We start from the raw sequence: 112,040 nt of genomic DNA, 5'->3' as shown, positions 1-112,040 counted from the left end.
GATGATATATTCTGATTGACTGAGACTGGATTATTATTTACCCGACATGGCATATTAGTTTCCTATGGCTGCTGTAACAAATTGCCACAAGCATGGTTGCTTAAAAATCTCACGCTTTTTCTCTTACAGTTCTAGGAGCTACAGATCTAAAATCAATTTTATTGGGGTAAAATCAAGGTGTAGATGAGTCTGGTTCCTCATGAAGGCTCTAGAAGAGAATTTGTTTCCTTGTCTTTTGCAGTTAATGATCTATATTCTTTGAATTTCTTATCTAATAGCCTGTTCCTCCATCTTCAAAATCAGTAACATAGCAGCTTTAAGTCTCTCTTTTTCACATTGTTGTCACATGGCCTGTTCTGTGTTCTATAATTTAATCTTTCTTTGCCTCCCTCTTGTAAGGAAACTTGTAGTTACATTTAGGGCCCACCCAAATAATACAGGATGATTTTCTTATCTCAAGATCCTTAACTTAATCACACCTACAAAGTCCTTTTAGATGTGGAAGTTAACATTAATAGGTTCCAGGGATTAGAACAAGGACATATTTGGGGGTCAATATTCAGCCTACCAAAGATGGGATCCAGTCCCACAAAACCATTGGCTAAAGAAAAATTATTAGAGAACATATCAGGTGTCTTGTGCATTTCCTCAAAAGAAAGGATTCTTGGTACATAACCAAAGAGCATACCAACCAACCAACCAACCACCAAGCAACCAACAAAACCAATGTATGCTTTGTGGAACACTGCTAGTTGTTATTAAAAATACATCTTTCCCTTCTTCCTTAATAACAGTGTTTTATTAGCACATGACCAACCAGAATAAAAACTAAATTTAACCTCTGAAGTTAGATGTGCCCATGTGGCTAAGTTTTTGCCAATACAGTGTGAATGGAAATGGTATGTCCAGTTTCTGCATCACATGCTTAAAAGAAATTGTTTGCCCTCTTTTCTCCCTTCCCATAGACTATAACTCAGTTTGGTCAGTAACTCAGCTCCAACCAGTGGGTGAGGATGGTACACTAAGGGATGTTGGAACTGTAAGAGAGAAGGAACCTGGATCCCTGAATGTCCTTATGGAATAGAGCTGTCTCACCAATCTAGATTAGCTTCACTATAACTTATTTATGTCACTATACATTTTAATTAAAATTTTCTTAAGAGAATTATATTTACATGTAACATTTTGCAAAACTATAGTATAATATCACAATCAAGATATTGACAGTATAGAATCCACAAATCATATTCAGATTTCCTCAATTTTACATGTACTCATTTGTGTTTATGTGTGTGTTTTGTGTATTTAGTTCTTTACAATTTTATCATGTGTAAGTTTACGTATCAAGCCACTATGATTTGAGGGTTTGCTTTTTTTTCCCAGCAGCTTAGCCTTTATACTAATACAAGACAGTTGAAAAACATTTGCCAAGAAAGAGTGATGTATTCAAAGGCAGGGGACACTGAAATGTATCTAAAATAGATTTCACTGGGCGAAAGTCAAGGGGTTGGCCGGACTGTTATCTTTGAGATTCTAGAGGATAATTTGTTTTCTTGTCTTGTGCATATCCGCATATTCTGTTGATTGAGCCATATTCTTTGCATTCCTTATCTGGTCTGCAAATAATATCTTATTAAGCAATAGTCAGCATGTATTAGGCACTGGCTGTGTACCAAGCATCATGTCAAGTTTGGGGCAATGCAATGTGAGGTAAGACAGTCCCAGGAATGACAGCCCTGGTGGGTATGTTTATCATGCAACAGGAGTTTGTTCTATTGCCTGCTCCCTATTGCTGTGCAGCAACCTGGATATAAAAGACACTCATCTCCACAATGACTGGATCCTCCAGCAGACATCTGCTCCAGAGCTGCTTCTTTTGAACCCCCTTCAGAAAATGAAGAGCAAACCCCATGAACTTCCTCTTTGTGTGGGGCCTCCTCTTAAGTGAGAATAGGCTTTGCAAGTAATTCTGTTGATTGAATTGTAAGAGAAAACCACTACATTCTATTTTTAGTTTCCTCAGAAGTAGACCTTGAGGCAAGGAGTCAAGTGGAAATAGTTTATTTGGGAAGTGACCTCAGGAAATACCAGTAGGGGAGTGAGGGTGTGAGGCAGGGAAGGAAAAGGAATCCAGCTCTTACTAGGATAACTGGTACTCCTTCTGGGAAAACTCTGAAACCCAGTGTAAACAACTTTCTCAGAGTCATCTCATTTGGGATGGGAAGTGGGGGAGGGGGCAAGGCAGCTCACTATTTACTCACTAACACCCTTCGATTATTTGTTGAGGATATGTTGTGGGACGGGTATGTGGGTGTATTTATTCCCTATCACTTCCAGTCTTCCCATAACAGACAATGCAAAAACAATACAGATGCTGGCATTTGGAAGCTGGGCAGGCAGGCACCAATGTGGTAGGAGGAAGGGGATGGCAGTGAGGCACCAGTAGCATCTGATACATACAAAGTCCTATAAAGCTTTGCCTTTTAAGGATCCATCATATTGAGGTTACTATCCAGTGTCTCTCTTATCCCAGTCATTTCCTTGGGCACAACTCCTGAAATTTCTATTGAGGAAGTGTCTTGGGCTTGTGGCATGAGTCCTATGGAATGCATAGAAGTTTTCCAGAGAGAAGAGAAGAAACAGACCTTTTGATGGAAGAAATCATGGGCAAAAGCATAGAGTCAGAATTGAGTGCCATGTGTCTGAGGAGTGAAGAGGGGCTGGCTATATCTCTGCTGGAAGAAAAAAGGAGATATCATTCTGTGTACCGCTCAGATTCATTAACTGCAGGAGAAGACCTTGTCTATGAGTTGGGACTGTGCAATACACTGCAGCAAGATGGATGAAGTGTACAGGAAGGAGAAGGCATGATCTGGATGGATCCCCATTTTCCCACCCTTTTCCTGACATACCCTTTTTCTCAGAATAACTCACTTGACAGCTTCTGGAAACTTCTTTTTTTTTAAAAAAAAATATATTTTATTGATTTTTTACAGAGAGGAAGGGAGAGAGATAGAGAGTTAGAAACATCGATGAGAGAGAAACATCGATCAGCTGCCTCGTGCACATCTCCTACTGGGTACATGCCCTTGACCGGAATCGAACCCGGGACCTTTCAGTCCGCAGGCCGACGCTCTATCCACTTAGCCAAACCGGTTTCGGCTGGAAACTTCTTTAGAGCTCTGCTGTGGTAATGGGGAACTGCAGCATCTGAAGGTACTGTTCTCATACACTTTGAGGAGCTTCCTTCTGCCCCTGAAGATAATTTCTCCAGGAAGCCACACTTTTAGGGGTGGTGATTTTAAAATAGGATGTGTTATGATTAGCTAGGAGGTATCTTAATTATGTCTTACCTATGGTATAGTAATTAACTTGAACTAATGAATGGCTTACCTTTCTAATCTTTAAACTTAGAGGAAGAATGGCAAGGAGACTAGAAGCATGGATTTTGGAGTAAGAGCAATAAAGATTTGAACCCTGGTTCTGCACAAAAGATTTCTAAAATGATGAAATAAGATGATGCCTTTGTCCCTCACAGACACTCCCTGGGCAGTGTTAGCTGCATCTGTTAGAGATCAAGATTAAGATTCCATGTGCACACCTGCCGGTGTGGCTCAGGGGCTGAGTGTTGACCTATGAACCAGGAGGTCATGATCTGATTCCAGGTTGGAAGGCACATGCCCAAGGTTGCGAGCTTGATGTCCAGTGAGGGGTGTGCAGGAGGCAACTTATTGATGTTTCTATCTCTCTATTCTTCTCCCTTCCTTTCTGAAATCAATAAAAGAAATATTTTTTAAAAGATTACATATGCAAAACTTGTACAGGAATGTTCACAGCAGCATTATTCATAATAGCTCTAAAGAAGAAACCCAAATGTCCATCAATGAATGAATGGATAAATAAAATGTGATATATCCATACAAGTTGGTATTAATCAGCCATAACAATCAATGAGGTACTAATACATGTAACAACAATGGATGGGCCTGGAAAACAATAAGCTCATATTTTTATCAGGCAGTTTCACAAGCCAGTTACTGGAAGCAACATATTACATGATTTCATTTCTATAAAATGTCCTGAATTGGCAAATCCATAGACATGGAAAGCAGATTGGTGGTTGCCAGTGGCCTGGAGATTTGAGGTGAAATGGGGTGACAGCTAATGGGTTGATGAAATGTAGTGATGATTGCACAACTCTGTGAATACTAAAGACTATTGATTTGTATAGTTTAAATGGGTAAATTGATATGTTAATTATATCTCAATAAAATTGTTATTAAAAATGTCATTTTGCCCTGGCTGGTGTGCTCAGTGGTTAGAGTGGTGGCCTACACATCCAAGGATCATGGGTTTGATTCCCAGTTAAGGGCATGTACTTGGGTTACAGGTTCTATCCCTGGCCCTGATCAGGGCACATGCAGAGGCAACCAATCGATGTGTCACTCTCAAATCGATCTCTCTCTCTCTCTCTCTCTCTCTCTCTCTCTCTCTCTCTTGCTCCATTATCCCCCTTTCCCTCCATCCTTTCCACTCTCTCTCAAAATAGAAAAAAAAAGAAAAAGAAAAATATATTCTCAGGTGAGGGTTAACAAGAACAACATGTCATTGTAATTTCAATGTATTTTGAGTGGGAAGGGGATAGGATGGCCTAAGGAAGTGTGTCATAGTTGGTAAAATCAATATGGGTAAAAGTTTAGGAGTCACTATCTTAAAAAAATAAGCATAATTCTCTTGCTCCACCATCTCAATCTTACAGCTTTGCCCCTGGGACTCTCCTTCCTCTTTCTCAGGGAAAGAAGAAAAGGGTACAAACCGGGAGAGAAAGCGAGCTTTGAATAATAAATGGTTTTCAATTCGCTGCATTGAAAATTGAGAGTCGACTTGTATTTATTTTGTTTCTCCTCTAACTGCAAGGGTAATTTTATGCCGGGATTATTCTAGTCATTCTAATTATGCATGCATCAATATTTATTGGTGTTTACCTAACCCACAGCGCACCCAAATGCTTCCCCCCCTCAGAGACTATTGGCAGTGCAGTATAAAATGAATAGGTGGCGCACCGTACAGAGATGAAGCTGCTTTAATTTCTCCATCTTTATTTGTAAGGAATATTCAGGTGGTGTTTCTTGAAAAGCAACACGTATGCCATTCAGATGCATCCAAGAAACCAAAGGTAGTGCTGTGAATGCTATGAGTTCATGATATGTATTGAATGCAATTCCTGCACAGATGTTTCATTAGGGATTCAGTTATGTAAGACAAATTAAAACGTAGCATTTGTTTAGATTTTCCTTTTTGCAAAGAACCTCTTCTCTTTAGCTGTGTGTTTGAATTTCTCTGTCACTGACAGGACCCTGTAGAATCCCTTCTCTTTTACCGAGCACTTACCTCTTCTCTACCGTCTCCCCCTCTTCCTCTTTTCCCTTTTACTTCATCCCTCCTCTCCATTTCCTTTCTTTGCCTCCCCTTTTCCCCGCTTCCTTTTTAATTTTCTTCCCAGCTCCTAATTGGGCAAAACCCAAAATTCCACCTTCAGCCTTCTTTCCTTCCACTATCTACATCCTTCATCTAAAAGAACTCTTCAGTTCTCTTGGTGTCAACTCTGAACCCTGAGTTGATGATTCCCAAATATATATGAATCCGCCACTGGGATTTATTTATGGGGATGGTCCATTTATCGTAACCTCATGCGCAGAAGTGGATTCCTTATCTCCAGGAATACCTGGCTTTGGCCTCCCTTCTTTTCCTTTATTCTCATATTAGTTTAATTTTGCCTGGCAAAGCCCCTTGGACTCATTCACTCTTTTTCTATTCCTTGGCTTTCACTCTGTTTTCCTGATAGCCTTCTAACTAGAGTAACACCCCAGAGGGTCAGCAAGTTAATCTTGGCATTCTGTAAGGTTTGATCATCTCTTAGACAATCCAATCTGAGACCACTTCTTTATTCAACTCTCCAGGCTCCAAAAAAGCTTCATCCCTGCACCACTCCCTTAAGTCCTGTGGAATGAGATGAAGCTGAGAGAGAGCCTTAGGTAAGAGGACATGAACTGGGGCGATGCAGGGGAGGGTGTGGGGGTCCAAACACACAATGTGGGCCACAGAGCCTTGGGAATGTGAAAGAAGAGAGAGAGGAAATACCAGCAGGAAGATTTCCTTTCTATCAGGGGGGTGGCCCTGTGGAATGGCTGTTATTCTTTCACTTAGAGGCATCTTGCTTAACTACATGTACTTAGAGTTTAGTCACTCAAATTGTTAATTTCAATACAAATACAGTATTGTGAATGTAGTATTTTTTGCTAAGATTCTTTAATATTCTCATGTATCTTGAAAAAAAAAATCCTCACCTAAAGATATTATTTCCCCTTAATTTTTAGAGAGAGTAGAAGGGAGGAGGGTGAGAGAGAGAGAAACATTGACATGAGTAAGACACATAGATTGGTTGCCTCCCACACGCGCCCTGACTGGGGCCAGGGATAGAATCCGCAACTGAGGTATTTCCCTTGACTAGGAATCGAACCTGAGACCCTTTAGTGCACAGGCCGACACTCTAATCACTGAGCCAAACCGGCGGGGCTATCATGCATCTTAAATATATTTTCAAACAACTTCATAACTAAAGGTTTACTTCATGCAACTTATGGAAGATATTTATCATATACCTGACCAAGCTAATCCACATTGTCAAATAAATCAGCCAGATCAAAGGATTTGAATTTTCTTTTTTAGTTCTATGCTTCAAATTGTATTTAATGATTAGCTGTTAGAAAAAAATATGACTTCACATTTCAGTTCACATAAATATAATAGCACCTATATGACAACTAGTTCATTTTTGGTAGGTAGATTGATTGATTGTGGAATTTCTTGTTGTTGCCTTGAGTTTTTTTACTTAGATTGTTTTTATTGGAAAATTTAGAGCATGTTAAAGGGGAAGGAAAGGGGGTGGGGTGCATTGAGCAGAAGACATTTGAGTAGGGAATTAAAGGAGGCCAGGGAATTGGTCAAGTAGACAAGAGGATTCCAGGCAGAGGGAAAAGCTAGAGCAGGTGTGTGCCCCATGTGTTTGAAGAGCAGGTAGAAGTGAATGAGGTGATAGAAGTCTGAGACGTGGTCTAAGAGCTACAGGGGCCAGATCATCTAGACTTGGAGCCATTTAAAGATTTTTGGCTTTTATTCTAGGCGAAATGAGGAGCCTTTGCCAGGCTATGCCAAATGTCCATCAATGAATGAATGGATAAATAAAATGTGATATATCCATACAAGTTGGATTTCCAGTGTAAACAACTTTCTCAGAGTCATCTGAGACCCTCAGGTCTCCTTGGGTTACAAATCATAGATTTCTCTGGTGCTAGGTTGAGAATGGACAGTAGGGAGACAAGGATGAAATCAGAAGGACCTATTAGGGGACTTTTACTGCCATCTAGTAGGAGGTGATGGTAGCTTGGACCAGGTTAGTAGCAGTGGGGTAGTCAAGTAGTGAATATATTCTGAATGTAGAGCCCGCAAGATTTCTTGATGGACTGGATGTGGATTGAGTCAAATAGCAGAGACAAGGGGAGTTCAGTGCCTGTAGGCTGTGCTCTCAGAAGGATGAAGTTGCCCTCGCTGAGATGGGGAAAGCTGTGGGTAAAGTAAGTTAGGAACATGTAAGTTGGGGAATAGGAGTGGAGTGAGCTGTGAGCTGTGAGCTCTGCAGGATAGGTGGAAGAAAAGTTACAGCTCATGGGACAATAGGAAGAAGAGGAGCGGTGTGAGAGGGAGTGAGAGCCCTGGTCAGTTGCTGGGAGCATCGTCTCATGCACTGAAGGGTCACAGGTGTGATTCCTGGTCAGGGCACATGCCCAAGTTGCAGGTCCCTAGTCAGGGTATGTGTGGGAAGCAACAAATCAATGTTTCTCTCAGGCATCAATGTTTCTCTCCCCCTCTCTCTCTTTCTCCTTTCCCTTCCTTTCTCTCTAAAGCAGTGGTTCTCAACCTTGGCTGCACATTAGAATCACCTGGGAATCTTTTTAAAATCCGGATTTCTGGGCCTCATCCTCCGGAAATTGTTTCTTTGTTACTGATGTTGTGGCTCCACCCCATAACAACGAAACAGAATTTCTGGAGGATGAGGCCCAGAAATCAGGATTTTAAAAAGATTCCCAGGTGATTCTAATGTGCAGCCAAGGTTGTGAACCACTGCTCTAAAGTCAATAAAAGCATATCCTCAGGTGAGGATTAAAAAAAAAAAAAAGCTCAAAGAAGCATCAGTAAGGTTGACAAACTCCACAGTGGCAGCAGTGGGAGGAAATAAAGGGCCCTGTTAGTAAGTCAAGGTGTTTGTTTGTTTGTTTACTGTTATATGCACTTCGTTGATTGCGTTAGTTTCCTGGAGCTGCCATAACAAAATTACCACAAACTTGGTTGTGTAAACAACAGAGATTTATTTTCTCACAGTTGTGGAGGCCAGAAGTCTGACGTTAGGGTGTGTCAAGGCCATGTTCCTTCTGAAGTTTCTAGGAGAGGACTTTTGCTTGCCTCTTCCAGCTTCTGGTAGCTCCAGGTGTTCATCATCGGTTGTGTCATCATAACTCCAATTTCTGCTTCCATTTTCACATGACCTTTCCCTTATGCTTCCCTCTATCTTCTTTCTTCTCTCTTATAAGGATACCTATCCTTGGATTTAGGGTCTATGCTAATCCAGGATGACCTCATTTAGAGATTCTTAACTTAATTACATCTGCAAAGACTCCCTTTTATTCCCCCAAAATGTCACCTTTATAGGTTCATGGAGTCAGGACATAGACATATCTTTTGGAGGTCACTATTTACCTTACTATGCTTCTTCCATTCCTCCATCTCTTTACCCCTGCCCCAAACCATGAAAGGTAGGAGGAACTTTGATAAAGTTGATTTTGATGCTATTAAGTTTGCTTTGCAAACGGAAAAGAGAGGTTGAGTTTCACACTGAGTTCAAAATGGGAGACAGAAGTGGTGACTGACAAGAGGCAGAAGAAACTGTGTCCCGAGGATCTTGAAGAAATCTTTGCAAAGCTTTGATGTCCTCAGGCCATGGGGTTGGAAATTTGAGTTAATCTTATCTGAATCCCAAAGTTTTAGAAAGTTCCAGCTGATATCTGAGTTATAATGACATAAAATATGATCATACTACAAAATCTATTTTTCAACCTGCTCTCCTTGCTTAGAAAATATTGCAAACACGTTTTCAAGTCATTAAATATTCTTCAACAACATGATTTTTAATGTTCATATGGCAGTCCATCAAATGAAAGTACTGTAATTTATATAACAAATCCTTTATGCTAAGCCATTTGGAATGTTTCTGTGTTTTACATATGATAAATAACACTGAAATGAACAACTTTCTCTATAAATCACTGTGCACATCTTTGATTATTTTCAAATGGGCTCATTTTAAATAATGATGAACAATTTTGTGACAGCAATTTCTGCTCATTGTTGTCTTTATGAACTAGAATTTTCCTTCAGGAAAAAAAAAATAGAAAGGAAGTTCCTGGAACATCTGGCTTATAGTGCAGTTTACTTTTGGTATTCAGCTGTGCACCCAAATTTTGAAATGTCTTCTTTCTAATAGACTAACCCTAGATTTAATCTCCCTTCTAGAAATACAGATGCAAGTGTGTCTCCTTCTGTGAACCTTCGGCCTGGGAGTGATGGCTATCAGAGAGAAGCCATGTCGAATCGTGCATGGGTTGCCTTCAGTTCCTACTTCTCAATTTGTAGTCCCCAGAAGAAGGGATAGAAGCTGAAAGAATTACATTGCAGGATTTTTCATTGAGACCAAAATAATTCTTGTGATAATGACTGTCATTGAAAACTCCGATATGCCACCATTTAAATAGGTTATCTTTATAATCAATACAAGGTATCCATTATTACCCCACTATTGGTGAGAATGTCACTGGCAAGAGACTGGACCTGAAGTAGGTCTGCCTCAGGCCATCTGGCAGTGTGTGCGTGTTACTGATTTTGTGCAAGAAATATTTCACGACACAGGTCCAGGTGATTGAGAGTATGTTTGTTAAAGTTGGGGATAGTAAAGGATAGGTTTGTTAAAGGAAGGGCCTCAGATAGAAGCAGCAACGGGAGCGAGCTAGGCTGTGCTCTGCTTTGGCTCTCTGGAAATGTTATAGGAAAGAAGTGAGCCAGGGTGGGGCTGGCTCACCAAACAGTCAGAAAAAAGGAGCCGTGGAGACAGGTGCAAGGGATTAGCCTGATGACCTGCCACTGTCCATTGCTCCCCTGGTTGCAAGTCTCTTAGGGACCCTTAGGCTTTAGGAGAGAAAAGTAGAGATGCAAGCCTAAGAGGGAAGAAAGGCCTGGGTGCTCCAGAGAGAGCCTGTGCTGGGTCTTTGCCTGGAGGGTTGTCTGTTTCCTAAAGGCAGGAATTTTAAGGGAGGACTTAGGGGAGGGTCTCAATAGAATTTCAGCAGCTTTATGCTGATGCACCAAGATGAGATTTATTCCGCTGACTTAATAGTCCTTGGGAGTGGTTGGCACAAATGGCACTAGTGGGATTTTTGTGATTTATCTCCCTGAGTAGTGATTGAAGCTATTTATCCCCTGGTAAAGGAGGGGGGATAAGTGTAAATCGCTTATTTTTAAGTATCCTTGGTTAGGGAAGATGGTTCTCAACCTTCCTAATGCAGTTCCTCATGTTGTGGTGACCCCCAATTTCATTGTTACAAATTGAACATAATTAAAGCATAGTGATTAATCACAAAAACAATATGTAATTATATATGTGTTTTCTGATGGTTTTAGGCAACCCCTGTGAAAGGGTCGATCGACCCCCAAAGGGGTTGCGACCCACAGGTTGAGAACTGCTGTACTAAAGGGTTGTAAACTGTTTTGCCATTGTTTTGTTACAGAAAACCAGAGAAGAACCAAGCAACACTTAGAGAGATGGAGTTACATTTATTATTATTATTATTATTATTATTATTATTATTATTACTCGTGGGCCCAGAGGAAAATGTCTCTCAATTTCTGGGCTCCGTCACATAGGAAGTTTCCTGTATTTATACCTTTTTACCCTCTTTGTCTCCCAAATATGGGGTTTTCTGGTTCCCTTTGCAAGTTCTTAAAGGGCCCTATGTGCTGGGGCTTTGAGACCTCAACCAAAGGCTTGGCCTGACGCCAGCACTGATAACTTCTGTCTGGAGAAGGTTTAATGGCCTCTCTGAAATGGGAGTAGTCTTATTTTTCTTATTATTTAAGCCAGCAAGCATTTACAGAAGCCAAAATGCAGGTTTAAAATTTCAAACAGCAGTTTTTATATAAGATGGATGCTTCAGTCTCCAATTCTCACAGGAACACAAGGATTGGACAGTCGAGCATTAGAAAAAACTCATGTGGTCCGATGAATCACATTACCAGTTGCATCATGCAGATGGCAGAGTGAGAATTTGGCAGAAACAGCATGAAAGCATGCACCCCACATGCATGAGTACAACCCTTCAAGCTGGTGGGGGCAATGTTATGGTTTGGGGCATGTTTTCCTGGCATGATTTGGGCCCTTTAATTCATGTGGAACAACGTCTGAATAGCACAACATTCCTAAGTATCATTGCTGATCAACTTCATCCTATCATGTTGATGGCGTATCCCAATGGAGATGGCTTCTTCCAACAAGACAATGCGCCATGCCACGATGCTCGTATTGTGCAGGAGTGGTTTCAAGAACATGAGGGAGACTTTACCTTGCTTAGGTGGCCCCCACAATCACCAGACCTCAATCCAATTGAGCATTTGTGGGACAAAGTTAAAAGAGCCATTAGGCAGCTGGTTCCACCACCATCAAATCTCACAGAACTGGACAGTGCTATTCATCAGGTACAGTGTCAGATTCCTCGCATCACCTTTCAACATCTCGTGGAGTCAATGCTAAGAAGAATCGCCGCAGTATTGAAGACAAAACAAAAGGTGGCCCAATGAAGTACTAATGGGGTGGTCATAATAATCTGGCCACTCAGTGCAAATATATATATATGTATCCCACATTCAAAGTCTGTTAAATTATGTTGTTTACCCATATCTTCAGAAAAAAATCACTTCTACTATCGTGGTAAACAACCTGCTTCCCTATTTATAATGGTCTGGCCCTCAAGCAACTTCAGTATGAAATTATAGCTAATTTGCCTACAAACGTCAGGTGTTCATAATAATTTGGCCACTCAGTGTATAAGAAAGGTTAAAACAGAATCATTTGGGTGTCTGGAATGAATTAATTCAATTTAAATTATTTCTAATGGGATAAAATGACTCAGTTTTTGAACAAATCACTTCTCAAACAGCCTTCCAGAGAATTAAGTTTGAGAATTGAGGTTCCACTGTAGTACCATTTGTGCCAACCACACCCAAGGACTATGAGGTCAGGGGAATAAAGCTCATTTTGATGCATCAGCATAAAGCTGATGAATATGCTATTGAGATCCACCCCTAAGCCCTTGCCTAAACTCTAGCCATTAAAAGCCTCAAGACAAGGATCCAGTGCTCACTCTCCCTTCCAGGAGCACATCCACACCTTTTCCTCCTTCTTCTTCTGCCCCCATAAGCAAGCATCTCCTAAACTCTAAGGGACCTCACAAGACTTGCAACCAAGGGAGCAATGGGCAACAGCAGCTCGTCCCAGGCTAACCCCCTGAACCTGTCTCTAAGGCACCCTTTTCTCTGACTCTCCAGTGAGCTGACAGCAGCCCCACCTTGGCTCACTTCTTTCCTATAATGTTTCTGGAGAGCCAAAGCAGTACCCCCTAACACCATCTCTCTCTCTCTCTTGTTGCTTCTTCTGTCCTAAGCCCTTCCTTGTCTCACTGTTTCCAACTTTAATAAACATACTCTCACAATCACCTGGACTTGTGTTGTGAAATCTTTCCTGCACCAAGTCAAGCACCCACTCTCTACTGGCTGGCCCTAGGCAGACCTGTACCTGGCTGGGTCCCCTCTCTGGTAACATTATGAGAGAGAAGAAAAGCCCCAGAAAACCAAAGACTTGTGCGTATTCAGGTCATTTATTTATGTCTACATAAAGCCATCAGGGTTGTAGATGAACATTTAAATGTTTTTTACAAATATATTTTTATTCATTTCAGAGAGAGGTAGGGAGAGGGAGAGAGAGTTAGAAACATCTCTGATGAGAGAGAATCATTGGTTGGCTGCCTCCTGCATGCCCCCTGTTGGGGATCTAGCCTGCAACCCAGGCAAGTGCCCTTGACTGGAGTCGAACCTGGGACCCTTCAGTCCACAGGCCAGTCCACTGAGCCAAACCAGCTAGAGCAATATTTAAATTTTTTTTATTGAGATTATAAACCTCCTTAGAGAATTACCTTATATCTGGATTTAAACATACTTATTGAATTTAAAGAAAGGTGTGTGTGTGGATTTAACCTTTTCATTCTTGTTGTGGTTATTGTCCCTTGCTGTGGTCAGTGCTGAGAAGAGAAAGGGATAGAAACAAATATATAATACTGGAGACCCAGTGCACGAAATTCACCCAGAGGGGGTGGGGGTCCCTCAGCCTGGCCTGTACCCTTTCACAGTCCGGGAGCCCTTGGGGGATGTCTGACTGATGACTTAGGCCACCACCGCTCTGCTTGCCAGCCATGAGCCCAGTTTCTGACTGAGCGTCGCTCCCACAGCACTAACCAACAGGGGGCAGCTCCCGCATGGAGCGTCTGCCCCCTGGTGGTCAGTGCGCATCATAGTGACCAGTCATTCCACCATTGGGCTGAAACCAGCTTTCCAACATCCCCCGATGGGTCCCAGATTGCGAGAGGGTGCAGGCCAGGCCAAGGAACCCCACCAGTACATGATTGGGGCCGGGAAGGGATATGGGAGGTTGGCCAGGCAGGGAGGGATCACGGGAGGGCTCCAGGGCTTGTCCAGCCCGTCTCGCTCAGTCCCGATCGGCTGGACCCCAGGAGCAAGCTAACCTACCAGTGGACATCATACCAAGCAGTTGAGCAGCCTTAGCATATCATTAGCATATTATGCTTTGATTGAATGGCCAACTGGACGACTGGACACTTAGCATATTAGGCTTTTATTATCCTATCTAATAAAAGACAAAAGGGTAATTGACTGTACCTTCGCTACTCTTCCCATTGGCTAATCACGGTGATATGCAAATTAACTGCCAAGAAAGATGGCAGTTAATTTGCATATGTAGGCACAGGAGCAGTGAGCGAAGGCCGGCATGGTGAGCTAAGAGCAAAGAGGGAAGCCTGCTGCCGGCCTCCGCCACGCCCCCGGGGCCCGCGGAGAGGACCTGGCTCCCAAGCGGAGAGTCTCCGTGGTCAGACGGCTTGGTGTCGGGACCGGAATAAAGACGGAAGCAACTCAGATGCCCGGCAGTGGTGTTAGACCAGCGAGCAGAGCCTTTCAGCCGGGACTCGGGGTCGGGTGGGCGAGGGAGGCGAGCCGGAAATAGAGAACTACAACTCCCAGGAGGCTTAGTGGCCAGGGCCCAGGTGCCTGGCTGTGGAATCAGATGGGGCGTGTCGTTTTGCAAGCCACTTTAACCTAGAGGTTTGCAAGGTTGGAAGTTCTGCACCGGAGCCGGGGAGAAATGGAGCTGGAGCAGAGAGAGGGGACCATGGCAGCCGTGGGCTTTGAGGAGTTCTCAGCACCTCCCGGCTCAGAGCTGGTGCTGCCTCCGCTGTTTGGTGGTCACATCCTGAAAAACGAGCTTGAGACCGAAGTGGAGTTCATGTCTGGGGTTCTGGGCAGCTCCAGCTTCCGGGAGCAAGACGAAGAGGAGGAGGCAGCCCGAGGCCAGCAGTGGCGCCAACGGGAACTCAATCGCAGGAAGTACCAGGCGCTGGGTTGGCGATGCAGGGAGATTGAGCAGGTGAACGAGCAGGTCCTGAACAGGCTCCATCAGGTACAGAGGATAACACGGAGACTCCAGCAGGAGTGGAGGTTCCTCATGAGGGTGCTGGACTCCTATGGCGACGACTACCAGGCCAGCCAGTTCACCATCTTACTGGAGGACGAAGGCAGCCAGGGCACAGACAGCCCCACCCCAGGCAATGCTGAGAACAAGCCACCGAAGAAAGAGGGGCTGTCCCCGCCCAGGAGGACGCCAGCGCCCGCAGAAGCCAGCAGCCCGTCCCCTGGCAAGGGGCCCAGTGGGCAGAAGAGGCTGCGAGCACCATGGGAAGGGCGCCGGGTGGGAGTCCCACTGACTCCGGAGCTGGCCCCCGTGCAGATAAAGGTGGAGGAAGACTTTGGCTTTGAAGCAGACGAAGCCCTGGACTCAAGTTAGGTTTCTCGGGGGCCAGACAAGCTGCTGCCCTACCCCACCCTAGCCAGCCCATCCTTTGACTGAGCCCCCAATAAACGGACCCCATGCTCTCCTCGGAAAAAAAAATAAAAATAAAAAGCTAAGCCCCTTGCCCGCCACGCCGGCTCCTCCCGGCGAAGAGCGAAGACCTGGGTTCCGGGCGCCGGAGGAAAACTGGTGCCAGCAGCCAGACTGCGAGAGGGCACAGGCCGGGCTGAGGGACCCACCTGAGTGCACAAATTTTTGTGCACCGGGCCTCTAGTATAGGATAATATTGTACTGAAAATACCATGCTCCCTCTGGACCCTACCTCTCTAGGGGAGATATAAGTAATTGGATCTCATTTTAAGAAGGCCAGGCTGCTGTGATGTAAAAATGTCCAAATCTGTAGAGAATTTTTTTGAGTTTATTTGAGCCCAAACTGATGGCAGTTGCTGTTAAGCAAGATCTCAAATGCTCTCAAGAATAAGTTTGCAGTTTCTTTTATCCATTTGGAAACAAGGAGGGAACGTAAGAAAGATTACATGAAGTTGGAAGACAGTGAGGTGGAGATTGGGTTACAGGATAGTTAACAAGATTATGTGCCTTCTTAGTTCAAAGGTGTGTTAATCTAGATGCACAAAAATCAATGGACAGGGCTCCTTTCTCCAAAACAGTATATGCCTCAGGAGAGACTATCCACCAAGACCTGCCCAGTTAGGGATCTGTGATCACATCACTCTGTGAGGTTACCTTATATAGAACCTCTTTTTCAGCCACATGAAGGATTTTTTAAACGCTTTGTGCAATAAATGAGATCTGATCTATTTGGAATCTGACTCCACCTGATAATGATGGAGTTTAGACATATTTTCCTTCCAACACTTCAATGACAGTAAAACAACTTGATCCAACCCTAACTTCTGGTTATTTTCTCCTGGTTCCCTCCCTGCCAAACCCCCTTCTATGAAATAGAGAATGACATATGTCATATTTACTCAATTACGATTTAACATTTAAAATATTAGTTATCACCTCAAATCTTGAAAAACATAATAAAACTTGTGTTACCAGAAAGACCACCCTGATATCCCTGAGATTATCTGTTATGACCTGTACTGCCCTGTTCGTATCTTAAAGTTTAGGTCACCGTGACATCAACACATGGTCATTCTCTACTTGGTGGATTATGCCATCACCATGCTACACTCATCATAACAACATATTCTTTAGTTACTGCAACAACATGATTTTTAAAATGTTTGAACTCTTAAAAATGTGACTGTTTCAGACACTTGGCACCAGAGGGACCACGTTTTACTGTACATATGGGGCAACTCAGAGAGTCTAGGACAGCCGTGGGCAAACTACGGCCCACGGGCCGGATCCGGCCCGTTTGAAATGAATAAAACTAAAAAAAAAAGACCGTACCCTTTTACGTAATGATGTTTACTTTGAATTTATATTTGTTCACACAAACACTCCATCCATGCTTTTGTTCCGGCCCTTGTGGCCCTTGAGTCAAAAAGTTTGCCCACCCCTGGTCTAGGACCATTAGTCTGCAGAAGGTAAAACATAACAATAATCTTTAGATATCTGAAAGAAATAAGGACTAGATATGGTCTGAGTGACTCCAAACGGGACGGGAAGAACAAATGCCACAAGCAAGCTTTTTCTAGAGCAGAGCTTTCTAGTTTGCCAAGCTATCATGACCTGGAAAATCATATGAACTGGCAGTAGACAAGATGACCACTTGGTGGGGATGTTACAGAGAGAAACTCCACTTCAGATAGGAAGTTACTTCTTCAAATTCCCTTCCACCAGCCACTGATTCTAAGAAAAATCTACATTCTAGGAATCTCAGCATTTATTTTTTTATTTTTGCCCAGGTTGGGAAATTCTCTCTTTTGGGTAAAATACCTTGTCTTCAGAAGTTGCCTTCAAAAAGGAAGGAAGCCTCACATTGGCATCATGAGCAAGAATGAGTTTATCGCCCTAGCCTGATTGGCTCAGTGGATAGAGCATTAGCCTGTGGACTGAAGAGTCCCGGGTTTGATTCTGGTCAAGGACACTTGCCTCAGTTGCAGGCTCCTCCTCAGCCTGGGCTCTGGTCGGGAGCACATGCAGGAGGCAACCAATTGATGTGTTTCTCTCAAATCGATATTTCCCTGTCTTTCCCTCTCTCTTCCACTTTCCAATTGGCTCCTCCTTGGAAAGCTAAGAAAAGGCTTGCCAGAAATGGGACACTGGCCAGCAAAGATGACTTCAAGGATAGCTCTAGGACAGGGGTGGGCAACCCCTGGCATGCGTGCCAAAAATGGCACGCCAGTAACTTTTGCTGGCACGCGAAACTCTCTCTTATAATCTTCCATTTACAATTTTTTTCTTAATATCAACTTTTTTATTTTTCAGATAAATTCAGTGTAGGTGCATCTTAGATAAAGAAATAATTTTACATAACAAGTTATCTTAAAGACCATAGACATGGTTGACTTTGAAATGCAGTTGATTGAATTTCAGAGTAGCTCAATTTGGAAGCAGAAATTTATTGACCTTAGAGTTGACTTGGAAAACATTGAAAAAAAAACAATTAGAGACAGGAGTACCAGAGAGAAGTGTCGAAAACGAACTATTGAGGACTTGGAATGCCATTCCAGAAAAGTTTTTCTGTTTAAAAAACTTTGCAACAGCATTACTCTCCATGTTTTCATCCACATACGCTTGTGAATCTTTGTTCTCAGTGATGAATTTTGTTAATCTCGTAATAGGAGTAGCCTGACGGATGAAAGTAGTAGCTCGTGCATATCTCTGAAGGTCACGAAATATAAACCTGATGTAAAATCTCTGTCATCAGTGATGCAGCAGCAAAAGTCCCACTGATAATATCAAACGGAGTCATAAAGTTTTCTGTTGGACCATCAGTGTACATGTATACATTAAAAAATAAATGTATTTTTCATTATCATATACTGTGTTTTTGTTGCTCAAATGAATTTTATTATTTCCTCAAGGTTCTTCACATACGTACACCTTAAGAGATATCAAGTAGGCGTAATATGTTCTCAAAAAATTAGGGTTGGCACGCAGAATAATTTTGAGTCAGAGATTTTGCTGGTTTTGGCACGCACTCACAAAAAGGTTGCCCATCCCTGCTCTAGGACAAAATGATGGGGACAAAGAAGAGACACAACTCAGCTCAGTCATGTGGAGGAAGTCTTCATTCAGAGGCAGAGCAGCTCTTAAGTGGACTAGGGCCCTGAAATCCTCTATCAAAGGAATACAGAGATATGCGGCTCAGAAGGGGCTAATTCTTACCTTGAAATTCTGCAACTCCATTTGTGTTCTCAATTGGTAAAAAGCCTTTCTTTCTACCACCATCCACTCCCACTAGTCACTGCTCCGGAGGAAGCCCCTCCTTCAGCTCCCCAAGGTCAGGAACTGGATATTCACTCAACAAATATTATGTCCATGCAATGTGCCAGGCACTAAGCTAGCCATTTTGTGCAGATTGAATAAACAACAACAAAACAGATATAGTTCTTGCCCAAGTCATTTGTGGTCTAGTAGTGGAGATAAAAAAAAAAAAGTCCTAAAAATGAACAAAGTACAGAATTACAAATTGAGCTAAGTGCAGTGAAGGGAATGAATAAGTAGGGTTTGGTGACAGAAGATATTCAGGTAGGGTGGTGAGTAGGTGACATTTAAGTAGATATCTGAAGGATGACAGGGGGGAGAAGTGTGTGATGAATTGAATGAAGAAATCAATGAATGAGGAGGAAGCTGGCAAGAACCCTCCATCTGCCCAGGAGCCCTCCTAAAGCAGTGAGTGCTCCTAAAGTAGTAAGCAAAGTGGCCATCATCCCGTCATTGCCAGGAACCACGCAAGAATTATGTTGTTCACTTTTAAAAACAACACTAGGGAGCTGGGCTTCCTTTATGAAGAGAAAGAAACTGAGTCCCAGGAAAGGCAGGTAACTTGCCCAGTGCTTCACAGCTAGTAATTGGCAGGGCCAGGATTCAAATTCAGTTCTGTGAGGTTTTAAAGCCCATATTAATAATACTGTGCATCTCCTTCCCCATCAGAGGGCCAGGATCATCCTTACCTGGACTTCCCTGTCACAGTAGTGCTTGCCCTCTCCTTGGGAGTCCCAGAACTGAGCAGCTGGGAAGCCACGTGGGCTGCCACCAGGAGACGATTCACTTCATCTCCAGTGGCGTGCACCCATTAGGGAACCCACCTGGGCATTTGGCCCAGATCTAGGGTTGGAGCCACTGACAAAGTGCTGAGTCTCGCCCCCGCCTCCCGCCCCCTCCACCCCCACCCCCATAAGGAACAGGAACTATCCTATATCTTCCCCTGGAAAACCATCTGACTGGAGAGCTAGCTTGTCTGAATCCTCCTGGCTGGTGGGGCCAAGAAGCCTGAGAGAGGGTGTGCCCTGGACTCACAGGAGTAAACAGGGTGTGTGGAGGTGGGGGGGGCGGGCAATATGAGGGTTACCCAAAGGGAATTCCAGATCCTTTCCCCTAAGCTTCCTGACCTGGAACTGGCAACGTCTCCCCACCTCAGGCATCCAAGTGGCGGGGCGGACAAACAAGAGGTGTCATGGCCCACATGAGACCCCCAAATTGACTTTGTCAGCATACCTTGCAGTCCCAGTATATAGTATGGGTCACACCCGGTCTCCCTCAGGTCTTGGGATAGCTCTGAGCCCAGGTGGGCTCCCTTTACAGCTGAGCTGGCCAAGGACAGTGACACACCAAAGGCTCATCTGAGACCAGAGCCAGCTTCCCCAACTCCCTGTCCAAAGCCCTCCCTACCCTCTCACATCATAGGCAGCTGGGTACCTTTTCTCTATAGCCCTGCTTTTTGGGACATTGATTCTTTGAAGCTTGTAATTCTCAAGAAACAGAAGACTCCCTGACCACCCTGACTACCTAAAAGAATTTAGAAGACCTACTCCAAGAAGGGAGCTATTATCACAGATAACAATAGTTTAATGTGAACTAGAAATGGGAGGACCTATTTAGCCTATTTGATCAAAGTCCTCTCTGTGTCCCATTCTTAAAGATGGTCCATTAAACATTTATTTCCCAAACATTTGCTTTTCCATCTCCATGTGAATTGCCTTTTTCCCCTTTGAAGTCCCAAACCAATTACCCGCCCCGCCACACACACACAGAGCTTTCCTTAGCTAAGATGGCATATAAACCTCAACTGCCTGATTTGTCCTGGGGTCTCATATTCTTAAAGAACCCCAAGGTGTATATATGTAATACATTTGGTTATTTTCTTCTGTTAATCTGTCTCATGTTAATTTGGTTAATAGTCCAGCCAGAAGAACTTAGAAAGGTGGGAGCAAATTTCATTTTTCCTCCCCTACACTGTCCTGTTTAAAAAACACAAATTATCAGCATTTATGAAAGTCCTTCTGGTGTTCCAGGCAGGCTATGCTAAGTGCTTTATCTTGATATTTTTATTACTTTACATCTGAGGGGCAGGGGTATAAGGAGATGATGTTACCCACCCAAAATGACCTAGAAAGTAAGTGGCAGTGATGCAGGTGTCCTGGGGGTCCAGGCATCTGAGTGTCCGTGACCCACTGTGGGTTCTTGGCTTCGCATTGGAAATAATTCAAATTTGAGCCAACATAGAGGTTAAAGTGAAAGTGAGCTTATTAGTGAAACAGTGAGACAGAGAATGGGCTACTCCACAGACCCCCTTTAGTGGAATTTGCTTCCTTTTTGAGGTTCATTTAATGGGGGGGATTCAATGGGGGGAGGAATATTTAGGGTCTTCCAGGGAAAGGAGATTTCTCCTCTGAGAAATCTCAGAGGAGTTTCATCGACCAATTAAAAAAAATTTTAAATTGATTTTTAGAGAGAGAGGAAGGGAGAGGGAGAAAGAAAAACATCTGACAATCGATTGGTTGCCTCCTGCATGCCCCCAACTGGGGATTGAGCTCACAACCCGGGCATGTGCCCTGACCCAGAATCAAACCAGCAACTTTTTCGTGCACAGGAGGACGCCCAGCCAACTTAGCCACACGCTCAAGGGTCATTTTGTGCTCTCCTATGGGCTTTCCGTTTCTGATCATGGCAGCTCCGGGTGAGTTGTTTAGCATGCTAATGTATTATAATAAGCACACAATAAGGCTAGGGGTTACCATTAGGTGAAATTAGTGGCCATATTGAATTGAGCTGGTCTCTGCAAGGTTTTAAGCCATAAATTCAGAGTGTGTATGTGTGTGTGTGTGTGTAGGGGGTGGGTTGGGCATGTGTCTTACTATCTTCTTGACAGCTCCTGTGGCTTTTTATTGATTGCAGCTATTCTGCCACATACACTATTTCAGCAGAGCTAAAATTGGATTTGAATACATGTAATCTGACCTCAGAGTGAGAATTTTTCTTGTCTTTCCAGATATATCAATGCCTGGAACACACAAGGCACGCCATAAGCTCAGGTGTTCAGCGCCCTCTTGGGGCAGTCAGCACTGTTGCTGGTGGTGAGTAAGGTGTCCCAGCTGCTAGTGCTGGCTTTCCACCCAGTAAGTCATGAGCCCAGATCCACTATTTATCCTCTCCCAGCCATGGTTTCCTCTTTGTAAAATGGGGGTAATAATATCCGCCTGGAAGTGTTTCCTATGGTTCGAATGAGGCTAAGGTAAGGAAGCACTACTACATTACAGACTGACTGTCTTTTATTTTTTACCTAAGACGGCAGTACAGGAGAGCAGGGAAGAGCACACACTTCTGAAACGAGGCTGCTGGACTCCAATGTTGTGTGATCTTGGGCAAGTCTCTTAACCTCTCTGTGCCTCGGTGTTCTCACCTGTAAAGTCACTACAATAATAGAACCTACCATCATGAGGATATTACATTGAAAGACACTGAGCATATTGACTGAGTGCCAATGCCTGAAACAGAGTATTGCAGAGAATAGGGTCTCAACAGAATGAATGGATAAGCCATAGCCAGTTTGGCTCAGTAGATAGAGCATCAGCCTGTGGACTGAAGGGTCCCAGGTTCAATTCCTGTCAAGGGCACATGCCCGGGTTGCAGGCTCAATCCCCAGTAGGAGGAATGCAGGAGGCAGCTGATCAATGATTCTGTCTCATCATTCATGTTTCTATCTCTCTCTCCCTCTCTCTTCCTCCCTGAAATCAATAAAAAAATATTTTTTAAAAAAAAGAATGAATGGATAAGTAGCTAAATATGACCCCTGGCATAAATACGTACTGATAGCTATGTATGGGCCATTATCAGTTGTGTTATCATTGTTATTATCTCGCCCAGGCATATCTCCCCGCTGGCATGACCAAAGCATCTTCTTCTGCCATGAATCTCTTCTAGTTTTTATTCCCTCTCCGTCCACCCTTCAGCCTGACTCAGGTGGGAGATGGCAGGGACATGGACAAAATCAGTGATACCTTTCCCTTCCAGGGTCCATTTTCCAAACTTCACTGGTTGTCTGGATTTATTCTCTCTCTCTCTCTCTCTCTCTCTCTCTCTCTCTCTCTCTCTCTCTCTCTCTCTCACACACACACACACACACACACACACACACACACACGAGTCAGGAAAAGAGCTGGACAAACAGACACATCGCAGGCTCCTAAAGAAGCATATTTTTCTAGGAGCTAGAGGTTTTGTAATTCACCATTCAGACTGAATTTTGTCAATAATTATCCAACTAGCTCTCTCTCCAGAGATCATTAAAAAAACGAATGCGTGTTTGTTGTGGGTGTGAACGTGTAGATGTCATACACGCAGTGGGTGTAGGGGGAGCAATCAAATAGCTAGTGCTCTGGCATTTTTATCCAACTGTATGCTGGTTTAAATTACCCACAAGGAAATATGTGTCTGTATGAGTATGATTAATCCAGGCTCATTCAAAATGTGTCAGGGCTTTCCCTCCCCCCCTCCCTTCTTGGCTCTCCGTTCATATAACCCAGGCTGCCTCCAGCCAGCCTTTCTCCACTTGTCCTGAGCGCAAAAAGGTGCAGCAGAGTCTCTAAGAATGAGCACTTTCTCCTCTGAGACCGTGTGGCTCTGCCTGGCTGTCACGGCAGCCCTGGGGGGACTAGTTCTTTGCAAACTCAAGAGTCCAGGACAGGTGGGGGGAAAGGGGGTCTGCCTGGCGGGCCTCTGGGGAGGGGCTTGCCTGTTAAGCCTGTCCCTCTTCTGGAGTTTGATCCTGTTCTCCCTGTCATGCTTCCTCCTGTATATTCATTTCTCTGGCCAAGAATTGTTACCTGTGGACCAAAAGGCTGTGCTAATCACAGGTAAGTGGGTGACACTGCAATTCTCACTCAGGGCAGAATCTGGTACTTGCTTTGCCTTAGAGAGACATTTTCAGATTCGGTTTAAAGATAAAATGCTTGGTGTGGAGTAAATAAAATACATCTCCAAGTGGTTTTTGCTACACTGTTTTTGGTTTGCTTTCTTCAGGAGTTATACTTCATAGAGGGTCGGGGAAGGTGAAGTGCATCTAAGCCATGATTTTGTTAATTTCCCAGGATAAATATTAATCAGCAAACCTATGGTATTTCATGTTTCATTGTATCCAGGAAAGTCCCCTAGGTTTCTTTAGGCTTAAACAGAATTTTGCTCTGAGATTAATGTTTGGCTGTGCTCTAGACTTTGGCTTTTATTCCTTAGCTTTGCTGTGTCGTTTTGTTCTTTGTTTATTTTCTTTTGAATACAGGGGTGGGCAAAAGTAAGTTTCCAGTTGCATTCTGTGACATTCCTTTGAGTTAATAATGATATTGTAATAATCATAATCTGCCTGTTTTTTTTCCATACAAACAACGGTAAACCTACTTTTGCCCACCCCTGTATAGAATGGACTTACCAAGGCTTGCAACTTTGCAGTTAGATGGGCTGCTGTCAAGAACCTTGTCTCATCTAAGCGTTTGTCTTCATACTTGTCATTAGACTGCTAACGTTTCTCAATTGGATTAAGCTGGCAGTGTGTCCAGAAGGCAGTTGCTTGTTAGCTGGGCTGCCAGCTTTTTTCTTCTTTTGTCTTTTCTTTTGCGGCTGCAAGTGTGAGTCCGAATTAAATCCCTGTAGTTTGTAAAACTGGTTTGTTTGGTTGTGAAGTTTGAGTTTGGATAGGGCTTTAAGTGGGATTACCCAGCATTATCCTAACCCAGAAAAAACCCTGCCAAGAATGAACATTAGCTACAGAATCATTTGCTGGGATGTCATCGCCCCACACCCTGCGGCTACACCAGCCGGGGGTGAAGGCAAACACGGGGTGTGGATGGAAGCAAACAGAGGAGCGGATCTCAATCTGTGGGTCGCGACCCCTTTGGCGGTCGAACGACCCTTTCACAGGGGTCGCCTAAGACCATCCTGCATATCAGATATTTACATTACGATTCATAACAGTAGCAACATTACAATTATGAAGTAGCAACGAAAATAATTTTATGGTTGGGTCACAACATGAGGAACTGTATTTAAAGGGCCAGAAGGTTGAGAACCACTGAAATAGAGGTTTTTCCCAATTCACAGAGAAATAGACTCTAAAGTGGCTTGTCCATATTGTCTTTTACTTTAATCCAATGAGGAAATTCTCCCTTAACATGAAACGCAAGTTGGCACTTGTTGGTGTTTTGAAGTGTGGCAGAAAACAAGTTTCTTCAAAAACAAAACAAAACAAAAACCCCAGACGATTCAAAGGTAGAAAACTCAGTGGATCAACGGGATGTTTACCTACACAAATGTCCGGTATCACTTGGAATCATGCATCTAGAAGGCTGGCTGCGTTTTCTACATTTTCACTAGCAATCCCTGGATGAGCTGTCCTTCCATTCTGTGCGCAGTAGCAAGTACCCAGGGTCTTCAGAATAATTCCAGGTCGAATTTGTTTGTTGTACTTTTCCACCTGTGTGAACGAAGACAGCAATTAAGCATGTTAAAAAAGTAATAGCAATGCTGTGGCTGACACTAATGGGATATGACCTCCTGGAGGTCCAGATATTCTGGGGAGGCCAGTTTCAGGGAACAGCACTTCCTAGGCGAATAAATAAGAACTCTAAACCTTAGGATACCCTCAGGCAAACTTCAAGGTAACAGAGAAAACAGGAATTCTCTCTGCTTCATTATCTTGTCAGTGTTCTTTACCCTCTACTTTTGCAGATGTAGGCAAGCACAAATGCTCACAAAATGCACAATGAAATGTCCTGACTTGTGTTTAGTGGTTTGGAAAATGACTGATTCAATTAGGCAGCTCAAGCCCAATGACTAATCCCTCAATGAAATGCTTAACAATTAGAAAATGGAGAATTAATAAAGTACATACATTTTAGGGCAGGGGTGGGGAACATTTTTTCTGCCAAGGGCCGTTTGGATATTTATAACATCATTTGTGGGCCATACAAAATTCTCAACTTAAAAATCAGCCGGCTGTATTTCATCAAACATTTAATTAATCATCTCTAATGCCTTGGCAGGGCCAGACCAAATGATTTCTTGGGCTTTATACTGCCCGTGAGCCACCACATTCCCCACCCCTGTTTTAGGGGGATTGAAACGTCCCTTTGAAGTGTTTTTGTCATGAGGAGTACCATAGGTTTAATATAATTCTCAAAGTTTCAAGATCTTTATACTAAATGGAGAAATTTAAAATGAATTCGTTTAGCTAGCTCCGAACTTATTAAAAAATAAGCCATCATAACTTGGAGTACACTTTATTTCAGGATGGCTTACAAATTGGTAAACATTTTAGTGACTGGGAGAAATGTGTCAATGCACATAAATATTGTTTCTTTATTTGATAATTTAAGATTTGGAAATTTCTTTTACAGGGATAATCTGAAATACATAAAAAGGGTAAATGCCAAACTGTCAGATTCACAAAGTTGTCCAGCACAGTCTTATTTGCAACAGAGAAATAGCAAAAGCAATACAAATGGTGACAAATTATAGTATATCCTCTAGATAGAAAAATGGATACTATTTAAAAATGACAACCACAGGACTGTTTTATACCATGGAAAACTGGGCAAAAGAAAAACATGCAGGAGATCCGGGTGTTTGAGCAAGATTGCAACCATGTCATATGAATTAAAACACACACACACAACAACCAAACACTGGAAGGAAATAATTTGTAATGGTTGGATTAAGGTACCTGGATGCTTTTTCCCCTAGATATTTTCCCTAAAATTTCTCTAATGTAATTTAGTACTTAAATAATAATATATATTTTTTTCTTTTAAACAATTTTATTGAATGTATTGGGGTGACATTGGTTAATAAAATTATATAGGTTTCAGGTGTACAATTCTCTAATGCACCACTGTATATTATTTGGTGTTTTCATCACCCCAAGTCAAGAATTCTTCCTCACCATTTATCCCCCCCTTTACTTCTTCTACCTTCCCCCCACCTCCCTTTCCCTCTGGTAATCACCATACTATTGTTTGAGTCTATAAGGCAGCGGTTCTCAACCTGTGGGTCGCGACCCCTTTGAGGGTCGAATGACCCTTTCACAAGGGTCGCCTAAGACCATCAGAAAACACATATATAATTACATATTGTTTTTGTGATTAATCACTATGCTTTAATTATGTTCAATTTGTAACAATGAAATTGGGGGTCACCACAACATGAGGAACTATATTAAAGGGTCGCGGCATTAGGAAGGTTGAGAACCACTGCGTATAAGGTGTTTTGGGTTTATTTTTTGCTTAGTCCCTTCATCTTTTTCACCCAGCCCCCCAACCTGCCTCCCCTCTGACGGCTGTCAGTCTATTCTCTGAGTCCGCTTGTTTTTTTTGTTTGTTTATTTTGCTCATTAGATTCCATATATAAGTAAAATCATATGGTATTTGTCTCTCTCTGACTAGCTAATTATTTTAAAAGGAATCACATTAAAAAGATAAAGTCCATTTATCTACGGACCCAGTTGTAGGATGATTACGACAAGTTAAAAAAACCCTTTCTTTTCTTTGAGTTCCTTATTTCATTTTTCTAAGATATTCAAAGGTCTTTTGTCTCAGAAACATGTAATTATAGTATAAAGAAGAAATAAGCAAGCACAGCGTGTTTGAACACATATTTGTCTTCAAGATACCTGAAGCTATAGGGGCCATTTAATTTTTAAAATGACTCTAAAATTGGCCGACCAGTGTGGACCAGTAGTTGAGCATTAACCTATGAACCAGGAGGTCACGGTTTGATTCCTGGTCAGGCCATAAGCCCAGGATGTGAGCTCAATCCCCAGTGTGGGGACTGCAGGAGGCAGCCGATCAGGGATTCTCTCTCATCATTGATGTTTCTCTCTCTCTCCCTCTCCCCTACACTCTGAAATCAATAAAAATATATTTTAAAGTGAAATAAAATGACTCTAAAATTAATGATGAGCAGGCCCACATGATTGCAATAGCATCTCAGGCACAATACAGTGGAAAAAACTTTGAAGTCTGACAGGCTTGCCTTAGGCTGGGTTCTTCAGGGGCAGCGTTCAAGATGAGGATTTGTGCCGAAACCGGTTTGGCTCAGAGGATGGAGCGTTGGCCTGCGGACTGAAGGGTCCCGGGTTCGATTCCGGTCAGGGGCATGTACCTGGGTTGCGGGCATATCCCCAGTGGGAGATGTGCAGGAGGCAGCTGATCGATGTTTCTCTCTCATCAATGTTTCTAGCTCTCTATCTCTCTCCCTTCCTCTCTGTAAAAAATCAATAAAATATATTAAAAAAAAAAAAAGATGAGGATTTGTGTTGTGGGGAAGAAACCCCCCTCTACCGCTCATTGTTCTTTTGGCTGGCCTAATGATCAACTCTACAGGAGACAGATTTACAAGAGAAAGTAACCAAATTTACATTGTACATATGGGAACCCCACATACATGGGAGGCTCAGGGACAGAAGCCTAAAATAAAGTATATATGACACTTTGAGCTAAGGATCAGGTAGGGTGCCTTGGAGGCTTCCGAGGGGAGGAGGGTCATTCCAGGACGATAAGTATAGTGGATGTTCAGTAATTAGTAATTTCCCTGTTCTGTGGATAGGTCATAAAACATTATTTTTGGTGACAGTTCTTATTATGGGCAAGGCCCCTAATGAAAATTCTTTAAGGGAGAAGTAACAGTTTCTTGTGAGCCTGCGGAATCTTGATTGCCTTCAGCTCAAAATAATTCATGTGCTAAAGTGGGGAAGCATGTTGGGGAAGCCTGTTCTGACCCCCTATAGCATGAAAGGGGTTTATTGGGAAAGTTTCCAAGGATTATTGGTCCTGGAGTAGGGAAGATGAGCAGGAAGAGGAGGAGGCCACGTGAGGTGCAGCATCAAGGGAAGTCCCCCGAGGGTCACGTGGCTTTATCATTGGGGCAGATCTGGAGGCAGTGGGGTCACTTGGTAGGAGATGCAAAAGACAATTTTGATTTGCCACCCTCAGCCCTTTCGTCCTGGTCCCTTCATTCTTTCTCATCCACGAGTATTAACTTCTGATTTGGCATCTACTGTGAACAGGGCACACACCTGGAGGGCATCGTAGTCCAAGGGGAGAGATTTGGCCATAGCCGAGCCATGGGGTACAGAGGGCACCTCCAGGAGCATTCCCAAAGTGTGGTGAAGCACAAGGGTGGGCACTGCTCCTGTGTGGGGGCTGGGGAAAGCTTGACAAAAGAGGACCGCCTTAGGAATTAACAAGGGAAAATACGGTCTTTCGGGATAATTGCTCAAGCAACTCCTACGCACACAGCTAGTGCTCATTAAAACTTGTTGAGTTGGATAATTTTTAATTGAAATTTTCAAAACTGGGTGCAATGATGGAGGTTCTTTTTTAAAAAATTAAGTCTTTATTGTTAAAATTGTTACATGTCCCCCTTTGTCCCTATTGACCCCTTCTAGCTCACCACCGCCCCTCGCCCCACGCCTTCACCACCCTATTGTCTGTTGTGGGTTATGCATACATGCATACAAATTCTTTGGTTGATCTCTTCCTACCCACACTCCCTCACCTTCCCTCTGAGATTCTGCAATCTGTTCTATGCTTTTATGTCTCTGGATCTATTTTGTTCATCAGTTTATGTTATTCAGTAGATTCCACATGAAGGTCCTTTTTTTCATGTTGCAAACAAAGGGTCCTAGGTGGATGGTGACCTCTGCTGAAACTTATTAGTCTAAATAAGGTTCTTAAATTTAATACTGTTGTCATCAGCTTGGAATTTGGTGTCCTTGGATTTATTTATGTATTTATTTTGAGAGAGACAGAGACAGAGACAGAGAGAGAGGAAAGGAGGGGGAGAAAACAGAGAGAAACAGCGACGTGAGAGAGACACATGGATTAGTTGCTTCCGGCATGCACCCCAAGCCTGCAACTGCAGTATGTGCCCTTGACCCGAATCAAACCTGGCACCTTTCATTCCGAGGGGCTGACACTCTATCCACTGAGCCAAACTGGCTAGGGCTGGTGTACTTTGAATTTTACGTTAGATTACTGAAATGGATGAACATTTACAGTGGGCTATGGGATAAGAGAAATAACATCTCTGTTACATACATTTTATATTTGACTCTCACAACCCTAAGAAGTTGCATACTTATGAATGAAGAAACTATGTGTCTGCCCAATCAACGTGGCTCAGTGGTTGAGCATCGACCTATAAACCAGGAGGTCATGGTTCAATTCCTGGTCAGGGCACACACCCAGGTTGCGGGCTCCATCCCCAGTAGGGCATGCAGGAGGGCCAATCGATGATTCTCTCATCATTGATGTTTCTCTTTCTCCCCTTTCCTTCCTCTCTTATTCTCAATAAATATATACTTATATATACTTACAAATATATACTTATAATATACTTATAATAAATATATATTATTCCCAATAACTATATACTTTTTAAAAAAAAGAAACTATGTGTCTAAAGTCACTGAACTAGTAAGTAGCAGAGATGGAACTAAACCCAGATCAGACCCCTCTGCCACCCAAAGGCATGCTCTTAACCCCTGTAATTATTAGTGTCATAGCCACGGTTACTAGTAGCCTATATAGGTGTCCAGGATATAAAATGTGTCTGTGCAATGGGCAAGTACATGTTGAGCATAGACAGAGTGAAGCAAAAGTAGGTTTACAGTTGTGAGTATGCAAAATACAATTTATTCTTTTTTTTAAAAAAATAAATCTTTACTGTTCGGATTATTACAGTTGTTCCTCTTCTTCCCTCCCCCCCCCCCCCCCGCATAGCTCCCCTCCACCCGTTTCCCACTCCACCCTCTGCCCTTACCACCCCCCCCCCACTGTCCTCATCCATAGGCGCACGATTTTTGTCCAGTCTCTTTCTGCACCCCCCACACCCCTTTCCCCCCTGAGAATAGTCAGTCCATTCCCTTTCTATGCCCCTGATTCTATTACATTCACTAGTTTATTCTGTTCATCAGATTATTTATTGACTTGATTTTTAGATTCACTTGTTGATAGATGTGTATTTGTTGTTCATAATTTGTATCTTTACCTTTTTCTTCTTCTTCCTCTTCTTAAAGGATACCTTTCAGCATTTCATATAATCCTGGTTTGGCGGTGATGAACTCCTTTAAGCTTTTTCTTATCAGTGAAGGTCTTTATCTGACCTTCAATTCTGAATGATAGCTTTGCTGGGTAAAGTAATCTTGGTTGTAGGTTCTTACTATTTATCACTTTGAATATTTCTTGCCACTCCCTTCTGGCCTGCATAGTTTCTGTTGAGAAATCAGCTGACAGTCGTATGGGTACTCCCTTGTAGGTAACTGACTGTTTTTCTCTTGCTGCTTTTAAGATTCTCTCTTTGTCTTTTGCTCTTGGCATTTTAATTATGATGTGTCTTGGTGTGGTCCTCTTTGGATTCCTTTTCTTTGGGGTTCTCTGCACTTCCTGGACTTGTAAGACTATTTCTTTCACCAGGTAGGGGAAGTTTTGTCATTATTTCTTCAAATAGGTTTTCAATATCTTGCTCTCTCTCTTCTTCTGGCACCCCCATAATTCGGATGTTGGTATGCTTGAAGCTGTCCCAGAGGCTCCTTACACTATCTTCATATTTTTGGATTCTTTTTTCTTTTTGTTTTTCCGGTTGGGTATTTTTTGCTTCTTCGTATTTCAAATCTTTGACTTGATTCTTGCGATCCTCTAGTCTGCTGTTGGATCTCTGTATAATATTCTTTATTTCAGTCAGTGTATGCTTAATTTCTAGTTGGTCCTTTTTCATAACCTCGAGGGTCTCACTAGATTTCTTGAGGGTCTCACTAAATTTATCAGCAGTTTTTAGAAAATTCTTGAAAAACCTTATAACTGTGGTTTTGAACTCTATATCCAGTAGTTTGCTCTCCTCCATTTCTGTCATTTGTGACCTGTTTCTTTGTCTCCACATTTTTTATGCTTCCATGTGTTGATAGAGTGGCTTCTGTGCTAGGTGTCCTATAGGGCCCAATGGCTCAGCCTCCCCAATTACCTGAGGTGGACACTCTTGGTGCACCCCTTTGTGGGCTTTGTGCACAGTCTTGTTGTAGTTAAGCCTTGATTGTTGTAGGTATCACTGGGAGGAATTGACCTCCAGGCAAACTGGCTGTGAGAATCAGCTGTGTCTGCAGTGGGAGAACTTCTGTGCTGGAGACACCCTTCTGGGGCAAGACTTGCTTCAGTGGGGCTTTGGTGCTCACTGAGTCTGCCCCCTGAGTGTGTCCCTTATGGATCTGAGGAGTTGTAATCTGGATGGTCCCACTCTGACCACTGGGTACACTGGCTCTTGGATCTCTAAGGAGGTGCTAATTTAGCCTCTGCCTGAAGCTACCCAGCAGGAGCTATGGAGAGATCTTCAGAATCCTCTTCTTTGTTTGGGGTTTGGAGGTGCCCAGATGAGGCCCAGCTGTGAAGCGATGCAAGCTGCTGTGGGGCCTTGGGCCTTCTTTTGGAAGTTCTGGGTCTCTCTGACCCAGCTGCAATTTATTAGGTAATTTTCAGATTGCAAAGGGCCAGGCCTTTCATATGCAAAAGCCTCTGCACTCAGCTTGGGTGGAGCGGGGTCTCAGGGGATCAACAGGGCGGAGCAAGCATCTATGGCTGCTCCTCAGTCCTACCCTAAGAGGCCCCGTGTCTCAGTTTCCCAGTAATTGCTGCAAGCACCTCTGAGAGAAAGCTGCCCTCGAGTTCCGACCAATGCCAGACAGTCCAGTTTCTCCCCGTATGAGTCTGGGTCCCCAGAGACTCGCCCAGAACTGGAGTTCAGAGCAGTTGGGAGCTTGAGACTCCCTCCCGATTGAAAAAGACAACCGAGTCCTCAGTTGTCAGCCCTTTCCACGTGCGCCTCCGTACCTCTGCACTTTACTTCCGCACCTCCTCTGAGTCTCAATGTGCTTTTCTCTTTCCTTCTAGTTGTAGATTTTCCACTCAGCGAGCCTTCCTGTGGTTCTGGATGATGTCCATTTTGTCTTTTAGTTGTATTTTTGAAGTGGTTGTGTGAGGCAGCAATTTCCGGTGTTTACCTATGCTGCCATCTTGGTTTCTCCTACAATTTATTCTTGTATTATTATTTATTATTACATTATTTTCCATGTAAACAACTGTAGACCTACTTTTGCCCTACCCTGTATTATGTGCATAGACTTTGCTGATACAGAACTTGGCGATTGAATGAGATGCTGGTGAGAGGAGATAAAATGGAAGTGCTGTGGACAGGGGCAGGTAGGGATGATGATCTGAGATATGCCATATGGTGAGTTTCACTTCAGGTTTGATTTTGAGGGCAGTAAGGGGGCAGTGCTGGTGGAAAGTCATGGGCAGGTGGAAATAAAGAAGAAGACATTGGTTAATTTGGAGAAAAAGACTGGAGAAACACAAGCAGCAAAGTGATGGTTAATGTTACAAGGGAAGAGGTTCTTGAAGTATATAATAAATAATCAATACAGTCCATAATAAGCCTATAATCCAGTCCGTCTATCAGAATTTTTTTAAATGAGTACATATCCTCTTTTTTTTCATTCAGTTTAAGCTTTACCTTAGCTCTTCGCAGAGAATCATAAAAAGGTGTTGTTAACCCGGGTAATTTTGTAAAAGTTTGAATGGTGATTTTATCAGGCATTTTAGATGGGGTATTTTTTAAAATTAAATTTATTGGGGTGATATTGGTTATATAGGTTTCAAGTATACATTTCTATGATACATGATCTGTATATCGCATTGTGTGCCTACCACCCAAAGTCAAATCATCTTCCATCACCATATATGTGGTCCCGTTTACCTTTTACTACCCCTCTTCCCACCTTCCTTCTGGTAACTGCCATACTGTTGTCTGTGTCTGTGAGTTTCAGTTTTTTGGTTGGGAAAATTTTCATGGAATGAAGGACGCCCCCTATATATTGTAAACTATTTGAAGGCAGGGACCAGGTCTTTTTTATGACCATGACCTCCTTCATAGGCTCTGAGCACAGTAGTCCCAAAACAGTGTTAACGAATGCGTGAGCCCTGAGTAAATGAACCAAGCCAGTGACGTGTTCTCCCCCATTTTTGGTCACTGGCTGGACAAAACTCGGTCATTGTTCCAATCTGCCCACTTCCTTAGGTACTTATTTCTGCAGGTTCTTTTTGCTAAGGCCACCTATGTAGAAAGGGCAGAGTGACTTGGCTGAGTTGTCCAGGCCCATTGTTCTGCCGTGACTAAATTGTTGGCTTGCTCTGCACAGGGCTTTGTGATGACTTGGTTCTAAGTGTGCTTCTGCTTACCCAGGATGTGTCACAAACAGAACATCCTCTGCTCCCAGCAGGCTGCTGCAACTGCTCTCCCAGGAGTCACTGCACCCTCCTAGTCACCAGAGTGTGACTGCCACCTTGGCACTGCTGACCATATTTTCCTTCCTGACATGGCCTCCTTTACCTTTCAGGAGATTGCATTTCCAAGTGTTTCTCCCACTTCTTTGTCTCTTGATTATCCCCAGGTTCTTCTTCCTACCCATCCCCAAGGTGGCTCTGTCCTTAGCCCCCTTATCTTGCCACATTCTCTACCATTTAAATCCCTCTGCTCCTGAGGTATCTGCATGAGGACCAGCAGATCTGAAGTTTTGTATACCTGACACTCTTTTGACCTCTGACTCATATTTCTGGGATTTCAGGATGAAACTTTAAACTTGGAATTTCTAAGACAAGGTTATCCTTCCTCCTAATCCTTTTTCTTAACTTTCCTGGTTCTCACCTTTCCCCCCAATTCTGTCTATTCTATTTCTTTCTCATCCCTCCTTCCACTTCTTTACGCCAGCCACTTGCTACAGGTTCTTTTTATCCCTTACTAATGATTTCTTCATTGGTTGATCTTCTGCTGTCTACCCTCCTGATGCCAGTATTCCCTATCTCTCCCCCCACTCTGGCCCAATTCTCTGTATTTTCCTTTAGGATATGTTTATATTTCTCACACTCTTGTGCAGCACTCTTGTTTCCAGGTATGGCATCTCCTGCCTCCTGTGTTCTGGTGATGATCAATTTCTAATGCCTCGCCCAGACTTGTTGCCTGCACTCTGGACCACCTACCCACTGCTTCCTGGATGTCCCAGGATCCACATGTCCCAGACTGCACTCTCTAACTTTCCCTTAAATTCTGCCATTGGTCCAGTGCTCTCTACTTTGTTGATGACACTAACACTGTCCACCCCATCTGCCCAAGTCAGAGATGCCACAGCCATCTTTGAATCCTCCTCTCAGTTAGCCCAGATCACAAGCTTGAGAGTACTTGACTCTCTTCTTTCATTGCCTCATCCAACCAGTCATTTATTCATAACTCAGTGACCTTTCCCTACCTTTGAATCTCTCCCCTCCTTCTCTTTTTTTTTTTGTTTTGTTAATCCTCACCTGAGAATTTTTTTCCCCACTGATTTTTAGAAAGAGGGGAGGGAGGGAGGGAAGGAGGGGGGGGGGAGAGAGAGAGAGAGAGAGAGAGAGAGAGAGAGAGAGAGAGAGAGAGAAACATCAATGTGAGAGAGAAACATCCATTGGTTGCCTCCTGCACCTGTCCCAACCAGGGCAGCGATCGGACCTGCAACCCAGGTACATGTCCTTGACTGCAAATTGAACCGCAGACCCTTCTGTGCGTGGGCTGACACTCTAACCACAGAGCAACACCAGCCAGGATTCTCTCCTCCTTTTTATTACCGAAGCTACTCCCTTTGTTCAAAGCTTCCTTGTTTCTCATTTGGACTATTATAATAGGGTCTTGGTTGTTACCCTTGACTCTCATTTCTTCATCCTCATTTGGTAGCCAGACAAGTACTTTTCTAAAATATAAAGCTAACCAATCCCACTCCCCTATATATAAATCCCTACTATAGTCACTCACCCATATAAAGTCCAAATTTCTTGTGTGCAAAGGTCCTTGACACACAAGAGGTTGTGTTATATACTTTCCTTATATCCCTCAAGTTTCCAGGAAAGTTCTGACACCTATTAACTATTCAAAGTTGTATGCTATCCAGGCACTGTACTAAGATATATCACTGCCTTTAAGACAGATCATGACCTGCTGAGAAGGTAAAACTTGAGATTTTCAGAAGGGTCCCTGGTACAAGCAAGTTCTGATCTCAAAAACTGATCAAAGATTATCCTGTCTACACCCTCATGGCCGAAGCTTCCATGTCCATTTGTTCATATCAGTATCTAAACCCCACGGAGTTTTTAATCCCCTGTTCATGCTCCTAAGGATGAACCCTTCCTAGATGCTGCTCCTTCACCCCATCCCCTGCCTTCCCAATTTTGGGGTTCAATGCTGGACCCTCAGAGTTTGGGATCAGATTAGATCATAGGATGTCAATATATGTATATGTGGTAGGACATGGCATAGGCAGTGGTTTTAAGCAAGGCCACAGACATCAGGCTAATAGATAGATGGTTCAGTTGTACTGAACCAAATGGAGATAAGCTGATGCCTGGGAAGGAGAGTAAACCCAGATGCCAAAGAGGACAAGATGGGGGCAAGCTAAGCAGGAAGCACGAGGAAGTCTAGTGCAGCGATAGAGTGGAATGGGGAACATCTCTGGCTTGGATGACCCAGGGACCCTTGGGACTTCCATCCCACACACCATCATCGCAATGTGGCATCTCCTCTTTAACCTAGGATTCACTCTATGCAACACTGGTGCTCCCTGGCCCCCTTGCACACTGCCCCACATCATGAGATCCTTCCTCTGTGTTCAGAATTGCCAGCTCCCATGGACCTAGTGCCATAAACAGGGCATTGAGAAGATATGTATCCACTGAAAAACAATCCTAAAACTCAAGAACAGAAGCCATTAGGAACATTGTGTTGAGTGCCCTTTATGTACAGAGGACTCAAGGTCCAGGGACTGGGCCAGATTCATTTTAATTTGAGGCAGTGCCCAACACTGTCTTAGACCAAACAGAACCCAAATTCCACTTTTATGGGTCAACTGAAACACTGAAAAGGGATCTGGGTTTCAATTAAACCTATTTCTAAAGATTCATGTCTACTGAGGTCTCGTGGCCTTCAGAGTCAAAACAAACCTGGGCATCAAGAAGGGGATTAGAAACAAAACCAAAACTGTGTCCCTCTCTGGAAACAAAGTTATAACATATGTGCATCTAAGTGCAGGTCTGGCTTCTGTCATTCAGGGTGGGAAGGAAGGTGCAGGGGTTAAGACCACATAGTAAGGACAATGACTAATCAGGCTACCAGCTCCTGCCTTGCCACTTATTAGCTTTCTAACCTAGGGCAAGTTAATTAACCTGTCGGAACCTCAGGTTCCTTCTCTGTAAAATGGACATAATCATCATATAGATCTCACTGGGATTGTTGCCAGGATGGAATGAAATAACACACATAAAGGGCCATCTTAGATGGTACCTTCCATTCCTAGCCAAACAGAGCAGCATGGGGGTGGCAGCCAGAGAGTCAAAAAATGAGGTTGCTTCCAAAGCCCTCAACTCTGGAAAGAGGATATTGAGCATAATTATAATAAATCCTGGAATATGGAGGGGATTACTTCCTCAGAATTCTCCCACCCAACACCCACACCTTTTTTCACTTAAAGTTTGAGAGGAGCTTTGATAATGGGCCTTAAGAAGTTTGTGTTCACACAGAAATAACCAGAAAGTCATCTTAGGGGAACATCGCTGGGACAATGGTGCAGGGGTTGGGGTTTCACTTCATCCTGTTCCTCAGGCAGGGCCTAGCCTCATACAACAGATCTCCCCTGGCCCACTCCCCTTGTTACAGGTCAGTTGTGATATTGGGGGGAAAAGTGGTGAGGAGGAAAGAACATCTCCTTCTGCCACTTTGGGGTCTACATAGTCATTGATGAACTTTATTTCAACCCAATGCCTGAATACCCTTTTCAGGATTATCCATTTTATCTAGTGGGTTTTTAAAAATAACACCAATGATGCAAAGCCCACTACCTCTTCAGGGAAATCATTCCACTTTTATACCATGTTAACAGTTGTAAATATCTTCCTTATATTGGGCCCAAATAGGCCTCCCTGACAATTATCGATGCATTAATTCTGCCCTTGGAAGTCACCTAACATAAAGAAAGCACTCTTTTGTAAGATGGCCCTTGAAAAATGAAAAGACTGCATCATATAAATTTGCTTTGAACTAAATATTCTCATCCCTCCCGTGACCTGGTTTCCAGAATTTTTATCATTCTGCTCAGTGTCCTCTGGACCATTTTTAGTTATGTGACATTCCTTTGAGATGTTGATTCAGATTTAACATTGTGTGCCATCTTGGTCTGAGCAGTACAAACCAGACTGCAATGAATGAGGTGAAATTAAATCTGAAGGCATTGTCAGTACCAAAAGTATGTGGTAATTGATGAAGTAAGAGGCTATTGTCCAAGGGATAAAGAAAAAGTAGAAGCCATGCGTGGCTCAGCTTTCGTTCTAGTTATTTTACAAGCCTAATATGCAAAGCTACTGATTAAAAAGGCAATTTACTTATATAGCGAATCTTCAATGGTTTGGGGTGCCAGTTATGGTTATAGGGGTAGTTATGAGGATAAAATGAAATAAGGCATGCCAAATGCTTAACACTATGCCTGGCTGAATAGTACACAATTGGTGAATGCTGCTGTAAGATATTGGAGAAGACAAAAGACATTACAGTAATCAGAGAGAGTATCATGATGGAAATAATACCAGCTATTTTCTGGGCTGGAACAGGCAGTCCCCATTATGAGCTCTTATTTCTTTGTTCCTGCCAAGTTAAATTAGATCTCTCTTTTTTACGCCTCTTTCATCACCTTTATCATCCTTTATGAGTATTTGTTTAATGTCTCCTTCCTCTTAAAGCAGTGGTTCATGACTGGGAGCAATTTTGCCTCCCAGGGGACATTTTAGCAATGCCTAAAGATACGTATATACACACACACAGAGGGAGAGAGAGAGAGAGAAATATCCATGTGAGAAACATCAATCAGTTGTCTCCCGCATGTACCCTCAGCTGGGAATCAAACCCGCCACCTGGGTATGTGTCCTGACTAGGAACTGAACCAGCCACCCCTCAGTGCACAGGACGATGCTCCAACCAACTGAGCCACACCAGCCAGATATTTTTGGTTGTCCTAACTGGGGCCATAGAAACAGGCTGCTAGCATCTCGTGCACAGAAGCCATGGATGCTGCTAAGCACACTACAGTGAACAGGATAGCCCCTCGATTAATTACCTCATCTCAAATGTCATAGTGCTGAGGTTGAGACACCCTGCCCTAGAGTTTGAGCTCCCTACCTCAGGGGCCATATCATTCTCATTGATCATAATATGCCCAAGTGCCAGTTACATGATGGGAGCCCAATAATAATAAAAGGAAGTAGGAATTGAGCTGGATCTTAAAGAATATACAGGTCTGAATGTATTTTTCTTCTACTTTGAGTACACAGAGGCAGAAGATGCTGGGAGTTGTTTGGAAACAAAATTCACAAAGGAGATTGCAAATATTCTATCCCTAAAGGGATGGAAGAGACAGAAGCCCTGGGACTTCCCCAGGAGACTGATATTGTGATAAACAAGTGAGTTTCAGAACAAAAGGTCTGGAACTGCAGGTAATACAAGAACACCCAAGACTAGGAGCAGCTCATTGTTTTGACAGACAGAATTCAGCCAACCCCTGAAAAAGCAGAGACAGAATGTTAAATGAAGAGGAAGAGAGTGCTTTTGGTAATGCACAAAGGTGAGGCTTCTCAGCCCACCATGGGCCGCCATGCACACAGAGGTCCCTACCTTGGGGCAGCACCTGGAGTCTGGTGGCTGTCCATCATCACTGCGCATTAGAATCACCTGAGCGCCTTTCAAAACCTATTGATGCTTAGGCGTCCACTCCCAGATCTCAAGTTCACCTGATCTAAGACATGTGACTTGGGTGTTGATGTTTTGCAGTTGTTCTCAACCTTGGCTGCACGTTAGAATCACCTGGGAATCTTTTTAAAATCCTGATTTCTGGGCCTCATCCTCCAGAAATTCTGTTTCTTTGTTACTAATGTTGTGGCCCCACCCCATAACAAAGAAACAGAATTTCCGGAGGATGAGGCCCAGAAATCAGGATTTTAAAAAGATTCCCAGGTGATTCTAACGTGCAGCCAAGGTTGAGAACCACTGCCTTAGCACATGCTGTTCCTTTTACCTGGAATGCTTGAAGAGGGGTGGAGCCCCTTAACAGGACTGGTTTCTCCTTCACCTTCATATCTTAGTCTAAACCAGCGTTTCTCAGTCTTGACACCATCAACATTTCAGACCAAAATATTCTTTGTTGTTGGGGCTGTTCTGTGCATTGTCAGGTGTTTAGGAGCAAACAGGGCCTCTACTCACTAAATGCTGACAGCACCCCCTCACCCCCCAGGTGTGATAACCCAGAAATGTCCGACATTGTCAAATGTGCTGTAGTGGCAACATTACGGGACAGTTGAAATACTACTAGTTGAAATACTACCTTCTTGAGCAGATGTTCCCTGGTTTCCAGGCTTTATATCTTCAGCTATTACTGTCAATCTCCTTATCTCATTTGTTACTTTCATAGCATGTTTCTCACCTTGAAATTAAATATACATTTATTTATCTGATAAGTATCTGCGGCCCCTTCCACCCTAGACTACTTGGACTATTTCACTCAGTTCTGACACAGCTGCTGGCATGCAGGCGATACTCAATGAACACGTATTGAACAAACACACACATGCATGGAACTAGGGACTGTGGGGCGTGCAGTACTGTCCTCCAGAGTGAGAAGTGATCTAGCACAGCAGAAAGGGCATGGCCTTTGAAGTCAGTGAGTTCTGGCTTTCTAGCTTTCTGTGGCCTGGGGCAGCTTAATTAACTTCTCAGAGCCTAATTTAGTCACCTGCAACATGGGGGTACTATTCTTGAGTGTGTGATTAGCTGTGTAATCCTCCCTGCTCTCTTCTGTAGCCGTGCCCTTGACACCTGGTGCAGGTCTCCATCAGAGCTCACCCTCACCAAGGACAGGAATCAAAACTGTACCCACAGTGCCTTACTTGGTGCCAATCAGATGCTCAGCCAATGACCTCTGTGCAATGTGACCAGGGGCCAAATTGCCCCTGTCTGGTCAGCTGACCTTGGATGGTCAGCTGAGATGATTCTTGTGGGGCAGTCCCTGGGAGATAAATGACCAATCCAGGTCCCTCCTTGGTGCATCATGGGACTGGGGAAGCTGTGCTCACCCCTCCCCTTCGCTTGTGGTGAGCCTACGTTCAGGTGGGAATTCTGGCTTCTTGCAGAAAACAGGAAGTGTGCCACAGTCCTCTTACCTCTGTTTCCTCCTCCTTCTCTGGACTTGGCAAATAATAAATTTGATGATGATATTGTCCCAATGTCCCTTAGCCCCAGGGAACCGAGTGTGAGCAAAAATGCTCCCTGCTTCCTCCTTCACCAGAAAAGGGAATCTTCATGACTTCAAAATCGTTCTAACAAAGAGTACTCTACTCCCAGCACCCAGCCCAGGATGGGGCAGAGAGAAGCTGAGTGAGTTAATGAGTGAGGTACTTTGGTTGGAGCTGGTTTCTAAAGATGTTCTAATTCAACTCTGACACTGGGCACAGAGAAAAGGACCTGATGTGCTGTTGCCTCCAGAGAGGAAGCCTCACCTCAGGTTGCTGCTGGGGAACCAACACCAGGCTAGACATGGAGAATGCCTGATGGGCAGGGTATCCCCTTTGGACTATGCAAGGGAGATTCTAACCCAGACCTCATAATCAGATAGAAGTTCACATTTTGATTTTAATTAATCAGTTGTTCCTGATAATCAAAATGATTCAGATATCAGAGAAGAGTCACCCTGCCCCATTAGGTCAAGATACCATATGCTTGAGTCCCTGTTATATGCCCTACCCATGTTTGTCAGTTCCCAAGCTCCTCTTTCTCCAGGTCTGATTTCTAGTGAAGGTGAACTCTTGTCCACCTACTTTTAGTCAAAACAGATAAGAGCCCCCCACCCCCTTCTTCTTAGTTACTCACCCTCAACCTTCCCCTCGCCCCTACAAGCTATGCATATAGATCAGCTGAAAGCAGTAAGTTTTCCGGAAAATATTCAGGGGTCTATTATAGCAGACGCTGTAGATTTTAGACTGCCCTATTCACCTTTGTGTGTTACTTTTCATTGAAATATACTTCTCGTACCGTGAAATTTAGCCTTTAAAGCTTACAATTCAGTGGTTTTTAGTAAATTCATAAGGTTATGCAACTGACACTTTTATCTAATTCCGAATTTTGATCACCCCAAAAAGAAACCTGTAACCATTAGTAGACTGCCCTATTCTGAAAATATCCGTCATTTCTGCCAACTTGACTTCCCAAGTCCAGACATGTTGCTTTTCATCCCCCCCAACCCCATGCCACTTCATCTCTTTGGGGTGCTACCCCTTCTCCTTCCCCATTAGTGTTTTTAGCAGGAGGGAACAGTAAACAGCAGTGTTGTCCAACATCTAATGCGAGCCACATACTAGTAAATAATTTAAATTTTGCTGGTAGTCACACTTTAAAAAGTAAAAACAAAACAGGTAAAATTAATTTGACGAATTAATTTAATGCAATATGTCCAAAACGTCATTATTTTGACATATAATCAGTATAAAAGTTATTAGTGAGGCATTTTTCATTGTACTAATTTTTTAAAAAATATGTTTTTATTGATTTTAGGAAGAAAGAAAGGGAGAGGGAGAGATAGAAATGTCAATGAGAGAGAAACATCAACATTGATCAGCTGCCTCCTACAGGTTCCCCACTGGGGACTGAGCCAGCAACCCAGCATGTGCCGGGACTGGGAATCGAACCCAACGTCTTGGTGCATGGCTCGACGCTCAGCCATTGAGCTACACCAGCTGGGCTGTATTACCTTTTTGATGATTTGTCCATGATTTGATTTCTCAAGGAAGTCCCTCCCTTCCACCTCAATTTTTTATCAGAGCACTCATTTTAGTTCCTTACCATAATCCATAATTTTCTATTTATATCATGCATGTACTATCTGTGTCACATGCTAGCCTATAAACTTTGTGAGGACAGTGCTATGGACTAAATTGTGCTCCCTCTAGATCAGTGATGGCGAACCTATGACACGCATGTCAGAGGTGACACGCGAACTCATTTTTTTGGTTGATTTTTCTTTGTTAAACGGCATTTAAATATATAAAATAAATCTCAAAAATATAAATCTTTGTTTTACTATGGTTGCAAATATCAAAAAATTTCTATATGTGACACGGCACCAGAGTTAAGTTAGGGTTTTTCAAAATGCTGACATGCCGAGCTCAAAAGGTTCGCCATCACTGCTCTAGGTTAATAGGTTGAAGCCCTAACCCCAAATGTGATGGCATTTGAGACATGGCTTTTGTGAGATGATTAGGTTTAGATAAGGTCACAGGTGGGGCCTCAGGATGGGATCAATGTCCTTATATGAAGAGATACCAGAGAGCTGTCTCCCTCCCTCCCTCTGCCATGTGAGGACACCATGTAAAGGCCTGCAGTGAGCTCTCCAGCCCTGGCCAGTGATTCTCAATGGCGAGAGTGTTGGCCCATGTACCGAAGGGTTGTGGGTTCAATTCCTGGTCAAGAGCATGTACCTGGGTTTTGGGTTCACTCCCACCCCTTGGCCATGGTGCATGCAGGAGGCAATCAGTCGATGTGTCTCTCTCACATCAATGTTTCTCTCTCTCTGTGCTCCTTCCCTTCCCTCCCTTCTACTCTCTCTGAAAAGCAATGGAAAAAATATCTTCTGGTGAGCATTAACAACAACAAAAAGATAGCTCTCACCAGAACCCAATAATGCTGGCACCCTGGTCTCTGATTTCTGGCCTCCACAGCTGTGGGAGAATGGATTTCTGTAATTTAAGCCACTCAGTTTGTGGAATTTTGTTATAGCAGCCTGAACTGAGTCAGATGGGGATCACATCTATCTTCCTCACCAGTGTATCTCAAGTACCTAACACAGTGCCTAACACATAATATGAGCTCAGTAAAACCCCGATGAGTGAATGAATGAGTGAATGAATGAATGAATACGTAAATACAGATGTCAAAAATTAGCAAAGAGTAGCAACAGCTACTTATACAACTCACCTAGAATATTATACACTGGGAACTGTCCTTTCTGAGGACTGTCATCAAACTTGGACATTGTCCTCCTGGGAATGGCCACAAAATACAGATTTGCTCATAACTATGTCAGGGAACAAATAATGAAACTCAGTCCTCTGGTCTGTGAAATGGGGATAACCATATTGACCCTAGGACCCATTTATTTATTCAACAAATACAGAGTACCTAGTGTACACCAGACACTGTCCTAGATGCTAGAGATTCAACAGGAAACAAAGCAATGTTTTTGCTCTCATTGAGTTTACATCCTAGTGAGGGAGACAAATATTTAGAAATTAATAGACCAGCATGAAATACAATGTTAGGTGGTGGTAGGAACAACGAAGAAAAATACCAAGATACCTTAGGTAAGGTGTATGGTACAATGTCTCTACTCTAATATGTGCTCAATAAATGGCAGCCTTTTGTATCACTCTCATTATCCAACTTATGAGTTACCACACGGTATCTAAAGTGACTCTTTTAAAATCTAAGTCAGGCCCTAGCCGGTATGTCTTAGTGGATAGAGCGTCAGCCTGCGGACTGAAGGGTCCCAGGTTCGATTCTCGGCCAGAGCACATGCCCGGGTTGCAGGCTCAATCTCCAGTAGGGGGTGTGCAGGAGGCAGCCAATCCATGATCCTCTCTCATCATGGATGTTCTATCTCTCTCTCCCTCTCCCTTCCTCTCTGAAATCAATAAAAAAATATTTAAAAATAATCTAAGTCAGTTCATATCACTGTGTTCAAAATTTCTCTCTCTCCCTCTCTCTCTCTATATATATATACTAGTATATATTGATTTTGAGAGGAAGGGAGAGGGAGAGATGAAAACATCAATGATGAGAATCATTGATCAGATGCCTCCTGCCCACCCACTACTGGGGATCAACCCTGCATCGTGGGCATGTGCCCTGACCAGAATCAAACCATGACCTCCTGGTTCATAGTTCAATGCTCAATCACTGAGCCACACCAGCTGGGCTGTGTTCAAACTTTCTTTCTTTTTTTAAAAAAGAAATCTTTATTGTTAAAAGTATTACATATGTCCCCCCTTTGCCCCCATGGACCCCCTTAGACTTTCTAATGATATCTCATTATGCTTAGAATAAAAGGCACAGTCTTCGCTATGGTTTCAAGCAGGGTTTCTCAACCTTGGCACTGTTGACATTGGGACCGAATAGTTCCTTGTTGTGGGGCTGTTCTGTGCATTGTAGGATGTTAAGCAGCAATTTTAGACGCTACACACTAGATGCCAGTAGCACCATGCAACTTGTGACAGCCAAAAGTATCTCTGTATCTTGTTAGAGGTCTCCTGGGGGACAAAATTTCCCCAGTTGAAAACCACTGGCTTAAAGGCCTCGCATGAACTAACCTTGAATTACTGCTCTGATTTGCCTCCTATTATTCTCTTCCTCACTTACTCTGCTCTGGTCAAAAATGGCCTCCTGGTTCTTCCTCTAACAATTATCTACCTGTCTGAGAGCCTTTGCACCTGCTCTTCTCTTTGCCTGGTGCAAACTTCCCTGGGATATCTATTCAGCTGCTCCCTGCTCAGGGTTGCCATCCCTGACCTCCATAAAGGATATGGAATCCTCCTCCCCACCATTATTCCATCTCATCACCACTTGACACTAGATGCATTTGTTTGTTCTTTGAATGCATCTAATCTCCCTCTATAATGTAAACTCCACGGACAGAGACTTGGATGGCTCTATGTACTGCTATATCTCCATGACCTAGAGGAGTGCACAGTCTACAGTAGCCCAGTGATGGCGAGCCTTTTGAGCTCGGCGTGCCAGCATTTTGAAAAACCCTAACTTAACTCTGGTGCCGTGTCACATATAGAAATTTTTTGATATTTGCAACCATAGTAAAACAAAGACTTATATTTTTGATATTTATTTTATGTATTTAAATGCCATTTAACAAAGAAAAATCAACCAAAAAAATGAGTTCGCGTGTCATAGGTTTGCCATCACTGTAGTAGTTGGTTAATAGATAGCTGATGAAAGAATGAAAGAATGGATAAATATATGATTACTAGAAGAACGGGCAGGAAGACACAGGAGGCAGGACACGTGTGAGATAAGGAAGAAACCAGCCTGACTGGAATGAAAAGCAGATCCTGAAGTTGGGCGTGGCTGGGTGTGAACAAATTATAGAGGCTGTTGAAACCCAGATAGGGCACTTCATCCATGACCTATCAGACAGGTGAGAGCCAGAGTAGGCTCATGAGTGGGGGAATGATAGTGTAGGGGAGGAGTAGAAATGAGAAGCCTGAGTCTAACTAGAAAACAATGCAGTGGAAACCTGGATCCAATCAGAAAATAACAATGTTTTGTGGTTGTGTGGGATGGTTTCCTCCCTTGTGCCATCTCTTTTTCGTTAGAAGTGTTGGGGCAGGTAGCTTCTAAGGGAGAGAATGCTGTGATTGAACAATGTTCACGATGACATCAGAAGTGTGTGGAGACAGGAGTGCCCAGTGTTTGCCATCACTGTTCAAAGGAGCTAGATCAGATTAACCATCACTAGGCAGTGATTATTCATGAAACAGAAAATAGAGCACTTCTATAAGTCAGCGCTCTCTTGGATTTCTGGGCCGTACTTTAGTCAAATTTGACAGGTAGCGTCTTGCACCACTGTATGTCAGAAGCAACCAAGTGTCTGGCTATGTGTTGGCAAGAATGACATCCTGTCAGTCAGGAACCACCTTTCCTGTGGAAAAGACTCACGGAGGCATTATTAAGGCACCCTTTTTGTAGATGAAACTACAGATAATAATAGGGAGGAAGAACTAAGCCACTTTAGGATAAGGAGACAATTTACATTTCTGGGAGGTTTCCCTGTCTTTGTGTTATGTTAATCTTAAGTAAATTTACTTTTTATATAGCAGTGCCGGTTGTTTTGTGTGTTTTTTTTGTAGTTGCTGAACATGTTTTTACAAGTGTTACTTTGCTTGTAAACCTTCCTGTAAAATATATGGTTTAAACTTTAAAAAAAAAAGTCCACTAACAAAACACATGAAAACATGAGTGATCAAAAGAATCCAGCCTCAAAAAAGCACAACTGTATGATTTTATTTATTTAAAGTAAAAATCAGGCACAACTGACCCATCTGTTAGAAGTCAGGCTGGTGATAACCTGTGGGTGGGGGTGATTGGAAGGAGGCACAAGGGAGATTTCTGCTGAGCTGATGTTTCTTGGTCTGAGTGCTGGCTGCATGAGTGGATTTACTCTGTGGTGTATACTATAATAAATAAAAAATAATGGAGGAAGTTTTCTAGAATGCACATAGCAGACTGATAGTCTCAAAACTATTATTGCCTTAAATAACCATCAGATGAAATATACATTAGTTGCTGATTTACAAAGATTGACTATATTTAGATAGAACTTGGTGAATAGGAAAAAAAACACACACCCAAATGTGTCCTTTAGAATCTTCTGATTCTAATTACACTTCTCTTGTTCATTGAGTGACAGTGGAAACTTTATATTCTTTGAAACTTTATATTCTTTCACTTGCAAAATGAAAATAAAAAGGTGTACTTGCTTTTATAGGAGCCAACTGAAAGAGCTCCAAATGGCCAAAGCTGAAACAATTTGAGCAATAAAATAAAGTAGTATTGGATTATAACCCAAAATATAAAATTAATATTCATGAGTCCATAATGATATAAGCCAATGATTGAATAAATGAATAAACAAGGGAGAAGAGACTGAGTTCCCATGCAGAGGAATTCCAAATAATTTACGTAGATACTCCATTCTAAAGGAGGAGAAGATAACTCCTCACTCCTCAAGTGTGAGCTATGCAGAGATTTCCTTCCAAGGAGTACGGTATGGCAGGGGGAGGGGAGGAGAAGACCTTACCGTGGAGAAACCTGACAGCATCACTTCATCCAGGTGAAGGGCAACGTCAACAGTCATTAATCATGTTGACAGGATGTAGTACTCTTAATATGTACTCTTAATACAATGTGATGGAAATGACATTTACCTCACCTCTGTGATTTCCTCCCCCAAACACATAGCCCCAGTCTACCTGTCTAATAGTAAGAAAAACATCTGACAAATCCCAACAAAGGGGCGTCCTACAGTATACCTGAACAGTACTCTTTTACCATCAAAGATATCAAAAACAAGGAAAATTCCGAGAAACTGTCACAGCTAAGAGAAGTCCAAGGAGACATGATTACTAAATGTAATGTGGTATAGTAACGTGCTTAACAGAAAAAGCATGTTAAGTAGAAAATAAGGAAGACTGAATCAAATATGGAATTTGGTTAATAACTATGTAGCAATCTTGGTTCATTGCTTGTAAGAAATGTAGCATACTAATGTAAAATGTTAATAATGGAAAACTGTATGTGGGCATATGGAAACTATACTTTTTCTGAGAATCTAAAACTATTCTAGAAAATTAAGAATCTATTTTTTTTAAAAAAAGATTCACTTTACCTTGAGACCACTAGCATGAAGTGAAGTATCACATATAATAAGCACCACGCTCTTAAACTTTTGGGACCTACTTCCCTTATATAGGGCAAAGTTTGTTAGCACATACCTACTCCACCCATTTCCACATCAGCTCTGTGTTGACTGTCATGTGCCCTAAGGGAAATGCACATTTTCATGGGAACCAGATCTCAATAGAATGCTGAATGAAATAGTCTTCTGTGTACTCTAGTTTCATAAAGTTTGAGAAACCTTTAATAAGTTAGGTGCATGTAAAAAATGAATGGACAAATGTGGTCATTAAAAAAGGATCTGAATTTTATCTGTTTGTGGCCCATCAGTGCAACATTGCCTATATTTTGAGAATTTTAATTTATTTAAAAATTTTATTGAATACCTGTTATAAGTCAAGCATTATGACAGCATAGATAGAAAATATAAGAACAAAACAGTGTTATGCATAAACCATTATATTCAACTAGAAAAATAAGTAAAAAGCAATTTGATCAACAAATACAATACTTTTGGGGTTGAAGAAACAACCAAAAGGCTGAGATAAAGAATAATTAGGTATGAGATTTGGGATGGGGAATGTTGCAGGTTGTGTCCGGCGGGAAACAGATTCTGAGTCAGAGTTGAGCATTCAAGGTGCTTATTAAGGAGTGCCTCGGGGTATGCACCTGTGGAAGGGAGGAAAGGGAACAGGATGGTCAATCCCGTGGGGAGCTCTAGGACTGGAATGACCCTTCTGATTTCTTCCCAAGCTGGGCTGGAACAGTCAGACCTTTGTGCTCCTGCATTGATCAATTATTGGATGTGGGCCACATCTGGGGGCGGTGGCTCTCTAAAGCTGAGATAATCCCTGAAGGAGCTGACTTCTGAAAGATGTCTGCTGACAGCACTCCTAGCATATGGGGCAAATCCTTCCTTGAAAAGTGTCTGGGTGGTACATCACAGCAATGGCCACCACGGGAAACAGGGACTTCTACTTTAAATACAATAGTCAGGAAGGTCTCTCTGAGGTGGTGACATGAGAATGAGCTGGGAAGGCAAAGAAAAGATGAAGTATTTATATGTGCAAAGGTCCTGAGGGAGGAACGAATTTAGTACCGATACCTCAGATGTGAACCACGTGGCACATTATAGGCGCCAAATTAGTTTTCTTTTTCCTTCCTGAGGTCTGTCTTTTCTAGGTTCCTGATAACTGCATGTTTCCTCAAACTGCTGTATGTTTCCAGTGGTGTGCTGGAGTTGTGTTGTACAGGCTCTACAGAGTGAACTGTTGAATATGCAGGAATTTTTGAAGCTGATTATTAAACTACTGAAACTGTAAAAGTTGTCTTAGCTCAAAGTGCTATAAGCTGAACAGCTTCTAAATAGTAAATGTCCACTTCTGGTGAGAGCTCTTCCAGGTTGCTTAATGCCAATTTCTCCTTGTATCCTCAGGGCAGAAAGAGAGACCTCTATGGCCGCTGAAGGCCACTAATCCCATTTATGAGGCCCCACCCTCATGATCTATTCACCTCCAGAAGGTCCCAGTTCCTAATGCCATCACCTCAGGATTAGGGTTTCAACTTAAGAATTTTGGGCATTTGCACTGCTTCTAGTCCTTTTTAGGGGACAGAGCTAGGGAATATGTGATGTTTAGGAGGAAAATAAGTCATGAATTCATATTGATACCCTGAATTCAAATTCAAGATGACAGGACTTTTACTTCTTCAACTTTAGACTTGTACCTCTTTTCCTTTAGGCTGAAAAATCTTGGTCCCCAATGTTGTTAACATATGCTTTATTCTCGATATACATATGACAGTTCAAAATCATATTTACAACAATAATATTTTTTGTTGTTGTTAATCCTTACCCGAGGATATTTTTTCCATTGATTTTTAGTGAGAGTAGAAGGGATGGGGAGAGACAGAGAGAGAAACATTGATGTAAGAGAGACACATTGATTGGTTCTCTCCCACACATGTCCTGTCTGAGGTATGTGTCCTTGACCAGAGTCGACCCCACGACCCTTCAGACCTCGGACCAAAGCTCTAACCACTGAGCAAAGCAGGCGAGGGCTACAACAACAATAGTATTACTAATAAGGCTAATGAATGCAGTTTAAATTTTGTCACTCTTCACAATTTTAGCTAATAAATGCAGAATAAATTGTAGAAGTATAAAAATTATTTTTGAATCTTGAATAAAATATGAATGGAGGCAACAATCATGTCATTAATGTAGGTTAAATCTCGTGTGAAACATTGATGGAGCACGTTATATTTAATAGCTGATTGACTGACATCACTAAAGTGGAACATGACTCAGCCTTATATCTCCTGGCATCGTGCAACAGGAGGCACCCAGCGCTGCCTACCAGGTTTCCTTGAGATAAAGAGAGAACCTAAATCTAACTAAGCCTCTAGATCAGCCGTGGGCAAACTATGGCCCGCGGGCCAGATCCGGCCCATTTGAAATGAATAAAACTAAAAAAAAAAAAAAAGACCGTACCCTTTTATGTAATGATGTTTACTTTGAATTTATATTAGTTCACACAAACACTCCATCCATGCTTTTGTTCCGGCTCTCCGGTCCAGTTTAAGAACCCATTGTGGCCCTCGAGTCAAAAAGTTTGCCCACCCCTGCTCTAGATCCAACTTTACTGGAAATAAAGAGGACAGAGGAGCAAGTTGGCAGCACAAGGAAGCCATTTGCCAAATTCAGGATGTGGGATAATCTGAAGGACAAATGCCTTAGCATCTTCAACAAATAAGTGGCATAAAAAGGGAGAGAATAGACTTTTATGTAATAAATGAGTCTTAAGAGACATGGAAACCAAATGTGAGGTATAAAACTTGTTTATACCTTGAATCAAACTAACTGTAAGAAGACATTTCTGAAATAAATTGGGAAATTTGAATGCCTCCTCGGTATTAGATGACATTAAAGAAGAATTATTCATCTTGTCAGGTTTATAATGACAATATAGTTGGCTTAAAAAGTCCTTATTTCTTATTGGTGTATACTGGCATATTTACAGATTTATAAATAACATACAATTAACTGTGGGATTTGCTTTAAAATAAAAAGAAAAAGAAAAAGTGTGTGTGGAGGAAATAGAAGAAAAAAATGTTGATAATTCTTGTAGATGGAAGATGGGTACATATAAAGTCCTCTGTTCTTTTGTGGAAAATTGTTTTTAAAATATTAAAATGGCCCTGGCTGGTGGGGAGTGCTTAGAGCAGTGGTTCTCAACCTTCCTAATGCCGCGACCCTTTAATACAGTTCCTCATGTTGTGGTGACCCCCAACCATAAAATTATTTTCGTTGCTACTTCATAACTGTAATTTTGGTACTGTTATGAACTGTAATGTAAATATCTGATATGCAGGATATATTTTCATTGTTACAAATTGAACATAATTAAAGCATAGTGATTAATCACAAAAACAATATGTAATTATATATGTGTTTTCCTATGGTCTGAGGCGACCCCTGTGAAGGGGTCATTCGACCCCCAAAGGGGTCTCAACCCATAGGTTGAGAACCACTGGGTTAGAGTATCAGCCTGCATATGGACGGATCAAAGGCATGGATTCCCAGTCAAAGACACGTATCTGGGTTGGCGGTTTGAACCTCAGCACCAAGGTGCATTCAAGAGGCAACCTTATCGACGTGTTTCTCACGCATCAATGTTTCTCTCTTTCTCTCCTTCTCCCCCTTCCCTTCCACTCTCTCTAAAAAAAATCAATGGACAAAATATGCTTGGATGAGGACTGACAACAAGAAAAAAAAGTTACAATGGTGAGGAATGGCAAAAGGAATATGAGAGAGCATTCTAGGTAGAAAATCTGAGTGACCAAAGATGTGGGTAAGGAAGCATGAAAGAAACTTCAGGTATTGTGATGAGTGGCCTTCAGGAGACAAGCAGTAGGACAGTGGGAGATACATCTGGCAATGGAGATTAGAATTTGATCATGCAGCCTTTGATACCAGACTTCAGAACTTGAAGTTTCATCTATGGTCAATGAAAAGCTCTGAGGCTGTGGAACAGAGAAAAAGTAGACTTTGAAAGACCCTTGAGATGCAGAATGAGGCACCATGGACCAGGTAGATGGCAGGGTAGGGCCAGCAGCTCAGGGAAGGGGAACAGTGAGTCCAGGAGATCATTGTAGTGCAAGGTGATGAGAAACATGGTGGTGCCTGGACTATGAGACTTTCATTTAATCAGCTGAACAATTTGTCATTGGACAAGAATTTACTGAGCAACTACCCAGAACTGTTTTAGGCACAGGGGATAGACATTAAGCTAGACAACCCAATAAAGTCCATGCCCTGTTGGAAATGACCTAGTTCCTACTCTTTCCTGCTCATATTCTTCTCCATGGAGTGTTCACTAAAGGATGGAATTTGAGTGCTCTGTAAAGAAATGATGGCCCTTAGTTCTTAGAATTTTTCTATTTATAACATTCTTCACTATTATGATGTTTTTAAAATATCTGTTTTTCCCATAGACCAGGGTTCCTCAACCTCAGCACTATTGCCATTTGGGATGGGATGATTTTTTGTGGTGGGGGCTCCCCTGTACACTGTAGGGCAGGGGTCCTCAAACTACAGCCCGTGGGCCACATGCAAATACAAATATTGTATTTGTTCCCGTTTTGTTTTTTTACTTCAAAATAAGATATGTGCAATGTGCATAGGAATTTGTTCATAGTTTTTTTTTAAACTATAGTCCGGCCCTCCCATGGTCTGAGGGACAGTGAACTGGCCCCCTGTTTAAAAAGTTTGAGGACCCCTGCTGTAGGGTGTTTGGCAACGTCCCTGTTATCTACACTTTAGATGCCAATAACACTCTCAGAGTTGTGACAACCAAAAATATCTCCAAACATTGCCAAACATTGTGGGGCAAAGTCACACCTGGTTGAGATCCTTGTCTTAGAGCAGTGTCTCTCAACCCTGGCCACACAATGAAATCACCTGGAGAGCTTTGAAAACTGTTGCCAATACTTGGCTCCATCCAGACAAACCAAACAAGACTCTGAGGGCAGGTTTTGGCACTGGTGATATTTCTGGGACCTAACACAGTGATCCCTGAATGAATGAACGAATACATGAATGGATGAATAAATGAATGAATAAATGAATGTGAAGAGAGACAGGAAGAAGTGTCAGTAGTTAAAAGTGGCATTAGGGAAAGCCAGAGCACCACCTTTTCTTATGGTCATGGATACCAACTATTGGATAGACTCTTACCATTTTGTTTCTTTTTGAGGGGATGGGCATTTAATAGATTTTTAAAAAGTATTCTAAGTATCTGCAAAGACACCCATAGAGGAAATGGGGCTGAGTCTCTTAAGTTCTGCCCAAAGGGAGGTTTCTGAATATTTAACTCACCTCTGTCTAATGACCTCTTGGCTGAGGATTTGTGAAATTCTGGCTTTCTCAGCTGACTGCACATCCTCCCCATCAGCATTGATTTTGGGATGTTAGTATTGAGAGTCTTTCCTGTTTCTTACCTGGAATACTTTCAACAGATGTAATATGTAATTTTGGATAATTATGATGTCATTTTCTGCTACCTCTGAGAATGCATATCCCCAATTTGTTGGCAATCTGATGGCAGGCTGAGTTGAGGTGAGCTGACTTGCAATGTCATGAGGTCCAGAAAAGGAGATATAGAGCTAGATGTCAAATCTTGGGATGGAGGGTGTGGGTACTGAATGGAGGTGAGGACTGGGAGAGAAGGTGTTGGAAGGAGATATGCCATTTAAGAGAGTAAGGAATTACAGGAGGAAGCAATTGAGGGCAATTGGTGATGAACTGTGCTTGAGCTGGGTGGTAGCAAGTGGAATTCAGGAGAGTCATCAGGAATGGACTGTGGTCTGGGAATTCAGCCATTGTTCAAACCCAGCGGGGCTGCTTTGATTGGTTGCTTACTTTGCAGCAAGGCTAGGAGTTCTTTCGTTGTGCACCACTAAGAACAAATCCATTCATTTCATTCCCCCTTCTGGAAGAGCAGTTGCAATTAGTTTGTGCTGTTTCATAGATGATGGGAGTCCATCCTCTATGAAGGGAACTGGCGCCAGTGATGGGGACCCTTCTCCAGCAGATGGGGACCCTTCTCCTTGGTGTCCCCAGTTTGTCCATCTCCTTTCCATCTGCTCAGGTGCTCAAAGAGACAGTGAATCATAGCAGTAAAAAACATGCTTTAGAAAGAGCAAATCTGGTTTTGAGAGCTGATCCTAGAACATCCCATCTATGAATCTTTGAACAAGTATTTAATATCTCAGTATCTCAGTTGCCTATCTTAATTTAGTAATAACAGTAGTATTGGAGAAAGATTCATAAAGGTTATATTCCAGGAAAAAGTATTGATTTCTATTTAAAAATTGACAAGAAAGATCTAGCTAGCTATTTTCCAGGATCTCACTACAATAGTTACTGTCCTTTTAGATTGCCACGGGGTGTTGGTGGTATACTTGTCAAGGACTTGCTCTTCCTGAATTAGGAGCTTAAGGTTGTACACTTAAGCCTTGTACAACCGTCGGAGAAGTCTTAAGTGTGCTAGAGTTTTATATTATCTATCTACCATCTAAAACAGTGGTTTTCAACCTTCCTAATGCTGCGACCCTTTAATACAGTTCCTCATGTTGTGGTGACCCCCAATTTCATTGTTACAAATTGAACATAATTAAAGCATAGTGATTAATCACAAAAACAATATGTAATTATATATGTGTTTTCCAATGGTCTTAGGTGACCCCTGTGAAAGGGTAGTTTGACCCCCAAAGGGGTTGTGACCCACAGGTTGAGAACCGCTGACTTATAATAATAAAAGCATAATATGCAAATCAACCAAATGGCCGAACAGCAGAATGACTGTCCGGACAACCTTCTGGATGAAGCCGGGGCTGCCTCGAGGGCTGAGGCAGCCATGGCTGCGAAGGCCTACTCTTGCATGAATTTTGTGTATCGGGCCTCTAGTCTATATATATAAAAGTATAAGTGACCAAATGACCAGTCGACTGGTCACTATGATGTGCACTGACCACCAGGGGGCAAATGCTCAATGCAGGAGCTGCCCCCTGGTGGTCAGTGCGCTCCCACAGTAGCATGCTGCTTAGCTGACTGACGGGTGCCAGACGCAGGGCTCACGGCTGGCCGCTGTAGCCCTGAGACAGCAGTGAAGCAGCAGCAGGCGCAGCGGGGTCAAGGTGAGCAGGAGCAGCAGGCAGGAGCAGCAGGCAGCGTTGGACTGCCAGTTTCGGCCCGATCCCCACAGGCTATGCCGAGGGACCCCGCCAGTGCACAAATCCGTGCATTGGGCCTCTAGTTTTATCATAACTTAATCTATTTTATAGAGAACAGGCAGTATCAACCGGAGAGTGACAATTCTGATGGATTGCTTCAGTCTTAAATAAGGGAGAGGAAAGTCCTTTTCTCAGTTTTCCACAGCTTTCCAGGTAAACAACTTTTGAGCCAGGGGACATGTGCAAATGGGAAAGTATGTCAAGGGTCTTGGGCTCAAAGGCTACAGGGGTGGGGCAGATCATATTAGTGAGGAGTGCTGGCAATGAAATTGTGGGTGCAAACAATGGAGCATGAGTTTTATTCTGAGAGAATGGCCTATGTAAGGGGCAGCCATTGGGATCCTCAGCTTCAGCTCATGGATTCTTTGTAGGAATGTAGGCCTAGAGTTGGCCCATCTCCTGGTTAATCAAGAAAAAGAAATGACCTGGATTTTCAGGTGAAATCACCCCATTTGAAGTACTTAAATTTTACAATGTACACGGTGTGGTCACGCAAAACACATATTCAGACTATGTCCTCTTATTAATACATAGTAGGTCCTCAATTTGTATTTGTCCATTCCACTATCTGAAGTGAAATTCCACTATGAGAAAGGGCCTGGGTACCTCAAAAGATGCCCACCTGCTGTGAAGATCTGCTTTAAGCTGCTATTGGTTGATGACCGCGTTCCCAAAGTGAAGACTTAGAGGAATTTAGGGACAGGGTCTGGGAAAGAGGAGATCACTGGCAGAAAGAGCCGTGGTCCTGGGCTAGTCCATCATTGTAGTTAGAACAGCTGTGATGACCTTCTGAGATACAAACTGAACTGAAACCCTTCTGATTGCAGGAACTAGAAGTAACCAATGAAAGAATGTTTAGAAAGTTAAATAAAAACCTAATAAATACCTGGGTAGCAACTACCATGTAAAGGCCCTGTTACTTTAATATATCAAATCATTGCATTCTCTGACAACCATACGAGGCAGATCCTAGGATCATTCTACTTTAAAGATTAAGAAACTGAGATACGGAGAGGCTTACTGATTGTCCAAAGTCACACAACTGGTAAATGGCAGAGTCAGGATTTGAACTCAGGTGTCTTGGCTCCAGAATCCAGGCTCTCACCATTTCTTTCTACTGCATTTTAATGAGGAGAATTTTATGGTTTTGAAGACTATGTGGAACCTGCAAAATTGGTTCATATAATATTAGCTTAAAAATTAGTTGTCAAAGAACAGAGTATAAAAAAAGAATAGAAGAAAAACATGAAAATTATAAAAGTTATACTAGATTGGTGAGCTTGTGGATAATTTCTTCTTCTATTTATCTCATTGCCGATCATATAGTTTATTTTATTTTTTAAAAAATATATATTTTATTGATTTTCCACAGAGAAGAAGGGAGAGGGATAGAGAGCCAGAAACATCGATGAGAGAGAAACATTGATCAGCTGCCTCCTGCACACCCCCCCACTGGGGATTGTGCCCACAGCCAAGGTACATGCCCTTGACCGGAATCGAACCTGGGACCCTTGAGTCTGCAGGCCGACGCTCTATCCACTGAGCCAAACCGGCTAGGGCTTATTATTATTATTATTTTTACTTACATGATGTTTTAATAATGACTAGACCATTTATAGGTTTGCATTTCCCCGCCTCCCCCCCCCCCATCTCTTTCTCTGAATGTAGCTTCCAGCTTGTGTCCAAAATTGCACATACAATCTTATTTTTGCAAGGTGGGTGTGTTTCATTCAAGGGACCTAGCCCTGAAGCACTCCTGAGCTCTAATTATTCACAACTCACCTAATTAAATATTTGACCCAGCAAATGAGGAGACATATTTCTGTTCACCAGCTAATACGGCACCCTGATGTGGCAACGGCATAAATCCACTTACTATTAACCCACCAGCTTTGAAACTATACAATTATTAAGTCTTTTGAATTAAAGTGATCGACGTTGTTTTCATTTTGCACATAATTTTGAATGAATCACTACTTTAAATTCACTCCAATCTTGCATGAATGAGACTCTAGTCCTAATTGCTTACTCCAAGTTGATGGATTTCCAGGCCACCAGAGAGAGAATGATCTCAAAAGCTATAGCTTAAAACCAACCCCAGCATTTCCCCTATCAGGCATCCAACTCAGCAGTTTGCTGAACATTTACTTTGAGTCAGGTACTTTCAACACCAGTGAACTAGGACGCTCTCTGTTCTTACAGAACTCACGTTTCAGTGCCCTCTTAAATGCTTATGTAGTCAACACATACCTTTTATTGACCACCTTCTATGCGAAGCCTTGTGCTCAGGAAGAAGTGAATAGTTCATGCCTGAAATGTTTATATCTCAAACCCTGCCTGGGAGCCAACCTCTGCCATGTCCCAACTGAATGACTTAATTCTCCGGTGTCTCAGTTTCCTCCCAGTTCAGAGGATTCCATGAGTTAATACGTGTGAGGCTGGCTGGAAGCTGGGGAGCATTCAGTTGGTATGATTAGGCATGATTATTTTCAGAGGCTACTACATATTGAATAACTCTGATGAAACACTTTGCCTTTTCACAGAGGCGCCAGCCTTGTTTTTGGATTTCTGGAATGCACAAGGGTTATCCTATCGGGCAGGGAGTGGCTCCCCAGCCACATACTTTGCCAAGGCCCTCTGACCCTGCACAAACTCACAGCCTTGCGACACCAGGGCTAGCACAGCCTTATCTCTAACACTGTAAATCAGAAATCATGTCTGGGTTAGAGCCACTATACTGATAACAGCCACACGTGACATGTTGGACCTTGTGCAAAAATACCCTTTGTCTTGTTGACTTTCAAGCTCAGCCCATGAGGGAGACACTATTATAACCCCACTTCCCAGATGAGGATGTGGAGGTTCCAAAGGGCTATATATAACATTTCCCAAGGCTCGGACATGGAAGAGGCAGAATCAAGGAGTCTGAATCTTAATCCAGATGTTTAGCTAACTGTTGGTTGAGGCAAAATCCCCATCAACCAATATTGTGCATGTAAAGGCCTGAAAATCAGGAAGGATGGCATAGTTTTGTTAAAAAAAAAAAAGAAAGAAAAAAAAAAGACCTATACAGTAATTACTTGAAACAGGCACTGTTAAGCACATCACAAATATTAACTGATGTAGGTACCATTATTAAGCCCATTTTACAGATGAGGAAGTTAGTCATAGGTAAAATAACCTGACCGAGGTTGTACAGGTAGGGATGGGAGGGGCCAAGCTCACACTCAGGCCTCTATGCTATCCTTCCTCATTGGTAAGGACAAGCAAATGGAGCAGATGGCCTCCTGTCAACTTTGGCTTTATTAATTCACTTTCAAATAAAAAACAAAACCAGATTTAGTAAAGAGAGGCTTTGTTCCCTCCTAAATTCTTTTGCCACCAGCTACTCCTGGTCATCCTCCCATCAGCTTTTCTCCTACCCCAAATTCTCCCTCATTTCCTTTTTTATATACAGAAAAAAAATTGTCTCTTTCGGCTTCTCTGCCCATTTCCCGCTCAGATAAAGAAAATTCCTCAAGACCCACTCTGTCCAGAGAATATGGACCATCACAAATAACATGTGGTGTGTTTCCTTGTTAAATATTTTCTCCGGAGCCACTTTGTCTTGCTTTGACCCCTTGCAGGTAGTGATTCTGGGATTGGTCATGCTTTGTCCAAGTATCTGGACCAGCTGGGCTTCACTGTGTTTGCTGGAGTTCTGAATGAAAATGGATCAGGGGCAGAGGAACTGCGAAGAACCTGCTCCACGCGCTTCTCTGTGCTCCAGCTGGATGTCACCGACTCGCAGCAGATAAAAGACGCCTACAGCAAAGTGGTGCAGAAGGTGCAGAACAGAGGTACTGCCTTCAGCCACCCATGCCCTGCATTGCCCTCCACCTCCTGGCAAATGCCCAACATGGGTTCCAGCCTCTAATTACTGCTGCCCTCTAGTCCATTCTGGCTGTTGACCCCATCTGAAGACACTACTACAGAGCACCTGCCACGTGCGGGGGCCTCTCGTAGACATGCGGACGTTAGGATAGGAATGAGTCAGGCATGGTCTGTCTTCAAGTACTTACAGAATTCTTTATCCTGGTTCCTCCAACATCTGCTCAGTCACTCTCCCATCAATCACCGCCTCCCACCCCTTCCTCAGTTCTCTCCTTACACCAATATTAACATGTATTAGATTTTTTAAAAGCTTCGTAATCATGGTCCTTCCTTAGCCACTGCCCTTTCTTGATCCCTTCATTCATGGCCAAGCTCTTTGGAACTCTGCCGCCCTGGTCTGGCCAAGCTAGTCAGCATTATCCTGAACTCCAAGTTCTTAACTACCCTGCAGTGTTTAAATGTGGCGATTACCCTCCCCTGCCTTGGTTTTGGTGTCACCAGACTCCTACTGCCCTCGTAGTTTGCCGATCATTCTTTCTGCTTCTATCTGAGCCTTTTTTTCTACCCCTTAACCCTGTCTATAAATGTGAATGTTACTGAGGATCTATCCCAAACTTCCCACTCCACATTTTTTGGGCTAGACCAGCCGTGGGCAAACTACGGCCCACGGGCCGGATCCGACCCGTTTGAAATGAATAAAACTAAAAAAAAAAAAAAAAAAAAAAAAAAGACCGTACCCTTTTATGTAATGATGTTTACTTTGAATTTATATTAGTTCACACAAACACTCTATCCATGCTTTTGTTCCTGCCCTCCAGTCCAGTTTAAGAACCCATTGTGGCCCTCGAGTCAAAAAGTTTGCCCACCCCGGGGCTAGACTGTTGTTTCCCTACACCAGGACTTTGCACCGGGGAGTGTTTGAAAATATTCAAGTTTGGTCCTACCCCAAATGGATGGGCTACATATGTTGGGGGCCCAGTGCAAAATGAAAGTTATATGAGGCCCTTTTAGTTTAAAAAACGATTAAGACTTTAAGATGGTCCCAGCAGGGAATTCAACCAAGCGTGAGGCCTTCTGAGGCACCGGTCTAACACTCTGGATACCCACCCAGCCTGGGAACCCCTCCCGCAACCAACCACATCAGTATCTACCTACAAAAACTCAGCTAATCCTTCAGCCACAAGGCTGGCAATGTTGCTATACTTTTACTGGGAATGTCAGCTGTAAAGAAGATCTAGGTGGGGTCCTAGGTATCAGTCTATCTTAAAGCTCCCCAGGTGATGCTACTATTCTGCCCGAGTTGAGAAACACTGAGATTTAAGCAACTGTGATTTAAGTAACTCCCAAATCTGTATTGCCAACCTAGCCCTCTTTTCAATGTCCAAAACTACATGTATATAAAATTACCTATCAGACACCCCAACTTGATTTGTCAAAATCTGACCTCTGCTGCCAGTCTGCAAATCAGTTTACCCTCTGCACCCCTTGGCTCAGGTGTTAGCATTCAAGCCAACAACCTGGGGGGTGTTGGCTACCTGTGATTCCTGCATCCTATTGGTCTGGAGCCCTGTCAGTTATACCTCCTAGATCTTTATCATCCTAGACCTTCCTACCATCTCTAGGCAGCTATGGCTTAGCGAAGGCCCGCATCTCCCACCTGGGCTCCCACAATGACCCCCTTTACCTTTCCCATTTTTTTCCAAATGGACGGTAATTTTTATAATGTGCACATCTTATGTCATCTATTCCCTAAAAACCCCTTGACATACAGGGTTTTCATGTCTTGGGTTCCTCCCATGAGCCAGCTCTGTGGTAGGTGTTTTCTATGTCTCATTACGTAGTTCAGTGGTTCTCCAAATAAAATCTAAATACCTTAACATGTATTTGAAGGCCTTTCAGGATAGTGGCCCCTGCCAAACTCTTAATTCTGAATGGTTTCCAGACTAGAATGTGCTAGTTTGTATCTTTGCATATTCTGCTTCCTCTTGCCAAAATTCTCTGCTGGCCTCCACTTCCTTTGTCTAAGGCTCTTGCCTTTATCCAAGTGCAGACTCTACTTCCACAGAAGACCTGGCTCAAATATAATATCTCTTACATGACCTTTCTGGTAATCCAGGCTACATCATTCACTTCCTCTTCTGGACACTCGTTATACTTTGCAGACATTCATATCACTGCATTATTTTAAGTATCTATCCATCTACCAATCCTCACCACTAGGTTCCTTGAGAGCTAGAACCATGTTTTCATTAGGATTCTTTGAGATGCAAGTGACACAACCCAATTCAAAGTTGCTGAAGCAGCCCTGACTGGTTTGGCTCAGTGGATAGAGCATCAGCCTGCAGACTGAAGGGTCCCAGGTTTGATTCCAGTCAAGGGCACATGCCTGGGTTGTGGGCTCAATCTCCAGTAGGGGACGTGCAGGAGGCAGCCAATCAATGATTCTCATCTGTTTCTATCTCTCTCCCTCTTCCTTCCTCTCTGAAATCAATAAAAATAATTTTAAAAAATTGCTGAAGCATAAAGGGAATGTATTTGCTTATGTGATTGAGAAGACCAGTTGGCTTCAGGCATGTCTGGATCCAGGAACTTAAGCAATGTCATCAGGATCTAGTCTCTTAGCTCTGCTTTCTTCTGTGTTGGTTTTAATATAGGGCTTTCTATGGAAGCCTCAAACACTTCCTGCTTATATTCTCTTCACAGCACAAAGAGAGTAATGTTATCTGTCTCATTTGATATGTGAAGTAATCTATAATAATAAAAGTGTAACATGCTAATTAGACCGGACCGCTGAACAACCTTCTGGACGACCTTCTGGACTAAGCCAGGGCTGTGAGGGCTGAGCCCCTTGCACGAATTTCATGCATCAGGCCTCTGGTAGTTATTACAAAGACGGCACTTAGAAGAGTCCCTGACATGAGGAAAGCATTCAGTTAGGGGTCTTAGTTTCCATTCATTCACTATTAAGGGCAGTCCCAGTCATATAGTAAATATTCAATAAACATCTAAGAAATGAGAGGATGAGAGAAAAAGAGATTGTTGGTTATCAGGAATCCATTTTCAGCAAGCTTGGCAATGTGCTATCATTTTATAGAAAGGTACCTTTTCCTGCCCTGGTCTTTTGCTATCTTACCAGGCTGAGTTTGTTCCTCTCATGAGTTTGATTTCATGATGTCTTATTCAAGGAGATATTCAATACAGAGGCCTCTAATGAGGCCAGAGGAGCAGTACTGACCACATTGAACAATAAAGTAGGGAGAAATACCATGCCAGTGTCCAGGGATGAAGGCGTGTGGTGAGTGCGTTTTACCAGGTATGAGCCCCTGGTGTTTGGGAGCCAGCATTCTAGAGGGCAATCCTCTTCTGAGACAGAACTACCAATACACCGTTGCCTGTTCTCCTCGAGGTCTCTCTCAAATTCAGCCTCTCAAATCAAAGAGAACAAGGAGCAGTGAAACAGGAGAGTTTAAAATCAGAAAGAAGGATGTTTGCTAAAGAACCCTTTGGAACCTATAGATAAACCAGGAAACTGCTGCTCCTGGACGAGGGCTAGCAGCTGTGCTGTGTTCCTACACAACATATTATTAACTTAGTGTTAGCATATGGTTAATTATTAATGAATATTAGTTATTTTAAAGCCCTATAGGTATAAAGGGCATAACGGCCAGCTTAAAATTCTATGACAGGAGTTGTCAAACTATGGCTCTACCTGTTTGTTTGGTTTTTGTTGTTGTTGTTTTGTTTAGCATTTTATTTAGAAATAATTGTAGATTCACAGGAAGTTGCAAACAAAAAAAGTACAGGGAGATACCAAGCACCTTCTGCCAAGCCTCTCTCAGTAGCAACATCTTGCATAACTATAGTACAATAGCAAAATTAGGAAATTGGCATTAATATAATCCATAGAGTTTATTCAGATTCCATACACGCAAGAGTGTGTGTGTGTGTGTGTGTGTGTGTGTAGTTCTGCAATATCATAATGTGTAGGCTTGTGCTAAAATCACCACAATCAAGATACAGAACTGTTTCATCAATACCAGGCTCTCTCATGCTAAACCCTTTTAGAGTCACAGTCTCATCCTTAATCCCTGACAATAACTCATCTGTTTTCTATTTCTTTAACTTTGTCATTTAAAGTCTATTATGTAGCTCTGCCACCTGTTTTTGTATAGTCTGTGAGCTAAGGATTTTTTTTTAACATTTATAAATAGTTAAAAGAAATCGGAAGGATTTTTTCGACACAAATTATATGGAATTCAAATGTCGATGTCTATACATCGTTTTATTGGCACCCAGCCATGCCCACTCATTTACATATAATCTGGTTTTTCTCACTTGATAATGGCAGAGTTGAGACAGTAGGACCTGTAACACTAAAATATTTACTATCTAGCCTTTTATATAAAAAGTTTGCCGAGCCCTGTTCAAGGGCATTCTCAAGCTGAGTCTACATGTTGACTGGTTAAAGGTGTGCCACAAGCTGAATGAATTAAAACCCTCACTGAGGGAGGGGATGCTAGTGGAGGCATTCTCATCACCCCTCACCATCCTAATAGCTGTTGAGCTCTTACTACATGCCAGGCACCCTCTCTCTGGATTTTCCTAACATGATGATGTGTGAAATGTCACCAACTCAAGTGTGCAGACATGTAACTTTATTTCCTGTAACTCAACTCAATTTCTATTTTGAGCCATCTTTCTGACATGTGGCAAAAAGCATTTCTGTCATTTTCAACTTCATCTCATTTCCCTGGGGTAGTAGCACCTACATTCCTGGGGATGGGACATTTCATCTTGGATTGTCAATTCTTCATGTTGGCCCCCGTGGAGATGTCCAATGCTCCATCCAGTCCTCGTGTACCAACTTCCTAGATGCTAGGCTTGGTGCCTCCTGCCATTTCTGCACTCTGCCAGCGTTGAGGCTCATTCGTGTCCTGTACATAACGCAGGTTCTCTCACTTGAGCATGCTGCAGGATCGCCTGGAAGGCAGGCTGTATCAGATTCAACAATTTCTGATTGGCAGTTTCTGATCCAGCAGGTCTGAGGTGGGGTTCCAGAATGGCATGTCTACAAATGCCCAGTTGATAAGATGCTGCTGATGTTGGACCACACCTTGAGAACCACTGTTCTAAAGCATGCTAAGGCTTAGGGAACTCAGAGATTCTGTTTCAGGTCCATCAAGCTAAACATACGTTAGGTCCTGCCACCTCTTTTTCTCTCAGATAAAGAGGACCCAGACCACTCACCTCTGCTTCAGATCCCTCATCCCCCAAAACATCTGGAGTTTTTCAGTTACCTCTCTCCTACTATTTATGGCAATGGTTCCCAAGCTTGTGTACTGGAATCACCTGGGGGAAAATGTTAACTACTATTTAAAAGGTCCCCTCTCTCCCTCATCCAAGAGTCCTGTTCTAGTTGGTTGGGATGTGGCCTGGGCACTGGGGCTTTAAAAAGCCTCCCAGGTGAGCCTAATGTGCAGTGAAGGTTGAAAACCACTAGCTGTGGACAGTGGTTCTCCAAGTGGTCCAGGACAGCATCAGCGTTGCCTGGGAACTTGTTGGACATGCAGATTCTCAGGTCTCCAGACATCCCAAATCAGATTCTCTAGAGGGGTGGACCAGCAATATATTTGAATAAGCCCTTCTAGTGATTCTTTTTCTTTTCTTCTTGTTTCCTTGTGTGTGTGTGTGTGTGTGTGTGTGTGTGTGTGTGTGTGTGTGTTGTTAATCCTCACTGGAGGATATTTTCTCCATTGATTTTCAGAGAGAGTGGAAGGGAAGGGGAGAGATAGAGGAAGAATCAATGTAAAAGAGACACATTGATTGGTTGCCTCCCATACTAGCCCTGGGTTGGGGCCAGGGATCGAGCCTGCAACTGAGGTACATGCCCTTGACCGGAATTGAACCTGAGACCCTTCAGTCTGAGGGCTGATGCTCTATCTTCCAGTGGTCAGCAAACTGCGGCTCGGCAAACCACGGCTCGCAAGCCACATGCGGCTCTTTGGCCCCTTCAGTGTGGCTCTTCACAAAATACTGACTTCTGCACATGGGCCACGAAGTTTCAATCACACTGTATGTGCGCACCCGCACATGGTGTTTTGTGGAAGAGCCACACTCAAGGGGCCAAAGAGCTGCATGTGGCTTGAGAGCTGCGGTTTGCCAACCATGGCACTAAGCCAAACCAGCTAGGGCCTTCTGGTGATTCTTATCAAGGGGATCAGGCTGGTTGGGGAAAATAGGGCTCAGGGCCTTTGCAGTCTTCTTAGCTCTTGGCACTTGTTCTCTAGTTTCCCTGTTTCCTGGGACGAGGAGATCTTCTTGTCTAAGGAAAAGGGCAGACAGGCTCCTATGCCATCCTGCATTGTACTAAAGATACCATACTGTCTCTACACATTCCTTGGAGGGAGAAGCATGAGGTAGACTCTTATCGAGCTGCATGGATGTAGGGAAGTGTTCTGAAGCAAAAGAAAATGCCTCCAAAAATATTGCTTGATATTTCACAGATTTACTCCCCACATAACCCCTCAGGGCAGGTGGTTGTAGGTACTGAAAGAGACTGAGTTTGGAGAGTGTCAGTGATCTGTCCTTAATCTCAAAGAGGCCCTTTTGACTCTAGAACTTAAAGTGTTAAAAATTGTCCTGCTCTCTAGTCTGGCCCAACCTCAGTGCTGTTCCTTTCTGTTCTCAGGACTGTGGGCTGTGGTCAACAATGCTGGGATCCTTGGCTTACCCGCTGATGGGGAGCTCATTCCTATGATCCACTACAAACGATGCATGGACGTGAACTTCTTCGGGGCTGTGGAAGTCACGAAGGCATTTTTGCCTCTTCTTAGGAAATCCAAGGGGAGGCTGGTGAACATCAGCAGCATGGCAGGTGAGTTGGCCTTTCCCCACAAGGCTGTGCAGTGCAAGACGTGGCTCGCTGCATTCTTTGTGGGCTAACAAGAAAGCAGGACATGCTCATGCAGGGCTGGGTCATGATCAGTCAAACTGTATGTTTACTGTTGACCTTAAAACAAGGAAACCTTTATCTCCTTTAAAACCTTTTTATGTACAAGCTCTAACGTACCTTCTAACTCATCTATTCATTAATAGGAATTTAAGGTTGTTGCATATTTTCACACTGGCATAGCCAATGCACAAGCTCCCTAGATCTGAACAGAAAATTCTGCAAACAGTTAATGTCAGCATTACAGGTAACCTACTTTCAATCCTCCCTGAACTCAGCATCCTCTTTTGTTCCCTGTAAGATGAGTAGGCAAATGTCTTCATTCTGTTGGTACTTCAGAGTACCATTCTCAGTTGGCTGCCTACTATTGTTTTCCATAAGATCGTTCTCTTCATTTTGAAATCTCCCATACAATTGGGTCAGAGTGAGACATTTGATGACTCATTTCTCTCCATGTCCAAGAACAGATAGTCCACAACTTTAATCAACTTTAATAATCTCACGTTCATAACAATGCCCTTTGTGTCAGATCACGTAAGTGTGATAAAAGATGTTATCTAGGAGTGCTTGGAAGGCCTGGGGCAGAGTGAGTCCCTGTATGGAAGCCCATGATGGATATTAAGGTCAGTTCCCACAGTTGTTTTATTTACTTTTATTTTTATTTTTGGAGGATGGGGTGCTGATAGAAGGCATGGAGAAAGCACAGATGCACCATCAACCAAAGTGTATTACTTTACTACTGTTGCTATGACAGATAACCACAAATTTAATGGCTAACTAATACAAATTTCTCTTACAGTTCTGAAGGTGAGAGGTCTCACTGGGCTAGAATCAAGGTGTCAGCAGGGCTGCATTCCTTCTGGAGTCTCTAAGGGAGAATCAATTACATTGACTTTTCTAGCTTCTAGAAGCCTCCTGCATTCCTTGGCTCATGGCCCCTTCCTCCATCTTCCAGTTACTCCTTGACTCTGACACTCCCGCCTCAGTCTTATAAGAATTGGGGCAGGGAAGAAACGTTGCTTCTTTAAATTCTTTTCTGAAAAGTCAACCACATTATGAATATATCCTTCTCTCCCACATTTCCCATTCCTACAGGAAGGACCTTGAAACAGAAAGAGAGAGAGGTCATGTAACTATACAGTTAGAATCAGTTTCAAAAGGGAGAGGAAGCCAGCCGAGCAAAGTGGAGAGAAACTGTCCAGGTTGTGAACCTATCTTTACCACTGACACCTGAGTGACCTAGGACAAAGTCCTGAACGCCTGAGCTGCAGCTTCTTCATTTTACCATGGGGCTAATAATTGCTTCTTCTTAGGGTTATGGTGAGATGAGATGAAATGACAGGGGTTTAAGCATCAGCCATACCTGGCATGTAGTGAATTAGAGGTCCAAAAGCCATCCACCATGACAATGGGGAAGAGGCTGGCTATGTGTGCGTCTGTGGCTTTTTATCCTGCCAGCTGCTGCATCACCACCCCTAACAGTGACAATGAGTTGCTGTTAGTCCTGCCGTTCCCTGTCACACATTAGCCCTAACAACTTACTACTTTTAGATTTGACCATGCCTTCTCTGGTAGAATTTTATATCTTATAATCATGTTTACCATCCTTACCACATAAATAAATAGCTCTTTGACCCAAATCCTGGCAAAGCAGTTAGCTAAATATTTAACCAAGGAGGAAAGGAATTGGGAGGTAATTGTTAGACTGATTGTACAAAGGGCACTTGAAAAATCTTTATGTTTGAGAGGTCTAAAAGCTTTTTCTGGCCCCAGCCAGTTTGGCTTGGTGGATAGAGTGTCAGCCTGTGGAATGAAGGGTTCAGGGTTTGATTCTGATCAAGGGCATGTACCTTAATTGCAGACTCCTCCCCGGCGGGGCCATCATCAGGGCACATGCAAGAGGCAACTAATCAATGAGTTTCTCTCACATGGCTGTTTCTCTCTGTCTTTCCCTCTCTCTTACACTGTCTCTGAAATCAATGGAAAAATATCATCGGGTAAGGATTTAAAAAGAAAAACAATAAATAAAATAAAATAAATAAAATAAAAGCTTTTTCTGGCCTGTTTGCTTCTTAAGAAGTTGCAGAGTAAAACTTGTGTATGTACATGCAGTTGTAAGCTGGACTTGAACAAGAATGTTTGAAAACAAGCCTTATAAAACAATTCGGGCCTCAGGGCTTTTGAGCCAGTTGTGGTTTGAATCCTGCTCCTCTATTATTAGCTGGATGATCTAGAGTAGGTCACCTCATTTGTTTATGTATCTATTTTATTACCTATTAATGAGTGTGACCCAGCACCTGAGTTTAGGAGTCTAGGGCAGTGTTTCACAACCTCAGCATTATTGATTTTGGGAGAGGCTAATTTTCCCCGGGGAAAGGCCATATGATGCACTGTAGGATGTGGTAACCCACTAGATCAGCGGTTCCCAACTTGTAGTCATGACCCCTTTGGGGGTCAATCGACACTTTTACAGGGGTAGCCTAAGACCATCGGAAAACACATATATGATTACATATTGTTTTTGTGATTAATCACTATGCTTTAATTATGTTCAATTTGTAACAATGAAATTGGGGGTCACCACAACATGAGGAACTGTATTAAAGGGTTGTGGCATTAAGAAGGTTGAGAACCACTGCACCAGATGTAAGTAGCACCCACCCTCAGCACTGACAAATCTTCAGAGATTGCCACACTGGTAGGAAGGGATCACGAAAAATCACCCCCAGTTGAGAACCTCTGATCTTGGCTGTAGATATAAATGCATTATGGATTCTGAGTGCTTACTTAGCACATTTACTGGTTAAAATGTATGAAAATTACACCAAAATAAATAGCCTTAGAGATTGTTACACGTCTGTGTATTATAGGTATCTGGCAGAGTTCATGGTTCCAGCTTTGAGCCTGGTCTTAGTGCAGAGAAGTTGATTGCGGGGTCATTCGTGGATGTTTTCTTGCTGAGCTGGCTGCTTTAAGGAAATCACTGATCTGGCAAATCATTCAGCCAGTCCCTCAGCTGCTCGGTGATGTGAGAGGAAGCCAAAGCTGAGAGTTGCTTTGCTGAAACTCTCATACAAAAGCCAGGGCTAGTGTAGGGTAAGAGGAAGAGAGAACAAAATTGAGTAAACTACCTCTGCGCTAAATTGTATTAGACACTTGCGGTCCCAAAGTCACTTAATCCCAAGGTTTGCAGGATGCAGGTATTAATTCCTTCTCTATTTCAAGTACACTCTAGTCTGGGATTATCCAGCGGGTAAATGCTGGAGTCAGGATTGGAACCTGGTCTATTTGTTTTACTATAAGTTCTGTGTTCCTCTCACTTTTCCAGACTATCAAACAAGGACATACCAGGTAAACGGGGCAAAAAAATCACAGACCCTAACTTTTAGTGCTTAAAGAATGATTAGGAGGTGTTAGCAATATAGGGTTGCCCGTCTCTTACATCAAAGCTTCTCAAATACGAATGTGTGTAGTGATCACCTGGGGATCTTTGTTAAAATGAAGATTTTGACTGGTTGGTCTGAAGAGGGTAGGGCTAAGATTCTACATTTCTATGGAGCGTCCCCCAAAAATGTATACGCACACTTTGAATAATTATAAAGGCAGTGTTTATTAAAATAACATTTCATTTTCAAAATTGAGCTATCAGCTGTTCAAGTGTGTATACATTTTTGGGGACACTCTGTATAATAGTTCCTAAGTAAATGCTACTATCCGTAGGCAGCTTTTGCATTAGAATCACCAGGAGGGCTACTTAAAAACAGGAAATCAAAACTACAATGAGATCACATTTCACACCCACTAGAATGGCTATAATTAAAAAAACAGAACATTGCCCTGGAGGGATGGCTCAGTTGGTTGGAGCATTGTCCAGTGCATCAAAAGGTTGGAGGTTCAATTCCTGGTCAGGGCCCATATGGGAGGTAACTGATTGATGTTTCTGTTTCTCTCTCTCTCTCTCTTCCCTTCCCTCCCTTTCTAAAAACTAAAAAAATCAATGGAAAAAATATCCTTGCCCTAAGTGGTTTGGCTCAGTGGATAGAGCGTCGGCCTGCGGACTGAAGGGTCCCAGGTTTGATTCCAGTCAAGGGCATGTACCTTGGTTACAGAGCACATCCCCAGTGGGGGGTGTGCAGGAGGCAGCTGATCAATGTCTCTCTCTCACTGATGTTTCTAGCTCTCTATCTCTCTCCCTTCCTCTCTGTAAAAAATCAATAAAAATATATTAAAAAAAATATCCTCGAGTGAGGATTAACAACAACAAATTGCACAGAACTATAAACACAGACATAAATGAGCACAGAGATAAATGGTGAAAACTGAGTAAGCTCTGTGCATTGTACCAATGTCAGTTACATGGTTTTGATATCATACTATAGTTATGCAAGACACTATCATTAGAGGAAGCTGGGTTAGGGGTAAACAGGACTATCAGGTACATTTTCTTTGCAACTTCCTGTGAATCTATAATTATTTCCAAACAAAAAGTTAAAAAAATACTCCCTTTCAGACATGCTTGAGGAGGGAGAATTACCTAGCTCCCAGGTAGATCTTTGGATGTACAAAGGTCATGAGGTCTCCTAACATTTTGGTAAATAAAACTAAAAATTTGCATTAAAGTTTGGCACGGGAGGCCAAAAAATGAAAACCTGGCTTATTTGAAATTTTAAAAGATAAGATAAGCCTCCTTGGACAAGCTGAGAGTAAGGGAAACTGAGCCAAAATAATTAGACAAGGCCAAACAATTTGAGCAATTTACAGCCAGCTAATCAATCACAAGGTTTTATCTTCCCTAACCAAGGACACTTAGGAGCAAATGGTTTACACTTTCCAGACTGTCCCTGGGCAGACCGGCCAGGGTCCCAGTCCCTTTTCAATAATGTTCTTTACAAACAAAACTAACCAGAAAATAACCCTCGTTCCTTTATACACTTGTCTCGATGAATCAACATATTGAAGGACACATCAGAAAAGCTAATGAATATTCGGTTAAGACCCTCTCCTGAGGGGTGGGTGGAAGCGGAAGAGGGAATAGAGGGGATAAATGGTGATGGGAAAGAAAATTAAGAAGACAAAAAGACCCTCTCACGAGACCTCCCCTAGGATTCCAGTCACCAAGGAAAGATAACAAAGCCTCAAGACAAAGGATCCACAGTGTGCTCTTGCTAGAGCATGCCCATGCCTTGTATCTTTGCTTTTTTTCTCCCAAACTCTAAGGAGCCCCACAAGACTTGCAACCAGGGGAGCAGTTGGCAGTAGCAGCTCAACCCAGGCTTACCTCTGAACCTTTTCTCTGACTTCCTCTCTCGTGTTGCTTCTTCTACCTTAAGCCCTGCCTTTGTTTCACTGTCTCCAGTTTTAATAAATATACTTTCAAAAATCACCTGGAATGGTATTCTTTCCTGAATAGTCAATAACCCACACACTACTGGTAGGCCCTAGGCAGACCTGCTCCTGGCCTAGGCCCATCTGGTAATGGGGTCTGGTAACAATGCTAGAGCTTTAGAAACATCTGCCAAGGCTGCAAACAAATTTATTTTTTAATTCTCACCTGAGGACACATATAGAGAGAGGAATGGAGGAAGGGAGACAGGGAGGGAGGGAGAGAGCGAGCCAGCTGGGGATTAAACCCAAAACCCAGGTATGTGCCCTAACCAGGAATAGAACTAGCAATCTTCTGGTGTGTGGAATGAGGCCCAACCAACTGAGCCACACCAGCAGGGCCAGATGTGTTTTTTACAAATTTAAAGCAAGACTCTCTGCCAGCAAAAAATATGACCCATTTTACTGAAATACTTGCTTTATTGTGGGGTTCTGGAATCAAACCCACAATATCGCTGAGATATGCCTGTGTTTTTCCCAAAAGGAAATTATATGAGCCAGACCAAAGTTGTTTGTTTTTTTTTAATATATTTTATTGATTTTTTACAGAGAGGAAGGGAGAGAGAGAGAGAGTTAGAAACATCGACGAGAGAGAAACATCGATCAGCCGCCTCCTGCACATCTCCCACTGGGGATGTGCCCGCAACCCAGGTACATGCCCTTGACCGGAATCGAACCTGGGACCTTTCAGTCCGCAGGCCGACGCTCCATCCACTGAGCCAAACCGGTTTCGGCCAGACCAAAGTTTTAATAATAATGTAAGAAAAATAATGATAACTAACATTCATTATTCTAAGTTTTTCTACTTCAATGCCTATGCTCTTCCCCACCCCAACCCCACATTTTATTGAGGTATTATTCACATGTAACATTGTATTAAAGTGTACAACATAATTATTTGATATATGTATATATTATAAAATGATTACCACAATTAGATTAGCTAGCAACCATCACCTCACACAATTATAAATTTTTTTCTTGTGATGAGAACATTTTAAAGCTTAATTTTCAGCACCCTTTAAGTATACAATACAGTATTAACTATGGTTACCATGCAGTACAGCAGGCCCTTGAATAATGTTGTTCCATTCAACTAGTTTCATTATAATGGTGGTAAGATGCTGTAGGGACTTAACTCATGTTCACGTCAATTAGCCTATAGTAAAATTAGTTTCATTATACCTCTTTTCCTTAAACTTGCAGACCTTTCAATGATGTTAGTAAGGACGTACTGTATATTACATCCCCAAATTTTATGTATGTTATAACTGGAAGTTTATAACTCTTGACCACCTTCACCCGTTTTGCCCACCTCCCACTACCCACCTCTGGAAACCATCAATTTGTTCTCTGTATCTATGAGTTTGTTTTTTTTAGATTCCACATGAGTGAGGTCATATAGTATTTGTCTTTCTCTGTTGTTGCAAATGACAGGATTTCCTTTTTGTTTAATGACTACATAATATTCCTTTGCATATATTAAACCACATTTTCTTTATCCACTTATCTGTTGATGAATACTTTGGTTGTTTCCATGTCTTGGCTTTGTAAATAATGCTGCAATGAAGATGGGGGTACAGACACTATGCTCTTTTTTTTTTTATTGAGATCATTGTACACTTTCTGAAGTTGTAAGGAAGAGTATAAGAGATCTTATGTACCATTTACCCAGGCTCCTCTAATGCAGTGGTTCTCAACCTGTGGGTCGCGACCCCTTTGGCGGTTGAATGACCCTTTCACAGGGGTTGCCTAAGACCATCCTGCATATCAGATATTTACATTACGATTCATAACAGTAGCAACATTACAGTTATGAAGTAGCAACGAAAATAATTTTATGGTTGGGTCACAACATGAGGAACTGTATTTAAAGGGCCAGAAAGTTGAGAACCACTGCTCTAATGGTAAAATTTTGCAAAATTATCTATATAATAAAAGCCTAAGTGACCACTATGGCGGAACGACCAGACAACTGGTCACTGTGATGCACACTGACCACCAGGGGGCAGACGCTCAATGCAGGAGCTGCCCCCTGGTGGTCAGTGCGCTCAGCCAGAAGCTGGGCTCACAGCTGGCAAGTACAGCGGTAGTGGCAGGAGCCTCTCCCGCCTCCACAGCAGCACTAAAGAGCAGCGAGCTGAGTGGGAAGGAGCAGCGAGCAGGTGGGCGGTAAGGAGTGAGGGGTCCTGGACTATGAGAGGGATGTCTGCTGCTGGTTTAGGTCTGCTCCCCATCCCAGACTGCCAGAGGGCGCAGGCCAGGTTGAGGAACAGCCCCCCACCTCCAGTGCACGAATTTCATGCACTGGGCCTCTAGTAGTGCAATATTATAACCAGCATATCCGCCAATTTTATTCATTTTTTTTCCAGTTTTACTTATACTCATGTGTATATTTGGTTTCATACATTTTACCATCTCATATTTTAAAGTGCATTGTGTGAATTTTTTCAGATTAAGGCTAGATAGTTTAATTTGAAGTATGGTTTCATTAAGTGACTGGGAATGGCCAATGTCTTTACTAAGACTGCCATTTAAGAAACCAGGTCACAGTCATTGCACTCATGCTTTCCCTATATGAAGAAATGAGTTCAGTGTTTTGTGGGGGCCCAGGAAGGAGCTGAAAGCCTATTTAGAAACAAGAGTTTGTTCTACCAACTACAGACTTAAGGGAATGACTTAAGTATCCCTTAATAAATGATCCTTAATAAATGTTAGATATGGCATGCGACATATTTTGTAGTCTCAAATGCTCCTGCTGAAAACTAACTTTTGGATAGAGGTAGGATTCAGGCAAGACAGCTCAGGGATAGGAAGATGTTCTTCCATAGATAAAGTATGTCCAACTGAAAGAAATTACTTGCAAAATTCTAAAGCTAAGAGAACAAAGACAAGCACATGTGCAAAACTAGTCTCATGTTTGGTTTGGTGAGAATCACCAAGGCTGGGAAAACTGGTGAAACCGGGAAGCATGGAAAGGTAAGATCCTCCTCCCAACCCTAGCTAGTTGTGTAAATGTCCTAAGGATTACAGGCAGAGCAAAATACCCATGAAGTCATCTCTGGCATTTGCTGAAAATGTCTATGGTCTCTTGAAGCAAGGTGGTTACTTTAAAAAAAAAAATTAAAATTGAGATATAATTGATATACAATAAACTGCTCATATTTAAAGTACACAATTTGATAAATTTAGACATATGTATGTACTCAAGAAACCATCACCACACAATCAAGATAGTGAGCACGTCCATCATCCCCCAAAACTTCCTTCTTCCCCTTTCTACTCCCTCCCCGGTCCCATGGCAGATAATACTTAGTGGATCATAAAATGAAAACATCAGCCTTGATTATTTTTTTCTTCCATTATTTCCATAGGAGGGGTTCCACTGTTCAAGATGGCGGCCTATGGCTCATCCAAGGCAGCTCTGACCATGTTTTCGGCAGTCATGAGACAAGAGCTTTCCAAATGGGAAGTGAAAGTCTCTACCATCCAGCCTGGAGGCTTTAAAACAGGTAGGTATCTGAGCCTAAGAGACCTACAATGTTCATCCTGGGAAGGATGCTAAAGGTCCTCTGTTCTGCTCAGACTGAATGCCTCAGAAGTCACCTAAAGAGGCTGGGATGGATGGGCCTCTTTTAAGAATAGAGGGGCAAGTGCTAGGTTCTTTTTTCCAATCTATGGTTGCTCCCCTGCATTCTTCCACGAAGGAATTACGTTTTGATGTCATGTATTTTATAAACACCACCTCCTCCCCTCTGACCCACTTGTTTTCTACCCTGGGAGGAGACGGCCATCCTCCCCTCTCTCCTTCCAGAATTTCTGAACTCTGGGCAGATGCAGACCACCCCCAAGGCTCAGTGCTTAGTTCTGAGGCATCAAACATTTAATCTTTAAAAAGCCCGTCTAATAAAAGACCATAAAATGGGAAGGATTGCTAACTTACTAAAGAACAAACCCAGAGGTTTTAATGTTAACCAGGAGGATCATGACTGAGTGAAAGGCCTCTTTTGGGAGGGAGATGGGAGAGAAAGAAGCCTGGGCCACCCACGGTGAAAGAGTAGATCAGGGCTGTATGAATGTAAGAAAGATAAGGATTGAAAGGATTTTCCACGCTGGGGACTCCCTGGGTGGAGAGGAGAAATGAATGGGTCAAAGCTAATGCCAAATGTGACAGACTGAGAGACTGGTATAGAAGACATGACACCAAGAGAAGAAAGTTGACTGACAGCAAGTGTAAGGGGTAAATGATGAAATTTGACTTTGAACCTGACAGGAGGGATGAGGGTTTGGTGACACAGACAAAGGAAACTTCCAACACAGAGAGAAAGCCTCCAGTTAAGCTACAGTTTCAAGGATTCCCCGAAATTGTTATGGCTAACATTTTGGGGGAGCTGTTCTCAGAAAGTAGGCACGTTCTACATATTCTTTCCTGATGTTGTTGATCTTACTCATTTTTTAATTGATACATATATCATACACACATAGTTCAACAATTTATTATAAAAACTCATGTCCTTAAACATCCAGATAAAAAAATAAAACATTTCCAGCCCCCAGAAGCCCCTATATGATCCTCTCCGGTCATAGCCTTCTCCCATTCCCAAAACATGCCCACTCTCTGACTTTTTGTAATTTTTTTGTTGTTTTTCTTTACAATGATATATCCGTACATGCATCCCCAAACAACAACGTTTGGCTATACTCATTCCGGAACTTTGAAAGGAATCAGCATGTTTATATTCTGTTGTGTCTGGCTTCTTTCACTCAATGTTGTTTCCACAGTCCATCTAAGTTGTGTGTAGCTGTGGTTCATTCATTTTCATTGCTATATAGTATCCTGTGAATATGCCACAATTTTTCTATAGTTGATGGGATATTTGGGTCACTTTGGACAATTATGAAGAATTCTTCCATGAACCTTCTGTCACATGTACTGTGGTGTATGTGTACATGATTTTTTCCTACGACACATGCCCAGGAGTGGAATGACCAGATCACAGAGTTCAATTATCTCCATCTTTACTGGCTAATACCAAACTGTTTTCTAAAATATTGTTTCAATTTATAGCCTCACCCTTCCCATATAAGTCTTGTATGTCTTAGTCTGCATCACAGTTCTGAGGGACAGGTTTAATTGACCTAATTCTCCAGGTGAGGACACTGAAGTGAGGTGGGTAATATACACCCAGTATGGGTGTGTGGCACACCATGAAGGTGGGGAACTTGAAACCAGATCCTTAGGTGTAGTGCTGGAATCTTTCTTTCCTACTGGACTGCCCTCAGTTTAAAGCTGATATTTGATGGGTTCTCTGAAGGCAGGAGGCTAGACAATGGAGGGCTGAGGACTCAAGGTGAAGAATAATGCCTGAAGGAGGGGACAGGGCAAGAATAAGAATCTTAGGGACACAAGGAGCTTCTGAAGACATTCAAGGAGACACACCAATTTTTTTTTTAGTGTCCTGCAATAAAAACAGCTAAAACATATTGCATGCTTAGCCGGTTTTAAGCAGTTGGCATGCACAATTTCACTTAATTCTATGAAGCAAGCATTGTAATGATCACATTTTATAGGGAGAAAACTGAGACTCAGAGAATTTAAGGAATTTCCCAAGCCACAGAGCTGATATGAGGCCATATGAGGCAGAGATGGGTTTTGGATCCAGATAGTTTTAACCATTTCATTGTGTGTAGCCCAAAGTGGCAGGGGATGGGTGAGTGGGTGTCAAAAGTGGCAGATGAAGATTGATAAAGGGCTGGTGGCTTTGACACCAATAAAGAGAGCTTTGGGGAATCAAAATAGAGTACCCACAAGAGTGGTTAGAAAGCCCATGAGGTATTTAAAAAGAAAGTAGAAAGGGAAAGGAATCCCCTACCAGTGGTTTTCAACCTTCTGGCCCTTTAAATACGGTTCCTCATGTTGTGACCCAACCATAAAATTATTTTCGTTGCTACTTCATAACTGTAATGTTGCTACTGTTACGAATTGTAATGTAAATATCTGATATGCAGGATGGTCTTAGGTGATCCCTGTGAAAGGATCGTTCGACCCCCAAAGGGGTCGCGACCCACAGGTTGAGAACCGCTGCCCTAGCCTGTGAAAGCAGAGACTGGGGGGAGGTAGTTGGAGGAACAATAGTTCACACAAACATGTTTTTCATGACTCAGAAACCTCCAGAATAATTGTCAGGGTAATCATTTCTTTAAATACTGTGTGTGCCTTCATAAAAAGAAATGAGCAATTGAAACTCCGTTTACATTCCCATGAGTGTAATTGGATTTCACTGGCTTACATTTCAGAGTGAGGCTCCCCACACAGTCCTGATACTGGGGAGTCAACCAAGCTTGAAAACAAAGGCTCATCCCCACAGCAATCCCCGGGCAATCACATACTTTGCAGGAGGGAGCATGAATTGCTGCAATCTTTCTGGAAAAATATCTAGCAGTAGCAATTAAAATTCAAAATGCATGTGCCTTCTGACCGGGGACCACACTTTGGGGACTGTAATCTACAGAAGTAAATGCTGAAATACAAAAGGATATAATATGCAAGGCAATTTATGGCAGAGCAGCCTAAAATGGTGAAACCTAGGAAGGACTTTGATAGAGATGTGGAAAATTTTGCTGCTCTGGTTTCAATCTATAGCCATTGATCAGAAGGCAGATTTGTGATTTATTACTAAGCAAAAACAAGCAAACAAACATGAAAACAAATTCCTTTTTGTTTTTTGTTTATTCCTGGTAAAACAGAATTCACTCAAAGCCTTTTGCATTTATACTAGAGGCCCGATGCACGAAATTCATGCACAACGGGGGCGGTCCCTCAGCTTGGCCTGCACCCTCTCCAATCCGGGACCTCTACACATTTTTGTTATCTAGCTAACCTCTTCACATTTAAAAAAATTAACTGAAATACCACCTACTCTAGGAAATCCTCTTTGAACAAATCTCTTTACAATCTGTATTAAGTATTTTCATAGTATACCATTCTTTTTCTTTAGCAGCAATTTAGAGTGGATGCAATCTGCCTCTCATTCTTGCCTCTGAATTCTTTCTTGCCTCTGAATTCGCTCTTGTAATAGCAAAGCTTATCCAATTTACATTTGCCCTTCAAGGGCTTATATTTCGTTCAGTTTCTAGTTGGCTCCCTGCTTTTTTTTAAAGCAATAAATTTGGGTTGTGATAGTAAACCTCACTTGTAATCAAGCCTGTAGGTCTCCATATCTGAATATTTCTATAATACCTATCACTTTAGCATAGCAGAGATGGTGTTCATTTATAGAAAATAACAATAAATGTCACCTGATCATTTGATTTTCTAGTAATATTTTATAGCAAGATGTATTATTCTAATAATTTAACTATTACAAAACTGGGCATACAGAAATAAATCACATTGAACAATAAAGAATGCCTCAAATATCAAAGCATAGTACACTTAGGGCCTCCCGTGTTCTGTGCCTCAAATATCATAGTACACAGTTCACATGGAACACAGCTTCCTTTAAAATAGGAAAGGATGCCATACTCATGAAGCAGCTACTTCCACACATATGTTTTTTAATTTAATTCACAGCACATACTCTTTGTACTAATTGTTGGAAAATCACCCTAGCAATTGCCTCTGTCCCTCTCTGTATTGTTGCCTTACATTCTGATGTCATTACTGCGCTTTCATCATCCACTCGCTCCAATAAGATTGTGAATTACTTAAGGGGATCATGACTGGAGCTTGTGTTTCTCTGTCATGGTGCCTAGATAAATACTCAAATGCCATCCAGTCCAAATGACTGTGATGAGAGAGGCCCACTGGATCAGTTGCTGGAGACTCTGATTTTTATTTAAGGGCCCTCACTCGTTCTGTGCCTTTACAGAGGGGTGAGTAGGGGCTGAGGGAATTTGGGGAAACCCAGACAGAATTCTCCTCCTGCAAGATTTTGCTAAGCTGGCGCCCGGGACCACTGGGTATCTGTCCAATTAAAACCCGGACACACAGCAATAACAAAGGCACTGGTCTCCTAGGCGAATGGGTAATGTGTGGGGATCAAACCCCAGCCTGCAGGAACTAACACCCCCCCCACCCCCCCACCCCCCGTCAGGGGAGACTTCTGGGGACTCGGGAAACTACTATCAACCAGAGAAAGATAACTGGCGATTCCTTCAATCTCTGGGGTAAAAACAAATCAAAACAAAACCCTGATTGTACACACGCGCGGGGGGGGGGGGGGGGGGGACGTCGCTCCAGGAAAAGCGATTCAGACTCAGGCCTGAGGGCTGCGGGTAGAGGCCCGAGGCCGCACCACCTGCTCAGGTTCTGCGCTGGGCTGACGCGGAGCGGCCGCATACAGAGGCCGCGATGCGAGCAGGGCCCTTTCTTCCTACGCAGCGGACATGGCGGAGCGCGCCAGGGCTTCGGGGCTGCAGTGCGCACGCCGGGGCCGGCCCGAGGCCAGCGCCCTTGCCCGCCCTCTCCTCCCGCGGACGTCCGCAGGCCCGCGGCCTCCCTCCAGGCCGCCCGCCTGCCCCCTTCTCCTCGCTGGCAGGGCGGCCCCTCACTTACCGGCAGTCGGCGAGGGCGCGGCTCCTGCGGTCCCCGAACAGGTCCATGGCGGAGGCTGGTCAGCCCAGTGGCTTCTTCGCCGGCGGTCCGGGCCGCACCTGGAGCAGAGCCCTTTCTTCCTAAGCAGCGAACATGGCGGAGCGCTCCAGGGCTCCGGGGATGCAGTGCCCAGGCCGGGCCGGCGCGAGGCAAGCACGATTGCCTGCCCTCTCCTCCCGCCGAACCTCTGGTGCAGCGACCTCCAGGCCGCCACCAGCTCGCCCGCCTGCCCCTTCTCCTGGCTGGCAGGGCGGCCCCTCACGCACAGGCAGCCAGCGAGCGCTCTGCTCCCGCAGGTCCCGGGACAGGTCCATGGTGGAGGCTTCGCCCAGGACCGAAGGCAGCTTCTGGGCCGGCCACAGCCACAGGCACCAGGGCCCGGCTTTGTCAGGAAGGACGTCGGGAGGGTCACCCGGAATACGTCCGGTCTAATTAGCATACTACCCTTTTATTAGTATAGAAGATGTTTGTATGAACAAGGGGGAAATGTAGAAAGATACACAAAAACTATAGGTTGCCTCAGGAGATTAACTTTACAAGCATATATATATCAACCTCCTTACCCAAGGTTATTTTTTCCATTGATCCTTAGGGAGAGAAAGAGAAACATCAATTGGCTGCCTCCCACATGAGCCCCCACAGGGGCCAGGGATCAAACCTGCAACTGAGGTACCTGCCCTTGGCCTGGAATTGAACCTGCAACCCTTAAGTCCACGGGCCAATGCTCCAACCACTGAGTCAAACTGGCCAGAGCTATATACATATTTTATATGTAATACATATTATAGTGTGTACATTATATATTTTTTATTTTTTTTAAAAAATCCTCACCTGAGGATATTTTTTCCTTTGATTTCTAGAGATAGTGGAAGAGAGGATAAAAGAGAGGGAGGAGGGGGCGGGGGGGGGGGGGGGGGAGAGAAACAAATTGATTGGTTGCCTCCCCAATGGGTCCCTGCCAGGGCTGGGGAACCTGCAATAGAGGTAATTGCCCTTGACTGGGAATCGAACCTGAGACCGTTTGATGTACAGGCTGATGCTCTAACCACTTAGTTAACTGGCCAGGTCTGTACATTATAGTATATGTTGTATACAATAGTCATGAAAAGGTATGTACTGAACTATTTGTGACAGCACAATTTCTAAGCGCTTCAAATTGAAAACAGCTCAGATATCCATCACAATATACTGGATATAAGCAATTTATGGCATGTATATACAATGGGAAATTATGCAGCTATGAGAATGACCACATAGTATCATGGATGAACCTCTCCTTATATAATTGATTCCACTTATATAATGTCCAAAGCCAAGTACTCTATTCTGTTCATTGGGACAGTGGCTCCTGGGAAGAGGGCTGAGAGTGGGGGCTTGAGGAAGGTTTGTCCTTTTCTCTTTTTTATTAATATAACTTTATTTATTTCAGAGAGAGAAAGAGAGAGGGAGAGAGAGATTGAAACATCAATGATGAGAGAGAGAATCATTGATTGGCTGCCTCCTACATGCCTCCTACTGGGGATCGAGCCCGAAACCCAGGCATGTGCCCTTGACTAGAATTGGACATGGGACTCTTCAGTCTGCAGGCTGACGCTCTATCCATTGAGCCAAACCAGATAGGGTGGTTTGTCCTTTACTTGATCTGGTTGCTGGTTATATGGGCTATTCAGTTTGTGAAAACCCTGTCATCTGTGCAGTTTTCTGTAAAAAAAAATATATAATAAATATTATAAAGTACATATTTGAAAAGGTGTTTGGGAATGCTGGTCCTTCTCAACAGAAGCCAATTCACAAGGGCCCGCTTCCCGTTAGGGGTCGGCCATACCTGTTCTGGCCCTACAGCATCTGAGCCTCCCTTTCCTCTGGCATCTCAGATATCACAGGCACGAGTGAAATGCAGGAAAAGCTGGAGAAAGACATCCTGGACCACCTCACCCCTGACGTGCAGGAGGAGTATGGCCAGGACTATATCCTTGCGCAAAAGAATGTTTTCAACGCAGCCTCTACTTACGCCAGCTCTGACCTGTCCCCTGTGCTCCGGGACATCCAGCACGCCATCTCTGCTAAGAGCCCCTTCACCTTCTACACGCCGGGGTCAGGGGCTTACTTGTGGTTATGCTTTGTTTCTTTTAGCCCCACTGGCGTATTTGATTATTTTAACAAAAAATTGAATTACTTTAATAATGGTACACCTAGAATACTAAGCATGCCTAACTGGAAGAATAAGGCCATGTAGGCAAATACGTGAAAAATGTTGTCATCTTGGAGTGAATGAGAAGCCAGAGTTTCCCATTAAATTTGTGGTTTCCTATCTTGCATTTCCTGTGAACTCTGTTGGGTGAATGGGACCAATGTACTGGTGAGAAGGCTGGAGGGTAGAAATGACCACCATGAAGAGTACTGATTGAGTGCCAACTCTGCACCAGATACATTCCAGATATTCTCTCATCTAGTTCTCATCAGAGAACCAAGGTAGGTATCTTCACCCCTACGTAATGGGTAAGAAAATTAAGGATCAGGAAGGTTAAGTTCCTAGTTCATTGTCACACAGCTATCAAAAGGCAGAGCTAGAATTGAAATGTAGATTGGACTACACTGTCTGCCAGGAGAGAAGGAAGTGAAGAGAGATGATGATTTTTTTAAAAAGGGGGCAGGTGTGAGGCGCTGCTATAGGGTTAAGCCTCAGACTGACCTGTTGGCAAAGTCACAAACAAGTCCCAGCTTAGAGGTCACAGTCCTCTTAGCATAATTAGGCTTGGCCTTAATGATGCTGGCTAGATCTTATCTGGGAAGCTAATTGGCTGAGGGAGGTGCAGGAAGTGGCCCAAACAAGTGAAACTCACAAGAACAGTGTAACTATGGTCAAAACAAGTGAAACTCACAAGAACAGTGTAACTATGGTCAAAACAAGTGAAACTCACAAGAACAGTGTAACTATGGTAACCACTACCTTGTTTACCTCTGACTATAAAATAAAGGCTCAGCTTGCCTCTGGATCTTGCTCTGTGGCCTCAGCCAGGCATCTGATGCCCAAACAGGCCAAACAGATTCCCCTAGGTAAGCCCCCCTCCCCATTGAGAACCCCCACACTCAGGACGGATAGGACTCCACCAGGGTGCTGCAGACCCCCCCCTATAGAGGATAAGTAGGGTAAGAAGGTGGATAGTACAGAACTTAGATTGAGAAGATGTGCCATACTGAGTCTAAAGGAAAAAGACTCTGTATTGATCTTTTAACACATATGCTTGCTAGCAGAGGAGTTAAGGTTACTCCCAGTCAGACGGAATGTTTTATACAAGAAGTATGTCCATGCTTTTCTGAGGAAGGAAAGGTGCCGGAAAGGTAAATGTAGAGGCATGGGAGAAGGTACGCCCAAGGAGCCTTATCCTTAACCCCACTGCAGCCTTTCCACCCCGGGAAAGTGCAGGACTGGCAAGCTCTCCCTGAAGTGATAGATCAGGACTCAGGTAATAGCGGAAAGAGCCAATCCTACTCTTAAAATGGATATAAGAGAGCATTTGCGGTTTATTTAAATTATCCAGGTAATCCAGAATAATTTCCCCATCTTAAAATCTTTAATTTAATCGCATCAGCAAAATCCCTTTTACTGTGTGAGCCAATACCTTTTCTTTAAACTATTTTAAATTGGGCTTCAATCTTTTGCAATAGAATTAATTCCTGACAAATAAACACTCTAGGGAAGGGTTCAATGAAGAATAAAGAATAAAATAAATGCTTGACAGAAAAAAAAAAAAAAATTGGCAAGATAGCAATGTCCTAGGGGAGAAAGTAAAAGACCAAAGGAAAAAAGGATATTAAGGTGGGAAGGTAGGTGATATTATTATTCATTAACCCTCTTTTATAGAAAAGCATTTTTTTTTTCAATTGCAATTTCTTTGGGGACTTTATCTCCAAAGCCTGTAAGCATGGCTCTTCTGAAACAAGGTGAAACAAAATCCTTAATGAGCTCAGGGTGGAAACCAAATATTTCAGCTGATCTCTGGCAATTCTAGATTCTTGGAATCATGCTTGGCGAGAATAACAGTGTATAGTACACTGCATCTAGCATGATAGAATACTTAGTCTTGAATCATCAAAAAACTTCTACCGTATTGCAAAACATGGAAATGACTGAAGAGAAAATCCCAGCCATGAAAAACAGGAATATCAACAAGCAAATTGAAGGCTTTTATCCTAAGCTATTTGTTCTTCTCAGGTTATTCTATCTGTATGAGGGTGTTCTGGTCAGCAGGTAATTGCCCAGGGGATTTTACCACAGAGATATTTTTGTTTAGCTTCACTTTCTGTTCTTCCTCCTATTTTGACAATAGGTAATTATTCACTGCTAGATTTAATGGAACCTCTGTCTTTGGCATTGCCCTGTGCTCTCTCTCCTGACCATCCAAGATGAACTGACTCTACATAGAGAAGGTATTAACTCGAAACGTGCCATTTTTTTATTTGGGTATGATTTTTAGGCAAGACAAATATTTGTGCAAAAAATTGTCATTGAGGAACACAAAACTCACACTTTTATCTCAAGTACCCATGGTGAATAGCAAAACAGAAATGAAAAATCAGAAGAGGAGTAGGCCAATACTTGGCACTGGCATTGGTAATGCTGGATTTGGTAGGCAGGTTTGGGGGGCTGTGTTCAGTATCCACTTACCTTCCTATGTGGAAGTCATTCCCCAGAGTGTGAGAGATCTTGGTGGAAAGCAGTGCTTTTCCTCTAACTACAGAAGCCAGAGGCCTAAATCCTGCCTGGTTCAGTATCTTAGCCTCTAGAATTTGGGCATCACAAACAAATGTATGACCTTCCTAGGATATGGAATGTCAACTAAAGGATATGAAGAGTACTGGTGGCAGTCTCCCATGAATAGAATAGTAGTTGTTGTATTTCCTCTTTCTTGGAGACACTTGGTCCCAACAACCCAATTTTTCAAGCCTGATCTTGTAGCCTTGCCTTGATTATGTGAATCATATATCCTATATAATAAAGAGTTAATATGCTAATCACACCAGATGGCAGAATGAACTTCTGGAACGACTTTCTGGAACAACCAGTGGAGGAGGGCGGGGCAGGGCCTGGGCCATGAGGCAGCAGGGGTTGCGAAGGCCAAGCCCCTTGCATGAATTTCGTGCATCGGGCCTCTAATATATATATATATATTATATATATATATATTAAAATAACTCACATTTTGTTCAAAGACAGCCAGAACTCAGTTTCTGTTACTTGCAACCACAGCATTCTAATTTATATCATCATCATTTCCACAACACACAAACCCACTCCCGAAACACATCCCCACATATTCATGGGTCCTTAGTGTAAATGGCTCCAAGAAGGATGCACCCTCTACAGAGAGGGATGCTGTGTACATTTCCCCTGTGCACCATCCCAGTAGCTCTCTCCTCCTCTTTGCTCTGTCTAAGACTCTGCCCCACCTATAGGGACACAGTAGGATGGGGTCCCAGGCAGGCCCTGGATGTCCATCTCTTCTTTTTGGTTTCTACTGAAAAACTTCTTCATAATCCCAGATCCTGAAGTGGCCTCCCCCAGAGTGAAGGCTGTGGGCTATCCTCCAAGGGATGAGACTAAGATTTGACCTGGACAGATTAAGAGAAATGAAAGAGAAAAAGTCATGTAAGGAAACACTTTTCAGAGAGGCCTATAAAAAGAACTGGGTGGACTCTACTAGTCTCTTCCTGCTTTAAGACCAAAGGATTGCTCTCCCCTGCCCCTGCATAGTGTTTTGTTTTGTGTTTGGAATTCTGGCTAATACTGCTCCAAAAATGTCACACTCCTGGTGGCAGAGCAGCAAGGTGGTATAATACGGGCATTTTGGAATTACACAGTGTTATGAACTGAATGTGTCCCCCAAAATTCATGTTGAAATTTTAACCCTCAGTGTGATGGTATTAGGAGGTGGCGCCTTCAGGAAGTGATTAGGTCATGAGAGTGGAGCCCTTATGATGAGATTAGAGCCCCTACAAGAAGCAAAAGGAGAGAGAGAATGCTTTTCTCTCTGCCATGTGAGGATACAAGAAGATGGCCACCTGCAAACCAGGAAACAGCCCCTCACCAGACACCAGATCTGCCAGGACCTTGATCTTGGACTTCCAAAACTCAAGCTCTGTGAGAAATAAATGTTTGTTGTTTAAACTATCCAGTCTAAAGCATTTTGTTATTCCAGCTAGAACTGACTAAGATGTGTAGCCCTGGGTTCAAATCCTGAATCTGCTGTTCAACAATTGGGTGACCATAAGCAAGATTTTTAACTTCTGTGCATCTTAAGGGTTTTTTTCCTTTCTACTCTAAAAACAGGGGCAGTGGTCATGCTAATCTCATAAAGTTGTGAGGACGAGATGGGATAGTAATGCAAAGAGTTTAGTAATAATGCCTGGCATTGAACCAGGGGCCCAAATATGTAGGAATGATCATTGTTTTCTTTTTCTTTGTATCTGAGCACATTTTCTGTGGAAACGAAGTCACTTTGGTATGTTCTTTCTAGGTTAAGGTCCAATGGTGGGAAGGCCAACATGGCCCTAAATCTTTGCAGCCAGGACTTACAGAACACTCTGACCCAAATGGGGACTACCACTGCTGATTGCCTAATGCCCTGCCTCCTATGAGAGCACAGGGAGTCTTTCACGGGCAAACAATAAAGTTTGTACCTCTTACTTTTCCTGATAATGATTTCTATTGCCTTTTATTTAATCTAACAATAATTTATGGCTTCCTATGTGCTGCCAGAAACTCTGCTGAGCAATTTACTTGGATTAACCAATTCAAGCCTTACAGCAACCTCATGCATAGGTACTATCAACATCTCCATTTTAATTTTTGTTTTATTAAAAATATTTTTAAAATTTATTTTAGGGAGAGAGAGAAAGAGTAACATCAATTTGTTGTTCTACTTGTTTATGCATTCATTGGTTGATTCTTTTATGTGCCCTGACCAAGGGATCAAACCTGCAGTCTTGGCATATCGGGGACAATGCTCTAACCAACTAAGCTGCCTGGCCAGGGCTCATCATCTCCATTTTTAGATTAGAAATCAGGCTTAGCAGTTGACTTACCCAAAGTTGCATAGCTAGTAGGTAGTAGAACAAAGTTATTTTTTTTATTGGGTTCAAATATACATAACATCAAATTTACTATTTTTCCCATTTTTAAGGGTATAAATCAGTAGCATTAAGTACATTCACAAAGTTGTACAACCACCACCACTCTCCATTTCCAGAACTTTTCCATCATCCCAAGAATTGAGCTTTTTAGGCTGAGTTTAACTTCTAATTCATGAAAGGAGCAATTGTGCAGTGGTTAAGAGCATGAATTCTTCCAGAGTTCAAACCTCAGTTCTGCCATTGATGAGCTATGAGAGTTGGGGAAGTTACTTATGCCTAGTGCCTCAGCACCTTTGTCTGTAAATGGAGAAGATGGTAATTAATGGTGCCTCTTTCCTAGAGTGGTTATCATATTAAATAACTTACGCTATATTAAGTACTTAGAACTCACCTGGTAAGTAGTAGGCACACAATAAGCATTGGTTATTATTGTTCCATACTGGTAATTATAGGGTGCTGTAGGAATGATGGGACAGGAGCTAGAACAGGGCATTAGGGAAGATATTGGGATGTGGAGCGGGTTTGGGACTACATAACGTTTTATTCAAGCTGACTTCTTTGAGTTGGACTTGAAGCGATATATCTCTTCTTTACATAATGTTGGTGGGATTTCATTAGATCACTACAATTTCCTCTGGTGTTGAAAGGCAACATGACCTCTGTCATCACTAGAGAACTGGGTGGCCCCAGCAGGCTACTAATAACACATATGAACATCTCTACTGACAGAGCTGGCTCCTGGTAGATGAAGAGCCTGGGACGAGCTGCAGAATGTAAGCCTGTGTAGACAACATCCTCAAACCCCTCTCGTCCTCTGGACTCTAGGCCAGGAACCTAAAACACATAACTTTCACTTCACTTACCTCTCCTTTCACATGTCAAGGAATAATTTTCAGAAGATATTGAAATCGCATGCAAATACACAGTGAGCATGCACCAAAGTTTTCTTTAACTCATTGAGATGGCAAAGCTGGCTTCAGAGAGGATATAGAAACTGATATGGAAAATATAGTGCTCTTATAATAAAAGAATGCTAAAATTAGGTACAGACCTGGTCAAGGTTCTACAAAGCAATACTCTATATTCTTTGGGTCTATATTCTCTACTGATCAGAATTGATAAAAATCATTTGAACCCTATACATTTTCTCCAAATTAATATCTACTGGGTCCCTAATTAATATATAAGTTGTAAGTTGAACAAAGTCCCATTTCCTTAGAGTTAAGTAGTCCTGAGGTAGTCTTTTAGACAGTGCTCTGGATTGATACTAAAAAGACTGCAGGTATTTTTTGCCTTATTTCCAAGTTTTAGATGATGTTTTCATAACAAAAACCAAGGTACAAATTTCTAAGCAATCAGAAATCTTTTTCTATCAAACCTAGAAAAGGCCTCAGATGATTTTTCTGCACTGTGCTCCACATAGCCAATGCCAATTAATGAGAATTGATGCAAGGGTGAAAAGTGATTAGTCATCCAGCCCTCGATGATGACCATGGCTTGGTTTAGAAGTTCTAGACCAGTGGTTCTCAACCTTTCTAATGCTGCGACCCTTTAATACAGTTCCTCATGTTGTGGTGACCCCCAACCATAAAATTATTTTCTTTTTTTTTTTTTTTTTTTTAATATATTTTTATTGATTAAGATATTACATATGTGTCCTTGTCCCCACGTTACCCTCTACCCCCCACGCCCCCCACCCCCGCTCATGCCCTCACCCCCCCGTTGTCCATGTCCATTGGTTAGGCCTATATGCTTGCATATAAGTCCTTTGGTTGATCTTTCCCCCTTACCCCCACCCTCCCCTACCTTCCCTCCAAGTCCCGACAGTCCAATCAATGCCTCTCCGTCTCTGGATCAGTCCTTGTTCATCAGCTTATGTTGTTCATTATATTCCACAAATGAGTGAGATCCTGTGGTATTTATCCGCTCTCAAGTTCCATCCATGCTGTGGCAAATGGTAAGAGTTCCTTTTTCTTCTTCCTCTTCTTAAAGAATACCTTTCAGCATTTCATATAATGCTGGTTTGGTGGTGATGAACTCCTTTAGCTTTTTCTTATCCGTGAAGCTCTTTATCTGACCTTCTATTCTGAATGATAGCTTTGCTGGATAAAGTAATCTTGGTTGCAGGTTCTTGCTATTCATCACTTTGAATATTTCTTGCCACTCTCTTCTGGCCTGCATGGTTTCTGTTGAGAAATCAGCTGACAGTCGTATGGGTACTCCCTTGTAGGTAACTGACTGTCTTTCTCTTGCTGCTTTTAAGATTCTCTCTGTATCTTTTGCTCTTGGCATTTTAATTATGATGTGTCTTGGTGTGGTCCTCCTTGGATTCCTTTTGTTTGGGGTTCTCTGCGCTTCCTGGACTTGTAAGTCCATTTCTTTCACCAGGTAGGGGAAGTTTTCTGTCATTATTTCTTCAAAAAGGTTTTCAATATCTTGCCCTCTCTCTCCTTCTGGTACCCCTATAATTCTGATGTTGGTACGCTTGAAGTTGTCCCAGAGGTTCCTTACACTATCTTCATATTTTTGGAATCTCTTTTCTTTTTTCTTTTTCGGTTGGGTATTTTTTGTTTCTTTGTATTTCAAATCTTTGACTTGATTCTTGGGATCCTCTTTTCTGCTGCTGGATCTCTGTAAATTATTCTTTATTTCAGTCAGTGTATGCTTAATTTCTAGTTGGTCCTTTTTCATGTCCTCCATGGTCTCCCTATACTTATTGAGGGATTCATTAAATTTATCGGCGGTTTCCATAAAATTCTTGAAAAACCTTATAACCGTGGCCTTAAACTCTATATCCAATCGTTTGCTTTCCTCCATTTCTGCCATTTGTGACCTGTTTCTTTGTCTCCGCATTTTGGTTGCTTCCCTGTGTTGATAGAGTGGCTTTGTGTGCTAGGTGTCCTGTAGGGCCCAGTAGCTCAGCCTCCCCAGTTACCTGAGGTGGACACTCTTGGTGCACCCCCTCATGGGCTTTGTGCACAGTCTTGTTGTAGCTATGCCTTGGTTGTTGTAGGATCACTGGGAGGAATTGACCTCCAGGGCAATTGGCAGCGAGAATCAGCTGCCCTGATGATGCTCAGCTGTGTAGCAATGCAAGCCGCTGTGGGGCCTGGGCCTTCTCTTGGAAGCTCTGAGTCTATCTGGCCGGGCTGCGGTTAGGTAATTACAGGTTGCAAATGGCCGGGGCATTCATATGCAAAAGCCTCTGCTGCAGCCTGGGTGGGGCGGGGTCTCAAGGAATCAAAGGGCTGAGAAAGCAGCTATGGCGGAGCCTCAGCCCTGCCCTAAGGAGTCGCGAGTCTCAGTGTCCCGGCAATGGCTGCAAGCACCTCTGAGGGAAAGCCGCTCTCAAGCTCGCCCGCTGCCAGACAGTCCAGTATCTCCCCGTATGAGCCCTGGGTCCCCAGAGACTTCCCGGAACCGGATTTCAGAGCCGTCGGGAGCTTGTGTCTCCCTCCGGATTCAAAAAGACAGCCGCGTCCTCAGGTGCCAGACCCTTTCCGCGCGCGCGCGAGCCCCCGTACCTCTGCACGCCACCTCCGCAGCTCCTCCCGCTCGCAGTGTGCTTTTCTCTCCTTCTAGTTGTAGAATTTACACTCAGCCAGCCCTCCTGTAGCTCTGGATGATGTCCACCTTGTGTTTCTGATGCATTTATCGATTGTTGTGGGAAGCAGAAATTTCCCGGTGTTTATCTATGCCGCCATCTTAGTCTCTCCCATAAAATTATTTTCGTTGCTACTTCATAACTGTAATTTTGCTACTGTTATGAATCGTAATGTAAATATCTGATATGCAGGATGTATTTTCATTGTTACAAATTGAACATAATTAAAGCATAGTGATTAATCACAGAAACAATATGTAATTATATGTGTGTTTTCCGATGGTCTTAGGCGACCCCTGTGAAAGGGTCGTTGGACCCCCAAAGGGGTCATGACCCACAGGTTGAGAACCGCTGTTCTAGACAGCTTCTCCCATGACTGGCTGAGGCTATTGCAATGACTCAGCCAAAGCTTTGGCTTAGCCATGAGGAAAGACATCTCTCATGGAAGGAAAGTAAAAGGGCAAAGAAAGTGGGAAGAAAAGCTCTATTTTTCATTCTAGGTGGATGTTCGCTTGTTTTTCCCAAGTCAGGATTGGACAGAGCCCTTTAGCTTACTCCAGTGGGTTGTTTTGATGGTATTGGATGTAGAGAGTTGTATGTTAAATGGGTGAGGAGCTTGCAAGGGGATGAGAGATTTGTCCTTAGTTATGTTGGGTGCTTTTAGTGACCTTATAGAGTGTATGGTCCCTCCATCCAGTACATGGACCTGTTGTAATCAAGAGAAACTGGAAGATTAGAACCCAGGAGTAGAAGCAATCATCTTCCATTCATTTCCAGGCATCCATTATGTGCCAAGCTTTATCAAAGTCTTTTGGAAGCCATCAGAGAATCTCTCCCTTAGAAGGATCATGGGGCCTGGCCTTGTGGTATACTACTCCATACAAGTTTCTTAAGTGAGCTATACTAAGCCCTATGTGCCTCTTCACATAAAGGCATGTCTATCTGTAGTGAGAGAGAAGACTTAGGCAGTGTGCCAATGTCCTTTGTTGAATGTTATTTCTCATAATTGCACAGCTTTCAGATTGTCAACAGAATTTCCTCCTTGAAAATTACACTAGACATTTATATTTCTATGCAAAATTGGGGAAAAGATAGCTCACCAATATTTCATATAAGGTAAAAGAACGCTAATTCATTGTCATCACGGGTCTTCATTTCTGTCCTATGTGAAATGATAAGAAGGGACAGAACATTTTCCCTGTCAGGACAGCTGTGAATAGACAATTGAGGAAAAGCATAAGGAAAGCACAAGAAGGCAGAGGCTATCAACTGAGCAGGTAACACCTGGCATTGCAATTTGTATGCAGCAGAAGGAAAGTAGGATATGTGACATCTCTGTGTCTTGGTGTCCTGTGACTTCTGCTTCATTGATTCATAAGAGTGAAATGAGTTACTGTGTAGTGGCGGGAATATTCCAAGCCTCGCCTCAGACTTCTGAGGTTCAGTCTCTACGAAGACATTACGAGAGAGTGTCAACAAGAGAAACACCCCAAGATTGAAGGAAACAAGACAAAAAAGATATACCATGCAAGTACAAGCCAAACATAAGTTGGTATAGCAACAAACTAGAGTTTAAGAGAGGAAGCAATTCATATATTACATATCCTGCACACCTGGACTGGAGCCCGAATGTTTCTGCCCTATGATTCCTGGCCACTGTGCCTTCTCTGATCGGCTCTGAAGGTATAAATGCTAAGCCAGGCCATGGCTGGCCACTTTGCCCGCCCAGCCACACTGTTCAAAGGAGCCATATTTCAACACCAAATCTTAGGTTTTCTCTTTCATTTCTCCAACTCTCTCCCACTCAACAGGTTTTTGCACCAGACATGGTGCTAGATATTAGGGGTACATAAGGGGGACAAAACCAATGGATCACTGCTCTCCTGGGAATTGACAGCATAATGGGGAAGATTAACATGCATCAACTAACTAAATAAAGTTGTTTGATATAAACATGATCAGTGCTATTAAGTTTGAGTGTACAGAGAGCTCTTTATATTAGTACACCTATCCAAGGGGTTCCTGATGTTAGCTGTTTCCTTAGGGCGCCAACTACTAAGCCAAACAGCACTGGTTCTTCTAAAACAGCGGTTCTCAACCTGTGGGTCGCAACCCCTTTGGTGGTCAAACGACCCTTTCACAGAGGTTGCCTAAGACCATTCTGCATATCAGATATTTACATTATGATTCATAATAGTAGCAACATTAAAGTTATGAAGTAGCAACGAAAATAATTTTATGGTTGGGTCACAACATGAGGAACTGTATTTAAAGGGCCAGAAGGTTGAGAACCACTGTTCTAAAAGAACCCAGTAAGGGAACAAACCCTTATGACCCGGCGGTGTAAGAAGGTGAATAACTGCTTGACATTCCAGGGTGTTCAACGGACTCTAACTCTTCCTAGACTATTCAGAAGCAACTTCAATCCCCATCTAATATGTATAGGAATGCATGGTTCTCCCTGGCCTGATCAGAAAGTCAGCCCCAATGTAGGGGCGCAGCACGCAGGTCCACAGGCCCTGGATCACAAGGGGAGCTTGTGTTTTGGTCTGAGCTGACAAACTGCAGAATTTGTTTGATCTGGTCATTGGGTGTTTTTTTTTTCTTCTTTTTAAATCTGTTTGTTTTTGTTAATCTTCACCTGAGGATATTTTTTCATTGATTTTTATTTTAATTTTATTTTTTAAATATATTTTTATTGATTTCAGAGAGGAAGGGTGAGGGAGAGAGAGATAGAAACATCAATGATGAGAGAGAATCATTGATCAGCTACTTCATGCTACCGGGGATCGAGCCTGCAACCCAGGCATGTGCCCTTGACCGGAATTGAACCCGGGCTCCCTCAGCCTGCAGGGTGATGCTCTATCCACTGAGCAAAACCAGCTAGGGCTTCCCATTGATTTTTAAAGAGAGTAGAAGGGAAAAGGAGATACACAGAGAGAGAAACATCAATTGCTTGCCTCCTGGACATGTCCCAACCAGGGCCAGAGATTGAGCCTGCAACTGAGGTACATGCCCTTAACCAGAATCGAACCCAGGACCCTTCAGTCCGTGGGCCGCTGCTCTATCCACTGAGCCAAACCGGCTAGAGCTGGTCATTAGTTTTGAAACACCTGGGCACAAGCCAGGTGGCATAGACCTGAGAGGGAGTGAGGGCATCTCTGGTCCACGCTGAATGAATGGATGCAACTTGCCGGGCAGGCCTATGGATGATTTTCATAAAACATTTAGCTCACTGATCATTGATAATTGGCCTCATTGAAAATTGGCTCATGTCTTTAAGCTGCCTTTTTTCAGACTTACTCAGAGAAGCCTGTAAAACAAGGCCACTTTGCCTTTGCCTTCCAGGACCTCAAAGTCCTGAATGCTGTAGGAATTCTGAATCCAGCCAAAGCCACTATCCCTTCCTGTCTTCCCCAGGCTAAGTTGTCTTCCCCAGGATAAGTTTTTTCCCCTGCTGGCTGGTGTGGCTCAGTGGTTGAGCATCAATCTATGAACCAGGAGGTCACAGTTTGATTCCTGGTTGGGGCACATACCTGGGTTGTGGGCTCAGACCCCAGTGTGGGGCATGCAGGAGGCAGTGATCAATGATTCTCTCTCATCATTGATGTTTTTATCTCTCTCTCCCTCTCCCTTCCTGTCTGAAGTCAATAAAAATGCATTTAAAAAATTATTGACTATGTAGTTATGGGTCTATTTTTGGACAGTCTTCTATTCCACGTATCTATCTGTCTATGCTATGTCAATGCCATATGCTTCTTGTTTATTTCTCTTTTTCTGTCTCTTATTGGATTACTTAAGTTTATTTGTTTGTTTTACTTCCTAGTTTTAACTTGGCCATATTCTATTTCAATTCCTTTGATAGTTACTCAAATTTTTAATATGTGCACTTAATGTTATATTTTAAGTAATATTATCTACATAAATTTGAATAAGATGAGGACTTTAGCACAATTTAACTTCCCACAAAATGCTCCCTTCCCATCTTCCATGTTCTTTTTTTGTATTATTTTAAAACCTAACAGACTATTTATAATAAATGAATATTTAAAATTTCTAAATAACTACACAATGTACAATCAATTCACGTTTAGATTTTCTAACCAATTTTTGCTGATTTCTGACCTCACTAATTCTCATCTTATGACACAATATTGTCTTTGTTTTTCTAAGTTCATTCATTAGTACTTCTTTCTAGGAGCAATAACTCTTGATCTCTGGGTTTGTGCAAACAAATTTCAATCTAAAATCCTATACTCAAATGAACTATTTATCATCAAGTGTGATTCCATTTCTAAACATGGTTCAAGATCTAGTTTTCAAAAGATTTATCTTGTCTAGAGTCACACATGCACCACACAGGTTTTGGGTTTTTTTAAGACTTTTTTTTTTAAATAGAAGCTTTAGGTTCACAGCAAAATTGAGAGGAAAGCATAGAGATTTCCCATATACCCTTTGTCCCCATAAGTACACAACCTACCCAGCTATTAACATTCCACACCATGGCAATAGGTTTGGTACAATTGATGAACTTACATTGGCACATCACCCAAAGTCCATAGGTTACTTTAGTGTTCACTCTCGGTTTTATATATTCTATGGGTTTGGACAAATGTATAATGCCATCATTGCAGGTCATACAGAGTATTTTCACTGCCCTAAAAATCCCCTGTGTTCCATCTAGTCTTCCTTCTTCCCCAACCCCCTGCCCCACAACCCCTGGAAACCACTGATCTATTTACTGTCTCCATAGTGTTATCTTTTCCAGAATGTCATATAATTGGACTCACATAATACGTAGCCTTTTCAGATTGGCTTCTTTCACTTAGTAATATGCATTTAGGTTTCTTCCATGTCTTTTCAAAGCGTGATAGCTCATTTGATTTAGTGCTGAATAATATTCCACTGTCTGAATGTACCACAGTTTATCCATTCACCTACTGAAGAACATCTTGCTTGCTTCCAAGTTTTGGCAATTATGAATAAAGCTGCTATAAACATCCATGTGCAGGATTTTGTGTGAACATAAGTTTTCAACTCCTTTGGGTAAATATTAAGGAGTGTGGTTGGTGGATCACATGATAAAAGTATGTTTAATTTCATAAGAAACTGCCAAAGTGGCTGTACCATTTATGTTTCCAGGCCACAGTTTTGATTTCTGTGTATTACTGTGACTAAGTTCCCCTGGTGGCTGCTGGGACATTTTGTTTCTTGTTTTTAGCTTTGGCTATATGTTTTTAAACTTGGGGAGTAGTCTGCATCTGTGTTAGTCCTCCATCTTGAGCAGACACATTTAGAGTCAGGAACAGCACTACCCAGGTTGCAAAAACAACACATGTATAAACCTACTGTGGTGAAAGGTTTGGAGAGAAGGCCCTGTGATTGTAGTGTCTTAAGGAGTTGGGTGAGCCCATAAGGTAAGATGCAAAGTCAAGTCCAAATCACATGGGACCAGGATAAGAATTTGGAGTTTATTCTCAGTAAAAGGGAAAACCATACAAACATGTTAAATGAAGTGACATGATCAATTTCCAGATTTGCAAAGTAGTTTGGCATTTAATGCTGGCTTTCTCATTCTCTGTACTTATCTGGCTTCTGAGAGCCCCTGATTTTACTTTCATATACATATGTCTGTTTCCACAGCCTCAAGCATTTACATTTTGAGAATGCTTCCCACATCTCTATATATAAAAGCCTAAGTGATTGGCCGACTGGCTGACTGGCCAGTGGCTATGATGAGCACTGACCACCAGGGGGCAGATGCTCAATGCAGAAGCTGCCAAGCTTCGGTGACTTGGCAGCTGCGGTTTTCAGGTGACATACCCAGAACCCAAGAGGAGGAAGCCCGATTCCGGGATGCGTCACCCAAGAACTGCCCTCTCGTAATCCAGGACCCCTCAGGGGATGTCAAAAAGCCGGTTTTGGCACAATCCCCACAGGCCAGGCCAAAGGACCCCACTTGTGCACGAATCTGTGCACCGGGCCTCTAGTTATAAATAAAAGTTTCCAACAGTAGTCTGAAGAAAAGAAGAAATCTTGTCAATGCACTGGCTTAACCATGGGTTATAAATTGCATGACTCATAGAAAACAAAAATATAATTTTCTTTAGATTTAGCTATGTTTTGTTAAATTAAAATATATTAAGTAATTATTAAACAAATGCATTGCAAGAAAAAGAGGGAGATGGAGTAGGAAACCTATAGATTAAAAGGGATTTAAATATCAACCAATCACAATGTAGAGACCTTATTTGGATCTCAATTAAATCCACAAACTGTAAAATAAATATGAAATTTGTTAGATAATTGGAAAATTTAACACTGATTGAATATTTCATGATTTAAGAAATTGTTATGTGGTAATAGTTATTTAAAAACCCTATCTTTTAGACATATACACTAAAATATCCCATATCAAGTGATATGATATATGGGATTTGATTTAAAATAATATAAAGTGAGGCAAATGGGTGAAAGTACAAATGTAACAATATGGCGATAATTGATGGAGGATGGAAAATGGCTACATAGGAATTTCTGATACTATTCTATCTACTTTTGCATAAGTTTAAAATTTTTCACATTAAAAATCTTTAAAAGAAATTAAAGCAACTTGTAAGTTTTAAACATTCAGAAAGAAAATTTAATAAATAAAAACTTTCCAGATAAAATGTCTGTCATTCTTTTCCTTTCCAATAAGTCTTTTCTTGATTTTATGTATTAACTATCCATCTATCCATCCGTCCAGCCATGATTCTATCTATCTATCTATCTATCTATCTATCTATCTATCTATCTATCATCTATCTTTTATCTGTCTGCCTGTCTATCTATTCTTACATTATCAATAAACATTGTTTAAATGCGTGGATCCAAGTTGCTATCTAATTTGAGTTCCCCAGAAGCATGATTTGAGGATCCATGTGCAAGCAGATTATTTTGGAGGTGCAGGAGAAACTTGGAGGATAATAAAGAGAAAGGAAAGCCACCAAGAAGCTGCCTTATCCAGCAAGTCAGCACTGAGGGCAACTGGAGCTAAATTTCTGCAAAATTCTGCAAAATAGTGTCACACAACTCCAAATAGTCACTCCTGAGTGGTGATGGGGTGTTTTGATATCCATTTTGATCACTGATTGGTTGAGGGCTGCTGCTTCCAGAAGAAGTTAAGTCCCTGGCACTTCCAGTGTGCTGTGCCCAGTCAGAATGCTCACCCACAAATTTGGAAAGATGCTTTGGCCTAGAGATGTAGTTGGGAGTTGGCCTTACTGACTGGTAAGACTTAAGGGAAATGGGCAGGGCACCAGTAGCATGTACTATAATCTGCCCTTTACACTACTCAGACTACCTGTCAGTACTTCTTCAAGGTGGCGGCCAGTCACAATGTCAAAAATGAAAACTTTCAATAGTAGGATTAGTGAGACAAGTTAGAGACCCTGCTGCTGCACTGGGGTCTGATTATTCAATGAATATACATTATTTCTCTTTTCTCACACCAATTCTAGATTCCCCTTTACTTGGCAGCACTTCTGGTTGTCTAGGTTGATTATCCAGTGAAGTAACGCAGAGCTTCATCTCTGAACATTGTGAGACTCTTGTTACCAAGCCCTTGTTAGGCGGTGGTTCATGCAAGATACGATTTATTATTTTCCCTGGACATGGAGGTATCAGGAGGAGCCCCAGCGAATTCCCAGAGTACCATACATACTCCTCCCTGCCCTTGTTATGTAGCAGCAGCCTTATCTTCTCATGGCATTATCCCTGTGGATTTCTCATGCTGGTACAGTAACTCTTCCCTTTGCCTTCTGCTCCAGAGGCAGGATGAGCTTGAAAAGATCAGCAGCTGTAACGCTAGGTTTAGTGGAAACTTACTGTGATCCCTAGTAGAAGTCTTCTACCTGGGAACCAGAACTTCTAGACCAAGAAAGCCGAAAGTTGAAGGACAGGAAGCACACATTTTCCAAGTGGGTCTTTAGAAGTAGGGGGCCCACTTCTTTGACATCTTCATTCCTGGATCCATGAGCATTAATTTCTGTAAAAGCCAAGCCTGAGATGGGATTCCTGTGCAAGTGATTTATTTAGGGATGCTCACAAGGGAAACCTGTAGGAGAGTGAAGAAATAAGGATAGGGCAGGGAAAGAGTCTAGACAAAGATAGGTTTTAGTAAACATAAATAGATCAATTCTGCAGGTTCAAAGGGGCCAGGGGCACCATTGCATGTCCTCCTTTCTTTGTTTTTCAGTTTATTCTTTTTAAAAAATATTTTTGTATTGTTTTTTACAGAGAGGAAGGGAGAGGGATAGAGAGTTAGAAACATCAATGAGAGAGAAACATCAATCAGCTGCCTCTTGCACAACCAAGGTACATGCCCTTTACTGGAATCAAACCCGGATCCTTTAGTCCACAGGCTGACACTCTCTCCATAGAGCCAAACCAGTTAGGGTTCAGTTTATTCGTTACCAAGAAAATAAAGAGTGAGCTAGGCTACATTAGTTTCTTTGAACTAAGAGTGATTTAGCATAAATCAAGTCTAAATAAAGACAGCATAAATTCTAACATTTTAAGTCGAAAATCAGCGTGTTCTCAAGTACATCTGTTAGGGGCAGAAATATACTATTGGGGACCAGCTACAATTTGAAGACATATTAATCATGTTCTGTTAACCATGATGGTCCTGTTCTGATTAGAGAAAGCGTATTCTAACCTGCCTGAGAGTTGTAGGCCCTGGGACATGGGAGCTAACATTGGAATGCAGCCCATCCTCCTTCTGAGAACTGCCTATCATTACGGAAAGATTTACAACCTGTGGCATCTAGTCCTGGAGGCACCTGCTCTTTACACCCTCAGCCCCTATCTTACCTGTATTCTGGCGCCCAGGGCACTCCCCCACAGCCCGCATGACTTGTAACCGGTAATGATTATCCCATGCCCACTTTCCCATACCTGGAATTCCTACTTTCCCACATCACCTTGTCTACCCAGTGCAAGCAGCTGGCTTATGGTGGGCTGCAGAGCAGATTTTTGTGGATGACCTGCTGCTCCCTCATAATACTGGCATTATTGGAATAAACTCTCATATATGATTCAACCCTGTCTCTGCTTAATTGGCTGACGTGACAGGCAGCCCAGATCCCTTAGCTGTCCGGTTGCACACCCAGATGTCCCCTTTCCACTCCCTCCTGATCAGGACCCAACTTTGTTATAGGAGATTTACTGAGGTGGTGAGTCAAGCTTATCTATGTTATTCTCAGGTCCTGGGTCCAGTTTCCAGAACAACCTGATGTTCTTTTCAAGACAAAATCCATAGGATCTTGAAGCAGCCTAGTTGGAGTAGTTAGGAGCATAGAGACCCTGTGAGCTCATTTCTCAGTTCTGCTACTCTCCCAGACAACAAACTGCCCCAAACCTTAGAGCGTACAACCTTATAGTAGTTCTTGTGATTCTGTGGGTCAGAGAGAGAATAGAAGGAATGAGACCTCTTTGTTTCTCTTGATGGCTCCCTCTTCCCTTTCCTCCTTTTTCTCCCCTTATTTACTCCTTCCCTCCCCTCCGATTCTTTCCCTCCCTTATTCTCTCCCTGTCTTCCTTTACCTTTCTTCCTGCTTTCCTCCCTACATTTTCCTTTCTTCATTTTTTGTTTATTTTTCAGCAATAAAATAGAGTAAACTAGACTACATTAGATTCTTTGAACTGAGACTAATTTAGAATAAATTAGAATTTTTGAATACAGTACAAATTCTCACTCTTTAAATTTTAAATCAATATGTTCCAACCTAGATAATTCATACTCAAAGAAAGTTTTTTTTTTCTTTCTGATTATTGCTTCCTTTTGTATTTGAAACCACTGGAATCTATTTAATGTTTTTTAAAAAACAGGCCTCTGGATCTCTGATTATTTATGAGAAGTTAAAAAGACTTCTATACTTTGTTTAATGGGAAAGTTTTACACATGAGCTCAACAAGTAACCATTTCATGGGTGATTTCAGAGCCATTCACAATTCCTACAGCAAACAAAGGAACAATGCCCTTTGAAACTTAAAAAAAAAAAATAGAAGGCAATAGTGACTCTTTTTTTGTAAGCAAAATCAAACATTCATACAGTAGACTTGAAGTCTACTGATAAAAACATTATGGATGTCAATTTGGTAACATCATTCAAAAGCTTTATAAAAATAAGCACATTCCTGTTCTAGGAATTCCACTGACAAATGTGATATGTTTGTACAAGGATGCTATTGAAAAACTTCGTATATATGTTCTAGGGCCATAGCTTTCTGCTGAGCTGTCACATTCGGCAGGCCTCTTTGTGTGAGATACTTGAAGGCACTAGTGTTACAAGCCACCCACATTCTCTCCATCATCCCATCCTCAGTCTAGAAGTTCCTAGAGAATTATGTGGCAATGTTTTCTGCCCTGAATGGTCTGGGAAATATCCAACAAATCTTTCTTTTCCTTTCCTTTCCTTTTATTTTCTTTTATTTTCAAACTTATTAAAAGGCAATGTTTGGGAAACTACTTGACCCTGAAATATTATATACTTGTACCCAGAAATATTATATATTGAAATATCTGTGACTGAGTGAATTGTATTTACCTTATTGGCTTCAAAGATATACTTTTAATTCTAAAAGAGTTGTGGGTCACTAAATAAATCAATGTTAGGTTATGTCTGAAATGTATCTATCCTCATCTATGTCTGTTTTTATCATATCTAATGAAATTATAATATTTTGGTAAACTATATACCAACATATCATGCACCTTTGATAAAAATATTTCAATTAGTAAAGATCTTATGACTAAAAAAAACGAGACTTCAGCTCAGCTGGTGCAGCTCAGTGGTTGAGTGTCAATCTATGAACCAGGAGGTCACAGTTTAATCCGTGGTCAGGGCACATGCCCAGATTGTGGGCTCAATCCCCAGTGTGGGGTGTGCAGGAGGCAGCCGATCAATGATTCTCTCTCATCATTGATGTTTTTATCTCTCTCTTCTCTCTCTTCCTCTCTGAAATCAATAAAAATATATTCAAAAAATAAAAATGAAAAAAGAAATTTCAGCTTTGGCCAGTGTGACTCAGTGGTTAGAAAGTTGGCCGGCACACTGAAGTGTCAGGGTTCAAATCCCGATCAAGGGCACATACCTGGGTTGCAGGTTCAGTCCCTTGCTCCAGTCAGGTCATGTGCGAGAGGCAAATGATCAATGTGTCTCTCTTCTCTCTTCTCTCTCTTCTCTCTCTCTCCATCCCCCTTTTTCCTCCCTGCCTCCCTTGCTAAAAATCAATGGAAAAAATATCTTCCAGTGAGGATTACGGGAAAAAAAAAAAAGACTTCATGTTTTCCTCAATTTTGCTCTCCAGCTGCGATGTATAAAACTTGGAAATTATTCAATTTCTGATTTCCAAGTTGCTGTCTGCCAGTCAGTGGATGGCTGGAGGGTGTTTTTCAAGCCCTCTGTTATCGCCACTGTTAACACCCAGGTGTTTCTGCCTCTACCACCAGGACAGAAGTTTTCAGTCTTACTTTTAACCAAATAGGTTTCTGATTTCTGTGCTGGAGACCGTTGGTGCTCAGGTCACACTAGAAGCAACCTCAGACTTGTAAATTTGGTAACTTTGGATGATAATTTCTAAAAACCCCAGAATCAACTTCCCCAGAATCAAGGGGAAAAGGCCGTACTCTATTGGTGAACACCTCTTTGGATATCCTCCACAACGCAAACACAATCCTGGGCAGGAATGGTGTAGCAACCAACCCAAGATTCTGGGATGATTTTTTTCCCCCTTGAAATTTCTTTCTGAAAAGAGTTGTTCTCTGATTTATTCCTCATTGCTGATATGTCCTGGCTATTTCAGAAGAAATGTCTGTAAGACTGAATATAAAGCAAGGATGTTCACTCTCACCACTTGCATTTAACCTTGAACAGGAAGTCCTAACAAGTGTTAATATGGCAAGGGAAGGAAAGACAGATTGATTGGAAATGGATATGTGGGTGCTTTGTTTTGGCCTCCCCAGGGAATGAGTGCAGGGACCCCTGGAGGGGGCTGCGATGGGGGTGCAGGCGTTGTCAGCCAGGATGCCTGGATTTGGTTGGAATCTCAGCCCTGATCCCCATGTGGGCGGGGACCGAGCACACCTCAAACACAAGGCCAAGAATAAAGCCATCTGAGATGCATGCAGATTTTGAAATGACCATTTCCTGTTTGACAAAACAAACATTTTTTATCAGACAGACTTCAGGAAGCAAAGTTCAACAAACCTTGGCTTTGGCAACATTCAGAAGATACAATGATTCTTAACTCAGGGGCGTAGATGTGCAGGAGCTTATAAGGGATTTTTGTTTGTCAGTCAGAAGGGGACATGGGTTGCAAAGCAGGGCAGGTCTGGCCCTGACAAGGTGGGGAGGGTGATTCTGGGCGCCCTCAGGGAAAGGGGAACATGTCCTGTGACTGTTTTGCCAAACCCGGTCTGTTTAGGGCAAAAGTTGCCAACAGAGGTCTGCAGGCTTGGCTCTATCCAGTGTTTGAGACATCTAGAATTATTTGCCAACATTTAAAACAGCGGAAAATTGCACTTTTTTAGATTTGCAGTTTCTTTCAAAAACTCACCTGAGTCTGTTCTGCCCCCTGGTGAAGCTACATACAGGTTGCTTCTCTCTGCATTGCCACACTCCCTACCACTCCCTTGGGACTCTCCCTGGCCTGCTGAGTTGGCTAATCCCAGTTTCAGGGCAGCCTTCATGTAGTTTGGTTTCTGCTTCCCTGAAAAAGCCAAAACCTTTCACCCCAGAGCCACCTGCTCCTCCTTCCTAGCCACCCTTCCAAGGCAACTTTCCCTCTTATCTCTCATCTAGTTATGGATCTTCAAATTCAAGCACAAACATGCATTTTGACTCCCTGAGAAGCTCCCGTTGAAATCCTTCGCCATCACCTCTGCTGACCAAGGTTATCATTGTGCATAATGCTTTGTACTTGTTCCCTGGTGGGCTGTCCAGCCTCTCTTAATTTTAAAATTAGATTCAAGATTTAATTTTTTAAAAAACAAAGAGCACCACAGAACAAGTTACATAAAAACACACATCTTCCATTTGCATCATATGGGAAAAAACACAACAACAAAAAAATAGCTGACATCAGAATGATGGACAATACCAGGTGCTGATAAGGATGAGGAGCTAACAGAACTCTTGAAGCATAGTAACCTCCATCTTGTATAAAACTGCTGTTTGAATTCTTTGCTATTGTTAGATAGTCCCTTGTTCTGTAAATGCTGTCATTTTTAGACAGTCTCTTATTCTATGAAATAACTATTTTAGTTTGAATAATAGAAAAAGATAAAAACTTAACTGTCTGACCTTGCAAGCTAGCCATCTAACGTAATGGACTAATGCTGATAATAATTCCCATATTCTTATGCCAAATGTTTGTTCCTTATGTATCAAAGATTACAAACTGTCTGTAACAATAACTCACACAGAGCTCTTTGTAAAATCTGCAGACAAAGAAGCTCGAAAGGTATAAATACGAAAAACTTCCTGTATGTGGGGCTCAGAGATTTGGAAGAGACACCTCCCTCTGGGCCGCGAGCAATAAACAACTCCTAATTAATTGGCTTATTAAGGCGTCCTGTATCTCGCTCACTGATTTACTCGTATGTTGAAGATGGGAGTGTAAAATGGTCTCTCCCTTTGGAAAAAACAGTTTGTTTCTTATAAAAAGAAGCACACACCATAGGATCCAGCAATTGCACTTCTGGGTATTAATCCAAGTGAAAATGTATTTTCAAAACACTTACACACAAATATTCACCACACCTTTATTTATAATAGAAGAAATTTGGAGATAGCCACAGACTACCAACAGATGAATGAATTAAAAAAAAAATTTGGTATATTCAAAACATTATATTGTGCAAAAGAACCTGGGGACAAAATATAACACTGTAAGATGCCATTTATATTAAATTGTAAAACAGGCCAAACTAGTGTAATGCGATTGCCTTAGACGGGTTGGGATTGAGTGTAGAGAGGTAGGAGGGAATTTCTAGGATAGATGGATTCCAGGTCTGGATTGTAGTAATGGTTACCCAGGTGAATACATTTGTCAAAATTCAAACTGTAGACTTCAAATGGGTGCGTTTTATCACATGTAAATTATACCTCAATACTGACTAACAACAATTCACTTTCCAGTTGACAGTGTTAAAATAAAAGAAGCCTATGTGGTGAAGATTGGGTCCCAACCTTTTATTTACTTATGTATTTACTAGAGGCTGGATGCATGAAATTCGTGCAAGGGGCTTGGTACCCGCCCCTCTCCTATTACAACCCCCCCCCCCCCCCCCACTGCTTCTGTGGCTTTGTCCAGAAAGTTGTCTGGAAGGACGTCCAGTCTAATTAGCATATTATGCTTTTATTATTATAGAAATTGGTCAAGGCTCAAACCCACAACCTGGGCAAGTGCCCTGAAGGAATCAAACCCGACCCTTTATTGCACGAGGGTGATGTTCCAACTAACTAAACCACACTGGCCAGGGCGGTCCTGACCTTTTAAAGGGGTTACTTTTTAAACCTTCAATTTGAAGCTAATCTCTTCTTTGGCCCCTTTTCAGGGAAGTTAAGTGAAAAAAGAGTTTTCCATTTTTCCTCCCCTATGCCTTTCTCTTTTTAAAAATGTAAGTATTTATTCTTCATCACGGAAGTGAAGAGTGAGCTTATATTAGAATTTTTATATTGAGTTGATTTAATATGAATTATAAATTTTGGAACAAGATGGTACTAATTCTAACACTTTATGTATTAAAGCCAGTCAGCTTGCAATGTGCATAATTCACATTCCTGAGAGCGCTTTTCTTAGCTTCCTCACACTCTTGAACTCAGTGGCATGTATTTAGTGGCCTTGTTTTTTTTGTTATCTCTCCATTTTTGAGAAGTAAACTTAGAGAGTCTTCAGGTATTTCTTTGTTTTGTTCTTCTCTCCCAGGTATACTAGTAAACATTGGAAACATCCAATTCCTGATTTGAAAATTGCTAACTGCCAATCCATGGGAGCTGGAGGGTGTTTTGAAACTCTCTCTCATCATCCAGCTGTCTCTGCCTCAACATGAGCAGTTTCAGCTTCACTTTCTTTTAACCAGCGAGACTTCTGACCCAGTGGTTTCCTGCTCAATTCCTGCTGGAGGCTGTAACGGCTTTGCCACTTTTGCTACAGATGGTAGAAGCAACCTCAATTGTACATTTGGCCATTTGGATCGTAATTTCTAAAAATCCAGATGCCAATATTCCTGAATTCAAAGGGATAGAGGCCATAATCTGTTGAATAAATCTCCTGAATGGGGTACTAATATTGTACCCCATTACTAGTTCAGTGTAAGGATGGGCTAACCACCAAACGAGCATTCTGGGATTATTTTCTACCCTGGAAATTTCTCCCCAGCAATATCTGCACTGTAGTTTATCTCATATAGCCGATTTCTCTGGCTAATTCAGAGAAACCTTTCCCCCTTCCAAACTGTGTCATCCAATTTACAGGGGACTCACAGGGGCTCAAAAAGAGCTTCTCAAACTCACTATTAGCCAGAAAAATGCAAATGAAAGAAACATGGAGATGCCACAATTTGTATGCGTAGGATTGACAAATGTTTCAAGTTGGTGATTCACTTATATTTTGCTGCATAATAAACATCCCCAAACTCAATGACAGTGCCCTTAAGATTCTTGGACTCTTATATTACAAAGAGGGTATAGAGGATCTGTTATAACAAAGATGTCTTTCTGACATCTCAAAATAGGAAAATGATTTTAGAGCTGCATCCCAGACTTGGAGGATTTACCTTGAAATCTGAGACCAAATTTTATTGGTAACTTTTCAGACTTGATCTTTGCATTTTTTTTTTACTTTGAGAACTCTTTGCTTGCCATAAAGACCATGCGGGGCCCTCACAATTCTGCTACAAAACAAAATTGCTCTTTCAGTAGTATGTCTCTATATCTGGTTTGTATTTTACCATAGACAGCCAGAAGAAGTCATTTGTCTCTTTTAATGTTCTGCTTGGATAGTTTCCAGACAGTTTTACCAGATACAGCAGGTCCTGAGGTAATTTCCTGGAAGAACTAGCCTTAAATGCTTTGCATCTTCCACTTGACAAAAGAGAGTAGAATTGGGTGCCTGGATTAAATCAGAAGGAAGAAGTACACCCCAGACTAAGAATTTCATTAATTCTGACTTCCTGGAGAAAATACTAATATATTGTACTCCTTACTCTTGAGCTTTGAACAACTGAAGATTTTGAGTTTGTGAATACATGCTCACATATAGAATTATCTTGGGAAATAGTGAAGTATGCCAACTCTTTAAGGAGTCCAATATTTATTAAACAAATCACAGAAGAGAGTCACAAAAAACATTTATGTGAGGTTGGGTAAATAGGAAAATAATTTTCATTCTATTCATTATTATTTTAAGCATCTTTTTATAGTGCTCTAAATGAAGAACTTGGGTTGGAACCAGACCAAAAAAAAAAAAAAAAAAAGACTGAGGCGTAATCCTCGCTTTCATATTGGATATTTTATAGAATATGACCTAAAAATTTGTGATGAGTGAGCACTCATCAAATAATTGTTTTCCCAATGTTTTTTGTTACCATAGATTTGCGCGTATAATCTTTCTTAATATGGGATCATTAATATTGAGAATATCCTATTTATAATGTTAACCATTTGTCAAAAAGTGATTGCTAATGTGAATTTAATTCATTTCATCTGTAAGAAGCCAATCTATAAAAAAGGCATATTAAAAAATGTCAGGCAATACAATATGATTTTGAAAGATTCTGTTTGGAACATATTAGGATCTTATGGACCTAGGCTATTTTATTCCTGTTTCCCAATTCTATTCTTTTGCTTCTCTCTACAGTGTGATATAAGAGAAAGGGCATGTGACTTGAGGTCAGTGAATCTGGGTTCAGATCCTAGCTCCATCACTTAACAACTGTGTGACATTAGGCAAGTTATTGAATGACTCTGTGCCTCAGTTTCTTCGTGGGTAAATAGAATACTTTACACCTCCAGCCCATAATTCAGTGCCTGGCCGAGTCAAATGAATAATGTCAGCAATCTTCCCAGTACATGGCTGACATTTAATGATAGATCTCCTTGGCCCTGGCCTGGTAGCCAGTTGGTTAGAGCATCCTCTCAATATACCAAGGTTGTGGGTTCAATCCCCCATCAGTGTACATATAAGAATCGACCAATGAATACATAAATAAGTGGAACAACAAATCAATGTTTCTCTCTCTCTCTCCTAAACGAAAACAAAAACAAAACCAAAAGACAGATGTCCTTCACATAGCACAGTAGTTACTCTTTTGGGGGATTATCTAGCAGAGCAGCTGCTTCCACCTTGCTTTATTTTCCTCCAGCTAACATCTTAGTCCCATCTTTATCAGCTCCCTTCTTGAATAAATACCTGATGGGATCTCTGAGGGTTAAGTGTAGGTTTGTGCTGCACACTCCTGATCTAGGTTTTCAGTTACTGTTGACTCCAGAATCTGGTCTATGATTTGAACTGCAGACTTGGTCCTATGTTATCCTCCTTTTCGACTGTGACATCCCCTTGAAGTCAAATGAGAATCCAAGATGGGAACAGAGAAGTGTCAGGGTCAAGGATGGAATCCATTTGACACGGGTGTTGTATGAGGGAGGAGACTCTGGGACAATGATCAGGGCAGAGGTCAGAGAAAGGGACGTGGGTGTGAGAGCCTGCTGTGAGTGGGAGAGAAGTCACTGGAAATCATGGCCTGCCAATATTTGTCAGATTGTCATCTTCGTTATCTGAATAGTCTTGCTTGATCCTGTTGCAATTTTGCAATAGCATAGGATTGCCCCTGCTAATCATGAGAAGGCAGGGTTTTCTCACACCCAATGCTGATGGAAGAGATTTTAGCAAGCGATACCATCCAGAATAAATATACTGTACAGAGAACAGCGTGACTGTACAAACAAGTCCAGAGCTCCTGCTGTAAAATGAATATCTGAAACCCAGGACATATTTTTTTTCTTGGGGCAAGTGAAAATACAGCTTCAGACAGAAAACAAGCAAAATATGTTGAGGAAATTCTAGGATATAAAATTGAGGTGTTGGTTTGGAAAGTGGTATCCTTTCTGTGCAAATGATTTCTTTGTCCAAACAGAGCTAAACAGGGTACATTTATGGATTAATGATTTCATGATGATTAAAATTAAAATGAGAACTTACGTGTAGTGAGATGCTTATAGTTTACAAGCACTTACAGAACCACCAAATACTTTATTAATAAAGTACTCATGTAAGGATATTCCTACAGGAAGAAGGCATGTCAGGCCAGACTCTTTTAGAAGCTCCAACATACCTTGGACTAAATGACATGGCACCTGTGTGTTCTCTGAGGCCGGGATTGGGAAAATGTGTTTCATTTGACAACACATTTCATTAGGCAACTGTTTCAGGGGAAATGGATATCTTCATAAAATACATATTACAAAGTGAAAGTTTTCTAGGGATTTTCTTGAGACTACTATTATAGCTACATCTTCTCTTTGATAAAGTTAATCAACTTATATGAATTCTAGCGAATCGTTAAGTGAAATGATGATTATCTTTTGAATTGAATTCTATATCCATTAGTCAATGGTATTGGCTAAGTTTTCCTCCCCAAGATCTGGAATAACAAAAGTTTTCAGTTGCCTGATTTGGTGGCATTGTTCCTGGGGCACTAAATGCTGAAGTGTCTGCCTCCAGCATAGACAACTCTGCCAATGGCTAGAGCCACAAACATCCCTAATCCCACTGGTGGCACTTCTTAAATTGAGTGCTAATTTCCACAGAATCATGATCAAACAGTTGTATTTTATAGTATGATTAGAAATAAACTTAAGCACTGAGAGACTGAATATACAAATGGACAATGGCTAGGCTATCTATAAAAATAGAACTTTGACCCATAACCTACAGCAACCTGCCCAAGAAACCAACCCCTTATCTAAACTCCAGCCTTGCAGAAAGCCAGATGGTGTATCTCTAGTGACAATCTACGATGCTAAACAATAACTTCTATAACAATCAGCTCCAAAAGATAAAGATTAATAACTGATAAGTTCCCTAATTTTTGTCCCCATTTCTAACTTAGGACCAGAAAGTCAAATATGCATATCTAACCAATCACTTAGCATATCCTGCTTCTATTAGCCACCTACAGCTTCGTCATGCCAACAGCCTCCAATCAAGGCAAACCTCAAGCCTTCCCTTTTCTTTCCCCCACAATAAGGCTTTCCCATTCCTCTGCCTGATTTTAAATCTGCCAATGATGGTGGCTGAGTCCCCTGCTCTTGTAGCATGTACTGAATATTCTTTTTTTTTTTCATTTGGTTAGTCTTTATTTCCACAGTACTGTGTTTTTTATTTTTTTAATATATTTTTGATTTCAGAGAGGGAGAGGGAGAGATAGAAACATAAATGATAAGAATCATTGATTGCTGCCTCCTGCATGCCCTCTACTGGGGATTGAGCCCACAACCTGGGCATGTGCCTTGACCAGCCGTGACCTCCTGGTTCTTAGGTTGATGCTCAACAGCTGAGCCTCGCCTGTTGGGCAGCACTGTGGTTCAAATAGGCTTTGTAGGCTAGGTGATTTCCAAACCATGTATCATTCATTCATTCACTGAAGAAACATTTACTAAAAGCATTAATATGGGTCACATTCCTTGCTAGGTACAGGAGCAAATAAAAAAGATACAGTCTCTACCTCAGAGAACAGCAGTAGCTTGACAACTAAGGAGATGAACATGAATGAAACAACAACCAAGTCAATGGATGTTATTGTGCTGGGGCAGTGTTTTCCAAATATGGTAAACTAACTACAGGTCACATGAGAACACTTCCAGGCAGTTGTAAGTGGTTGAACATTTTTACTTTAATAGCTGTAAACTTGAATGCAGATTAAAAAAAGGAAGTATTTCAAGACTATTAAACCCAGGATTTCACAGCTTTGGAAAAAATCTAGTCAGGAGATAAAAGCCACCCTTATTTCAACAGAGGAAATTCAATGTAAAGAATTGTTAATTGGGTATTAAAGATCTAAAAAAAGGAAAAAGAGAACATTTAAGGTATCATGCAGGAAGCTGTCACTCTTAGGAAAAGGGCTGAAATTGCTCAATTTTAGAAGCCCGAAGACACCCTAGAGTTGAAGGTCAACAACCCTGGTAAGATTAACACGTGTCTGAGTTGAATGGAGGTGTCCTATGGGCCAGAGTACTGGGCAGAAATCTAAGTGCTGAGTAGTTGGTATCAATGACTGTAACTGAAACACCAGCCTCCGCTGGAGGGAAGAGGTGTTTATGGGAAAGCAGAGGAAGAAGCAGACAGAAAGGATTATGCTCCTCCTTCCTCCTCTAGACTTGTCATCTCCCTCTGGGCTTCCATTGGCCCATCCAATAAGAAGCCAGCCAGCTGGCAAAGGAGAAATGGGGTTTCCTGAGTCCCAGACCAGCACCAAAAGCTATATAGTTGAGTCTGAGAAACAAGTTAATGTCTACTATAGTCTGTCTCCTTGGGCTTTTCTACATCCACATGCATGCACTTCTAAACATGATTAAACTTCCTACAAGAAAAACAACTCTTTATTAGCAAAGTTAACCCTCTAAATCCCATATATGGTAAGAGAAGTGAGAAAAAATTAGTACACACACAGCAAGGAAGAAAATATGCATTAACTGCTCAGTAACTTATAATTAATTCATCACAAGGCTGTAGTTAATAATCTTCATTCTCCCTCTTCATATTCATTTTCCTCTCCCCTCAGCCAGGATCTGTTGGGTTTATGCCTCATAAGGTAACCCAAGACTTCATTGTCTAA

General features: G+C 42.3%; 2 protein-coding genes across 3 annotated transcripts; both read left to right on the top strand.

The window, feature by feature from the left end:
* Window positions 1-14,520: 14,520 nt before the first annotated feature.
* On the top strand, window positions 14,521-15,292 carry LOC118674584 (TCF3 fusion partner-like). The gene has a single exon (XM_036346556.1). The coding sequence runs from the start codon at window positions 14,594-14,596 to the stop codon at window positions 15,290-15,292; it is 699 nt and encodes a 232-aa protein (XP_036202449.1). The 5' UTR covers window positions 14,521-14,593.
* Window positions 15,293-23,240: 7,948 nt separating this feature from the next.
* Window positions 23,241-82,736, top strand: HSD17B2 (hydroxysteroid 17-beta dehydrogenase 2). Of its 2 annotated transcripts, XM_036346820.1 has the most exons (5): window positions 23,310-23,574; window positions 59,245-59,457; window positions 66,180-66,365; window positions 75,197-75,334; window positions 82,293-82,736. In XM_036346820.1, exons 1-5 carry the CDS (start codon window positions 23,310-23,312, stop codon window positions 82,652-82,654), a joined length of 1,164 nt encoding a protein of 387 aa, XP_036202713.1. In that variant the 3' UTR covers window positions 82,655-82,736. The 2 variants fall into 2 exon arrangements, with proteins under 2 accessions (XP_036202714.1, XP_036202713.1); XM_036346821.1 differs by lacking the exon at window positions 59,245-59,457 and having other exon boundaries at window positions 23,241-23,574.
* The last annotated feature ends 29,304 nt before the right edge of the window (window positions 82,737-112,040 follow it).

The sequence above is a fragment of the Myotis myotis genome, unplaced genomic scaffold (genome assembly GCF_014108235.1).
Source record: "Myotis myotis isolate mMyoMyo1 unplaced genomic scaffold, mMyoMyo1.p scaffold_m19_p_19, whole genome shotgun sequence".
NCBI classification, from domain to species: domain Eukaryota; kingdom Metazoa; phylum Chordata; class Mammalia; order Chiroptera; family Vespertilionidae; genus Myotis; species Myotis myotis.
Note: the sequence above shows the minus strand (reverse complement) of the source record. Positions and strands in the feature narration are given on the sequence as shown.

Bases quoted from the DNA above. Each gene is read 5' to 3' on its own strand.
- LOC118674584 (XM_036346556.1), top strand. From the start codon at position 14,594: ATGGAGCTGGAGCAGAGAGAGGGGACCATGGCAGCCGTGGGCTTTGAG.
- HSD17B2 (XM_036346820.1), top strand. From the start codon at position 23,310: ATGAGCACTTTCTCCTCTGAGACCGTGTGGCTCTGCCTGGCTGTCACG. The intron at 66,366-75,196 runs GTGAGTTGGCCT...TTATTTCCATAG, and splicing joins GAACATCAGCAGCATGGCAG to GAGGGGTTCCACTGTTCAAG. The intron at 75,335-82,292 runs GTAGGTATCTGA...CTGGCATCTCAG, and splicing joins GCCTGGAGGCTTTAAAACAG to ATATCACAGGCACGAGTGAA.